Source organism: Sylvia atricapilla, chromosome 8, assembly GCF_009819655.1.
Source record: "Sylvia atricapilla isolate bSylAtr1 chromosome 8, bSylAtr1.pri, whole genome shotgun sequence".
NCBI classification, from domain to species: domain Eukaryota; kingdom Metazoa; phylum Chordata; class Aves; order Passeriformes; family Sylviidae; genus Sylvia; species Sylvia atricapilla.
The window spans coordinates 34,451,640-34,565,606 of record NC_089147.1 but is presented as its reverse complement, the minus strand read 5'-3'; the positions used below and the strand labels follow the sequence as shown (position 1 = coordinate 34,565,606).

At 50.7% G+C, this 113,967-nt stretch overlaps 6 protein-coding genes across 6 annotated transcripts; 4 read left to right on the top strand and 2 right to left on the bottom strand.

The window, feature by feature from the left end:
- Window positions 1–1,655: 1,655 nt before the first annotated feature.
- On the bottom strand, window positions 1,656–4,188 carry LOC136364437 (C-type lectin domain family 2 member H-like). Its single transcript, XM_066324389.1, has 5 exons — window positions 3,796–4,188; window positions 3,332–3,427; window positions 3,049–3,230; window positions 2,767–2,867; window positions 1,656–2,099 (listed from the first exon to the last, which is right to left on the bottom strand). Exons 1-5 carry the CDS (start codon window positions 4,103–4,105, stop codon window positions 1,985–1,987), a joined length of 804 nt encoding a protein of 267 aa, XP_066180486.1. The 5' UTR covers window positions 4,106–4,188; the 3' UTR covers window positions 1,656–1,984.
- Window positions 4,189–14,647: 10,459 nt separating this feature from the next.
- Window positions 14,648–19,141, top strand: LOC136364591 (maestro heat-like repeat-containing protein family member 7). Its single transcript, XM_066324545.1, has 12 exons — window positions 14,648–14,756; window positions 14,995–15,059; window positions 15,163–15,495; window positions 15,658–15,806; window positions 16,061–16,208; window positions 16,416–16,822; window positions 17,086–17,200; window positions 17,385–17,522; window positions 17,744–17,920; window positions 18,051–18,206; window positions 18,365–18,466; window positions 18,869–19,141. Exons 1-12 carry the CDS (start codon window positions 14,648–14,650, stop codon window positions 19,139–19,141), a joined length of 2,172 nt encoding a protein of 723 aa, XP_066180642.1.
- An 8,170-nt stretch (window positions 19,142–27,311) lies between these two features.
- Window positions 27,312–31,814, top strand: LOC136364590 (maestro heat-like repeat-containing protein family member 7). Its single transcript, XM_066324544.1, has 12 exons — window positions 27,312–27,420; window positions 27,661–27,725; window positions 27,829–28,161; window positions 28,324–28,472; window positions 28,727–28,874; window positions 29,085–29,491; window positions 29,757–29,871; window positions 30,056–30,193; window positions 30,415–30,591; window positions 30,725–30,880; window positions 31,039–31,140; window positions 31,542–31,814. Exons 1-12 carry the CDS (start codon window positions 27,312–27,314, stop codon window positions 31,812–31,814), a joined length of 2,172 nt encoding a protein of 723 aa, XP_066180641.1.
- Window positions 31,815–35,307: 3,493 nt separating this feature from the next.
- On the top strand, window positions 35,308–37,124 carry LOC136364589 (C-type lectin domain family 2 member B-like). The gene is made up of 5 exons (XM_066324543.1): window positions 35,308–35,328; window positions 35,588–35,792; window positions 35,894–36,060; window positions 36,242–36,342; window positions 37,010–37,124. Exons 1-5 carry the CDS (start codon window positions 35,308–35,310, stop codon window positions 37,122–37,124), a joined length of 609 nt encoding a protein of 202 aa, XP_066180640.1.
- Window positions 37,125–48,092: 10,968 nt separating this feature from the next.
- Window positions 48,093–78,007, top strand: SGPL1 (sphingosine-1-phosphate lyase 1). The gene is made up of 14 exons (XM_066324384.1): window positions 48,093–48,180; window positions 56,764–56,929; window positions 58,774–58,841; window positions 60,449–60,596; window positions 61,915–61,994; window positions 63,286–63,414; window positions 69,718–69,806; window positions 70,499–70,604; window positions 71,041–71,139; window positions 71,894–72,043; window positions 73,454–73,692; window positions 74,235–74,381; window positions 75,266–75,386; window positions 75,468–78,007. Exons 1-14 carry the CDS (start codon window positions 48,178–48,180, stop codon window positions 75,606–75,608), a joined length of 1,686 nt encoding a protein of 561 aa, XP_066180481.1. The 5' UTR covers window positions 48,093–48,177; the 3' UTR covers window positions 75,609–78,007.
- A 1,174-nt stretch (window positions 78,008–79,181) lies between these two features.
- Window positions 79,182–84,503, bottom strand: PCBD1 (pterin-4 alpha-carbinolamine dehydratase 1). The gene is made up of 4 exons (XM_066324388.1): window positions 84,404–84,503; window positions 81,235–81,366; window positions 80,807–80,887; window positions 79,182–80,302 (listed from the first exon to the last, which is right to left on the bottom strand). The coding sequence occupies exons 1-4, from the start codon at window positions 84,404–84,406 to the stop codon at window positions 80,204–80,206; spliced, it is 315 nt and encodes a 104-aa protein (XP_066180485.1). The 5' UTR covers window positions 84,407–84,503; the 3' UTR covers window positions 79,182–80,203.
- Between the last annotated feature and the right edge of the window lie 29,464 nt (window positions 84,504–113,967).

The window sequence follows — 113,967 nt, the reverse complement described above, 5'->3', positions numbered from 1 at the left end:
GAGTGCTGCTCTGAGCCCTGGGGCTGGGGGAGCACTGGAATCTGCAGGTGTGGCAGTCCCCGCCCAAGCAGACCTGTCACCCTCCTTGAGCCCGGGCAGCGCTGGCGTCATCTGCTGCCCCAGAGACCTGTGCCCTGGGGGGCTTCTCTGCCACAGGGCAGCCAAAGACAACGTGCATTGGGGGCAGTGCACCTTCCGACATGGGATGTTGGCAGGAGCACCTGGAGCAACTGCTGGCAACACTTGGTCACTGTCCAAAGTTCTTACTCCATGCTGGAATTACTTTCTCATTGAAGTCATTCCCTGCAGCATAAAAACATGAAGCACAGAAGAATGTGGCATTTAAGAATCCTCAATTTAGGAAAGCTTTACTTCCCATTGCTCAACTCAATGTGCCTCTGCTGTTCAGGCCTGGCACCCCGAGGTTCCTGCTATAGTCCATTTCACCACCTTTACCTCACGCCACGTTTGAGTGCCAAAATGACTGTAGCTGCTCCAGCCTGGCTGGGTGCCAGGTGCCCACTCCATCACTTTATGACTCTCTTTCCCACTGGGACAGGAGAGAGAATAGGATGGGGAATGACCAGCACGGTGAGGTTCTAAATAATGGATAGGCTCTCCCAATTCAGAGTGAGCCTTTCTTCTTCCACTTAGTGGCCAAAGGATTCTCAGTGACTAGAATGGTATCTCAGTTGGAAGCTGTACAATGTTTGACTCTGCTGCAGCCCTGTGGGTGATTCTGTGATGCAGAATCAGAGTTTGAAGGTGCTCTGCTGAGCAGGGGCCTGGAGGAAACCCACAGCAGTGAATATGTACTTGCTTTAAATCAGCTTGGTACCACTCTGGCACTGGTGCAGGTTCAAGTGCTGCAAGCTGAGCTGCTCTCTGTCCCTCAGTCTGATTGTGTGGTCTTCAAAATTTTTGTCTTTGATGCCAAGAATTCTTCCACTCACTGTTTCAAGGTCTAATCCATACAGGCTTTGAACTTCTGAGGACCGGTAAGTTCAAATGTCCCAACTTCAATCCTGGCTTGAGAGAAATCAGTATGGCTTGCGCCTGTGTCAGGCTTATGCAAGCATAAAAAGCTTTATTTATTTAAAACTGTTTTTGTATTTCAGGTCACCTGATGAATCCCACGTTACCTTTGATGTGGATTCTTTTATGAAAGCACTGGACAGAATTTTAGGTGGGATTCGTTCTCTATTTGAAACAAATCCCTGCACCGATTTCTTTGCTGTGGTACTGACACAAAATAATACCCAGGGGCAGACTCGGAGGAGCTGGCTTCTGATGACCTGGATGAAGAGGAGGAGTTTGATCTCTCAGATGGGGATGATGAAGACCTGGATGCTGGGAATCAAAGGCAGGAGCAGGAGGAGGCTCCTGGGGAGCTCGTGGGCAGTCTCAAGGTCACGTATGGAATTTCCGCAGGTGGTACTTTATTGAGAGGGTACCAGCGAAAGGGGTCCAGGGACGAGAAACCTCTGCTGACCAGAGGAAACTCAAAGGTTTTTATGGGACACCAGGGTGGGAGGAAAAGGGTACAGAACCAATCAATTGTAACAGATCTACATAAAACCCCGAAGAAGCTTGTGAGTCTCCAGCCAAATCGCCTAGCTAAGAAGTTTGTCTTTGTCTTAAGTACTCTGACTGAAGTTGCGAAATTCTTCCTTAACTCCTCAGCTTAGCTCCCTCCAAGGCAGAGCAGCCGGGGCTCCGCCCACCTCCACAATTCCCCATTGGAGTTTATTGTGTAATGAGGGCAATCCACTGACTGCAGGGAGCATCGGTGGGAGGATGGATTGCAGAGACTTTTCCTCTGAACACCCAGCCCGGCGTTGGCAGTGGGGAGGCACAGGCACTGAGGGGACCTTGAGAGTAAGTGCCAGGCACAGGGGGCAGCTGAGGAAGGACAGCCCTGCGCCATGGGAAGAGGTGAAGCTGGGACTGCCCAGCGTGGAGAAGGTCCTTTCTCCAGCCCCTGTCACAGGGGAGCTCGGGCCTTGCTGCACAGATACGGCCGCTCATCTGAGCAGCTCTGACTCCAGAATTTATGGTCACTCAGGTACACACACTCTGCATCGCCAAGGACAGGAACCCTGCAAGGAGGAGCAGAGGCAGCGCTGGGTGCCAGGGGAACACCTTGTGCCCCTGTCCCCCCATGCCCTGCCCTGTGGTGGTGTGTTTTTGGTTAGGTATGTTTTTATTACTTGAAGTTATTTGTAATGGTTTCTTCCATGTACCCCTTCGGTTATTCCCCGCTTGCTTTACCCCTGTTCCTGTTTCCTGTCAATCATTCGTTATGTAACCCATGGGCCCTGCCTGTCACTTCGAGGCCTCTCCCTACGTCTGGAAGGTTCTAGGGAGAGCCTCGAGTGATAGGACAGGATTCTAGATTTCCCCTCCTATCCCACCCTGGTTTGTTCCCCTGTTTGTCTATTATGTTATGAGCCACGCCTGAGTTACCTCTGATTGGACCCACACAGAACCCATCCCTCTGTACCACCCCCGTATAAAAGTTACTGCACAAGGGTCTCTGTTGAGGCAGACACCCTGGGCTAATAAACCCAGTTTGATTGACCCTCGACAGTGTCCCCTCTTTCTATCTCGCGCCATCACTGCCTCCAGCCAAGGGCCAGTCAGGACCCACAGGATCTCAAAGGTGACCCGGTCACTAGAGAGTACCTTCCCTGCCGTTGGTGTCAGGGTTACCCAGGGCAGGAATAGCCACGACACCGCGGCACTGCCCGGCTCCCCGGCACTCACCAGGAGCTGAAGTTGCTGCCGTCCCCCCAGTGCAGGTGCTGGCCCCGCCTGCGCAGCCCGAGCCAGAAATCGCCGTTCCCGCGGAGGGGGAAGAGCAAATCCTGCCCAGGAGAGAGGAGTGGGAGCTGCCCCGGGCCCTCGGGGGGACACGTGCCCGGGGCTCCTTCCCCGCAAGGCCCCGGGACAGGGCTGCACCCCCAGCCCTGCCAGCCCCCAGCCCGGCCCAGGAGCACCCCCAGGCTCCCCTCAGCCACCCCACAGCGCCCGCAGCCCCTCACTCACCGTGGCCTCCTCATCCTTGACAATGGCCAGGGAGGCCCCGAGCTCGGAGCACCGTTCCTCACCCTCATCCCAGGTGCCAAAATCCCTGGACAGGTAGTAGCAGATCCCGTTGTAGCCAACCCAGCCAGAGGGACAGCCCAGAACACACTGGGGAGTGGCAGGTGTCACTGGAAGCTGTGGTGCTGGAGGGGGAAGAGGAGAAGCTCTGAGGATTCCCCTGTGCAGGGAGCAGGGAGCCCGCTCTGCCCCGAGGGGCTGGGCCCAGGTGCTGCCCCTCCCTTACCTGACTGCACAGCCAAGGCCACCCCCAAAGCCAGCACCAGGGACACGAGCACAGTCAGCACCAAGGTGACCACGGCATGGGCCCTGAACCACCTGCCTGCAGCAGGAAAGAGCTGCTGGCTGCCAGAACCAGAGGCGGCCCTCCAATCTGCTCCCCCAGTGCCCAGGGAGCACAGGAGGGAGCCCTCAGCCAGTGTGGCCCTCACTCAGCTGGCAGCCAGGGAGCCAAGAGCCTGGGACACAGGGCTGGGGACAGCCAGGGACACAGGGCTGGGGACAGGCTGCAGCAGGAGAACTGCACAGCCCTGGGGACAGCTGGGGCTGTTGCTTCCAGCCACTGATGGGGCCGAGCAGAGCACGAGGCCTCTTCCAGACGTCGGGAAACAGCCACACACCTGCCAGCCCTGTCCTTGGGAGGAGACACTTTCCCCTCTCCAGTGGCCACAGGGCTGGCTGTGCACTCACTCGGGAATTCTCTGTGTCCATTGCCGATGGCTGATGTGCCCTGAGGATGCGGGGGCTTCCTCACACTCCCATCACTGGGGCACAGTCCACGCTCCACATCCTCACTCGCTGCACGCTCACGAGTTCCATCGCCCTGCTCATGACAAGTGGCTTTTTGCACCCCAGGCAAGTGTGTAACCCCGGCTGCTGGTTGCTCCAGGAGACGCAGAAGCCCCTTCACAACTCCATGGATGCAGCAGAATTCCCTCTCCTCCAGGTCACAGCCAGAATCCGTTTTCTGGGAAGAAACAGTACTTTGATCTCGAGACATCAGGAGCGCTGAAAAAGCCTTTCGGAGATCGGCCTCGGCAACAACTTCACACCCGCGCTGATGGCACTCTGAAAGGGACACGGGGAGAGGTCACTGCTGGTCCCGGCCCTGCGGGACACCGAGGCTCGGCAAGGCGCTGCCAGCTCAGTCCCGCCCTGTCCCCGCTCCGCCGACGCTGCGGCAGCACCTGCGGAGACAAGCGCAGCCCCCGGGAGCTCTCCGGTGCCCGCAGCCCCGGCCCCTGGGGCTCTGCAGCCGCTGCAGCCCGGCTCCGTGCCGGGACAGCGCTGACAACGCCTGCGAGCTGCCGGCTGCGGCGGGGACAGGACAGCTGCGGCTCGGAGTCCGCCTGCCGAGGGGGAAGAAGAAGCAGCTGCTCTGGATTTTCCCCGTGCTATAAATGCGTATGATAATGTTTATTTTTCACAAATATTAAACACTGTATGTGTCGTAAGGGCAGGTTTTCCTCTATTTTTTACTTCTACTGTTAATGAAACTTATTATAAATTTGTGTGATGAATATATATATATATATATTTCTTAGGCTACAAGATGATATCAAAGTAAGGGACTGTTTTCATGGTGTCAAACCCGCTAAACCAAAAGGATGGAGAAAATCCTCTTGCATATCTGAATGATTCTATGCAGATGAAGAGTACTGACCAAAGCTTCAGGGGACCTGCCTTTTTCAGTATTTTATCCTGATGAAAACGTCCACAAACTCCAGGAGAGGAGTTTATTGAACAGCTTCTGTCAGACCGAATGGAGCCACTAGCAGATGGGTCTACAATATAAAATGGCTGCAAGGAAGTTGAAACTGAACAAAGAAATTCACAGTCAAAAGGAATGTTTGAATCATATATGTGATTTTATGAATATGCAATAGGCTGATATTTTTAAGGAGCGAGCCTTTTCCAAAGAAAGTGTACTATTGGCTAAATGCAAGGTCACCCAGCTGTAGAATCTTTTGCTTTATTTCTGTATCCTAATAGTCTAATTTTTTATTCAAGTTACAAATTTTTCTAATGAAGTGAACCTCTTTCACATCCAGATTCCCCGCCCCGGCGCCTCGGAGCCCGGGGACACCGAGCGCGGGCACAGCCGCTTTGGCTCCCTGCCTGCCAGCTCCGAGCGGCTCCTGGCACAGAAGGCAGCGCCGAGAAGCCTCGGCCCCGCAGCGGGCGGGATGCGGCGCTTTGTGCCTGCACTCGGTGCCCGCAGCGCTTTGGGCTCGGAGGCACGTTCAGCTTCCTCCCGTGCCAGCCCCGAGCCGGGCACGGACACCTCCCGCCCGAGCAGCGGCGCCGAGCCCGGGGCCGCACGGCCGGCAAGTGTCCCGGGCACGGAGCAGCCACCTCTGTCCCAGCGACAGCCACCGGGACGAGCCACCGCTGCTGCGGCCGCGCCTCGTCCCCAGGGCTCCGGCCGAGGAGGAGCCCGCGGGCAGCCGCTCCCCCCGCCATCTCAGCGCAGGGGGGACACGGGGGAACCCGGCACAAGGAACTCGCCAGAACCGCCCCCTGCCCCTCCCCGCGGCCCCGGCCTGGGGCACAACGGGCCGCGGGTCCCACCTGTGCTGGAGCCGCCTCCGAGCCCGGCGCCCCTACACGGCCGTGCCGCCGCTCCAGTGTCACACAGGCCACGCGGCGCGGACATTGCGATTTCATCAGTCACGCCCAGAACGGCCGTTCCCGCCGCAGTTTCAAACCGATTGTGGGCGGAGCCGCTTTTTGACCAATCAGGTGCGGGTAAGCAGCGAGGGGCGGGGTCACCCCACGGCCCGGTGGCTCATGGGCGTGGGCCCGCCCCGGAGCGGCTCCCGCCCGAGCGGGCTCCTCAGGCCGGTTCCCGGGCTGTCGGTGCCTTTTTATTACCGTGGGGTTTTCGGGACGGGAGCCACCGCGGTCCCGCTTCCCCGAGCGGCCTTTGCAGTTCAGGCAGGTGAAATGAATTCCAGCAATCGGCGATTTCCAGAACCTGCAGTTTGTTCCCTCTTTTCCTGGACCGATTTGACAGTTCTTCCTTTCCCCCCACAGAGCTGGAAAGCAAAATGCCCGCCTGCCCCGTGGCCATCCCCGCTGCCTTCCAGCGCTCCAGCCTCGTCCCTGTCTCTCTCCCCTTGACTCTGCACCACTTTCTCCCTCCTCCTCTCCCCGCCAGCCCGCAGCAAAGACATTTCACCCACTGGCCCCACCGCCTCCTCTCACTCGGCCCCGTTTTGCCCACTCGGAACTCCTGCAGCCGCTCAGAGCCCACGGCACTCGGGGCGTGTTTTGGGGCTGCTGAGTCACAGGTGGTGAGTGGAGCCTGGCAGGGGAGGGACAGTGTCCCACCTGTGGTTTGTAAATACAGATGGGCTGGTTGGAGGCCTCCTGGGGCACAGTGATCATGAAATTATAGTGTTGTCGAGATTTGGTGATATCAGCAGGAACATCAATAAGACTTTGACATTAGACTTCCCCAGGGCAGACTTTGGCCTGTTTGGGAGACTGATTCAGAGAGTTCCTTGGGCAGCAGCCCTTGAGAACAAAGGAGTCCAGGAAAGGTGGGCATGCTCCAAAACAGAGATCCTGAGGGCACAGGAACAGACTGTCCCTGTGTGCTGAAAGATCAGTCAACGAGGCAAATGTCCAGCCTGGATGGGCAACGAGGTTTTAAAGGAACTTAGGAACAAAAGGAGGATGCATCATCTTTGCAAGGAGGGTCAGGTTTCTCAGGAAGTATTGAAGGGGGTTGCTCAGGTACATAGGAAAACAATTCAGGAGGCCAAAGCTCAGTTTGAACTTAATTTGGCAACTTTTGTAAAGGATAATAAAAACATTTTTTACAAATATATTAATGATGAAAGGAAGGGTTACACCAGCTTTTGTTCTCTTTTGGTTGTTTGGAGGGAACTTAGTGACTGCAGATGAGGAGAAGGCAGAGGTGCTGAACGCCTTCTTTGCCTCAGTCCTTAGTGGGAACACGGCTTGTCCTCAGGACACCTGCCCTCCTGGGTTGGTAGATGGTGTCAGGGAGCAGAATGGTGCCCCTGTGATCCAGGAGGAGGCAGTCAGGGAACTGCTGAGCTGCTTGGACATCCATAAATCTCTGGGCCCAGATGGGATCCATCCCAGGGTGAGGAGGGAGCTGGCAGAGGAGCTTGTGAAGCCGCTCTCCATCATTTTCTAACAGTCCTGGTTCACTGGTGAGGTTCCAGATGACTGGAGGCTGGCCAGAGTGACACCCATTCACAAAAAGGGTGGGAAGGAGGATCCTGGTAATTATAGACCAGTTAACATGAGCTCAGTACCCAGTAAGGTGATGGAGCAGTTTATACTGAGTGCCCTCACACAGCACTTACAGCATGGCCAGGGTATCTCACCCAGCCAGCATGGGTTTAGGAGGGGTAGGTGATGTTGGACCACCCTGGTCTCCTTTGATGACCAGGTGACCTCCCTGGTGGATGCAGGACAGGCTGTGGGTGTTGTCTGGACTTGAGCAAGGCCTTGGACAGTGTCTCCCACAGCACACTCCTGGAAAAGCTGCAGCCCACGGCTGGGACAGGAGCACTCTGTGCTGGGTTCAGAACTGGCTGCATGGCCAGGCCCAGAGAGTGGTGGGGAATGGTGCTGCATCCAGCTGGGGTCAGGCACCAGTGGGGATCCTCAGGGCTCTGTGCTGGGGCCAGCTCTCTTCAGTATTTTCATTGATGACATGGATGAGGGGATTGAGTCTTTCATTAGTAAATTTGCAGATGACACTAAGCTGGGAGCATGTGTCAATCTGTTGGCAGGGAGGAGGGCTCTGCAGAGAGACCTGGAATGGTTGGATGGATAGGCAGAGTCCAAAGGGATGAGGTTTGATAAGTCCAAGTGCCAAGTCCTGCATTTTGGCCACAATAACCCCTGCAATGCTCTGGGCTGGGGACAGTGAGGCTGGACAGTGCCCAGGCAGAAAGGGACCGGGGGTCCTGGTGACAGCCATGAGGTTCTAGTGGCCAAGGGCACCTGGCCTGGATCAGGAATGGTGTGGCCAGCAGGAGCAGGGAGGTCATTCTTCCCCTGTTCTCGACCCTGGTGAGGCCACACCTTGAATGCTGTGTCCAGTTCTGGCCCCTGAGTTTAGGAAGGACATTGAGTGCTGTGTCCAGCTCTGGGTGTCTCAGTTTAGGATGGACACTGAGTGCTGTGTCCAGCTCTGGGTGTCTCAGTTTAGGAAGGACACTGAGTGCTGTGTCCAGCTCTGGGATCTCAGTTTAGGAAGGACACTGAGTGCTGTGTCCAGCTCTGGGTGTCTCAGTTCAGGGAGGATCTTGGGACACTTGAACCCGTCCAGAGGAGGCACCGAGGCTGGCGAGGGGCTGGGAACACAAACCCTGTGAGGAATGACTGAGGGAGCTGGGGTTGTTTAGCCTGGAGAAAAGGAGACTCAGGGGTGACCTTATCACTCTCTACAACTCCATCAAAGGTGGTTGTAGTCAGGTGGGGGTTTAGTCTCTTTCTCCAGGCAGCAACAGATGGAACGAGAAGACACAGTCTCTGTCTGCACCAAGGGAAATATAGGTTAGATATTATGAAAAAGTTTTTACAGAAAGGGTGATGATGTACTGGAATGGTCTGCCTGGGGATGTGGTGGAGTCATCATCCCTGCATGTGTTTAAAAAAAGACTGGATGAGACTCTCAGTGCCAGGGCTTCGTTGAGGTTTTAGGGCTGGGTTGGACTCGATGATCTTGGAGGTCTCTTTGCAATCCAGTGATTCTGTGACCGTGGGCAGCTGCTCCCTCTGGAATCTCAGGGCAGGGGGGACACGGGGAAACCCGCACAGGGAACTCACCAGCCCCTCCTGACCCACTGGGGCCCCTCTGCCCACAGCGAGCCCCGAGCTGGGAGACAACTGACCGCGGGAGAGGAGAGGAGAGGAGTCCCTCCTGTCCTAAAATAACCGTGCTAAGGAAAAAGGCCCCTGCTGGTGAAGCTGCTGAAGAGCCGCAGCCTCTGGGAAGTGGCTCCTGGGACTCTCAGGGGGCCCAAGTGGCTGCTGCTGCCCGGGCAGGGACAGGGCACGACAGAACAGTGTGGGAAAGATAAGTTTATAGGATCTGGAGTACTTCCCATTCTGTTGCTCGGATTTGTTTGATAAGGAATTCAGTTAATTTCCCCAATGCAGACCTGTTATGCCCACGATGGGTGAGGGATCTCTCGCTGCCTTTATTGAGACCCCCGAGCTTTTCCTGATGTGTTCTGTTCCCTGCCCAGGAAGAGGAGCAGAGGGACAGAGTGGTTTTGCCGGCACCGGGCACCTGGGCAGGCCCAGCCCAGCCCAAGAATCCCGGCCAGAATTCCCTCCAGCATTTCCCGGCCCCACGGTGGGTCCGGCTCCGCGGGCAGGCGGCTCCAGGAGTTCCGAGTGGGCAAAACGGGGCCGAGTGAGAGGAGGCGGGTGGTGCTGATAGTATATAGGGTTAAAATTAAAATTATTTCTGCAGCTGCAAAGCTGGGGAATACAACCTCAGCTCCACTGCATCCAGGATGTTGCTTTCATTGTTCTAACCAAATCAAGTCTAACTTTGCCTGGGTAATCAGAGGGAGGAAGGATTAGGACGATTTGTACTTAGGCCTCTGTATCTTAGGAATAAAACTATTCTCTACTAGGTTAGGTGAAACTGTACCTAATCATCATATGATAGGTGATATAATTGTAACGATTGTTGGTAGCTGAATGTGATTATTACCTTAAACCAGAATCGTGAGAATCATAAGGGAAGATATTTACCAAAATTCATGCTTGGATGTATACAACAGAACAATGGGAGGGCTTAATGATTAACATAGAGTTGTCGACTATAATACTGTATGTCTTCTGAGCCCTCGTTGGAGTTGGATTTGGGTCTGTACCCCGACTCCCAGAGCTCTCAATAAAGCACCTCATAATCATCCGTGATTAGGTGTTTTCCTCGCTAACAGGAGCAGCTGCATCAGCTCTCGAAGCCCAGCCAAGCCCAGCCAAGCCCAAGCAACTGAATTCCCAGCTCAGCTTCAGCCACTGCCACCTTCTCACCACTGAGGGATCCTCAATGAGCTCGAGAAGGGCCCTGAGTACAAGGTGACACCTTTCCCTCCACTCACTTTGCAGGTGCCTAGAGAAGATTTGCAGGTCTCACTCTGTTACGACCACATTCACTTAAGTCCAGGCAGTTGAGGGCCTGAAAGGCACAGGGCAGTGACAGAGGACCCACCAGCAGGAGCTCAGAATCGCACAGGGCCAGGCCCAGGCAGCAGCACAGGGCACAGGCAGTCCCGGGTAGCTGCAGCTAAGAGAGGGCAGAGAGCTGGGAGGCAGCTCAGTGGGGCAGTGCTGGCCTTTAGGCTCACCTCCACAAGGAGCAATAGGGCAGGCAGATCCCAGTGTGCTGGGCAGCCGGAGCAGGTAGCGAACGATCTGAGAACACAAGGGTTTGGAGACAGAGGATATCTGCCTGGCAGGAGAAGTAACCAACACTGTGAGCCAGGGGGACTAACCTTTCCCTGGACTGACTCACAGAGGTCAGGTCTTTCACCACCATCCTGCACGGGGACCTCAGCCATTTGGGAGGGGCCTTGTTGTGGGCACCCGCCTGTCCCAGCCTTTTCCAGTCTGCTCGGTGTTCCCGGGGTGACAAGGCCCTCTGACCCAGAACCACAGAGACTCTGTGGAGCACCCCCAGCGCAGACCACAGATGCCAGGAGCAGCAGGGTGAAGGGGGTCTCACCTGGCCAGCAGACCCACAGCATAGCTGTGGGTGTCAGCACAGAGCAGCTTGTTCCAGCCACGCTTGCATTCCATTGCCACCACCACATTCTCATAGCGCATTCAGCAGAGCAGGGACTTCAGGGTGTGCACTGCAAACCTGTGTGCAGAGCAAAGCCCAGGTCATGCTGGGAGCACTGGTTCCTGTCCTGGGGATGTGGCAGGGACAGGAGGACTGTGATGGAGCACCTGTTGGGGCTGGTGGCAAGGCTGTCTTGCTCCTGGCATGCCTTCCAGAAGGTATCGACCTCCTCTGGCGTATCCAAAGTGCTGAAGAACACTTGGAAGAGCAGATGCACAAATAGGCAGGGGAAATACAGTCTCCCTGTGTGTGGGACACAGGGCTCCTGGAGGATCTTCCGCATCATCACAGTTGTCTGCAAAGGACAAATCACCCCGAGACAGCTCTCAGTGCCGAGGTGTCTCTGTGGCAGGGCCCCAGTGTGGCCGGGAGATGCCAGGGGAGACACAGGGGGAGCACTGGGCCTGGTGCTTCTGAAGCTGCCCCTAGGCCAGGCTTCATCCCAGCTCCTGAGGCAGGGAGATGCAGTGGGGGCAGGAGGGTGGAGAGCTGCTGGAAATGCAGCCGTGAGGTGAGCAGAGGCCAGTTCCAGAAACTCAGCCGAGGCAAAGACATCAGTTTTGTCCCCATCCGAGGTGCATGTGCTGTGCTCTGGCCAGTCCTCCAGCACATCGATGAGCATCAGCTGTGCCAGCTTCGCAGTCCTGGGCGAGCACACGATTGTCATCCACATGGGCAAAGCCGCTCTGCAGGGTCAGAACTCTGTCTCAGGGGAGGTCTTGGACACGGAACCATGTCCCTGGCAGCAGTGGGCAGCTGAGCTGGCTGCTAGCTCTGCCTCTGCCCACTGCCCCTCGCCAGCAGCAGGCAGGCAGCCCAGCCCCGTGGGGACAGACCCCTGAGGGGCAGGGAGGGAGCATGGCAGCAGGCTCGGGGCCTGACAGGCCAGCGCTGGGAAAGGGAGTAGCCAGAGGGCCGTGGAATTCTCCTTTGGTCAGACACCTGGGACAGGCTGACCAGGGTTGGTGGGCTGGGGAGCCCTGAGCCCTCTGGGCAGGTGAGCCCCATACCTGTCACACAGTGGGGCCACACGCAGGAGAGTAATGAACACATCAGCAGGCTCTGCCTCGGTGAGATCCAGCAGGGTCCTGTCCAGCCTGTGCTCATCACACTTACTGGCCAGGAGCCACTGGCGGATGTACCTCACTGCAGCGGTGTCTGTATTCCCAACCTCGGCCGGGCCTGGCACCACGGCAATACAGTGGGTCTTGGCTGGTCAGGAGAGAAGCGTGGTGATGGCAAGAGGAAGAATGGAGGGACTCTCGAGGGGTGAAACCACAGCGAGTTTATTTCCTGTTCTCAGTGTGCAATCTACTTTCTTCCATGCTTCCCTGGAATCTTCTGCACTGTCAGGCTTGCTTCTTTCTCACACTTGACCCATGTACCATTTGGTTTCCTTCTGTTATTTCCATTCCTGTTTCCAGAGTAGCGGCTCTGTACCTTTACCTTTACACATACTTCATGTGTATGGCTGAGGCATCAGCGAATGAGACATCATGAGATGTAGGAGCATTCCCCATGGTAGGGATTGTTCTTCTTGGCGTTTGCGGGCTGTGCAAAGTATCACTGCGTCCTACATCTCTCCTGACTTTGTGCCATCTCCCCACTAAACTATCTCTTAGTACAGCAGGGGTCAGACCTCTCAGAAAAGGTCTCAGTGCATTAACAATCATTTCTACAGAGGTTGGGATCTTTTCATCTGCACGCTTGTGTTTTGTTGGTAAGCAGTCAGTTTTTGTAGCAGCAGCAGCAGCAGCAGAGACATTCTTAGCTGACAGTGTAGGGGTTCAGGTAGGTTCCCCTTTTTCTAGAATTTCTTCCTCCTGCCCAGTATGCAATTCTGCTGGATGTTGAATGGGTTTTGTCAGGAGGGTCTGGCCTATGGTGCAAAAGGACACTCACAGCCCAGAATCCAAACCTTGCCATACCATCTGTACAGGTTCTGACCAAGGTAAAGTTCACAGCCCTTACAGTGCTGGGCTTTGCATTGGTAGCTGGACAGGAGTTGATACCAGAGCCGTGTTTTGGCTACTGCTGAGCAGCGCTGTCCCTCTGACATTCTTTCCACCATCAAAGGCGATGGGAGTGGGCAAGATCCTGGGAGGGGACACAACCAAGCCAACTGACCCAAATTAGCCAAAGAGCTTCCATACCATGTGCTGACAGCTCAGATATCTAAGCTAAGGGAGAGAGGAAGAAGTGGGGGCATTTGTGAGTTTTCAGTGTTTGCCTTCTGGAGGAACCGTAACACATGCTGAAGCCCTTCTTTGCAGAAAATATCCAAACATCATTGCTCATGGGAAGTATGGGAAGTACAGAATGACCTTTTTTCTCCTTTGCCCATGCACACGCAGGTCTCTGCTTACTTCTTTCTTTTACTGTAATGAGACTGCTTTACCTCACCGTTCTGGTCATTCCCCATCCTATTCTCTCTCCTGTCCCAGTGGGAAAGAGAGTCAGAAAGTGATGGAGTGGGCACCTGGCACCCAGCCAGGGTGGAGCAGCTACAGTCATTTTGGCACTCAACGTGGGGTGAGGTAAGGTGGTGAAATGGACTATAGCAGGAACCTCGGGATGCCAGGCCTGAACAGCAGAGGCACATTGAGTTGAGCAATGGGAAGTAAAGCTTTCCTAAATTGAGGATTCTTAAATGCCACATTCTTCTGTGCTTCATGTTTTTATGCTGCAGGGAATGACTTCAATGAGAAAATAATTCCAGCATGGAGAAAGAACTTTGGACAGTGACCAAGTGTTGCCAGCAGTTGCTCCAGGTGCTCCTGCCAACATCCCATGTAGGAAGGTGCACTGCCCCCAATGCACGTTGTCTTTGGCTGCCCTGTGGCAGAGAAGCCCCCCAGGGCACAGGTCTCTGGGGCAGCAGATGACGCCAGCGCTGCCCGGGCTCAAGGAGGGTGGCAGGTCTGCTTGGGCGGGGACTCTGCCACACCTGCAGATTCCAGTGCTCCCCCGGCCCCAGGGGTCAGAGCAGCACTCGTGCCCTGGCTCACACGTTCCTTGTCTGTGTCACACCCACAGGTTTAGGGTGGCCACCAGGTGGGACGTGTCCCGAGGAGGCCGTGCCAGCTTCTGTGCAAGGCCCCGTGCCCTTCCTGCTGCGGCTGTGTCGGCAGCCCTGGGGGCTCCTTCTGCTGCCCTGAGCCCGCAGAGCAGGGCAGCGTTTGCCCATGGTGTGAGCCGTTCCAAAAGATCCTGTCCCAGGGCTGTCTCAGACACTTGGGGCGAGGGATTCCTTCCGACCTGGGCCACTTTGGCTGGGCTGGGAGCGGCCCCAGGGCAGGTGGCGGTGTGTGTAAGGGCCCTTTGTGACATAGTGCAGCAGCATGGTCACCGTGGGATGCAATGGGCCAGGGTGTCAAAGGGCCCTTTGTGACACGTGGTGACATAGCAGCTGGCGATGACGCAGCCACACCACAGTGCCTGGAGCAGGCGACGGGACAGGACAGGATAGAGCGGTGTCGTGAGGAGCCCCCCCACAGCACACTCGTTCCTGTCTGATCCGGAGCTTTTCCGAGGCATTATTCCTACAGGTGACGTCGAGGGCAGACCACAGGACTTGGTGACCTGTGGCCTACCTGAGGCTTCTCTTTTGCAGGTGCCTTCGAGAACTTGTTGACTCGGAGCTCTTCTGAGCCATCTCTCTAGAAGGCACCCTCAACGCCACCCTGTGACATGGCGGGCAGATTCCTTGGCCTCTTCAAAGTCTTCAGGGGGAAAAAAAAGAAAGACCCTGGAGCACAAAAGCCTGAAGAGCCAGAGCAGTTCCAGCCGCTGCAGGACGGTGAGTGGCAGAACTGGGACACAGGGCGCTGGCTGTAGCCGGCTTGGCCCCGTCCTTTCCCACCTGCTGTGGACATGCCCAGGGACAGGACAGAAGAGGGGCTGGGGCTGAACCTCGCAGCGCCCTTGCTGCATCCCCTGGGGCATCCTGGGCTGTCCAGCCTGGGGAGGACAGGGCTGGGCCGTGTTCTCTGGCCTCTCCTGCAGCCCCTCAGCTCTGGCTGCTCTCGCTCTGCTAGATGCAGCCACAGACAGCACACAACAGCAGAAGCCTGCCCGCGGCCGCTTCCGCAGGACACTGAAGGTACCTGCAGCCATCCCTGCCTGGACTGGGCCTGCTGTCACTGCTCAGCCAGCACCACGCTTGGAGGACTCCATGGAAACATCCTGCCTTTGTTCTCCTGCAGATGTTCACGAAATTCATCCGCATTCGACGTAGAAATATCAGCACCGCTGCGCCTGAGGGCACAGCCAAGCCTGACTCCAGTCTGACCAAGTCCCCAGCAGAGCCTGATGTCTGCACAGATTTGACCGTGCCCTCAGAAAATTTTGACACTGCAGTGAATGATCTCCGGGAGAAGGCTGTTCTCGTGGAAATGGATGAGGGCATTTCCATCACAAACAGTGACAGCGGAATGACTCAAGGCCTTGAAAATACTGACAGCACGCCCACTCCGACCATCATTTATGCTCCCAGTATGGATTTTTCCGAGGAGAGTGGTGTTTCTCCTCAGCAGCAGGTAAGCAGCCTTGGGCCAGGGCTGGAGACCTTTCAGGATTGTGTGTCCCCTCAAGCCACTGCACCCTCTCAGCCTTTGAATCCATTACAGTACTGTGGGAAGGGAACCTGGGGAAGTTGCTCCCTTGGACGGTGCTCCAAGTCTTCCCCATGCCTCTTCCAGGTGCCAGCCATTTTAAGGAATATTCACCAGAGACTGGCATCCCATGTCACTGTGGATGCCAGGACGCAAATTGACATTGTGAGGCTGGCTGAAGAACACCCGGCTGATGTGGTGCTGACCCTCCTGCACTGTGCCCCAACGTGTGACAGGTACGGGGCCTGCCTGCCTTGAGAGCTCAGGGCTCACCAGCCATTAGGGCCATCGCCCTGCACGGCCTGTGCAATGGGCTCTGCCAGACAGGCAGAGAGGTCCAGGACCCTCGGGCCCCTCTGTTTCCCGAGCCTGCTGCCATGCTCCCTCCCTGCCCTTCAGGGCACTGGGGCTCTCTCACCTGGCCTCCAGAGCTGCACAGGGCATGGTAGTGTGACTGAGATGGCCCTGACACAGAGCTCTGATCCCACAGAGCTGCTGCAATGATGTGGAGAGCCATAGGCTCATCGGTTCCCACACTGGAGAAGGTGCTGCCAACACTGCTCTGCGTTATGGAGGACTGGCCTCTGTATTGCATGTTCACCTCTGATGGGGACAACAAACACGTTTTTGCCCTGGCTGTGAGTGTCTGAAACTGGCCTTTGCTCGCCCCCAGGTGTCCTCTCCAGCAGCTCTCCATCCTCCCCCTGCCTCAGGCACTGGGCTGAAACCTGGGCGAAGGGCAGGCTCAAGGGGCACCAGGCCGCTGCTCCCCTGCGTCTCTCCCCTGGGGCCCTGCCACGTGGACACCTCAGCACTGAGCGCTCTCTTGGGCTGTTTCTTTGCAGGCAACTCTGGTGCTCTGGGTGATTGTCCAGGTGCCTGAGTGCCACGAGGCAATAATCCTTTATTCTTCCCGCCTGTTTGTGGCTCTGCTCTTCCATGTTGTCATCACCACACAGCAGATGCCACAGGAAGTTCATGACTTCTGGAGGGCATGCCAGGAGGAACACCATCTTCCCAGCAACCCCAACAGGTCTCCGTCCTCCTGTCCTTCCCATGCCCCTGTGGCCAGTGCCAGCGCTCCCAGTGTGACCTGGCTTTGCTCCGCACACAGGTTTGCAGTGCAGGCCATCAAATCCCTGCTCTGCCGGCTGCGGTGTGACAATGAGGTGATCGCGATGGAGCGCAAGCACGGATGGGACACCATGCTCTGTGCTGACACCCAGCACTATGCCATGGGTCTACTGGCCAGGTGAGACCCCCCTTCTCCCCAGTGTCCCCAGCATTTCTGCCCTGTGCTCAGGGTGCCCCCCACAGTCCCTGTGCTCATGGGCCTCGTCACTGAGGGACGGCTGAGCAGACTGGAAAAGGCTGGAAAGGCTGGGTGCCCAGAAGAGGCCACCTCTCAAAGCGCCCACATCCCCTCTAGAGATGCTGCGGAAAGACTGGACATCTGTGAGTCAGTCCTGGGAGAGGTTTGCTCCCCCGACCTCAGGATCTTTTTCCCCCTGACAGGGAGATGCGCCGTATCTTGATCCCTTTATGTTCCCGCATTGCAATGCACCTGATCCGGGTGCTCAGCATGGAGAAGCCAGGTTGGGATCTGCCCTTACTGGCATTCCTCGTGGAGGTGAGCCTGAAGGCCAGCGCTGCCTGGCTGAGCGGCCTCACAGCTCTCTGCCCTCTCGTAGCCACATCCTGTGCCTGGCACGGCGCCCGCGCCCAGTGCTGCTGCTGCTGCTGCCTGGGGCCGGCCCTGTGCGGTTCTGGGCTCCTGCCGGCCGGGCCCTGTGTCACTGCCCTGTGCCTTTCAGGTCCTCGAATGCCTGGACTGGACTAAATGTGGTGGCAGCGTGCTGAGGATCGTGTCAAAGTACCTTCACAGCAAGTGCAGGCAGAGGCGTCGCCTGGCGCTCAGAGGCCTCGTGGTGCTCAGCCAGGATCCCCTGATGGTGAGCAGGGGGCAGCAGCTGAAGCTGCACTGGGGAGAGCAGCCCCACTGGGCTTCAGGAGCTGAGGCAGTTGCTCCAGGCTCTCCAGCCTCAGCTGCCCGAGTGCTTTGGAACAGGCCTTTGGCCTCTGGGCCCTGCGGCAGCAGGCAGCACTTGCAGTGCCCACTCATTAGTGCTGCAGCTGTTCATGGCTTCACAGCACAGCCTTGTGTTCCACACAGGCAAGAAGAATGTGCAGTCTGTCTCAAAGCTTTGTGGAGCTGCTGGATGATGCAGATGGAGAGATGGTTGCCATAACCCTCCGTGTGTTCACTAATATGCTCAAGGACAAAGACATCCTGGTATCGAGCACCACTGCCCCAAAGCTGGCTGAGGCACTCCTGGAGCTCTTTGACAATGTAAGGTTCTGTGACCTGAGCCACAGGCACAGGGTTTCTCCCAGAAACTTTGTGCTGTCTGCCTTTTCAGGCCTTTGCCTTGGTGGGCCAGGAGTAATTGGTGCTTAGGCTTTTTTTTTTTTTCCTCTAGGACAATAGCCACGTGCAACTGCTCTCCATTGACCTCTTCCGTAAAGTGATGGAGTTAGTAGTGGATGAGGGAAAAAAGCACCTGAAGACAATTGTGAACGAGAGCCTGTACCCACTTTTTAAATACTGCCACGATGAGAACCAGCGCGTGGCGCAGGTGAGGTTTTGCGCCGTGCTGGTGCATCCCTGGGAGGGGCTCGGCTGCCTCCTGCCCTGGTGCCTCCCGGGCTGCAGCCTCCTCCTGGCCTCGGCACAGGGATGCGGGTCCTGGGCCTCGGGCTGTGGTGCCATCTCGGCATCTCTGCTGCTCTCCAGGCTTCTCGGGAAACGCTGCATTGTTTGGCCAAGTTCCTGAAGAGGAAGGATCTCGAGCAGCTACTGAAGAAGGAACATCCATTGGATATGGACGAGTGCTCGGTAAGGACGGCCCGGAGAAGCCGGAGCCTCAGCCTGGAGAGTATCCCTGCCCCTGGCGCTCAGTGTGTGGGCCGGCAGCTGCGGCCCCTTAGCCAGCACTGCAGCCAGGGGCTTCCGGCCCGCGCCCCACACGCCGCTCCCTTCCCCGGGCCCCGGGCTCTTCTCCAGGCTCCGGCGGCCCCGAGCCGGGTGCCCGTGGAGCCCCGGCCCAGCGGGGCTGCGGGGCGGCCCCGCGGCTCCCCGGGCAGCCCCCGGCCCTGTGCCCGCTGCAGAGCCCGGCGCCGGCGGCTGCTGCCCGGGCCTCGGGGCTGTGCGGGCAGGGGAGGCCGGGGCCGGGCGCGGCGAGAGCCCAGCCGAGGGGCCGAGCCCGCGCCGACCCTTCCCTGCCGCCGCTCTCTGCAGCTGGCAGACGACAGGAGCCGAGCGGCCGAGACCCTGCGCCGGGCCCTGCCGTACCTGGAGAGCCCGCGGGAGCCCCTGCGAGAGGCGGCCCTCAGGTTCATCGGTGAGCCACGGGCCCGGGCTCCCTCCCCGGGCCGCCGCCGCCCTCTGGCAGCCGTGCCCTGGGGCGGCAGCGTGCGGCGAGGGCCCGGGCTGAGCCCTGCCGGGGCAGGAGGCCGTGTGGCCACAGGGCCGCAGCGCCGCCGGCAGGGAGCCGTGCCGCTGCGGCCCTGACGGGCTCTGTGTTCTCAGAGGCGGCCGGAGTGCCCATGATGGGGCAGAAGGAAGAGCTCCAGCTCACCTCCATGGGTGAGTGAGGGCAGCGGGCTGTCAGCAGGGACTGGCGGGGGAAGCTGCACGGCCTGCACAGGGAGCTGTGTGCCCTGGACCGGCTGTGGAGGGCTTTGCTCCTTGCGTGGACGAGGGCTGGAGAGGACACAACACGGAGAGATTTCAAGGGCACCTGGGGGATTCATGGCGAGCACCTTCTGGCTGATCCCAATGTCCTCTGTTTCCTTCTGGGTGGGATGGACATGGCAGGAAGATCTCCTAGGATTCCCACTCTGACCATTGCTCTGTTCCTCTCTCTTCCAGCCCTTCAAGCCCAGAGGCAAGACACCAGCCCATCATCCTCTAACCTGCAAAATCAAGCCCCGTTTTCCCAGAAAGCTGAAGAACTGGAGACATCTTCTGGATCCAGTGAACCAGAGTCTCAAGAACACACCAGAGACACTGAAGAGGACGCGACCTCTCAGGGCCCTGGAGCTCTATGCATAGCTGAGGCTTAGCACAGTTCCCACGGCTTCAGACCCCTGCCTGTTTGTAGTTAGCGCCCTCCCTCTAGACCTCAGACCCTGCCCATCCCCTGTTTTTCCTTCCACTCTCCTCCACCTCTTTTGACAGCTCCTTCCCTCCCAGCCCTCAGACCCTGCCCATCCCCTGTTTTTCCTTCCACTCTCCACCTCTTTTGACAGCTCCTTCCCTCCCAGCCCTCAGACCCCGCCCATCCCCCCTTATTCCCTCCTAGCTCATCCCTTGCTTCACCTTTATCAATAAACTGTTTGGCTTCTTCACTTTACCTCCATCTCTGTGGAGTTGAAGCAGCACAAATCCGGAGTGCAGAGACACAAAGGCCCCTGCTGCTGTTCTCTTCTGCGCTGTGTTTTGTGCCGAGATGCAGAGGGGTGAGGCCGCATCAGGCTGGAAATGTGCCTGTGCTCAAGGTCCCATCCTACAACACTGTGCAGCTGAAGGTCTTACTGAGGACCCTGAAACCCCTGGATTTTGGAAGAACCAAACATGAGTATGCTCTGAACCCAGCTGTGAGGGATTCCATGGAAAGCATCCACAGAAGGCAAAAGGAGCTTGGAATGCTGGAAGCTTTCAAGAACAGCTTCCTGAAAGCCCAGCAATGCTCCATCCCTGCACAGGGTCAGGAAGAGGGCAGAACCAGAGACCATCAGGGCCGAACAGGGAGCTTTGGGTGTGCCTAAGGGCAAGCGAAGCAGCAGCACGGTGGCCGAGACTGGGACGCGCCACCGTGCCGATTGCCCCGAGCGCTGTCAGGCAGCGCCGGGATCCCGGCTGCGGTTCTGGGCCCCACAACTGAGGAATCGCAGCCCCTGCCTCAGAGCCGGTCAGAAAGCCGCCCAAGTGAGACCAGAGGGAGGGCACCCTTCCAGTCTCTCTTGGGCATGGCCACAAACCAGCCCCTGCTTCTCCTTCCCCTGCCTGTGTTTGGGCTGTGCTGATGGCAGCGCCAGCCAGGTCTTCCAAAGGCTGTGGGGAGCGGGCGTGAAAAGTGCTGCGTGCACAGCGGAGAGTCCTGGAGTGCGCTGGCAAGAGCGTCCTGTGGGAACAGGGCTCTGGTCTGTGGCCGGGAATGTTAGCGCAGGAAACACGTAATCACAGAATGATTATATGCGGTGCTTTATTGAAGAGAACTCTGGGAGTCGGGGTACGGACCCAAATCCAACAGCAGAAGGACTCACAAAGGATAAACTCTAACACCACTTTGTTGTACAACTCTATGTTAATTATTAAACCCCCCATTGTTCTGTTGTACACAACCAAGCATGAATTTTTGGTAAATATCATTCCTTGCTTAAGATAATATATTGAATTACCAAATAAGTGTGACAATGAACAATCATATCGTTTATCATATAATAATCATATAGGTGCAGATTCACCTGATTTAGTGAAAGCACACCCTAGCCTTTATTTTTGTAGCTTAGGTGTTAACTACCAACCACAAGATCCCACTCCACCCCCCTTTCCCTTGATTTATTACCCAGGCAAAGTCATACTTGATTTGGTTAGGACAACAGCATGAAAATACCATCTTGGTTACATTAAGGTAACATTCTGTTCTCAAGCAGGTGCTGTCCCAAAATCATTTTAACCCTATACTATCAGGAAGAGCCTGGTTTTGCTGCTGTGACGGCAGGCAGGAGTTGGGGCAGGTGAAGAGGCAGCCAGGAAAGCTCCCAATCTGGGGAAACGCCTCTGGGGGGAAGAGGCTCGCTTCTCAAGGAAAGCGCTTTCCGAGGAGCTCCCAGTGAGAAAGGTACAAGTGTCCCCCTTGAGCTCTCTGAGGTCCTTCCAGGCCTGGAGGCCCACTGCACTTGGCAGATGGGCAAGGGAAGGGAGAAAGCTGTGAAGAGCAGGTTTCTAATCCACCTGGACCTTCAGAGACCAAGGCAAGCACCTGCAACAGGGTGTGTTACCCCCCTTTGGACAGAGGTGTGAGCAGGAGCATCTGTCCAGCTGCAAGCCCCAAAGGTGCCTTTGAGAGCTGTGAATTAAAAGGCCTTCACGCACACACATCTCCCATCTTACCTGTTGCCATGTTTCAACTCTTGGCAATATGCATTTGCCTCTGGCTTGCTGGAAGCTGCTCCGGCCCAGAGAGCCAGCCCCGAGCTGGGCTGTGTGGGCCAGGCAGCACGGAGAGTCTTGGCCCATCTTGGTGTGTCCCTGGCCTCAGAAAAGGCTTGGAAGGTTTGCCTCCCAAGGTGCCCTGCTCATTGGCTCTTCCTGCGCACCTTGGAGAGAACAGGGCAGGCCTTTCTGGCAGCTGGGCATTGGCAGGCCTTCAAATGGGGCCGTGTTGTGGAGCAGGCCCAGCCTGAGAGGAGCCCAGCGCTCCTTGCTGCTCTCTGCTGACACGTCAGCGCTGTCTCCTTTCGGGATGACCCTGGCTGTGTCAGGGGGTGCACGTGGACACGAGACCGCCGCTCCCGTCGAGTTCCGAGTGGGCAAAACGGGGCCGAGTGAGAGGAGGCGGGTGGTGCTGATAGTATATAGGGTTAAAATTAAAATTATTTCTGCAGCTGCAAAGCTGGGGAATACAACCTCAGCTCCACTGCATCCAGGATGTTGCTTTCATTGTTCTAACCAAGTCTAACTTTGCCTGGGTAATCAGAGGGAGGAAGGATTAGGACGATTTGTACTTAGGCCTCTGTATCTTAGGAATAAAACTATTCTCTACTAGGTTAGGTGAAACTGTACCTAATCATCATATGATAGGTGATATAATTGTAACGATTGTTGGTAGCTGAATGTGATTATTACCTTAAACCAGAATCGTGAGAATCATAAGGGAAGATATTTACCAAAATTCATGCTTGGATGTATACAACAGAACAATGGGAGGGCTTAATGATTAACATAGAGTTGTCGACTATAATACTGTATGTCTTCTGAGCCCTCGTTGGAGTTGGATTTGGGTCTGTACCCCGACTCCCAGAGCTCTCAATAAAGCACCTCATAATCATCCGTGATTAGGTGTTTTCCTCGCTAACAGGAGCAGCTGCATCAGCTCTCGAAGCCCAGCCAAGCCCAGCCAAGCCCAAGCGACTGAATTCCCAGCTCAGCTTCAGCCACTGCCACCTTCTCACCACTGAGGGATCCTCAATGAGCTCGAGAAGGGCCCTGAGTACAAGGTGACACCTTTCCCTCCACTCACTTTGCAGGTGCCTAGAGAAGATTTGCAGGACTCACTCTGTTACGACCACATTCACTTAAGTCCAGGCAGTTGAGGGCCTGAAAGGCACAGGGCAGTGACAGAGGACCCACCAGCAGGAGCTCAGAATCGCACAGGGCCAGGCCCAGGCAGCAGCACAGGGCACAGGCAGTCCCGGGTAGCTGCAGCTAAGAGAGGGCAGAGAGCTGGGAGGCAGCTCAGTGGGGCAGTGCTGGCCTTTAGGCTCACCTCCACAAGGAGCAATAGGGCAGGCAGATCCCAGTGTGCTGGGCAGCCGGAGCAGGTAGCGAACGATCTGAGAACACAAGGGTTTGGAGACAGAGGATATCTGCCTGGCAGGAGAAGTAACCAACACTGTGAGCCAGGGGGACTAACCTTTCCCTGGACTGACTCACAGAGGTCGGGTCTTTCACCACCATCCTGCACGGGGACCTCAGCCATTTGGGAGGGGCCTTGTTGTGGGCACCCGCCTGTCCCAGCCTTTTCCAGTCTGCTCGGTGTTCCCGGGGTGACAAGGCCCTCTGACCCAGAACCACAGAGACTCTGTGGAGCACCCCCAGCGCAGACCACAGATGCCAGGAGCAGCAGGGTGAAGGGGGTCTCACCTGGCCAGCAGACCCACAGCATAGCTGTGGGTGTCAGCACAGAGCAGCTTGTTCCAGCCACGCTTGCATTCCATTGCCACCACCACATTCTGATAGCGCATTCAGCAGAGCAGGGACTTCAGGGTGTGCACTGCAAACCTGTGTGCAGAGCAAAGCCCAGGTCATGCTGGGAGCACTGGTTCCTGTCCTGGGGATGTGGCAGGGACAGGAGGACTGTGATGGAGCACCTGTTGGGGCTGGTGGCAAGGCTGTCTTGCTCCTGGCATGCCTTCCAGAAGGTATCGACCTCCTCTGGCGTATCCAAAGTGCTGAAGAACACTTGGAAGAGCAGATGCACAAATAGGCAGGGGAAATACAGTCTCCCTGTGTGTGGGACACAGGGCTCCTGGAGGATCTTCCGCATCATCACAGTTGTCTGCAAAGGACAAATCACCCCGAGACAGCTCTCAGTGCCGAGGTGTCTCTGTGGCAGGGCCCCAGTGTGGCCGGGAGATGCCAGGGGAGACACAGGGGGAGCACTGGGCCTGGTGCTTCTGAAGCTGCCCCTAGGCCAGGCTTCATCCCAGCTCCTGAGGCAGGGAGATGCAGTGGGGGCAGGAGGGTGGAGAGCTGCTGGAAATGCAGCCGTGAGGTGAGCAGAGGCCAGTTCCAGAAACTCAGCCGAGGCAAAGACATCAGTTTTGTCCCCATCCGAGGTGCATGTGCTGTGCTCTGGCCAGTCCTCCAGCACATCGATGAGCATCAGCTGTGCCAGCCTTCGCAGTCCTGGGCGAGCACACGATTGTCATCCACATGGGCAAAGCCGCTCTGCAGGGTCAGAACTCTGTCTCAGGGGAGGTCTTGGACACAGAACCATGTCCCTGGCAGCAGTGGGCAGCTGAGCTGGCTGCTAGCTCTGCCTCTGCCCACTGCCCCTCGCCAGCAGCAGGCAGGCAGCCCAGCCCCGTGGGGACAGACCCCTGAGGGGCAGGGAGGGAGCATGGCAGCAGGCTCGGGGCCTGACAGGCCAGCGCTGGGAAAGGGAGTAGCCAGAGGGCCGTGGAATTCTCCTTTGGTCAGACACCTGGGACAGGCTGACCAGGGTTGGTGGGCTGGGGAGCCCTGAGCCCTCTGGGCAGGTGAGCCCCATACCTGTCACACAGTGGGGCCACACGCAGGAGAGTAATGAACACATCAGCAGGCTCTGCCTCGGTGAGATCCAGCAGGGTCCTGTCCAGCCTGTGCTCATCAGACTTACTGGCCAGGAGCCACTGGCGGATGTACCTCACTGCAGCGGTGTCTGTATTCCCAACCTCGGCCAGCCCTGGCACCACGGCAATACAGTGGGTCTTGGCTGGTCAGGAGAGAAGCGTGGTGATGGCAAGAGGAAGAATGGAGGGACTCTCGAGGGGTGAAACCACAGCAAGTTTATTTCCTGTTCTCAGTGTGCAATCTACTTTCTTCCATGCTTCCCTGGAATCTTCTGCACTGTCAGGCTTGCTTCTTTCTCACACTTGACCCATGTACCATTTGGTTTCCTTCTGTTATTTCCATTCCTGTTTCCAGAGTAGCGGCTCTGTACCTTTACCTTTACACATACTTCATATGTATGGCTGAGGCATCAGCGAATGAGACAACATGAGATGTAGGAGCATTCCCCATGGTAGGGATTGTTCTTCTTGGCGTTTGCGGGCTGTGCAAAGTATCACTGCGTCCTACATCTCTCCTGACTGTGTGCCATCTCCCCACTAAACTATCTCTTAGTACAGCAGGGGTCAGACCTCTCAGAAAAGGTCTCAGTGCATTAACAATCATTTCTACAGAGGTTGGGATCTTTTCATCTGCACGCTTGTGTTTTGTTGGTAAGCAGTTTTTGTAGCAGCAGCAGCAGCAGCAGAGACATTCTTAGCTGACAGTGTAGGGGTTCAGGTAGGTTCCCCTTTTTCTAGAATTTCTTCCTCCTGCCCAGTATGCAATTCTGCTGGATGTTGAATGGGTTTTGTCAGGAGGGTCTGGCCTATGGTGCAAAAGGACACTCACAGCCCGGAATCCAAACCTTGCCATACCATCTGTACAGGTTCTGACCAAGGTAAAGTTCACAGCCCTTACAGTGCTGGGCTTTGCATTGGTAGCTGGACAGGAGTTGATACCAGAGCCGTGTTTTGGCTACTGCTGAGCAGCGCTGTCCCTCTGACATTCTTTCCACCATCAAAGGCGATGCGAGTGGGCAAGATCCTGGGAGGGGACACAACCAAGCCAACTGACCCAAATTAGCCAAAGAGCTTCCATACCATGTGCTGACAGCTCAGATATCTAAGCTAAGGGAGAGAGGAAGAAGTGGGGGCATTTGTGAGTTTTCAGTGTTTGCCTTCTGGAGGAACCGTAACACATGCTGAAGCCCTTCTTTCCAGAAAATATCCAAACATCATTTGCTCATGAGAAGTATGGGAAGTACAGAATGACCTTTTTTTCTCCTTAGCCCATGCACACGCAGGTCTCTGCTTACTTCTTTCTTTTACTGTAATGAGACTGCTTTACCTCACCGTGCTGGTCATTCCCCATCCTATTCTCTCTCCTGTCCCAGTGGGAAAGAGAGTCATAAAGTGATGGAGTGGGCACCTGGCACCCAGCCAAGGTGGAGCAGCTACAGTCATTTTGGCACTCAAACGTGGGGTGAGGTAAAGGTGGTGAAATGGACTATAGCAGGAACCTCGGGGTGCCAGGCCTGAACAGCAGAGGCACGTTGAGTTGAGCAATGGGAAGTAAAGCTTTCCTAAATTGAGGATTCTTAAATGCCACATTCTTCTGTGCTTCATGTTTTTATGCTGCAGGGAATGACTTCAATGAGAAAATAATTCCAGCATGGAGTAAGAACTTTGGACAGTGACCAAGTGTTGCCAGCAGTTGCTCCAGGTGCTCCTGCCAACATCCCATGTCGGAAGGTGCACTGCCCCCAATGCACGTTGTCTTTGGCTGCCCTGTGGCAGAGAAGCCCCCCAGGGCAGAGGTCTCTGGGGCAGCAGATGACGCCAGCGCTGCCCGGGCTCAAGGAGGGTGACAGGTCTGCTTGGGCGGGGACTCTGCCACACCTGCAGATTCCAGTGCTCCCCTGGCCCCAGGGGTCAGAGCAGCACTCGTGCCCTGGCTCACACGTTCCTTGTCTGTGTCACACCCACAGGTTTAGGGCGGCCACCAGGTGGGACGTGTCCCGAGGAGGCCGTGCCAGCTTCTGTGCAAGGCCCCGTGCCCTTCCTGCTGCGGCTGTGTCGGCAGCCCTGGGGGCTCCTTCTGCTGCCCTGAGCCCGCAGAGCAGGGCAGCGTTTGCCCATGGTGTGAGCCCTTCCAAAAGATCCTGTCCCAGGGCTGTCTCAGACACTTGGGGCGAGGGATTCCTTCCGACCTGGGCCACTTTGGCTGGGCTGGGAGCGGCCCCAGGGCAGGTGGCGGTGTGTGTAAGGGCCCTTTGTGACATAGTGCAGCAGCATGGTCACCGTGGGATGCAATGGGCCAGGGTGTCAAAGGGCCCTTTGTGACACGTGGTGACATAGCAGCTGGCAATGACGCAGCCACACCACAGTGCCTGGAGCACGCGACGGGACAGGACAGGATAGAGCGGTGTCGTGAGGAGCCCCCCCACAGCACACTCGTTCCTGTCTGATCCGGAGCTTTTCCGAGGCATTATTCCTACAGGTGACGTCGAGGGCAGACCACAGGACTTGGTGACCTGTGGCCTACCTGAGGCTTCTCTTTTGCAGGTGCCTTCGAGAACTTGTTGACTCGGAGCTCTTCTGAGCCATCTCTCTAGAAGGCACCCTCAACGCCACCCTGTGGCATGGCGGGCAGATTCCTTGGCCTCTTCAAAGTCTTCAGGGGGAAAAAAAAGAAAGACCCTGGAGCACAAAAGCCTGAAGAGCCGGAGCAGTTCCAGCCGCTACAGGACGGTGAGTGGCAGAACTGGGACACAGGGCGCTGGCTGTAGCCGGCTTGGCCCCGTCCTTTCCCACCTGCTGTGGACGTGCCCAGGGACAGGACAGAAGAGGGGCTGGGGCTGAACCTCGCAGCGCCCTTGCTGCATCCCCTGGGGCATCCTGGGGCTGTCCCAGCCTGGGGAGGACAGGGCTGGGCCGTGTTCTCCGGCCTCTCCTGCAGCCCCTCAGCTCTGGCTGCTCTCGCTCTGCTAGATGCAGCCACAGACAGCACACAACAGCAGAAGCCTGCCCGCGGCCGCTTCCGCAGGACACTGAAGGTACCTGCAGCCATCCCTGCCTGGACTGGGCCTGCTGTCACTGCTCAGCCAGCACCACGCTTGGAGGACTCCATGGAACATCCCTGCCTTTGTTCTCCTGCAGATGTTCACGAAATTCATCCGCATTCGACGTAGAAATATCAGCACCGCTGCGCCTGAGGGCACAGCCAAGCCTGACTCCAGTCTGACCAAGTCCCCAGCAGAGCCTGATGTCTGCACAGATTTGACTGTGCCCTCAGAAAATTTTGACACTGCAGTGAATGATCTCCGGGAGAAGGCTGTTCTCGTGGAAATGGATGAGGGCATTTCCATCACAAACAGTGACAGCGGAATGACTCAAGGCCTTGAAAATACTGACAGCACGCCCACTCCGACCATCATTTATGCTCCCAGTATGGATTTTTCCGAGGAGAGTGGTGTTTCTCCTCAGCAGCAGGTAAGCAGCCTTGGGCCAGGGCTGGAGACCTTCCAGGATTGTGTGTCCCCTCAAGCCACTGCACCCTCTCAGCCTTTGAATCCATGACAGTACTGTGGGAAGGGAACCTGGGGAAGTTGCTCCCTTGGACGGTGCTCCAAGTCTTCCCCATGCCTCTTCCAGGTGCCAGCCATTTTAAGGAATATTCACCAGAGACTGGCATCCCATGTCACTGTGGATGCCAGGACGCAAATTGACATTGTGAGGCTGGCTGAAGAACACCCGGCTGATGTGGTGCTGACCCTCCTGCACTGTGCCCCAACGTGTGACAGGTACGGGGCCTGCCTGCCTTGAGAGCTCAGGGCTCACCAGCCATTAGGGCCATCGCCCTGCACGGCCTGTGCAATGGGCTCTGCCAGACAGGCAGAGAGGTCCAGGACCCTCGGGCCCCTCTGTTTCCCGAGCCTGCTGCCATGCTCCCTCCCTGCCCTTCAGGGCACTGGGGCTCTCTCACCTGGCCTCCAGAGCTGCACAGGGCATGGTAGTGTGACTGAGATGGCCCTGACACAGAGCTCTGATCCCACAGAGCTGCTGCAATGATGTGGAGAGCCATAGGCTCATCGGTTCCCACACTGGAGAAGGTGCTGCCAACACTGCTCTGCGTTATGGAGGACTGGCCTCTGTATTGCATGTTCACCTCTGATGGGGACAACAAACACGTTTTTGCCCTGGCTGTGAGTGTCTGAAACTGGCCTTTGCTCGCCCCCAGGTGTCCTCTCCAGCAGCTCTCCATCCTCCCCCTGCCTCAGGCACTGGGCTGAAATCTGGGCTAAGGGCAGGCTCAGGGGGCACCAGGCCCGCTGCTCTCTCTGCGTCTCTCCCCTGGGGCCCTGCCACGTGGACACCTCGGCACTGAGCGCTCTCTTGGGCTGTTTCTTTTGCAGGCAACTCTGGTGCTCTGGGTGATTGTCCAGGTGCCTGAGTGCCACGAGGCAATAATCCTTTATTCTTCCCGCCTGTTTGTGGCTCTGCTCTTCCATGTTGTCATCACCACACAGCAGATGCCACAGGAAGTTCATGACTTCTGGAGGGCATGCCAGGAGGAACACCATCTTCCCAGCAACCCCAACAGGTCTCCGTCCTCCTGTCCTTCCCATGCCCCTGTGGCCAGTGCCAGCGCTCCCAGTGTGACCTGGCTTTGCTCCGCACACAGGTTTGCAGTGCAGGCCATCAAATCCCTGCTCTGCCGGCTGCGGTGTGACAATGAGGTGATCGCGATGGAGCGCAAGCACGGATGGGACACCATGCTCTGTGCTGACACCCAGCACTATGCCATGGGTCTACTGGCCAGGTGAGACCCCCCCTTCTCCCCAGTGTCCCCAGCATTTCTGCCCTGTGCTCAGGGTGCCCCCCACAGTCCCTGTGCTCATGGGCCTCGTCACTGAGGGACGGCTGAGCAGACTGGAAAAGGCTGGGAAAGGCTGGGTGCCCAGAAGAGGCCACCTCTCAAAGCGCCCACATCCGCTCTAGAGATGCTGCGGAAAGACTGGACATCTGTGAGTCAGTCCTGGGAGAGGTTTGCTCCCCCGACCTCAGGATCTTTTTCCCCCTGACAGGGAGATGCGCCGTATCTTGATCCCTTTATGTTCCCGCATTGCAATGCACCTGATCCGGGTGCTCAGCATGGAGAAGCCAGGTTGGGATCTGCCCTTACTGGCATTCCTCGTGGAGGTGAGCCTGAAGGCCAGCGCTGCCTGGCTGAGCGGCCTCACAGCTCTCTGCCCTCTCGTAGCCACATCCCGTGCCTGGCACGGCGCCCGCGCCCGGTGCTGCTGCTGCTGCTGCCTGGGGCCGGCCCTGTGCGGTTCCGGGCTCCTGCCGGCCGGGCCCCGTGTCACTGCCCTGTGCCTTTCAGGTCCTCGAATGCCTGGACTGGACTAAATGTGGTGGCAGCGTCCTGAGGGTCATGTCAAAGTACCTTCACAGCAAGTGCAGGCAGAGGCGTCGCCTGGCGCTCAGAGGCCTCGTGGTGCTCAGCCAGGATCCCCTGATGGTGAGCAGGGGGCAGCAGCTGAAGCTGCACTGGGGAGAGCAGCCCCACTGGGCTTCAGGAGCTGAGGCAGTTGCTCCAGGCTCTCCAGCCTCAGCAGCCCGAGTGCTGTGGAACAGGCCTTTGGCCTCTGGGCCCTGCGGCAGCAGGCCGCGCTTGCAGTGCCCACTCATTAGTGGTGCAGCTGTTCATGGCTTCACAGCACAGCCTTGTGTTCCACACAGGCAAGAAGAATGTGCAGTCTGTCTCAAAGCTTTGTGGAGCTGCTGGATGATGCAGATGGAGAGATGGTTGCCATAACCCTCCGTGTGTTCACTAATATGCTCAAGGACAAAGACATCCTGGTATCGAGCACCACTGCCCCAAAGCTGGCTGAGGCACTCCTGGAGCTCTTTGACAATGTAAGGTTCTGTGACCTGAGCCACAGGCACAGGGTTCTTCCCAGAAACTTTGTGCTGTCTGCCTTTTCAGGCCTTTGCCTTGGTGGGCCAGGAGTAATTGGTGCTTAGGCTTTTTTTTTTTTTTTCCCTCTAGGACAATAGCCACGTGCAACTGCTCTCCATTGACCTCTTCCGTAAAGTGATGGAGTTAGTAGTGGACGAGGGAAAAAAGCACCTGAAGACAATTGTGAACGAGAGCCTGTACCCACTTTTTAAATACTGCCACGATGAGAACCAGCGCGTGGCGCAGGTGAGGTTTTGTGCCGTGCTGGTGCATCCCTGGGAGGGGCTCGGCTGCCTCCTGCCCTGGTGCCTCCCGGGCTGCAGCCTCCTCCTGGCCTCGGCACAGGGATGCGGGTCCTGGGCCTCGGGCTGTGGTGCCATCTCGGCATCTCTGCCGCTCTCCAGGCTTCTCGGGAAACGCTGCATTGTTTGGCCAAGTTCCTGAAGAGGAAGGATCTCGAGCAGCTACTGAAGAAGGAACATCCATTGGATATGGACGAGTGCTCGGTAAGGACGGCCCGGAGAAGCCGGAGCCTCAGCCTGGAGAGTATCCCTGCCGCTGGCGCTCAGTGTGTGGGCCGGCAGCTGCGGCCCCTTGCCCAGCACTGCAGCCAGGGGCTCCGGCCCGCGCCCCACACGCCGCTCCCTTCCCCGGGCCCCGGGCTCTTCTCCAGGCTCCGGCGGCCCCGAGCCGGGTGCCCGTGGAGCCCCGGCCCAGCGGGGCTGCGGGGCGGCCCCGCGGCTCCCCGGGCAGCCCCCGGCCCTGTGCCCGCTGCAGAGCCCGGCGCCGGCGGCTGCTGCCCGGGCCTCGGGGCTGTGCGGGCAGGGGAGGCCGGGGCCGGGCGCGGCGAGAGCCCGGCCGAGGGGCCGAGCCCGCGCCGACCCTTCCCTGCCGCCGCTCTCTGCAGCTGGCAGACGACAGGAGCCGAGCGGCCGAGACCCTGCGCCGGGCCCTGCCGTACCTGGAGAGCCCGCGGGAGCCCCTGCGAGAGGCGGCCCTCAGGTTCATCGGTGAGCCACGGGCCCGGGCTCCCTCCCCGGGCCGCCGCCGCCCTCTGGCAGCCGTGCCCTGGGGCGGCAGCGTGCGGCGAGGGCCCGGGCTGAGCCCTGCCGGGGCAGGAGGCCGTGTGGCCACAGGGCCGCAGCGCCGCTGGCAGGGAGCCGTGCCGCTGCGGCCCTGACGGGCTCTGTGTTCTCAGAGGCGGCCGGAGTGCCCATGATGGGGCAGAAGGAAGAGCTCCAGCTCACCTCCATGGGTGAGTGAGGGCAGCGGGCTGTCAGCAGGGACTGGCGGGGGAAGCTGCACGGCCTGCACAGGGAGCTGTGTGCCCTGGACCGGCTGTGGAGGGCTTTGCTCCTTGCGTGGACGAGGGCTGGAGAGGACACAACACGGAGAGATTTCAAGGGCACCTGGGGGATTCATGGCGAGCACCTTCTGGCTGATCCCAATGTCCTCTGTTTCCTTCTGGGTGGGATGGACATGGCAGGAAGATCTCCTAGGATTCCCACTCTGACCATTGCTCTGTTCCTCTCTCTTCCAGCCCTTCAAGCCCAGAGGCAAGACACCAGCCTCTTGTGCTCTAACCTGCAAAATCAAGCCCCGTTTTCCCAGAAAGCTGAAGAACTGGAGACAACTTCTGGATCCAGTGAACCAGAGTCTCAAGAACACACCAGAGACACTGAAGAGGACGCGACCTCTCAGGGCCCTGGAGCTCTATGCATAGCTGAGGCTTAGCACAGTTCCCACGGCTTCAGACCCCTGCCTGTTTGTAGTTAGCGCCCTCCCTCTAGACCTCAGACCCTGCCCATCCCCTGTTTTTCCTTCCACTCTCCACCTCTTTTGACAGCTCCTTCCCTCCCAGCCCTCAGATCCTGCCCATCCCCTGTTTTTCCTTCCACTCTCCACCTCTTTTGACAGCTCCTTCCCTCCCAGCCCTCAGACCCCGCCCATCCCCCCTTATTCCCTCCTAGCTCATCCCTTTGCTTCGCCTTTTATCAATAAACAGTTTGGCTTCTTCACTTTACCTCCATCTCTGTGGAGTTGAAGCAGCACAAATCCAGAGTCCAGAGACACAAAGGCCCCTGCTGCTGTTCTCTTCTGCGCTGTGTTTTGTGCCGAGATGCAGAGGGGTGAGGCCACATCAGGCTGGAAATGTGCCTGTGCTCAAGGTCCCATCCTACAACACTGTGCAGTTGAAGGTCTTACTGAGGACCCTGAAACCCCTGGATTTTGGAAGAACCAAACATGAGTATGCTCTGAACCCAGCTGTGAGGGATTCCATGGAAAGCATCCACAGAAGGCAAAAGGAGCTTGGAATGCTGAAGCTTCCAAGAACAGCTTCCTGAAAGCCCAGCAATGCTCCATCCCTGCACAGGGTCAGGAAGAGGGCAGAACCAGAGACCATCAGGGCTGAACAGGGAGCTTTGGGTGTGCCTAAGGGCAAGCGAAGCAGCAGCACGGTGGCCGAGACTGGGACGCGCCACCGTGCCGATTGCCCCGAGCGCTGTCAGGCAGCGCCGGGATCCCGGCTGCGGTTCTGGGCCCCACAACTGAGGAATCGCAGCCCCTGCCTCAGAGGCGGTCAGAAAGCCGCCCAAGTGAGACCAGAGGGAGGGCACCCTTCCAGTCTCTCTTGGGCATGGCCACAAACCAGCCCCTGCTTCTCCTTCCCCTGCCTGTGTTTGGGCTGTGCTGATGGCAGCGCCAGCCAGGTCTTCCAAAGGCTGTGGGGAGCGGGCGTGAAAAGTGCTGCGTGCACAGCGGAGAGTCCTGGAATGCGCTGGCAAGAGCAAGAGCAATATGCATTTGCCTCTGGCTTGCTGGAAGCCGCTCCGGCCCAGAGAGCCAGCCCCGAGCTGGGCTGTGTGGGCCAGGCAGCACGGAGAGTCTTGGCCCATCTTGGTGTGTCCCTGGCCTCAGAAAAGGCTTGGAAGGTTTGCCTCCCAAGGTGCCCTGCTCATTGGCTCTTCCTGCGCACCTTGGAGAGAACAGGGCAGGCCTTTCTGGCAGCTGGGCATTGGCAGGCCTTCAAATGGGGCCGTGTTGTGGAGCAGGCCCAGCCTGAGAGGAGCCCAGCGCTCCTTGCTGCTCTCTGCTGACACGTCAGCGCTGTCTCCTTTCGGGATGACCCTGGCTGTGTCAGGGGGTGCACGTGGACACGAGACCGCCGCTCCCGTCCCGCTGGGTCCCAGCAGTGCCTCGCCTCCCTGCGTCCACGTCAGGATGCTGGCCAGGAGAGGTCCTGGAAGCTGAGGCGGCTGATTTGAAGCTTGCGCAGCCGCCTCCAGGTCAAGGCCAAGGGTGTTCCCTCAGGAGACAGCAGTCCTGAGGAGTCTTTATAATTCAAAGGAATCCGCAGACAGATGCATTGTCCACCAAAAGCTCTCCTATTGGCAGGAGGGGAAGGGTCTGCACCCCAGTAAAATGCTTCTCTGCCACGTCTAAATTTCAGTGGCGTTATGCAGGAATTCGATCAAAAATACCATCCATCTTTACACAACTGAGGTTATTCGATAGGCAGGAGGTTAGAAAGAAATACATGCTGTCAGATTCCTAGGCTTGAAGCTTACATGAAGCTGCCTAGTGCTGTCTCCCGGGCTAGGTCCCAGGGGAGATGGTGGTGCCTTTTCTCCTGTCCCCGCGCCACTGGAGCGGAGGGGATTTAGCCCTCACCCCGGTGCCGGCGGCAACACCGATTCCCGGCCCACACAGGCATAGCAGTGAGGAAAGCCTGTCCTCCCTCAGGGCAGCAGCTGAGGAGGGCGCGGGGTCCATGGAGCGGATCTCGGCCGTACCCTCACCCCGCTGGCGCTGGAGTGCGGGGGATCTCAGGGCTTGCGGGAGCCCAGCGGGACCGGCGCCACCAGCGCCGCAGACCCCCGTGCCGCGGAGGCGGCAGCGGAAGGTCCCTTCCCCTCCCCGTGCATTCCCGGCGCGGGAAGCGCCAAGAGCGCCTTTGGACCGGGCCGGGGGGGCGGCCACAGCGGACTGCCCTCACTGTGGGATTGCCACGAGATATTCCGTGGAGGAGGACGCCGTGGGTCCGAGCCGCAGCTGTCCTGTCCCCGCCGCAGCCGGCAGCTCGCAGGCGTTGTCAGCGCTGTCCCGGCACGGAGCCGGGCTGCAGCGGCTGCAGAGCCCCAGGGGCCGGGGCTGCGGGCACCGGAGAGCTCCCGGGGGCTGCGCTTGTCTCCGCAGGTGCTGCCGCAGCGTCGGCGGAGCGGGGACAGGGCGGGACTGAGCTGGCAGCGCCTTGCCGAGCCTCGGTGTCCCGCAGGGCCGGGACCAGCAGTGACCTCTCCCCGTGTCCCTTTCAGAGTGCCATCAGCGCGGGGCTGAAGCTGTTGCCGAGGCCGATCTCCGAAAGGCTTTTTCAGCGCTCCTGATGTCTCGAGATCAAAGTACTGTTTCTTCCCAGAAAACGGATTCTGGCTGTGACCTGGAGGAGAGGGAATTCTGCTGCATCCATGGAGTTGTGAAGGGGCTTCTGCGTCTCCTGGAGCAACCAGCAGCCGGGGTTACACACTTGCCTGGGGTGCAAGAAGCCACTTGTCATGAGCAGGGCGATGGAACTCGTGAGCGTGCAGCGAGTGAGGATGTGGAGCGTGGACTGTGCCCCAGTGATGGGAGTGTGAGGAAGCCCCTGCATCCTCAGGGCACATCAGCCATCGGCAATGGACACAGAGAATTCCCGAGTGAGTGCACAGCCAGCCCTGTGGCCACTGGAGAGGGGCAAGTGTCTCCTCCCAAGGACAGGGCTGGCAGGTGTGTGGCTGTTTCCCGATGTCTGGAAGAGGCCTCGTGCTCTGCTCGGCCCCATCAGTGGCTGGAAGCAACAGCCCCAGCTGTCCCCAGGGCTGTGCAGTTCTCCTGCTGCAGCCTGTCCCCAGCCCTGTGTCCCTGGCTGTCCCCAGCCCTGTGTCCCAGGCTCTTGGCTCCCTGGCTGCCAGCTGAGTGAGGGCCACACTGGCTGAGGGCTCCCTCCTGTGCTCCCTGGGCACTGGGGGAGCAGATTGGAGGGCCGCCTCTGGTTCTGGCAGCCAGCAGCTCTTTCCTGCTGCAGGCAAGTGCTTCAGGGCCCATGCCGTGGTCACCTTGGTGCTGACTGTGCTCGTGTCCCTGGTGCTGGCTTTGGGGGTGGCCTTGGCTGTGCAGTCAGGTAAGGGAGGGGCAGCACCTGGGCCCAGCCCCTCAGGGCAGAGCAGGCTCCCTGCTCCCTGCACAGGGGAATCCTCAGAGCTTCTCCTCTTCCCCCTCCAGCACCACAGCTTCCAGTGACACCTGCACAGTGCTGTCCCTCTGGCTGGGTTGGCTACAATGGGCTCTGCTACTACCTGTCCAGGGATTTTGGCACCTGGGATGAGGGTGAGGAACGATGCTCCGAGCTCGGGGCCTCCCTGGCCATTGTCAAGGATGAGGAGGCCACGGTGAGTGAGGGGCTGCGGGCGCTGTGGGGTGGCTGAGGGGAGCCTGGGGGTGCTCCTGGGCCGGGCTGGGGGCTGGCAGGGCTGGGGGTGCAGCCCTGTCCCGGGGCCTTGCAGGGAAGGAGCCCCGGGCACGTGTCCCCCCGAGGGGCCGGGGCAGCTCCCACTCCTCTCTCCTGGGCAGGATTTGCTCTTCCGCCTCCGTGGGAACGGCGATTTCTGGCTCGGGCTGCGCAGGCGGGGCCAGCGCCTGCACTGGGGGGACGGCACCAACTTCGGCTCCTGGTGAGTGCCGGGGAGCCGGGCAGTGCCGCGGTGTCGTGGCTATTCCTGCCCTGGGTAACCCTGACACCAACGGCAGGGAAGGTACTCTCTAGTGACCGGGTCACCTTTGAGATCCTGTGGGTCCTGGCTGGCCCTTGGCTGGAAGCAGTGATGGCGCGAGATAGAAAGAGGGGACACTGTCGAGGGTCAATCAAACTGGGTTTATTAGCCCAGGGTGTCTGCCTCAACAGAGACCCTTGTGCAGTAACTTTTATGCGGGGGTGGTACAGAGGGATGGGTTCTGTGTGGGTCCAATCAGAGGTAACTCAGGCGTGGCTCATAACATAATAGACAAACAGGGGAACAAACCAGGGTGGGATAGGAGGGGAAATCTGGAATCCTGTCCTATCACTCGAGGCTCCCCCTAGAACCTTCCAGACGTAGGGAGAGGCCTCGAAGTGACAGGCAGGGCCCATGGGTTACATAACAAATGATTGACAGGAAACAGGAACAGGGGTAAAGCAAGCGGGGAATAACCAAAGGGGTACATGGAACAAACCATTACAAATAACTTCAAGTAATAAAAACATACCTAACCAAAAACACACCACCACAGGGCAGGGCATGGGGGGACAGGGGCACAAGGTGTTCCCCTGGCACCCAGCGCTGCCTCTGCTCCTCCTTGCAGGGTTCCTGTCCTTGGCGATGCAGAGTGTGTGTACCTGAGTGACCATAAATTCTGGAGTCAGAGCTGCTCAGATGAGCGGCCGTATCTGTGCAGCAAGGCCCGAGCTCCCCTGTGACAGGGGCTGGAGAAAGGACCTTCTCCACGCTGGGCAGTCCCAGCTTCACCTCTTCCCATGGCGCAGGGCTGTCCTTCCTCAGCTGCCCCCTGTGCCTGGCACTTACTCTCAAGGTCCCCTCAGTGCCTGTGCCTCCCCACTGCCAACGCCGGGCTGGGTGTTCAGAGGAAAAGTCTCTGCAATCCATCCTCCCACCGATGCTCCCTGCAGTCAGTGGATTGCCCTCATTACACAATAAACTCCAATGGGGAATTGTGGAGGTGGGCGGAGCCGCGGCTGCTCTGCCTTGGAGGGAGCTAAGCTGAGGAGTTAAGGAAGAATTTCGCAACTTCAGTCAGAGTACTTAAGACAAAGACAAACTTCTTAGCTACGGCGATTTGGCTGGAGACTCACAAGCTTCTTCGGGGTTTTATGTAGATCTGTTACAATTGATTGGTTCTGTACCCTTTTCCTCCCACCCTGGTGTCCCATAAAAACCTTTGAGTTTCCTCTGGTCAGCAGAGGTTTCTCGTCCCTGGACCCCTTTCGCTGGTACCCTCTCAATAAAGTACCACCTGCGGAAATTCCATACGAGACCGACCTCTCTCTCACTACGGCCGGCTAAAAGAGGGGCTAACTCACAAGGGCATGAGCTAAGAGCACACCAGCTGGCATATCGAATCCAAGTAGCCGTGAGCTCTTGGAGATCTTCACTACCTGGCCTTAAGCTGAGACTTTTGGGCTGTCCTTTGAAGAGGAAGAAGAACAGCTGACACATACCGAGGAGGAATGCCAGTTTTGGCATCAGACACCTGACTGTTCAGAATGGTCTCTCTGCTCTCTCTCTGTGTCTCTGGGCTGTGGAGGACGGTCGGAGCTGCTGCCTGGGGAAGGGAATTCGCTGCCACTGCCATAACCCAGCCCAGAGCTGCAGCTTCTGCCGTGGGGAGAGCCTGTGCTTGTGAGAGCAGCCACTGACCTGGGACCTTATTACCACCTACCTCACTAAAATAGGGGCCTCTCTCCACATGCTCAGGTGCCCGGGATCCTGATCTCCCCTCTCCCTGTCCTGCTGGAACAGTGTTAGCAATACTCTGAGTATTTACTCCGAGCATTGTACCTCCACACCTCCTGCCAGCCCAGACGTCTTGTAAATGACACAGAATGAAGTGAATGCTCAAAATTAAAACCTTTGGCCTCTTCCACATCCTGCTTTTCTATCTGTGCTTCATTTCCCCACCAGCCATGTCCTGCCCAAAGTCTCTCCCTGTGTTGCTCGGCTGCTGGAGCCAGTGAGATCTGTGTTCTCAGGTAAATTCACCCCCATGCTCTGTAAAATGGTCGAGGTGGGTCCTGCCAGGCCAGCCTGGGCACTGTAGGACTGCAGCAGGTTTGCCACCAGGTTCAGGTCCACATCCACGGGTGCCAGCTCAGCATCCTCAGCTCCAGAATCAGGGCCAGCACTCTCAGGTGTGGCTGCTTCAACAGAGCTTGCCTGCAGTGATATGAAGAGGAAAGTTTATCAAAAGGCATGAGGAGATTTAAGGGAAAAAAATGGCAAGCCACAAGAGAAAACAACAATTCTGCAGCCAGCAAAGTCCAGTACATTGCAGAGTCTTGACAGACAGGAATTCAGCCCCCAAGAGCTCATGCCAGCTAAAAATCACCACTGTCCATGATCCCAGATTAACTTCCAGGAGAATGACAGACAGTGTTGCCGAGTCCTGGTTCAGCTTCTTTGGGAGCAAACTACTCCAGAGCTCCCAAGTCAGGCTGCAGCTGCTTGCCCTACCACTAAAAACAGGGAAATGAAGCTAAGTCTTGGGAAAAGATGTGCCAATTCAAAGCTGAGGTAAGCTTTAATTTGAAAAAAGCATATTATGGTGCAGATACAGCACACTTTGCTGGCATGTGGGAAGGTTCTGACACATTACTCAGAATGGTCACTTTCAGCACATTTCCTGGATAGAAATTACTGCTACAAATGTGAGCTCCAGCCATACTCACGCCTCTCTTTTGGGTGGTGAAACTTTTCCCAACTTTGGTCTGTGCCAGCTCACGATCCATCTCATTCATGTACGCCTTGAGACTGCCCACGAGCTCCCCAGGAGCCTCCTCCTGCTCCTGCCTTTGATTCCCAGCATCCAGGTCTTCATCATCCCCATCTGAGAGATCAAACTCCTCCTCTTCATCCAGGTCATCAGAACCCAGCTCCTCCGAGTCTGCCCCTGGGTATTATTTTGTGTCAGTACCACAGCAAAGAAATCGGTGCAGGGATTTGTTTCAAATAGAGAACGAATCCCACCTAAAATTCTGTCCAGTGCTTTCATAAAAGAATCCACATCAAAGGTAACGTGGGATTCATCAGGTGACCTGAAATACAAAAACAGTTTTAAATAAATAAAGCTTTTTATGCTTGCATAAGCCTGACACAGGCGCAAGCCATACTGATTTCTCTCAAGCCAGGATTGAAGTTGGGACATTTGAACTTACTGGTCCTCAGAAGTTCAAAGCCTGTATGGATTAGACCTTGAAACAGTGAGTGGAAGAATTCTTGGCATCAAAGACAAAAATTTTGAAGACCACACAATCAGACTGAGGAACAGAGAGCAGCTCAGCTTGCAGCACTTGAACCTGCACCAGTGCCAGAGTGGTACCAAGCTGATTTAAAGCAAGTACATGTTCACTGCTGTGGGTTTCCTCCAGGCCCCTGCTCAGCAGAGCACCTTCAAACTCTGATTCTGCATCACAGAATCACCCACAGGGCTGCAGCAGAGTCAAACATTGTACAGCTTCCAACTGAGATACCATTCTAGTCACTGAGAATCCTTTGGCCACTAAGTGGAAGAAGAAAGGCTCACTCTGAATTGGGAGAGCCTATCCATTATTTAGTCTTAATGAAGGTTGGACTGGCTCTCCCTTCACAGCTGTCAACATTCCCTCTCTCCCCCCACAAATAATTATTTGTAATAGAAATAATTCCTCTCATCCAGCTCACCATCCTCTGGAGGAAGACAAGCTGCTTCTCTCTCAAGTTCCTTCAAATCAATGGATGTTGTCTGTACTAGCGTCAGGATTTCATCACCTGGGCTCACTTCAACAGAGCTAGAAGGAAAAAAAGTTCAATTCACTGAAATAGATTCAATGGGATCACATGCTCTGCATTCAGGTTTTCACTCAAATTCTTCGTTTTTCCTTGTGTGCAAATACATCAAAAGGGGAAATAAGTCTGGGAGAAGTACCACACAGAGTATTGGCCAAAACAGGACACGGTCAGTCCCTGCTATTCCCAGCTGATGGCTCCAAAGCCCATTTGATGGCTCTTTTTCTTTACATTTTTATTGCCTTGGTAAGTAACAAGATTGCCAGATGCCAAACAGCACAGACTGGAAACTCAAAAAATTAACTGTTGAGATATTATGAGCTGGCAAAGCCTCAGTTACTTTTGTAGTCATTTTTTTTTATTTTTATTTGATCTTTCAGAGAAATCTATAGCCTTGAGTAAAAAGATGGATTACTCTGTACTTATTATTCACTGGGACTGCTTTTAAATGAAACTTTTATACACTTTCTACAGTCATAAAAGCAAATAAATCTTTTCAGTCACCTCTTAACCCACTTGGAAGAGCTCAGCATTTCACAAAACTGAGATAAAGAGCTACTCAAGCAAGAACTTCTCCTAGTGGAGTATTCTAGAGGAATTAGGTCTTGTGTGTCGTGGGCACAGCACCCATGTTAAATGTATGATGGAGAAAAAGGTTCAGATTATTGTACAAAGGATTTGTAGGCACAGTGTAAGAGACTCTTGAATTTCAAGTAGCTCTGACCTTTCTGGCAGGGTGACAGATTGCTGGGAGTGATCTTCTGCCATATGCAACAGTTCCAGGTACTTCGCAGATCCTTCCATTTCTCCCTATTGAATGCAAGTGACAGGCTCGAATCCAAATAATTCTCCCTTCCTTTTCACATTTAGGGAGACCACACACAATAAATGCTGTGATTAGGTTTATCTCCACACCACCAAGCACTGACAGAGAAATCCAAGGCAGGAAGTGAGTGAGGTGTCACCTCAGCAGACCCTCAGCGATTCAGATACAACTTGTAAGGGTAGGAAGGGAGGGAGGGGGAAACTCTGAGTAGGCTGGACATGAGGAGAACATGGAAAAAGAAGGATTTTACTCTGTCAAGGTAAGAAAATTTCCAGGGCTTCGCACTGCCTTTTGCTAAGGTTACAAGAAGGATGGCAGAGTGAAACCACAGTTTAGGGAAAACCAGAGCCGGCCCTTGCAGCCCCCACCCAATGCCCAGGGAGCACAGGAGGGAGCCCTCAGCCAGGGTGGCCCTCACTCAGCTGGCAGCCAGGGAGCCAAGAGCCTGGGACACAGGGCTGGGGACAGCCAGGGACACAGGGCTGGGGACAGCCAGGGACACAGGGCTGGGGACAGGCTGCAGCAGGAGAACTGCACAGCCCTGGGGACAGCTGGGGCTGTTGCTTCCAGCCACTGATGGGGCCGAGCAGAGCACGAGGCCTCTTCCAGACATCGGGAAACAGCCACACACCTGCCAGCCCTGTCCTTGGAGATGACACTGTCCCCTCCCCAGAGGCCACAGGCGTGGCCCTGCACTCACCCAGGAATCTTCGGAGGATCCCTGTGTGTATGTTACCGGTTGCTGGTCCGTTCTCCGAGAGGTCCTTCACAAACAGCAGAATCCACCCTCCTCCAGCTCACTGCCGGCATCTCTGCCTGGAACAAACAGCACCTTGCTCCCGATCCATCAGGAGCGCTGAAAAAGCCTTTCGGAGATCGGCCTCGGCAACAGCTTCACACCCGCGCTGATGGCACTCTGAAAGGGACACGGGGAGAGGTCACTGCTGGTCCCGGCCCTGCGGGACACCGAGGCTCGGCAAGGCGCTGCCAGCTCAGTCCCGCCCTGTCCCCGCTCCGCCGACGCTGCGGCAGCACCTGCGGAGACAAGCGCAGCCCCCGGGAGCTCTCCGGTGCCCGCAGCCCCTGGGGCTGCCCCGCTCCGCCCTCCGTGTCTGCCCGCCCTCGGTACGCAGAACGAGTCCAAACCGGCGGCGCCAGCTCATGTTCTCCGTCCTTTCCCCGCTTTTTAGTGGAATAAACCAAGTGTGAACTCCCTTTTGTCACCATTTCAAAGCCTCGAATCAAGGGAGAAAATAGGAGAGGTGCCCTCTTGATTCAGACCCCTAAAACATGAATAAAAATGGTCTCCCCTCAATTTAATACCGATTGAAAAGTGATTCAAGGAGGATTTTCCTCTCAATTTAGCCTCCTAAAACAAGGGGAAATGCAGTTTCCTCCTCAATTTCCCTCAAGAAAGACCATTCTGGGGGCATTTGGGCATATTTTTCCTCTCTGAAGGCCCCTTCAGATGGAGGGTCCCCTCGATGAAACTCTTATAATGGCACATTAAGACGTTCCTCTCGAGGGAAGCCCTTTAAAACCAGGGACAGCGGTGTTTGCCCTCAATTTGAACCTTATGATGATGAAAATGGGGCAGTTTCCATCAAATCCAACTCATGGAACAGCACCGTAAAGGTATTCGCCTTCCATTTAAACCTGAAAATCACGGATTTCAGGTGATTCCCAGCCAACTGGAATAAACTGGTATAAAATGTTACAAAGGTACTGCCACAACAGTGGCCCCGTGTCACTAAAAGCACCTGTTGGATCGTCGGGAGGCGACGCAGGCAGTGCTGATCGTCCGTCGGCACTCGCTGTCTGTCTGTCTGTTTTTGCAATCGCGACGGATAAACTTAGTCCGAGCCGTCAACGACTTCGCAGTGGAAGCTTCAGTCCGATCTCTTAGAGATCAGGACCAACATCTTGGTCTTTTATTCTCACAGTTTTCCGGGGCTGAGGAGGGGTTTTTCTTTGGCAGCAGCTCGTGCCGCGCTCCTTGTCGTTGTCCTTTCCCCCGCGGGGAGCAGCCCCGTATGCCGGTTTCCCTCCGTCTGGGGACAAAGCCCCGGTGCCCCCAGCCCGTCCCCGGGGTGTCAGGGCGAGTCTCCCCAGGAGCTGTGGGGCTGTGGCGGGGGCAGGAAGCTCCGGTCCCGCCGCCGGCTCGCACCGCACCGGACCAGCGGCAGCGGGCAGAGATGCTTTGGCTTCCTGTCCCCTCCTCTGTGTCCCCCGCCCAGTGTCACCACCTCCGTGCCTGTGCACGCACCCCGGGCTCTGCCGTCCCATGGAGGACGAGGACGGCTACGTGGTCTTAAACCGACGGGGCGAGCGGGGGTCTGCGGGGAGCTGCCCATGCCGGCAGGGTGCAGGTACTGGGGGTCGTGTCCGCTGGGACCCCCGATCGTGTGGGTGAGACCCTGAGACTGGGTGGGGGTCACAAAGGGTCCTGGAAGAGTCCAGGGGTGTCACTGTGGGGGTTGAGGGTCGCGGAAGGATTTGGAGGGGAGGTCCCAGAGGTCACTGCGCAGATGGGGACATGGCTGGGGACCCCGCGGTCAGGAAACGGGGAATACAGTCTGCGGGAACCGAGGGCTTGTATCGGCGCCTCCACAGGAGTTACAGCAGGTCGGGAAGGTCACCGCTGCACATGGCAGTCGCTGCTCCCCGGATGGAGTGCGGGCTCTTGGCGGGTCCGGAAACCCATCCCGAGGTGATTCCCATCCACGCACCCGCCGAGGGGGAAGGAACACAGGGTGGGGCAGCGAACGCGGGAATCCAAGTCACTGGAGGCTTTGCCGCTGAAAAACCAGGGGAGAAAAGGGGAGATGTCCTGCAGCCGACCCAGCGACGGGGGCGGAATGCCTCTCCTTGGATGGACTCGCTTCATTAAACAGCCCCACCTCCACCACCACCCCCACCCCCTCTCCATCTGAAAGGCACCTCCCTTCATCCCAAAGTCACCCCCTCCAGGGCAAGGCCCCCCTCCCTGGGCGCTCCCAGGCAGTCCCACGGAGTCCCGGGGCGCTCTCTGGGCCGGTTCCATGGGGAGTCCTGGGAGTGGGTCCTGGACAGCCCCCATGGGACCTATTCTAGGACCCCTCAGGAAATTCCAGGACCACCCAGGACCCCCTTTGGACCTCTCAGGACCTCTGACACCCCTGGGACCCCCATGGTACTCCCCCCAGACCCCTCCAGGACATCCCAGAACTTTCCAGGACCCTCCCAGGAAACCCAGGAACATTTGAGGATTGCTCCTAGACAAAAAGAGTGACAGCTCTGGCTGGCCTTGGCCTCCCAGGGGTCACTTCAGGCTGCCCCCAAGGCATTTTGAGTGACACCCTTCCCACCCTCTAGGAAAGAGCCGTCCTTCACAGACAGGCACCTGGCTGAAAGCGGGAAGCAAGGCCGAGGAAGAATCAGGAGTTTGTTCCATTCAGAAAGTAGTTGTAATTCCCCCTTCCATTTCTATGTGGAGAGAGGAAAAAGCCCTCCTTTTTTTTTTTTCAAACTTGACTGCTTTCAGACTTGAGTTTTGCATCAGAACATGAACCCATTGGTCCTGCTGGACTGGTCTCAGTGGCAATTTTTCTCCCATAAATATGTAACCTCTAGTACCAATGCACAGGGTAATGCCAACCCCCTACAGGATCTTTGTTATAAATGAGTGTGCTGCCTGATTTTTAATAAAAAAAAATTCAAAACAAAATTAAATGTAGCAACAAGGTTAATTTGAGCATCTTAAAAGTTATTGGTTCTACATAATAATACAAAAGCAAATTTATACCGTGGGATATGTTCCCATGGGGTACAGAGCAGGACTTGGTCTCCTGTCTCCCATAAAAATAAGGTGTTCTAAAATTAACCTTTTTATACTGTGTGTCACCTCCCATTCCCTCCTATTTTCAATTAGTAAAATTTACATCACTGGTGTCATCACCGCCTATTTCTGACTCCACCATCCCTTTTTTAGGGGTCTCCTCATTTTCAGGGGTCGCAGGGATGAAGGCTCTCATCTTCTTCTTGTGTCCTACTAATGAACCCATTGGTTACACATGTGTGCTAAGCCTATATTATGTTAGTAAATACTGTATATGCACATCCAAATAATTTCATGGTACACAGAGGCAATAAATGTAATATAATTACCACTTTTCTGGATTTTTTCCCAGGTTTTTGCCTCTTCTTATCTCGGTTCTTTCCTGTTCTCCTACTTTTCACTAAACATCTGGAGACATCTGCAGGAGAAGGGGGGGAGACTTCCCCTCTCCTTCTTCTCCTAAAAAGTTACATTTGAACTACTGTTTTAAAATATTGATTACTGTTTCAATTTTGTCAGCATGAATCATACCTATTTATCACATCTTGGAGCATTGCAAAACCATGAATAATTTTGGTTTTTCTCTCTCCAGGTCCCCTCCAAGCCGTCCTTTAAAGGAGGTGTGAGAACTGTTTTAGCATGGGCAGTGTTGGCTGGATGATGTGTGGCCTCTCCTAGGAAAGGCAACTCCCTTCTCTGGGAGAGCAGTCACTTTGGCAGTCTCCACATTAATCCTGCCACCTGTGAGGAGAAGCCAAGCTACTCTGATATCTTTTAAATTCTTCTGAATAGTGGGAAAACCAGTTTCTACCTGGGCTGTGTAATAGACCAAAGAAAGATGAAAATGGGTTCAGGGCCAACCTGCACCCATTTTCTCTTGTGCCACCACTGTCCCCTCACTCAAATGGTTCCTCTCCCTCCCCGGTGTGGCTTTGCCCCTCCACCCAGATATTCATAGCAAGATATTCCCTTCTACCTGTGCTTTTAGCAATATTAAACAAACTGAGCTCTCGGTTTCCTGGCGTGTTATGTGGAGGTGTGCTTGAAGATTAGTGAAGCTCACAGTGATGCATCTGAAGAGGCTCTTTTCAGGGCTGAAGGAACAAACAAGATTTCCTCTCACCCCCTGGAAAGCAAGATGTTCCTTAGGACACATAAATGTGGGTTTTAAGGCTGTTTTCCAAAGAGCAACATTTTTCTTGAAGGCTGGGGTGACTGGTGTTTGCAGAGGTTTTTACAGTAGGGAAAACACAGCTCCTTTGGGGTTCTCTTGAGTAGATGCTTTCTGTCTTGGCAAGCATGTGGGAAGAAGGCCTACTTTGTGAGACTGGTACTGGGTTACTAACAGACCTGTTGTTGTTCCTTTTTCTGCTGAAAAGAGCATTTGATGTCTAGGCATGGTTCTAAAAACCATCCCACGAGGGCAGTTTGCTTGAGATAAAAGCACTGTCCTGCTGGATCACACCAGGTGTCATCTTCTGTGAGGAGACAGCTCGGATGACACAGTGACAGCAGACACACAGTCACCCACCGCCTGTCATGCAGCAAACTACAAATGCCTGGAGCTGATGCTGGTATATTTGCTTCAAAAGAGTGTAGAGACAAAAGTGAGGAAGGTTAGGAGCAAAAGTTTGAAATGCTGCCCTGGAATCTGTCTAAAAGACTGCACAGATTTATAAATTCTAAAGCTAGTGTTCTGTAGAGGTTGACCAGAAATGGCTTATCATGGGCATTTGCTCCTGCTGCCATTTCCCAGGAGAGGGACAGTTTGTCCAGGATGTGCATCCTGCAGGTGGCAGAGACAGCACTCCATTGCACAGTGCGCTGCAGTTGCTCCAGGTGTTAATTTTTGGGAAATGACCAAATGCTGCTGTGGTATCTCTTGAGTTCACACTTATTGAAAACACCCCTGTGTGTTTGCCCTCAAAAATCAGCCCCAGCTGAAGCTCTGCTGTCACTGCACCGGGAACTATCGATGTGAAAAGTTTTCCCTTCCTGTCACTGCTGTCCTTTCCGCCTTTCCCTCCCTGCGACTATTTACAACATAATTGCTTCAAAATGTTCCTTTACATAACCCAGATGCCTTGCGGTGTTTGTCAGGTTTGCCCCGGATGTCTAAAACCCACTGGACTTGTACAAGGCTGGTCCCAAACAATATTCTGCTTACTGTGTTTGTTTCATGAGGTCAAAATTAACGCCAGGGGACACAGAGACCTTTAATGTCTTAAAACTCTCCTGAACACCTGGGCAGTTTGGCTGTTGGCACTGTTCCCACTGTTAAGTTTTATGGAATAGCCTCAGGAGTCAGCAGTCCTCAAATTCTTTTCCTGCCAATAAACTGGTTTTGGGATCCTTGTGGTGTAAATGGTTGTCAGTTCCAGGTGCGGCCAGCGAAGGTGATGAGGGGTCCCACCTGATCCACCCAAAGTAGAGTAGATTTTAATCCACGGATTAGCAAAACAAGCAGACTGGATAATGCTGTAATGGCCTGTAGTTCCTGCCTTACATTTTGCACAGAACAAAGCCTCTCCCCAAAAGATATCACAGAATGATTTGGGTTAGAATGGACTTTAAGGATTGCCTTGTCCCCACTGCCTGCCATGAGCAGGGACACCTTCCACTTATCTCAGCTTGCTCCAAGCCACATCCAACCTGGCCTTGGACACTTCCAGGGATCCATGGGCAGCCACAGCTTCCATGTTCACCCTGTGCCAGGGGCTTTCCCATTCTCACAGGGAACAACTTCTTCCGACTATCCAATCTAGCCCTGTGCTCTTGTCAGTGTGAAGCCATTCCTCCTTGTCCCAAGACTGTCTCCAGCTCTCCTGGAGCCCGTTTAGGCCCTGGCAGAGGCTCTGAGGTCCCCAGGGCCTTCTCTTCTCCAGGTACACACCCTGAGCTCTCCCAGGCTGCATCCAAAGCAGAGGGGCTCCAGCCCCAGGTAATTGGTAACCAGGGCAGGATTACAAACTTATTGTTATTTTTTTGTGGGGGCTTTTTGGGTAGGTTATTTTTTTGTATTTTAACAAAAACCACTTCTGTCTTTACGGTTTTACCGCCTCGCTCCACGCGAGGGCGCTGCTCTCCCGCCACCGCCCGGCCCCGGGGGCGTGGCCTCTCCGCCCGGGGGCGTGGTATCACCGCCATAGGGGCGTGGCCTCCCCGCCCGGGGGCGTGGCCTCTCCGCCCGGGGGCGTGGCCAGCGGGGACGGGCAGGCTCGGGGCGGGGCGCGGCCGCGCCGGGACCCCGCGGGGAGCGGGAGGAGGAGGAGGAGGAGGGAATAAAGGAAGGGAAAAAGGAGCGAAAGGGCCGGCGGCGGCAGGAGCGATGGTGAGCCGGGAGTGCGAGGCCGGTGTGGGGCGGAGAGAGGGGTGTGCAGGCGCGGCCTGTGAGGCAGCGAGGCCCGGGCCTCGTCCGGCGGGAGCCGGGTGCGGCCTGAGGGGTCCCGGGCGGGCCTCAGGGGATGCCGGGCCGAGCTCGGCCGCGGGCGGGGTGTGAGGGTGGGTGGGCAGGCCCTATCTTCGGCCCCCACCCGAGGCCCATACCCTTCCCCTGAACATAAATACATCCTCTTGTTTGTACGCTGCTTTCCTTATTCCCCACGATTACCTAGTTTCGGGGCAGAGAGGATTAGAAACGGTGTTTTCGCCCGTCTCTGGTTCATTTCTTGGGTGGGGCAGAATGATGTTTTCCTCAGTGTTTTGAGGAAGGTGCTGAGATTTTGGGGTCTGGCTAAAAGAAATCGTGTTTGCTGATTGATTGTAATTTTTTAGGGACACTTTGCTAATTGGCTATTATTTTTTAGCTAGAAGCAAACTTCAGGATTACTTGGAATGTAGCTGGCCCTAGCCCATGTTGGCACGGCATGAATATTGCAATTCCTCAAACCTGGAAGGGCTACTAGGTTTTTGGTTGTTTGGTTGGGTTTTTTTCCCCCCCCCCATCAGCGAGGGAAATTGAAATCACAGCTGCCGAGAGATAAACGAAACAGCATTATCTTTGTCCCACTCCTTTGTCCCGCTTGGTTACTCCATTCCCAAGTGCTGCTGCTTCTTCCTGCTTTGGCGTGGAGCTGTGTGCAGCCTTGGGTAGTCTGGGACAGCACCAAGAGCCTGCACAGCTTGTGTTGGGGTTGCTTTCAGCTGCCAAAATTTGGCCCTGGCTAAATGCTTTGCTTGTTGTGCAGGGAGCGGTCTAGACTGGCCTGGGGTTGCTGGGGCCGTGCTGCGTGGTCAGGCTGTTCTCACCTCAGTCCCTTCTGTGCCACAGCTTGGCAGAGAAAATTGCTGCTTATTGCACCTGAAAGACCTGCTCGGGTCTGCTCTTGTAGTCACTAGATTAGATAGTCGCTATCGCACGGGATTCCTGGCTTCTGGAAAGCTTAGAAAGATGGATTTGTACTCGGAGAATGGGGCTTCCTCTGGGGAAACACTGATACACGATGTTTTTCCTAAACTGTGGTTTCACTCTGCCATCCTTCTTGTACCCTTAGCAAAAGGCAGTGCGAAGCCCTGGAAATTTTCTTACCTTGACAGAGTAAAATCCTTCTTTTTCCATGTTCTGCTCATGTCCAGCCTACTCAGAGTTTCCCCCTCCCTCCCTTCCTACCCTTACAAGTTGTATCTGAATCGCTGAGGGTCTGCTGAGGTGACACCTCACTCACTTCCTGCCTTGGATTTCTCTGTCAGTGCTTGGTGGTGTGGAGATAAACCTAATCACAGCATTTATTGTGGTGTGGCAGCAATCGCAGTCTTGCTGTGACTCTAAGGGATTCCGTAAAGGCCCTTTCTGAGTAAGGATTTTGGGGTTCTGCTTGTCTCTTTTCCCAAATACACGACTTTGCCGATAAAATGATGTCTCCATCCGATCTCCTCCTGCCCCAGCTGCTTCCACCGCAGAAGTGCTGAGAAGGACTTGGAAGGTGCTGGTGGGTGACAGCCGGCCCTGCGCTGGGTGAGCCCCCAGCATGGGCAGGAGGGGGGATTCTGCCCCTGCTCAGCTGAGACCCCACTGCAGAGCCGCCTCCAGTCCGGGCTGGAGCTGTTGGAGCGAGTCTGGAGGAGGCAACAGGATTATTAAAGAGACGGAGCAGCTCTCCTCTGAGGAAAGGCTGGGAGAGGTGGGGTTGTTCGTTCTGGAGAAGAGAGGGTTTGGGGAAACCTGATTGTGGCCTCCAGTATCTGAAGGAGCTGACAAGACAGGTGGAGAGAGACTATTTACAAGAGACAAGGGGGAATGGCTCCACATTGACAGAATGTGAGGTTCAGATTAGGTATTAGCAGGAAATAATTTCTCCCTGTGAGGGTGGTGAGACCCCTGGCACAGCGTGCCCAGAGAAGCTGTGGCTGCCCCTGGATCCTTGGAAGTGTCCCAGGCCAGGTTGGTGGGGCTTGGAGCCACCTGGTCTCGTGGAAGGTATCCCTGCCCATGGCAGGGGTATGGAATGAGATGATCTTCCAAACCAAAAGAGTCTGTGATTCTGTTGCTCCTATTCTTTGTATCAGGCAGTGAAAGACATTGCCTTTCAAGTACTAGCAGGCCTAGTATATGCTTTAGACCTACCCTTAGAGCATAAACTGAGATTTAGGATTCTACCAACTGATGTAGCAGCAGGTGTTCTGCTCTGTTTGCTGTGGTGATTGTGGTACGGTTTTCTGTGTTAGGAAATGTTCGTATTTCCTAGAAATTAGCATGTAAAAGTCACTCAGAATCCTTTGTGTTCTGAGGGCAGGATCTGTTTGCCTGTCTTTCCTCATCAAGATTTACCCATGCCATATCAGGAAGGGCATGTGACTAGATATTGCAGAGGTCGAAGGGTTCTGCATGTTGGTGTTGATAAGATAATTTTTGAGGATTCTACCCTATGGTTGGACTTGTCAAGAGCAGGGCGCTTCATGTATAATAGCAGCATTCAGTTTGTGCTGATACTGGGGGCTTTGTCTGAGGCTTGCATAACCCTGCTGGGAAACTGTGCCAGGGCTCGGTGCTGCCTTTGTTCATGGATGCCTGCTCCCAGGACAATTGCCATGCCGGGGTCTGCTTCCAGACAGCTCCTGCCAAGCGTTCGTGTCTTAGTGCTGCGGGTGCCTCTTGGTGGCACCCAGGTGCTCACAAAATATTTCAAAGAAATATCCGGTTTATTCCTGGAAGGCATGCAGGGATCTGAGGCTGAGAGGAGGCCAAGTGGAGGAATTGATGAGCCAGATGAGCCCCAGCATGCAGGGAGCTGGGCACTTCTTTTACTCTAATTCTCATGGGTGTCAGCAGAGGACATTTCATTGCACATTCTTGGAGCTGGTGACCCACAGACATCCGTGATGAGCTCACGTGCAGCATCCATTGCGTGGATCCTGTCTCCTGTGAGGTCTGTGCTGCCTGGAGTGTGCCTAGGTGTTTGCAGAAACTTTTATAAATTGGTTTGCCTAAGTGAGCAAAGTGAACATGACACCTTGTGCGTGTTTTGGGTTAAATGAAATTTGAACTTGGTTTCTGGAGTAATTTGTAACAATATATATAGTGTTTGGGCCTCCAATCAGTCCTTTCCCATTTTGTTTTGGTAGTTTTGCATTCCATCTCCACAGTAGAAGCTGGAATGCTGCTATTCTTACTCTGACTTGCTACCTTGTTTGTTTTTATGCTGAAGCTATAATTAGCCATTGTTTAGCCACTCCTCTTGAGTTCTCAGGGCTGGTGGTACAGTATGTATAAATTCATTTTGCGGACACTATAAATGGCAAACACCCCCCCCGCTCCCAACTCTTGTCACTCTGGAAAAAGTTTCAGTGAGGCAGTGGTGGAAATTAATGCAACGCAGGCGAAACTGGTGGTATTGGGGAGCTGTGGTAAGATGAGTGTGGCCCGAATGTGGTTTTAATTTCACTTACTTCAGCCCGTACATCCAAAAGTTCACGATTTTTGATTTCTGAGGGATCACGCGTCTAGTGTCGCTCTGTCTGCCCACATCCTTACATCCTTAGGTCAGGCTGGGCAGCACGTGGTCCAAACCTCCAGCTGTAATTAGGAGCTGACTAACAAATATTCCCTGCCTGGTGCTTATGTAAAGATATTTATCAGGCTGGCCTTGGCAGGGAGGGACGGAGGAGCAGTCATAACTGGGGTGCGAATCAAAACACCGCAGGCACGGGCAGCAACGAGCACTCTCTGAGGAGGCTGGGGTGGTGTTGCTCAATCCCATTCCTGGCCCTCCGGTAGGAAGTGGCCTGGCTGGTGGCTGTGAGTCCAGTGCTTCCCTGAGGCCAGGCTGGTTACTCCGGTCAGATGTGCCTTTTGTGGCCAGACACACGTACAGGCAACGAGGTGTCAGTGAAGGCATGGCTAATTGTAGCCTTCCTTCTACTTAGGAGCAGAGTAAATAAGCGAGGCTGCTGTGTCCTTGCTGCCTTTGTGCGGTTTGTTTTCAGTCAGGAAGCTTCTCCTCGGAAAGACTTGTCGTGTTGGAGCAGAGGCCGTAATTACAGTGGCAGTACCGGTATTCCACTTGCTCGCGTAATCGGAGCTGACCTAACTCGTGCTGTTGGAACCATCTCCCTTGGCCTTGATTTACTGTGTGCTGAGCTGCGTGACAGCCACCTCCTGCCTCAGCTCTGGGGACAGCGGGGAAGCTGATGGCAGACACAGGCCTTCAGGTTAGGGTGTGGGGAAGTGGTCAGAGGGTCCCTGTTTGGGAATATGTCTGGATGCAGGTGAAAGCTGAGGATGTGGTATAAACTGACAGAGAGAGTATGTTTAGACTGGATATCAGGAAGAAATTCTTCCCGGAGAGGGTGGAGAGGCCCTGGCACAGGGTGCCCAGAGAAGGTGGGGCTGCCCCTGGATCCCTGGAAAGTGTCCGAGGCCAGGTTGGGTGGGGCTTGGAGCAGCCTGGGATGGTGGAAGGTGTCCCTGCCCATGGCAGGGGATGGAACAAGATGTTCTTAAAGGTCTTTCCAGCCCAAGCCTTTCTGTGATTCTTTGATCTTAGCACTTCCTCCTCATACAGTCAGCCTCATGGTATTGTGTAACATAGACTTGCCTTTAAAAGCTATTTTTATTCTGTGGCCCCATTTTAAACTCACTTTAAAGGTTCTTTTGGAGGAAGGAAAGTTCAGCTGGTAACATCTTTCTTCCTATTTTACCCACAGGTAAACTCAGACAGTGTTTCCACTTCCACAGCAACAGAAGGCACTTGTAACAAAGTCTGAGGTTCTCCTGTTTTCCTGTTTATGGCCTTTCCACCTCTCTTTTTTTTTTTTTTTTTTTTTTTTTTTTTTTTTTTTTTTTTTATCCTAAAACTCGCAGCCCAGGAAATGCTGTTCTGGCAAAAATGGCAAAATCCAATGCTCTCATTATATTTGGCATTCCTGTCCCCTCCCTCTTCTATCATCTGGGACAGAAGAGCATTACTGCAGTTAATTTGTGCTCTTTTGTAGTGGCGTTAAGTGCTATCCCTGGAACCAGCTCAGCTAGCTAATGGCTTTTAGAAATAAAGTACTGAGGATGTATTCCTAATCTGTGCAGCTAAAAATTCAGTATGTAAACTGCTTAGGAGCTGAGTGCATTAATATCAGTACAAATGAGCACTGCAAGTCCTAATGATAGCAATTAGTATTTTATCTTATCTTATACCTGGGTCTGTCTTACTGCTCTGAGAATTAAAAACAAATCCTCCAGTGGAGATTTTTTTTCTCCCTTCTCTTTAGTGTGCTCATAAGGCAGGTTTTTAAACTGCTTCTGAAATAATCCTTTGGTTTGTGAAGCTTTTGTGTGGGGAAGGTTCTCTCACAGAAATAAAAACAGCTTATCTACTCTCTTCTAATGGGAAGGGAAACCTTTTTTTTTTTTTTTTTTGATGCCTTCAAATAAGCAGGTTATTGTCTTACATGAAATTTTGTCCTGTAGACAGGTTTAAAATCAGATCAGCCTACTGTCTTTAGACCAGCTGGGGAAACGGGGAGTTCTTTGCTCCGAGCAGCACATCCAGAGCTGCAGGACAAAGGATTCCCATGGCTGGGCTACACAGAGGCTGTTTATTCCCCCTGCCCCCTCCCTGTAAAATGAGGAAGTGGTATGGGCCTGCAGTTGTAGAGAATCCTAGAATGGTTTGGAAGGGAGGTTAAAGTCCAGTGCCACCCTCTGCCGTGGGCAGGGGCACCTTCTGCTCGACCAGGGTGCTCCCAGCCCTGTCCAACCTGGGCTTGGACACTTCCAGGGATCCAGGGGCAGCCACAGCTTCTCTGGGCCTCACCAGCCCACAGGGCAGGATTCCTTCCTGGCGTTCCATCCAACACTACCCTCTGTCACTGTGAAGCCACGTGCCCTTGTGCTGTCACTCTGCTCATGTAAAAAGTTCCTCTCTTTTATAAGTTCCCTTTTAACCCAGCATGTTCCTGGGTATAATAAAAACATTTGAGTGCAACCTTCTGAATGCCCTCTGGCTTCTCTGGGATTAAGTGAATAATTCAGGAAGTAAAGGTCTGTCATGTCTTGCTGGATACTTTTTCAGGGAAAGGAACATTTGGGAAAAACTGAGCGCGTGGTTAGCCAGGGAGGCGAGAAATTGTAATTCACTGCTAACGCATCTTCCGTGCCAATTTCCACTGGGTTTTTTAATCCTAGTTTTTAATATCCTCCTAAATGGATCAACCTCGTCCTTCAAACTCATCTAAGTATGAAATGAATGAAGAAGGAAAGTGAGAAATACAGAAAAAAATCTTTGCTTGGTCAAATTGTAACACTTGTGGAGTGATTTCAGATTGGGTTTTTTTTAAGGCAAGAAAGGGGAAGAAATTCTTCAATGTCTTAGAATGAACATAATGAAAATCTGCTCTTATTTTTTCAAAACTTGGTTATACCATTGAGTTCCCATATGTCAGTGCTCAGGGGTTTCAGTGACAACAAAATGTGCAGACAGCTGGGACCTTCTGTCCAGAGCTTTCTCCAAGAGTGAGGTCAATCTCTCGGCAGATTTGTTTATTTTGACTTGGCCATTGACTGGAGTGACTTCTGTCAAGAAGGTCATGTTCCATTTTGATTCAGGGCTTACAGTGTCCTCCATCTTCAGGAAAGAAAAAAATGCATCGCCTACTTGATATTCGATGCTGCAGCATTTTCTTGCCATGAGTTGAGAACAGCTATTGACACACCAGCCCATTAGTGGCTCCATTTCCAGCCTTGAAGTGCAGTTCCAAAACAGAATGATGTCCTGGCATTTCATCCTAGGCAAAGAACCAGAGTCATTGTTGCGGGATAAACTCATTTCCCAGGGATTTGCCAGCGAAGGTTGTGCAAACTCGCTGAAACTTAAGTACCACCTTTGGTTAGCTGGAAAAGGTGGCTCTTCCCTTAAATTCTGGGGTAAAATCGGCTTCGTGGTGAGTGGCTTGGAGGACGGGGCATTCATTAGCTGGGACATTGCCTAACTGCAGCTGTTTGTGTGGTCGCCTTGTTTTGGAGGCTGAAGTGGCTCTGATGTGTTTTTAAATTGCTCTTTGCCAAGTGAATGGGTGCTAATTTGCCCTCTCTGAGCTGAGTGCTGCTTGCTTTTGCCAATTCAGTCCTTGTCCCTTCAGCCTGTGCTAGGACATGGGTGAAAACCCTCCTCTGCTAAGGGTAAATGCTATTAATTCTGCTGGAATTTACCTTTGGGTTGCTTAATACTTTCAATTTCAATTGGTTGTCAAATACTTTCAAACTCTGCCACGTTATATGTATTTTACTGCTTTTCCGATGTAGTGAGTATTTATTAGTGTTGCTTTTTGGTAAGGAAAGCCTCCTTCCTCCTTTGATTTATTTAGGAAAACTTGGCTACTTTTTAGACTGTTAGTAGCCTCTCCAGTTGTATTGGAATGACACATTACCCCCTAAAAAGACAGTTAATTAAATGCTTCTTCTGTTGTTGGCTTGACCCAGAAGTGAGACCTGTGAAGGGTCCTGAGAAGCAGAGTTTTAGCAGTTTTTAATTTAGTGGTTTATTGAAAAACTGCTCTATTCCCACCCGAAGTCCAACAGCAGAGGAATCAAGGATTTATTCTTTCCAAGGCTTAGTTATAAGTGTTTTGAAAGGTTCCTCGTACTTTCTTTCCCTGTTGTTTGGAGAGTGAAGCTCTCGAGTGCTGGAGATCTCCCCAGTTAAACTGGGCAAAACTGGGCTGGTCTAAAGGGAAGAGGGATTTGGGAGAGGGCTCTTTTCTTGCTTATTCTTATCTCTAGAATTTTTTATCTCTAGGATTGGATGGAAGACCCTTGTTTAGGGGTAAATGTCCTTTTTCTCCTGTGCACATCCGGTTTTCCTTGCCCTGTTCTGATGCTCTTGAAGAGCATCTGGTTTGAAGGTATTGATTAGGAAATTGGGCTGTGTCCCGACAGTAATTCCTGCTTTGACATTGTAATTGTGCTTGCATCACCGTTTTCTGGGGGTTATTTTGGCTGCAGCAGTGTTTTCCTCCCATCCCCCCTTGGTGTGTAATATGCTAATTAGATCTTTAAATTAAGGGCTTGCTGAGTGCTTCCATCTTCATTGAAAATCCAGTCCGAGTTAATGGACCTGTTTTGGTGATACCTTCACTCACCACTGGAGAATTCCTTGGAAAAAACTATTTATGCTGTTCCTTCTCTTGGGCAGTGATACTATCTAGTGGTGGTTCTTGGGACTGTGCAGAGAAGCTTACATTGCTCATCTGCTCTTGGTGCTTCTCTCTCAGTATTTGAAGTCTCTCAAGGTGTGTATTTTTATCTGTGACTCTTAAGTGGAAGTGAATAAAAGCTATCTCCTGCCTGTTGTATTTGCAGGAATTAAGGAAAACATGGAGTCTGCGTACCAGAAAGCACCTTTTTAAAACAACAATTGGCTTTTTGGTGCCCTGCTTGTTTTCATTTGCACTTTCCTCAATTTCCTCCTGCTTTTGCTTTGCACAGGAGGCCCTTATTCCCTATAAGGAAATCCTCCAGATGTATTGGGAGAAAGTGACAAGCTTTGTGAACACCCAGTGTGATGGACTTGAACCCTGGCAGCTCATTGGGTTGACCTTTTCTTCCACGCTTGTCAGCGTGTGGCTGCATGGCTTCCTCTGCCAGCCTGAGAGTAAGTATTTGACGTGGGACATTTTCTTACCTCGGGAGGGAGGGGAGGTGGCCCTGAGTTGTTCCTGGGCAGTGGAAGGAAAGAGGGTGAATCAAGGACAAACCCTTGTTAAAACAGACCGTCTGCTGTCACCTGATATTTACCAAACTCTCTTCTGAATGAAAGTCGAGGCCTGTCTGGTAAATGAAGCTCCCCTATTCTGTCAGAGGGTGCATGGAATGTGCTTCTGTTTCCTTCCCGTTTCCCTCGTCTCCCTTTTTTCTTTGGCTAAACTATCTGCTTGCCACAACAGTCTCTTCTGCGCAAACCCTGGGGAGATTTATGGAGACCTGGGTTCCTGTGAACATAGCCACTGCTGCAAAGTGTCTGGATAACTCTTGGTTGTTTCCCTTTCTGCTGGGGGAGCAGATGTGGTCTTGATTCCATGCTGGGGGCACGTTTCATCTTCAAAATGTTCAAGATAATTACGTGTGATAGTGTGAGGATATTTTTTCTTGTAATTTTTTTTTTTTTCTGTTTCTGGAGTATCTTCCTGTTTTGAGTGGTTTCTCTTCTGTTTTCACTGAAGAGTGGCAGCTCTTCAGTGGAGCTGAACTCTGCAGAACCTGCAGTTTTCTCTGGTCATATGATGGCCTGAGGTTGCTACCATGCCCTCAGAGCTGCATTTCAGTACCCACAGGCCCCTTAGGGTTGCACTCGGGTGGTAGCTTGTTAAAAATTGCCAAGTTTTTGACTTGATGTCTCCTTCTGTGTCTCTGTTTCTCAAGCAGTCCTTTCTCTTTGTAGAGATGGGGACAGCTGAACAGTGGAAATGTCTGTAAGGAACAAATTGGCATGAAACTTTTATTCAGGACAGTTCTCTTCCTAGCTAGTATTTTTACTGTTGCACAATGCATTTTGTTTAAGTATGGAGTAGCTATTATAAGGCGTGATTAGATTGTCAGAGTTTTTCAGGAGTTTGCAGTCTTTTCTCACTGTGAAAATTATTAATGAAACAGTGGGCACAGTGAGGTGTGCAACAGAAATGTTACCATCTGGGCACTAAGAGGTATTTACTACAGAATGTGCCAATTAGCATCCTTGGTAGCTTTTCAAATTATATATATGAAGTGTAGATAAAATTGCAAAGTCATAAAATGATTGATTTTTAAACTTTATTTAGTTATTTTTGGGTTGTCCTGCTGGTGTGCAGGTAGGACTGGGAAGGTATTTTTGGTGGCTTATAAAGCGTCTCTGTCATCCTGATTTCATTTCCTGCTTTGAGAGCTGTCGAGGAGTTTTCCAGTGCTTGTCATCAGTGGCTTCTCTCGTTTGAGTCTTTGTGCTGTGGTGGAATTTCTGCTCTTCCCTCTCTCCATCGCTTTTCTCTGAATCACCTCTGAGTGCATCAAATGAGGCAAATCCTCATTGTGTTGTCACTGGCGTTGTCACAAATGTCCCTGTTCCCTCCTTTGCTCTGGGAGCCTGTTTTACACTGCACAGTGGCTTTGTTTCCAAGTAACTATTCTGGTTTGAAGATGCAGGAAATGATAATAGTTCCTTACCTTTAGCAAACCCTGGAATCTCTCTTTTTCCTGTCAAATTCCACATGTGAGTGTGAATTCCCAACGTAAGTAAGAAACAACTGATTCCTGTAGATGGCTGCTGTTCTGCCGTCCAGATGTTTCCAAAGCGTGGTCCATCCCTGAAAGCCTTGCTCTTGGATTCACTCATCTGTCTCACCATGTCCCAAGAGTCACTGTGTTATTTCAGCTTGGATCAGGAATGCTGAGCCTGGATCGTGAGCTGCATCAGGAATTTCTTTTTTCCATTTCTTAGGTTCCTTTCTGTTTTTTGTCTTTCAGGTTTGACGTCCCGAACTAAAAAACAGTTCTTTAAACTGCTGAGAAAAATGCCATTTATTGGGGCTATAGTAAGTATTTGAACAAGTACCTACAGGATTATTCCAGGTTCTAGTTTCCGCTCTCTTGCAGAATATACAGTTCTATGCATCTTTGTTGTCATGTTACTCTGGTCCTAATGATCCAGGATATAGATCTGGAATGTCTTCTGCTGCCTCCTGGTTTAATGATAGATGTAATTTCTACCCAATCTTTTTGTCATAGTATCACTTCCCTAAGAAGGGGGTTCCACCCCTTTTTAACTTTGAACTACATATATTAACCAAGAATGAGTGAATTCTCCAGTAACATTTCCTCATTGTTAGATTTTTAAGAAAATTATATTTATTCTGGAAGAAGGGACAGGATTGAACTGGAGTTGTTCTTTTGAAGCGGTGTGAAGTGTGAGACAGCCAGGGGTTTGTTGTGCAATGTGGAATGGTATTTATTTTAATCAAGCAGCTGGCTGTGATTAGTTCAGGGCTCAGATAACTATTAGCAAAAGTTAGCAGAAGGATATCAGCACTTTGTGTAATCATTAAAATGGCACACAAGGTGTAGTGTTTGGGAGCTGGTGTTTTGTTTTTTTTTTTTAATAAAATCTTGAAACCACAACTGTCAGCATGTTTTGGCATGTTAAGGACTCGGGATGAAGAAATGCACAGCTGAGTTTATTTGACCTCGTAAACGATGGTATCACACTTGATTGCACTTCCTGCTGCTTGCTGTGCTGGTGTATTTACACATTGATTCCAGGGGTCAGACCTGTTCCAGGCAATTTTATCCAAAGAGAGTAGCGCAGAGGAATTCTTTTCCTTTTGCTTTGGAAGGAGTTCTCCAGTTTTTCCCACATCCCTCTGGAAGGGATTAAATCCCCTCCCTGGCCTGTTAAGTGCCCCGGCTTTTAGCTCCTGACCTCAGTAGCCCTTGATCAGATAAATTCTCTTCTGTTTCTTGCCTGCCTGTTAGAAAAGGACACATACAATCCCTGTTGTGTCCAGGCTTCCCTTCTCAGGGCTGACACTGCTGCCCTTTGCCAGAGCACTCCTGCTCTGTGTCCTCTTGATGTTCTTTGGTAGGTTGATACCTGATAACTTATCAGGTGCTCACAAGATGCCTTGACTTTGAGGCATTCCAATGTCCAAAAGTCAATATCCCAACACCTGTGTTGCCTGGAAGAAGAATCTTTACTTTGGAATGTGTTGTGAGAAGAAATCTGGGGTTTCCCGAGTGCAGGGTGTGGGTGGGAGGAAAGAAATCTCTGAACTGTGCCTGTGGTGGAGATTGCTTTATTGTGTCTCTGTTTTCATGAGTTTATAAACTTTGTGTGTGGTGGTAGAGGAGGCAAGGTACAAACTAATGCATCTGAAGACCTCTACAAATTAAAAACTGACTTTGAAAGGTTTGCTGGTTAAAAATGCAGTTTTTTTCCTTGATTTTAATTTCTGAAGCACTAAGGAAAGGGGTCAAATCTCTCCCAGTGGAGCAGTTCCTGTCTGTTCCATCAACACCACAGATGTAGGCAGCAGGTCCTGTCCTGCACTTAACAGTTATTCAGAATTTGACCAGTGCCATTGTTTGATAGGCTTTTTTTTTTTTTTTTTTTTTTTTTTTTTTTTTTTTTTTTTTTTTTTTTAAGATTCAAAGGAAGATTGATGAAGCCTTGAATGATGTCACTTCCAGTTTATCTTTCCTGAAAGATGAAAAGGATTATATCAAAGTGCTACCAGAACAAGGCATGAGCCAGCCTGAAGTGCTGCAGAAGATGAAAGAGTACAGCTCAAAAGGTGAGTCTGTACTGCAGCAGACACCAAACATGACACTTCCTCTCTTAAATGAGGCCCAGTGACTCCTGCTCATGGGTTCAGCTTAAATATTTTGTCCCTTTGCAAGTTTTTGTCTGTTTTTCTTCTGGACGTGACTAAGATTCATGAGTTCTAATGCTGTGTTTGGGTATTTGCATTGAAATTCCGTTCCTTCCACAAGAATTCTAGGCTGATGGAGAGATGGGAGGTCTGAGGAAAGGAGAAATATGGAGGAAACTCTCGTTTTAGATTGCATTTCTGAACAGTTGCCTTGATGTTTGACTTTTACCAGAAATGTGAAGCCCCAGAAAGTACTCACAGTCAAAAAAAGCATCTTCCGAGTAGGATTGTTAGGGAATTTCCAAGACTGTGACTTCAATTAGGAGAGACAATGATTTGTGCCTTGAAAAAGCCTTTTAAGGAAGAGTGATGATGATAATGTTCTCCTGGCTTGAATCCACATAAGCAGTGTCTGGCACTTAATTTGAGTTGCTTCTCTCCTGTAAATGTGTTCCCCCTGATTTGTGCCTGTTACAAATTTGGGTGACTTGCCTTCCAGAGGAGAAGATATGACTGCCCTGCTCCTATCCCAAATTTGAGAAATGCCCTGAATTGTCTGCTAGAACGGTGCATCTGCTCCAAATTCAGAAATAAAAAATTTCACGATTCAGCATCCTGGAACTACTTCCTTCTTTTCTACTGCTGTGTATTGCTGATGTTGCTTCTGTCTGTGTTTTCTCTTAAATTACTGTTTCCTGCCTTCACTGGGGTTGTTTTTTCTTTTCTCAAGTCCCCCCTATTTGCCCTTTCCACCCCTCCACTCCCCTTTGGAAGTTGCCTGGAAATCCCTGTTTAGGTGAAATTTAATCGAGGTGCCAGCACTGTGGATTTTAGCAGTACAAACTTGGCTTTTCCATCTCTTCTCAGCTTACAGTGGTGGTGGGTGCTCTTTGAAAGTGGCTTTAATTTAATGTCCAGTTGGTTGAACAGCAGTTTGGGGAAACTGCTGGGGATTAAGTGGATTATTTATTAGTATAACTGCTTGCTCCAGCTACATGTTGGTTATATGCTGACTCTTTAAGTTGTCATTTACTTGCCGTTTGCTAAGTTCACATGGTGCCAGGGGCTCAGCTTCACATGCAGCTGGCCCTGGGCCACAAAACTCAAAAAATCTTAAAAACTCAAAAAATCTCAAAAGCTGAGGCTTCCTCTGTGGAACTGAGGGGATTTTCTGTGTGCTTTTCCACCCTGGCTGGGAATGGCTGTGTTTGTGAGCAGTGTGCTCTTCCCGTTCTTCCAGGAGACATACGCTGGCAGGATGGGAAAGTCTCTGGGACTGTGTACAGTGGTGAAGAGAAACTCACCCACCTGCTGGTGAAGGTAAAGTGCAAGCAGGCCAACTTTGCATCTTCAGGGTTATCAGTAACCCTTCAGAGCTGTTTCAGCATCCCAAAGTAAATGGGAAAGATGTAAATCTTAAGTCTGGGAAGGGAAATTAGTGGCAATTTGGGCAGTGTAACCCTGGCCACGTAACTGTCCCTGTGAAAACACCACGTAGAGGTAACTGGGATCTAAACAAATGAGGTGCTGTTTTGAGTGAATTAGTAATTAAAAGTGAACTGGAGACTGGTACTGGAACAACTTTCACTGAGAAAAACCAAACTCCTCCTGGTGTGAGCAAAAGAGAAGCCTTGAGAAATGTTTTTTGGTGTGGCTGTGTGATCCAAATCTTAGACAATGGAGCACTGGCATGCTTCAGTGGTGTCTTTGTGAGGTCTGTTTACCTGCTCTGGAACTTCCCCCTTTGAGAAGGCTGCAAAATAACCTAAACAGCCTAAAGGTTTGTTTTCAAGTACATCTCCTTACAGAATTGTTTTGCTGGAAAGGGAAGCCTGGCCCTCTTGCTCCTGGGAACAGCTTTTGTAGCAGCTGTAATGGGCTCTGTTTAATGGTTGTTATTGCTGTTCTCTTCCTCATGTTGACATTTTCTGTGCCACTTTTGGGGAAACAAAGCTCAGAACAGCCTTTCTGGAGGGGCCTTGGCTTGGATCACTTTCTGGAAAAATTCCCTTTGTTTGTGCTGATTATTTTGTTTAAAAAAAAAAAACCAACTAGTTTGTTTTGCTGTGTTTTATTTAACATCCCTGCCCTTGCTTTTTGATCTGGACTGCAGGGGGTTGGGACTGGCCTATTCCAGCCTTGTATCCTGTGAGCCCACAGTTGTGTAATGAGCAGAAATACAGCCACTGGTTTCCACAGCCACTCTTCTTGTGGTGTGGCTGGGCATTTGTGCTTTACTGCCTGCCTCAGAACCCCCTCTTAAGAGTAAACTTGAGAACAAGTTCTGCAAAGTCGCTTTTTTTTTTCCTGATTTATGTAAAGCAGTTGCAGGATGTATTTTGTGTTCTTCTTTAAAAACAGCAAAATTATTAGATCAGTCCTTACAAGAGATACTGCTGTGCTGTAGAATCACTCCAGAGGTGTGAATAGAGAAACTTTTATTTTTTTTCTTTTACTCTTCAGCTTCCCACCTTGTGGCATTTACTTGCAGGAACAGTTAAGTACTGTAATATTCTTTCAGTGAAATGCAGCTAATTTGCTTCTACAGTGCACATGGGGAGTTCTCAAAGCCTCATCTGCAAGTTTAACTTTGTCTCTTTGTTTTCTGAAGGTGTATGAAGAGTTTGCCTGGAGTAATCCTCTCCATCCAGATATATTCCCTGGTCTGAGGAAGATGGAGGCAGAAGTGGTGAGGATTGTCTGTACACTCTTCCATGGGGGCCCCAACTCTTGTGGAGCTGTAAGTAGCCTGTCTTCGACTGCCTCCTAACGTGTTGGGGTATTTTTGACTTTAATAAGTGCAAATGCACCTTGTCCTCTCCAGATGAGCATGAGGGTAAGCTCATTCTGGTGTGTTCCATGCCAGCTGTGTGGAGGTTGCTTTATTCCTCTTTATGAGAGACAACTTGACTCAGAGAAACAGTTCTCTAAACAAGATGGTTTACTTCAGCTTTTTCCCCCCACTCTTAAGTGACACAGGCTTGATGACAGTTGGAAGGGAGAACTGGTGTAATGCAGCCTGGCTGGATGTCAGTGGGGAATTGTGAACAGAGAAGTGTCATTCTAAGAAGCTCCCCTTGGTTTTAGTCTCTGAGCTGGAAATCTGTGAGCCTGCCAGATTGCTGAGCTTGAGGGCAGGGGCAGCTGGCTGGCTGGCTGCTCACCAACAGGCATGGCATGGATTGTCAGCTGTCCAGCTGGAAAGCTGTATTCCCAGGCTCATGTGGCCTTCCAGTCTAAACCAGTTTTACAGCCTTGATAGAATTCCCAGCAAGAGTCCCAATGTGTGTTCTTAAACTGATGCTTTCGGTGTTGGAAGGCAGTGTTGACACAAGAGCTTATGACTTGAGCTGGCCTTGAGTGGGCTGCTTCTGTCAGCTGGAGGCTTGCTTGTGTTAAGGAGCTGAGTACTGGAGTAGCTTTGCAGAAGGTGTAGCTGGGATCAGACTCCCAGTGAGATTGAAGATGAAGTCAACTGTGTGGGAGTGCAAGATGTGGTTGCCTTTGAGAGGAGGTGACACCCTCTGTCCTGACTTTCCTTCTCAGGACTGTGTTCCTTGCACCACCTTCAAGTTTAGAGGAGCTCTTTGCTTATGTAAACCATTTCATTTCACCTCAGCTCCTTCATGGCTTGCGGTGCTGAGAACACCGGGGAGGTTATCCCTGGAGTGGGGCAAGGGCTGGGCATGAAGCTGTTGGAACTCATTTCTGTCAGCAGTTGGGACATGAGCTGATCCAGCAGCCACAGAGCTGTGTGCCTCTGAGAGGTGCTTGGGGAACTTTGCTTGCTGACGCCTGCACTGGGGTTCTTCGCATTTTGTTATGGAAAACACGATGTAAAAGTGTCAGCCTTGGCCCTGGGTAATCTCCCACTGAGATGGACAAGTGGAATTGCCTTAGAGAAGGTCAGAACAGGTAAAAAAACTGCCGCAGCCAAAGTAAGACCTGCACAAATATGCTCTGGAGAATCCTGCTTTTCCTTCTGTCCTCCCCTCACTGCCAAAGACAATGCCACAAAGCAAAGGGGAAGTGCACAACCTGCTGTGGAATTCTGTCCTAGCTGCTGAAACCAAGCCCCATTTGTGGGGAAAAGGGGGGCCTGGAAAGTTGATCAGCCAGAAATGGAAGATTAATTGCACCCCTTGTAATTATCATGTCTGAATGAGTGTTTCCAGTGGACTTTTTGTCTTCCTCCCACTGCTCTTCCTGACTGTGAAGTGTCCAGAGCTGCTGATCGCTGATTGAGAGATGTGGGTGGGTATATTGAGGTCACATGTTCTTTAAGTAGTTGGGCTCAAAGACTTTACTTATTTTCTTTTCTTCTCCTCCGAACTGAATTAACATTTCAGAATAATTTCTGGAGGCTTGGACAGTTACAAACTCAATTCAAAAAAAGCATTCTTCCAAACTGACAAGCTGCTTTCTGTCTTGGGAAGGCCCTTCTGCAGCAGGTGGCTCAGTGCTACAGTTATACTTCTGTAACTGGTGAGACTGCAAAGGAGAGAGGTTTTAATACTGAACCAGGGAAGGTGCAACACTGAGTTGTCTTTAATTTGTTCAATAGGGTTGGCTGGCTCATTCTACAGAGAAGGTCTCTGGTTTACTCGATTCAGCTTTTGCAGTGTTGAGATTTAGAACAACTGTGTTTTTCCCCCTATGAACTTCCTCACTACCACCTCTGAGAGGCAGTGTGTTGTATTGCCAGGCCCCTCCACTGGATTTACTAACCTGATTTAAGCAGCAGGGGCTGCTTGGCCAATTTGTTGTTGGTGGTGGTCCCTGAAGGCAGATGGAACTCGTTGATATTTCTGGAGAGGGTGTCTGCATCTGTGCTGTATGGAAAGCACCAAAAAGTTTTTGTCTGGACTTCTCAGTGGGGCAGTTTCACTTCCTTTGTGCTCTGATGTCTATAGCACTTTGTGGCAGTGATATTCTGCTGCTCAGTCTGGGAAAAGCAGCCCTGTGACACATCCATGCTGTTCCCAAGGTTTTCAGCAACCTGGGATCTCTGCATGGTCTTGCCCAGTGTCATGTGGACATTTCCCTCAGCAAGATCTCTGGCGAACTTCCTCTTTGAAGGTTTTTGGGTGTGTTTCATAAATGCCAAAATGAAACGCGTCTTTTTTACATTTCTGAGTGTTAAATCAGATGAGCAGCTTGTGTTATTTACAGGAGTTGCCTTTAGCTGAGCCATGTGGGCTGTAATTCTCCTTTGTTGACATGGGCATAAAAGCTCTAACAATGTCCTGGTGGTTAGGGGGGGTTCAGACATGCCTTTGCCTTAAATTGCTCTGAAAGCTGTTTAAAGTTTTTAAGCAGTTCTAAAGTAATCATATTCAGGAGTGGATACTTCCTATTTCTCACTAATTACTGCTATCGTTCTTTCTTTAATTGCGTTACGCAAGAGCAAAGGGACAGGAATTGGTGAGTTTGGGCACCTGGAAGATTCTAATCTAATTCTTGCAATGATTTGGAAGGATGAATTAAGCTCAGCAAATAGAAGAGGAACAGGGGGGTATGTTCTTGTCTGATGTGTTCATGTTCACAATGTGCTTTGATTTGCAGTGTTGGCTGTGTGGATTTCCCCTGTAGTTTGGGGAGAAATCACCACTTTTATGCAAGCTGCAGTATTTTTTTTTTTCTTTAAGTAGCTTTTTGAACTTTAAAAAGGGCAGATTTAAAGTGTATGGAAAAATTCTGTGTGTGGGTGACATGTGAATATTTGATGTGGATCTCTGTGAATTCTTCTTCCACTTATTCTACAGCTGAGAATAGGAGAGAGAAGGCAAAATCACCAGATGCACCCTAGGCTTCCTGTAGAAACCCATTTTGTTTCATCTCCCCAAATTCTGTGGCTTCCAAGCTTTGGCTGTACATTTGAAGTAGGGAGATGTGAGTGATGTGTCTTGAGAGGGGCTTAAACTGTGTAGATCTGCCAGATTTTATCTGTAGTGATAAGCAGGTCACCTTGAGAGACATAGCTTATGGAATTTACAACCTGCAGGTTTCCAGGGGTTTTTTAGGAGGCTGCCACAACATTATGACCATACAGTGGATTGTGGTGTAGTTTTTCACCGTTACCCTAGAAATAAATTGTAGTTTGCTTGCTTTTTTTTTTTTAAATTCATGGAGTGGTTCAGCACAGTGAAACTTTTGGTCAGCTTTGTCTCCAGGGTCTGAATGAACGTGTTTCTTCAGGTGAAAATGGAAGCAAAACGTGAGAGACCATGAACCAAAGTGGTTCTTTAATGTCTGACAGTTTGATAGTGACACGGCCAAAGGAATCCTGGAATAGTTACCTTATCTCTTACTGCTGTTGTAATGTTGAGATTCCAGAGCACTGGGATTTGGAGGGAGGGAGTGACGGAAGTGATATACTGAGTTTGGAAAGGAGGAGGGATGTTTATTCCCCGTGCTTTCTCCTCTCCTCTCCCATTTGTAAAACAACAAATCAAGAACACAAAATGTCTGTTTACTTTCCTTTTTCCCCCCACACTTTGCCTGGCCTTTGAAGATAGTGCAGAGTTGCAGAGCTGCTTAAAACAATGCCTGTTTCCAGCCTGTTTTCCCCTTGGCGTTGCCCGAGCCTGTGGACTTTCATTGAGGGGAGAGAAGAATGTCTGTGAGCCCTCAGCGGGTGCTGAATCACGGAGTATTGGCCGGGTGCCAGCGCCCCAGGCACTGGGGAAGTTGGATCCTGTGACAGTGATTCAGGCTCTGGCTACAGCAGAACGAGTTTGCTGTCAGTGGCTAAGCTGACAAAGCCTCCTGTAAAGGAGCAGGCTCCATCCACAGGTATAATCTATGTAGACCGAGAGGATTTTGTTGTTGGAGCTGTGCTGGGATAAAGGTGCTGCCCCACACTTGGGCACTACTCCGTGGTGGAGACTCGTGATGCTGACTGTGGGCCAGTTTAGGAAACCGAGCTGGCTGAAATTCAGCTTTTTGGGTGGATTTTCAGCTGTCTGAACAAGCTTTCTGTGTAGTCGTCTGCATGGCAGTCTGGGTGCCCGGGAGAAGGATCCATCCTGGATGCTCTTTCTTACCCTGCATGTGACTGACTGCTGACAGGTGTTGGCTCCGACCTACCAAAAACTGTGGAAAACCATTTCCATGCAGGGGATAAAGGCAGACTTTGAGGAAAGGCTTGTTACGTTTGAAGGCAAGATGTTGGCGTTTTAATGTGAGGGTTGAAATGGGAATAAGACTGTAGAGAGGCTGCTTTTTCAAGGGCAGATTATCTAGGTGAGCGTGGGGAATGCTGCCCAACGAGGAGCAGGTCTGGTGTTCAGTAACACTAATCCCAAGAGCCTCACGACCTTCCTAGCAAAGTTTTCACAATCATTATCCTAAGCAGTGTTGCAAGGATAGGTAGGAGTATGCAATAATCCCATTCCTCTTCTCCCACCCAGTAGGAAGGCCGTCTATCACCAGCTGGGTTTGGTTTTTTTTTTTTTTTTCCCAAAGGTAATCACAACCTGACAGATCTTTTCATAAAGGGTGTTGAGAAGTAGCACAGCCCATAAAACCCTTTAAACATTGTGTTCCTACTGCCATCCATTTGCTTCACAATTAATGCAGCAATGTCTTTATCCAGTGTGAAGCTCTGTTAGGTTTTATCTCTGACAGCTGTTGCTTTTAAACTTCCCCCCAAAAGCAGGAATTGTCTGTGGTGTGACAGTCACTTCCACACTGCCTGTGGCAGCAGCTGCTCCTGGCTTGGATTGTGTTAGGAACAAATCCTGGCAGGCCATGAACTTTGTTCCTTATCTCTGTAGTTAATGTTTAGTCATTGTCATACAGTCACACTTGGCATTTTTGGGGTTTGCAGCCATGTCAGCGGGGAAAAACCAAAGGAAAACCCAAGCTTCCAGATATCATAAGGCATACAGATATGATTGGGTCCCTTTTATGTTTATTTTTGAAGAGGAAGAGGTTAAAAGGGGAGGTTGCAGTTGGTTCAGCAGGTCTGAGGAGAAAAATTAGTTCTCCATAAGCAATGTAAGTAGATTTTGATTCCTCATTTACCTGAACCTCAGTATAACTGTCCCAGCTACCCCATATCCTCAGGTTATGGCTCACCCAGTCAGTCAGTCCTGCAGGCTGCTTGAAAAACCAACCTCACATTTTCCCAGATTAAAATTTTACTGGGGAAGGTTGTGTCCAATGTCCCCTGCATGCCAGGACTCATAAAAGCTGACCCACAAGAGGCAGTCCTCCTGCTTGAGCAATTCCTTCCTCTAAAGAGTTTAATTTATGTATTTGCACCAGCTCTTGAGTTCAAGTCTGCAATAGTATATGCCTTCCTCTCTTTCACCTCCTGATGCAAACCCTGTGGTCAGGGTGAAGAGGGCTGGGCCAGCAGGGTTAGTGGGCGGTGTGGATAGGAGAGGAATGCACAAATTCCTCCTGGTGTAAAATTTCTTGTGTCCCTGAGGGCTTAGAATCACTGATATTGAGCAGACCTAGGTTGGCCTCTGCAGAGAGGACGTGGGGGAAAGCTCTGAGTCCTGCAGCATTCCAGGTTTGTGGGAAGGTTTTGTAGCTCAGGAGTGGTGCCAACCCTGAGATGACTCTGTGCCTTGCTGTGGCACTGCTCCAGACCTAATAAACCCTGCTGGACTTCAGCTGACTGAATGCAGAATCAGCTTTGTTGTTTCCGTATACGTGGCATAATTAATCTGTAATGCAGGTAAACAATCTCCTGCTGATCAAGAGTTTAAGTACAGGTAGTTTTATGAGGTGAGGTGACCGGGCAATGTGATCCTCTCCTGCTGGGCTCTGGAATCCTGTACTTTCTGTTTATTTTCTCTTTCCCCATCCCATTTAAATAGAGGATTCAACACTGAAATGTGTATTTTCGAGCTGAGTGTCAGAAAGCTGCCTCGTGCTATTCAGTGGCTTCTGCTGCCCTTTAAATCCTGAGTTATCCTGTGCACCTCCAAAGCAGAGGCAAGAGATGCTGTGCCTACATCCCCTTGCTGCCTTTTCATTCCTGCAACCCATTGTTGTTTTTCCTTGTTTGCTTCTTTTCTGGTGACAGATGACATCTGGGGGGACTGAGAGCATCCTCATGGCCTGCAAGGCGTACAGAGACCTCGCTTATGAGAGAGGCATCAAACAGCCAGAAATGTGAGTGGTGCCACCACAGCTTCTTCCTTTGGGGGCTTGTGGGATTTACTGTCCCCTTGAGCTGAGATGGTGCTGGACCTCAATAATCCTTCATTTCGTAGCCCACTACCACCTATTCCTTGTCCATCTCTGTCTGGAGGAGAGAAACCTGTGTGTAAAGAAAAGTTCAAAAGCACAGGAAGTTTTAAAGCAGCCTGGGGGGCACAGATGTTACTGGGGGCTGTGTTGAGCAGCTGTATTTTGGCAATACCTGTCTGCTGCTCTAGACAGGCTGCTCGCATCAGCTCTGCTCTCGAGCAGAGATTGTCAGGCCCTTTGAAGTATTCAAGGGGTTTGATTTATTCAGATCAAAGAGGGCTTAGCCTTAAAACTCTGAGGCTGGAGTTTGGCTGGTTAGAGCTCCAATGAGGAATTGTGCTAATCATTACACTGCTAATAGAGGATTTGCTGTCTTTAATGTGCTGTCTCTTTTCTACATGGTGCATAGAAAATATTTCTCTGGTTAATTGCTTTGATGGAAAAATGTAAAAAGAAATGAAACACTGGTGGTTCTTTTCTTCCTTCTCTAACATTTAAGTCTTTGATAATGATTTGAGGCCTCAGAAAACAGGGTTAATTAAGGCTGTTCAGCCACTGCCAGTTGAGATGGGAGACAGCACATGTTACATTCGTTTGATCTGTTCCTTTTCCAGGCTGGTCCCGGTGAGCGCTCATGCCGCCTTTGACAAGGCAGCACATTACTTTGGGATGAAGCTGATCCAAATACCATTGACCAAGGCTATGGAAGTGGATGTTCAGGTATCACTTTAGTCTCTCCCTGTGAGGAAATTAACACTGCATAACAACTAGGCAAGAAATCTGCCTGTCCAGGTAGTGAGTCAGTGGCTAAAGAGGGAGAATGCTTTCTGGAAACAATGAGAAACAGCACAAGTAAGTGCCGTTGCAGATGCAGTTGTATTTGAAATAATTGGATGTTATCCCTTTGTCCCGTGGGACTCATTTAGACTCAGGTAATTTAGGTATTTTGTAAATAGCCCCAGATTTCAGAGGAGGGTGAAAAAATATTATAGAATTTCCAAGTGGATGAGTGGTCGTAGCTCGTTGTTTTCCTCTCTGTACACTTTTATGCATTGGTTTTTAAGAGCAGACTCTGCGTGTTCTCACTTTTTATCTTTTTTGGCAGGATGGCACTTGGTAAATGGAATGTGAGCATCTTCTCTCTTTAAATCTTCAGGCAATGAGGAGAGCTATCTCAAGGAACACAGCCATGCTGGTCTGTTCTGCCCCCCAGTTCCCACATGGAATTATGGACCCCATTGAAGAGGTGGCAGAGGTAGGATATCCCTACCTCCTACAAGCAGGAACTTGTGTGTTATAACAGTGGAACCAGCACAAGAAGAGTAGAGGGGCTCCAGGATGTTGGCGGGGGGGATCCCGCTGGCTGGAAGAGTATTATTGTCCTCAAATGAGCTGTTGACCAACAACAGGGTATGTAGGATGCAGTTTGGGAGTGAGGGGGAATGTGACTGTGAGACCAGCCAGAAGTGCTTGTTCTTTGCTACCTGAGAGGAAAGAACACCTAAATGACTAACCTGGTGGAAAGCATTTGATTTAGGGCCTGCTGGTTGTAGCAACATTTAACGTGGAAGTCTGAGGAGCATGTGAAGGGAGTAGGAGTCAAAGGGATCTTATTTTCTGAACACACCTCTTGATTTCTTTCCTCTCTGTGCTCCAGTTATTTATTTTGAATGTTACCAGCCAGAGCCTCTAACCTTCTGTTCATTTGGCTCGTGCCCTTTTACATTATCATGGATACTCCTTTCAGACCATGTTGTCACATTCCTTTGGCAAACACAGCAAACTACCAAAACACCACATTGTTTTGCCTGTGTGTGGAAGGCAGGAAAAGGCAGCCCACAAACAGCCAACCCTTCCACATCACCTATCCTCCACAGCTTGAGAGGGGTGTGATGACCTCAAAGGGTTCAGTGAACATTTAACTGTGAAATGCCAAATAGGTTTTGGTGCCTGGAGTTTGGGTGCCCCAGCCACATCATTTTGTTCCCTGATGTCTTGTTCACACACAGCTTGCAGTGAAGTACAAAATCCCCTTCCACGTGGATGCCTGCCTGGGTGGATTCCTTATTGCTTTCATGGACAAGGCAGGGTTCCCCCTAAAGCATCCCTTTGACTTCCGTGTGAAAGGTGTGACCAGCATTTCTGCGGACACCCACAAGGTAAGGACAGGGGAGAAGGGTCTTCCTGTGCTTTAACTTTTGGGGTTTGATTCCTGTAGCCATCCTGGCCTTCAGGCATTTCTTCCCTACTGTGTGGAGGAGCACTGAGATGCAGGGATAGAGGCTACTCTTTCCATGTGCTTTGTGCCATGTGCCAAAGTACAGAACCCCTCAGATTGGAAAAAACCTCCAAATTTGAGTCCAACCTGTGACCAGTTCCCACCTTATCAACCGGACTAGAGCACTGAGTGCCACATCCAGTAATTCCATGAACACCTCCAGGCATGGAGTCTTCACCACCTTCCTGGGCAGCCCCTTTGTTGAAGAGACTCTGATTAATTGCAGGCTGGACAGAGCAAACTACACATCTCAACCAGTGTGGCTACCATCTCGATCCCCCCCATTATTGTTTCCAGACAGCGACTTACATAGATTCACAACATAATTTACTATTACAGGGCATACAAAGAATGCAAGCAAGCCTTATTTATCTTAGTCTTAAGATGGCTAAAGTGTCAGTACTACACTTCTACATTTAGAAACCCATTATTCCCTGGGACACCTTAATGTGAAATGTGAATTCTTACTGTGCCAGAACCAGAGGCCCGCAGGCCCTGCAGGCCAAAGGGCTCAGTCTGGAATTTCTCACCCTCAGTCAATCCAAATACAAATCATGTCTTCACTGTCTAAGAACTCCCAACACCTCTTCAACCCTGACAGTTCCTTTTTCCCCTTCCACAAAGAAATTTCTCCTAATTTCCAACCTTTACCTCTCCTGCCACAACTTGAATCTGTTTCCTCTTGTCCTGTCACTTGTTTCCTCTAAACAGAACCTCACTCCCACCTGGCTCCACACTCCTGCCAAGAAGCTGTACAGAGTGAGAAGGTCCTCTCTGAGCCTCCAGGCTGAGCCCCCCACCTTCCCTCCTCTCCAGGCTGAGCCCCCCCCAGCTCCCTCAGTTGCTCCTGGGGCTCCAGCGCCTTCCCCCTTCCCTGGACACGCTCCAGCCCCTCCCAGGCTCTCTGTCTGTGAGAGCCCAGAACTGGACACAGCACTCAAGGGCCCCCAGCACAGGGGAACAATCACTGCTCTGGTCCTGCTGGTTACAATATTCCTGATCCAGGCCGGGTGCCATTGCCACATGGGCACATGGTGGCTCATGGCCACTGGCACTAGCACCCCAAAACCCTTTCCAGCTTTCAAGCCCCTCTGCTCCAGCCTGGAGCTGCAGGGCATTGCTGTGATCCAAGGGGGTCTGGCACTTTGGCTTGCCCATGGATCCAGCCTGTCTCAAGCCCTCTGCAGAGCCTTTTGCTCTCCAGCACATCCGCAGATGGGATCTTGATGAGGACTTGGATCCATTCCTGTGCCCTCTTGCTGCTTTCTAACCCTTTCTGTGCCCCTTGCAGTATGGCTACGCTCCCAAGGGCTCCTCGGTGGTGCTCTACAGTGACAAGGACTACAGGAAGTACCAGTTCTTCACAGCCCCTGACTGGCAAGGGGGAATTTATGCTTCCCCCTCCGTGGCAGGCTCCAGGCCTGGTGGGATCATAGCTGCATGTTGGGCAACCCTGCTGCACATTGGAGAGTCAGGCTACGTTGAGGCTACGAAGAGGATCATTAAAACAGCCCGTTTCCTCGAATCTGAGTACGTGGGTGCCTCAGTGTGTGGGTCGTGCCCTGGGCTGGACCCCTCCTCCCCAAACTGCTTTTGTTTTGTTTTTTTCCTGCTGCCTGCTGGGTGGGACCAACTGGGCAGAGAACATTTGTTTGTGCCCAGATAGCTGAGGGCTACAGATGGGAGGGGTGCGGGCACTTTAATTCAGTTTTTGAAAATTCCGTCTGCCTCAGTTGTGCCTGAGGGGGAATCTGGAGGGAGGAGAAAAGGAGGGCTATACTCTTCCTTGTTGGAGTGCTTGTGTGGCTGTGTAAGAGAGGCTGATTTTCTTTGCTTTTCTTTCTTCCCTCTTCTCCATTTCTTCCTGAGTTTACTAGACTTGAAGGTATGCAATGACCCAGATCCTCTGGCAAGTCCCCAATGGCCTGGGCTGGGTGCATGATTTTCGGGTGGGAATGTGCTGCAATATGTTCCCTTCTGCAGCTTTCCCTTTGAGGCTCCAGCTGGGTGGACAGAATGTCTGAACCCTGTAACCCTGATCAGTCATTTCTTTTCTACTCTTTCTTTTCAAGGTTGAGAAAAATTGACAGCATCTTCATTTTCGGGAAGCCAGAGGTGTCTGTCCTCTCCATTGGCTCAGACACTTTTGACATCTATCGATTATCTAATTTTTTAGCTGCAAAAGGATGGAACTTGAATGTCCTACAGTTCCCACCAAGGTGAGTGTGTGGAGATCAGGGAGTGATGTATTTAGCCAGGGTATGCAAGATAGTCAACTTCAGGCCATGTAGCTCTCGTGATTTGCAGAGTACTGCTGTCCATAGCTGATAAATTGTATGTAGAATTTTCCTCTGCAGAGCAGGGATCACTTTTGTGATTGCCATTATACAGCAGCAAAGATAAAGTAATAGTAATTTTAATGAGCCTGGCAGAGGATATATCTGAGGCTCCTTTTCTATTTACCTCTATCTAATACAAGCAGAAAAATATAAATAACCAAGGCTCTATCTCATGTTTAGTTAACCGAGAGTTTGTAGATTGATTTATTTTTACTCTCTTCCTCCTGCCCACTGAAGATGAAGGAAATTAAAACAACAGTGAAGAGCTGATCATTTTCAATGTAAAATGAATCTTTGTCGGCGACTTTTCTTAAGTGGGAAATTGGGCTTTTGTGGGCAGAAGGGGCCAGTGCTCCCAGATGTAGCTGCATTCAAAAAATTTTGATTTGCCATGTGAAGCAAAGTCCAGAGAGCCTGAGGTGACAATTCAGAGGTGGGTGCTTCCTTTTGGTGATGGCTTAGAAGCTGCAGAGGAATGAGAAGGAAATGATGGCAGGGGTCACCATGCTTGCAGGCTGCATTTTTCTTACCAGATGTACCTGGAATGAGGTGAGAAACTTTAACCTAATTGTGAAGTCAGGAAGGAGGAAGGAGCTGGTTCTAGCAAGCATTTGCAAGGATTGCCCTTAGTGGGAATGCTGTTTTAAGGAGATACAGAGTTATCACTGGCCACAGAAGGGCTCAGCTGCTGTGGGGTGCTCAGAAAATGTGGAGCTGTGTGTACCGGAGGTGGTTAATCTCTGCCCTCTGCCCTGCCTGCCTAGCATCCATCTCTGCATCACGCAGCTCCACACAAAGCCTGGGGTTGCTGAGCAGTTCCTGAAGGATGTCAGGGACAGCATCCAGGACATCATGAAGGACCTCAACGCCAAGACCACCGGCATGGTGAGGAGGCCAGCAGACAGTGCGGGGGTGTTTGGGCTCAGGGTGTTTCTCCTGTGTAATGGCCTGCTCTTCTCTGCTTAGGGAGCCATCTATGGAATGGCACAGTCCGTCCCAGACAGGAGCCTGGTAGCAGAGATTTCCCAGGCATACCTGGATGGCCTCTACAGCACGGATGTTCCCGGCAGTGAAAAGCACATGAACGGCTCTCCCGGCCACCGCTGACTGTAGTGCAACTATCAGTGCCTTGCCAGCGAGCACTGGGGTGGTTCCAAAGGTTTCCTAGGGAAAGAGATTGCATTACCTTTGTTCCTACAATTGCAGGTCTGAGGGTGGCTTGATCTGGAAAAATTCCTTTCCTGTCTTAGTCTCTTCTGAAATCTGCATTGTTTTCATGCCCAATTTCTGTTTTAGGGCTTTTTCTCCCTCCCCTCTGCCTGTTTTCATCATGGCAATTGATGGTGAATTGAATTTCATTCCACAGCTCTGAATTCCTCAGGTATTCTGCATGTCACTTCATTCTGCGCTGTTTCTCCTCTTTAGACCTGGTATTCAGCCAGTGTCCAGCCAAGTGTTAAATTTGAGTTCTCACTTTGTTTTCCACAGCTCCAATCTTCCCCAACGTTAATGGTAGACAGTAAATTGGAAAATTTGTTTTCTCTTGACTATTCCTGTAGGCTGCTGCATTTAACAGACTGTGCTGGGAGCCTTTTATCTGTGTGATGCAGAGCTGATAAATTGGCAGAGGGAAGGTAGTCATGGCCTCCTTTTGAAATCCCCTCTGGAGATCTCAGTGAGACTGCAGTCAATATCTGCTAAGAGGGAGAAAAACACAACACAAAATCCTTTTCTGGAATCTCTTGAACAACAGCAGAAATAGAAACCAAGCGGGTGGCGTAGGGAGAGGAACTGGATGGTACTGAAAATGATGGTACATCGTGGCTGTTTTGCTCCCCTGCCTCTTGTAGAAGACTTGCATTGACCACCCAGGAGTGCTGTTTTCCCTTGCACAAATCTGGAGGGAGGTGCAAAGCTCATTTCACTGTTCAGAACTTGAAGGTTTTACACTGTCCTCTCATGATGCTGTAGCAGAGCCAGCCAGGCCCTGGCCTGTGTCACAGCCAGGGGCATTGTGCACAGATGGTTTTTTTTACCATGGTCTTTTAGTATCAAAAAGGTGACTTTTGTAATAGCAGTAATCTTAGCTCTTTGCACTGATTCTTTTAAGGCACATTCTCAAAAGGGCATTCACCATTGTGCCTTGATGCTTCTCTGGCTTTTTTTTTTGTGGCATGCCAGGGAGGATTGGAGGGTTCAGCTCTTTGACCACGACCTTGGTTGTCGTTGTTTCCTTATGGTACTAATTCTGAAAACAAACCTCAAAGGCAGGCTGGACTCAGAGGAAGCACCCTTGCCTGTTAGGTAGGATAGTAGTTGTAATGAGCCAAGTCCCTTCACAGTATTACAAAGATGCTGGGAGAAGCAGAGGAAAGGATGCAGCAAGTTAGAGGTGTTCCAGCCTTGGGCACGTGGCTCAGCCTTCTGATTTTTCCCCACTGTTTTTAGGGTGAGAGTTTTCTCAGTGCAGCCTTTTGAGGCAGTTGCAGCCTCAAGGATAAGCTGGAATCTCTCAAGTAGTGCTGGAGTTACTCCTGCAGGGCTTTGCCATGTTTCCTCTCAGCTCTTTGCATGGAGCAGAGAGTTTCCCGGGCAGAATCCCACCTGTGGGCCAAGACTTCATGCCGTGTCTGCAGAGTCCTGTGCAGGGCATCTGAAGGCATCTCTGCTGTAGCCTGTTAGCCTGAAGCTGACCCTGGCTGAAGCACAGGAATTTTAAGGAATGAGCTCTTGCACAAACCAGCGAGTCTTCAGCCCAGCCATTGTGGGAAGGATCCTGGCTTTCCAACAGTTTTATTCCCTGTGCTAGGAGACAGAAGCATTTTGGCCATCTGCCCTGTGCTTGATGACTTCATGCAAGTCTCTGAGCTCTTTTGAAGTCATTGAATTGCCCGAGAGTCTCTTGATGGTAATATCAGCTTTGGCAGTTTGTATTGGACCTATTTGTTCTCTCAAGGTCTTGCCAGCGTGACCATTGCTGTATCTCTGAGTTTGCAGTACTTTGGAGACAGTCTTCAGTGTCTGGCTACTGTGATGGTTCTCTTTGGAACCGAGATTTAAGAGAACAAAATAAAAAAGTGAGGTACTCCTTTTGTTTCTGCTTTAAAAGAAAGAAGGGGTGGATTGGGGTGGGTTGATGGAGAGCGAAACTCACTTCTCTTCCTTCCCTGGTTGCATTTTCCTCCCAGGAAGTAGGTGGATTTAACAGATGAGTGCTCCATTTCTCATTTTTGGATGTATTTGAAGATGTTATTTGCAACTCAATGTATTCTATTCTGGACTTTGCTTATTAATAATATTTGTGGGTTTAATTGTTCCACGTGTATTTGTCATATACTGTAAATGTAATCCTGTGGTTGGGAATAGGCCACTGTAATTCCCTGGTGTGTAGGTTTTTTTCATCCTTGTCACCAACATGTAACCTGCATCTACTTTATCATGCCAAATGATCTTGGAAAAATGGATTTACAGGCTGTGTGATTGTTTCAAAGACCAAAAAAAAAGAAGGACTTGATGAACTGGATTATGATCTGAAACTGGACGGTACTTTTAGACCTGGAGGGATCCTTGCCACAGTTAATTCCTGCGGGATTTTCAGGTTTTCCAAGTGGGACACTCAATTTGTTGCTTGTACAAAGCACTCCCAAGGGATTCACCTGTTCTTTAGGTACTAGAATGAAGAATATCCAGTGGGATGGACCAAGAAGAGATGTGTGTCTTCATGCCATGGATTTCATCTGCACTTTTCTGATGACTTGGGGGAGAGGGGAGTGGAAGGGTTGCGTACAACACAATAATACCTTGCCCAATAAATCCATGAGGACTTTTTAATGGACAAATGGGATGAGTTGATCTGATGGCATTTTTCTGCTTTGCTCTGATACGTCACTGTTGAACTGGAGGCTGAAATAGCTGGAGAGCTGGTGAAAATGGGCCTGGTTTGTATTAAAATGGTGAGTTTAGGCTCACTGAGCTCTTTTTCTGCCTCAGTGCTTGTTTGAATGAATGGGGACCTGTTCCTGGAATTTGCTCATGCACAGCCTGGTCTGTGGCAGGGAGGATGGTTTATCAATCTTACTTACTCTGCCTGAGGGCTGCTTTGTCCTTCTGTCAAAATGAAGGTGGTGTCTGTGTCTGCATCTTGTGTGTGATGTTCAAGGATGCTGGAAGTTAAGAGCTATGGATTTTCTATTAATACTTTGTAGAACTTTAAAGAGTTAAAAAAGAGAAGAAAAAAAATACCTGAACCGGGTGTTTGTAGTGTTTTTTCCCCAGACTGTTGTGCTGAAAGCATATGCTGTTGGTTTCACATGAGGTTGATCATTGTATCAGTGAAGATCTTGTACCACCAAATCCATTCACAACCTCTTTTTGGGGAAGTATTCCACCCTAAGCAGCCCGTGCCCTGGTGCTGTGCTGTTTTTGTGCCTTTTGGTTGTACTTTGACTGTGTTTGTGCCTTGGCTGTGGCACAGCTGTGATTTTACACAAGCAGTTTTTACCTGCCCTGGCTTTGATCATCTCTCTGTCTTTCTGTCACTCTGAGGTGAAGGGAACTGCCATTTCTGTGTGAAGTTTTTCTGTGGCAGAAGCACCTTCTTGAAAGCAGTCAGGGCAGTACCTGCCCTTGGGAAAACCTGTTGGTGTCATTTGATCAATGAAGCCTCTTTCCAAAGAGCCATCAGGTTAAACGAGATGTTTATTGTAAACATTTGCAGTTGGTATCCTACTAGAGGCTACTTCCAGTCGGGGTGAGACCACGTGCCATGTAATACTGCTAGAGAGGGGTTACAGCAATGACAAATTGAACAGCGCCTTGCTGCTTGGTTACAGAGAAGCCAAAAGGTTCACAAAACATGTTTCAGGCAGAAAGCACATTCTAGGAGGTAAGGAGCAACAGCAGGGGCTGGGCTGGGGGCAGGCTCTGGACAGATTTACTGGTGCCATGGTGTACTTGACTCTGGAAGGACATCGTCCTGTTGGAGCGAGTCCAGGGAAGGCAGCAAGATGATCAGAGCAGGGGGGAGTACCTCTGCTATGAGGAAAGGCTGAGAGAATTGGAATTGTTCAGCCCAGAGAAGAGAAGCTCTGGGGTGACCTAATTGCAGCCTTCCAGTACCTGAAGGAACTGACAAGAAACATGGAGAAGGACTTTTTACAAGAGTATGTAGTAACAGGACGAGTGGGAATGGATTCACACAAAATAGGTTTAGATGGGATATTGGGAAAAAAAATCTTCCCTGTGACAGTGGTGAGGCCCTGGCACAGGTTGCTTAGAGAAGCTGTGGCTGTCTCATCCCTGGCAGTGTTCAAGGCCAGGTTGGATGGGACTGAGAGCGACCTGGGGTAGTGGAAGGTGTCCCTGCCCATGGCAGGGGTGGAACTGGGTGATCTTTAAGGTCCCTTCCAACCCAAACCATCCTGTGACTCTGTGATATGACTGACTCCTGGTAAGAGGCTCAGCAGTAGGGGGTGTGGGATCACATGGCTAAGGAAGGATTTAAGGATGGGGTTTGCAAGCTCGGAGATGGATATGTGCACCCCGAGAAGTGCCTTCATCCATCTGAGCCACGCTGGGGAGGCTGGTGAGGTGCCTGGCTGGGTGGATCCAGGATCTAGCTTGGAAGTGGGAAAAGGCTCTGGATGTAGCCATCTAGGCAGGACACAGTGGCACAGTGGGTTTTTGGCTGCCTGTATCCCTGGTCAGGAGAGGGAAGCTGCCACCTGCTCGATGAAGCTGGCCAGGTTGATGTCTCGCTCCGATAAACCCCCGCAGTCATGGGTGCTCAAGGTGATGTGAACCTAAGGCAGACAGACAGGCTGAGTGTTGGTGATAGAAACAGCAGGGCTGGTTTCCCCAGTGCTGCATCTGATGAGGCAGTAGCTCCAAACTTGTTAACAAAATTTCCTGGGGGGCAGAGGCGCTCTGGCACTTTGCCTGGTTTTTGTCCTTCCTACAGCTCATCCTGGCCACAAGCTCTCACTGCCACCCCTGCCTTGGTCACAGCAGCCACCTGTATCCATTTTCAACTCACTCTTTTCCCAGAAGCTTTTCCTGTGGCTGCTACTTGATACAGATTTTAAAAAGCAACCCTGGTGCCAGCCTTTGGCAGCTACTGCTCAGCTGGATGAGGGAAAAAGGAGGAGGAAAGGATCTGTGATAGCTGTAGGCTGGCTGTGATATGGGAATAGCATCTGAGGGAAGAGGTCCTGCTGATAAGAACAGGACTTGCTGCTCCTGTTTTATCCCTCAAAAAAGGGAGCTGTTCCCTGAAGTGCTTTGTCCCCACTATCCGTGTTTCTTACCTTGTTGTACACATTGAACCATTCGGGATGGTGATCCAGTTTTTCTGCCTGTAGAGCCACTCTGGTCATGAAGCCAAAGGCCTGCAGAGTAAGAAGGAAAGTTAACTCTGAACCATTTACCCTGCGATACATTGATTTTTCACCTGTTACAATTAATTTTACACTGCCCGTGTCTACATTACCCAACCAGATGCAAGGCCTGGGATATTCTGGGAGTTACGTGTTTTCCTCTTCCCGAGGAGTGTTTTCCCAGACAAACTCTATGCTGGGTTGAGCACTTTGATATCTTGGATAGGTTATTTTGCTCAGCCATTCAATTTCAGGAGGGACCCAGAGGGCTTTTTTTGGCTGAGCTTTGCAGCAGGGACTCCCTGCTCCTCAAACCGGGTGTCCCGGTCTGTAAAACTCTGTGCCCCTGGTGCTTGTACCCGGTTGAAGTCCTTGAAGTGGAACTCTTTGAAGATGGCGTCTCTGCCTTCCACCTCGTTCCACCCCACGGCTCGCAGGTTTGGCAGCAGCTGCTCCCTCTCCTCCGTGCTCAGCCTGTGTGCTTTTCCTGCCTGGCAAGGAGAGGAAAGTGAAGAGGAGCAGGTCAGTGCGGCAGAAGTGGGATGAAGCAGATGTTCAGAGCAATGAGGCATCCCATGGGTCCCGGAGTTATGGGAACATGGAGGCAGCTGCAGAATGGGTGGGAGGCTTGGAATATCAATGTCCTCTGCTCCCTGCCTGGAATACATCCTGCATGTACCAAGAAAGTCCAGCTGGTCCCTTTTGTCCTCTCACCTGCAACACCTCCCACAGTGCCTGAGGTACTAAGACATGATACCTGTGTAAACTCCAAAATACATTTTCTTTTACATATAATCTTCCGGGGGTGTGTGTGTGTGTGTGTGGGAGTGTGGAAGCTTTAAAAGCTGAAGCTCTTGTGATAATTTCTAGATCTGAGAGTTGCTTTAGGGTTTCTGAAGCAGGAGGACTATTTATTTATTTATTGGCAGCCTGCTTTTGAGGAGAAAGAAGTGGTGAGGATCAGAGATTAGTCACACTAATCAGTTGAGCTCTTTTTTTCTATCTCCTTTATATTAGAATGAATTTTAAGAGGCTGTTTCTACCTGTGAGGAACAAAGGGCAGAGGGAGGGATTGTGGTTGTACTTGTGTGCCCAAGGCAGAGCTGCTGGTACTTAGTTTTTAAGGGGTGGTAGTGGAGAAACAGCAGTTCTTGGCTTTGTGGAGTACTTATAGGCAGAAATAAAACTAAAATGAAGCTCTTGGGGATGGGGGCTGCCCAAGCCAGCTCTGCTCTGGGTCAGCGGGGAAGGCAGGAGTGAGTGCAGGGGGGCACTGCTCTCTGAAATGTTATGTTCTGGCACTTAAAATTTTTTCACAGAATCACAGATTGTTCTGAGTTGGAAGGCACCCACTAGGATCATCAAATTCCAACTCCTGGCCCTGCACAGGACAGCCCCAAGAATCTCACAGTGTGCCTGAGAGCATTGTCCTTCTTGAGCTCTGGCAGGTTTGGGTGAGTTGATCATTCCAGTTGGTGATGATAAAGACCTCTTTGCAATTTTTTTTTTTCCTTTTGTGTGCTGTAGAGCCAAGTGTGGTAAGTTGGATATGAGTCTTGACAAATCCGGTCCATTTTTTTGTGGATATTTGGTCAGCAGCCCCTTGAGACGCTTTGCTTGGACATCGCTGCTCAGAAACGGCACCTTAAACAACCTGAGCAACTGAGGCAAATCATCCTCTCCTGTGGTTTTCCTGCCCCAGGCTGTACAAAATCAGAGAACCAGCTGTGAAGCTGATGTTTTTGTGGGTGGCTCTTGCACGTTTTGCAGAAGATTGGAAAGGTGATACCCCATTTCCATGGCTGTGTGGGTGCCTAGCTGTCCGTGCATCCGTGACCCTTAGACTGCATGGAATGGAAAGGGCCAGGGTGTCACTGAACCCTAGCATGGGGTGGCTGGGGGTGGCGTGTGTTCCTGTCCCCCTGGGCATTGCAGCTTCAGGATTTTTTGGAGAAGGCCTTCCTTGCCTCTGCATATTTTGGCCTCACGGCATTTTGGATGACCCCCCTGGCAGCCCCAGATCTGTCACCCCCTCCCCACCCCCCAAATGTCACGGGAGCGCTGGGCTAGGGAGGGACGGCAGTGAGTAAACATGACTTAGCTCAATGAACCCTCAGCCGTTGCCGTGCCCTGCTGATGGTGTGATAAGCCGGGCACAGGTAGCTTAGCAACTGGATAGCGTGGGGACAGAGGATGGCTCTGCATGGGGCCCTGGCAGGGGGGCATCCGCGGAGGCTCTCATGGGAATAGGGCAGGATTTGGGAGCACGGGCTGAAACCTGCTCCTTATCGGTGCTGAAGAGAGGAAAGGTAAAAGCTGGTGGTGTTGCTTGGAGCAGAGGGGTATGGATGCAGGGGGCGGGGTTCCACACCAGCCTTCCCTGGGCAGAGCAACAAAGGGACGTGGTGTAATTGTTCTTTTTCTCTGTCGTGACTCTGTGGGAGTATGGCCCCGGGGCTTTTTCCAGCCCAGCTCCTCCCAGCCCCAGCGGGAGGCATGGGCAGGCTGAGCACACACAGCCAACTCCTCTGGCAAACCCCCTGCCTGGAGCACCCCTCCGCCCTCCATCCTGCTCCAATCCATCCTTCGGCACCCCAAGACATTGGCCAGCCTGCTAGTTTTGTCAGGGTGGCATGTTAATGCTTTCATGTGCTCTCACTCCTTTAAAACACACTCTTCTCGTTAGGGAAATGAAATTATGTTGTTTTTTTTCTGCTGGTTCTCAACTGCCAAAAAGTTGGGGATTTTGGTGTTTTGTTTTGTGGGGTTTTTTTGGATTTTTTTTTTGCCAGCAGGAAACCAAGTAGACACATTGTGCAGCTGAGGGAAATGAACCAGCAAGGGAGATTGGGAGAATCTGAACCCTCTTCGCTGTAACTAAAATCTTCCCTTTTGTAGGATTCCCTTTTATGGAATGACTTGGGTGCAAAGGGACCTTAAAGCCCATCCAATTCCACCCTCTGCCATGGGCAGGGACACCTTCCACTGTCCCAGGCTGGTCAACATCCTATCCAACCTGGCTTTAGACACTTCCAGGGATCCAGGGGCAGCCGCAGCTTCTCTGGGCACCCTGTGCCAGGGCCTCCCCACCCTACAGGAAAGGATTTTTTCCTAATGAAAGGTCGAATTTCCACCTAGAAGAAGGTACAGTGGACAGCCCTGGGTAAGCGGGCAGGGCTGGAAGGGTGTGTTCCACAAGGCCCACGGTCTTCTGCTGCTGTGGAAAAGCCCATTTCCAGCCGGCCCGGGTGCGTTGCGGCGCTGTGCAGATGGAGCACAGGTGGGGGTCGTCCTCGCCCTACCGAATGTGAGGAGGGGTCGTTGCTGCCGGACCCTTTCCCTCCCCCTCGCAGAGGAATGGAGAGCGGCTGCCTTTGGAAACTCAGCGGCAGCCTCCGCGTTACTGATTAACCACAGCGCTCTGCTCCTTTCTCCCTTCCCTCCTGCCTCTCCTCGGAGCCTCGAGCTGAAACATTCCCGCCTTCGAAAAGGCACAACAAACAGCCGGCTTTCCCAGCGGCGACTTACCATGGCCCGCGGCTCTCCGTGGCCTCCGTCCCCGGGGCGGCTCGGGTGATGCTCGGCCGTGCCGGATCCCGCTGGAGCCGGAGCTTGTCCGGGACGGCCGGAGGCGTGGCGAGGCTGCCGAGCCCACCCCCGGCCAGCCGAGCCTTCCCACGCCGGCCAATTCCCGGGGCCCGCGGAATGCCCGCGCCGGTTCTCTTGGAAGCCCCGCACGGCGAAGGCGCCGCGGGTTTCCCCCTCTCTCCTGCGGGTCACTTCCTTAACGTGGGGCACAAGGAGAAGGTGGAGCGAGCTGGAGGCGGCCCCGCTGGATGCTGCTGGCAGCAGGTGTGAGGAGGGTGATCCATGACCTCCGTGCGCCGATAATCCCCGGCGGCATCGTCTGCATCCCGGGTTATATCGCAGCACGGGCACTGAGAGCCGTGGAAATGGGGCGGAAGAAAGCTAAGTGCCCCACACAACACTTCTGAGCGTTTTTAAGGCGTTTTCTACCGTTGCCGAGGAAAATGTGTGCTCGTGGATGCCGAGTGCTGCTCCCTGTCATTTTCCCTCTCCAGGCCACATGGATTTGTGCCCATGTCCTGCAGCTCGTCGTCTGCTAAACCCACTCGCATGATGGGCAGTTTTCCAGTGCTGACAACAATTTTTTACTGTGCTGGTGTATGTGGCAGACAGAAATTCAGCCCCCTGCTATTCCCTCATGGCTTTCTTCACCATTGAAGCAATTAAAGATTTTTCCAGATTTTTTTTTTTAATACAGTGTGACTTACATCCCTTGTATATACTCCTGTGCACATTTTGTTTTCTACTGTAAGGGATTGTGAGTACTGCAGAGATGATTTGTTTTTCCAGCAGGCAAGCCAGAGGGAAGCAAATATTATTTATTTGAAATTTTTTTCCCCTCTCTAGGTTTGCTTGCCAGGGTAATGAAAAGGAAAAATGAGCATCTTTTGTGTCCTGAGAGATCCTGAGTGTCTGTCCGGGGTGAAAAGACTTGGAAAGCAATGAAACACCTCAGAAGAAAACAATTGTGTGCAGATGTGGGGCTGGAAGCTTTGCTGTGGATGGCAGGAGGAGGTGTGCTCTGAGGTTTCCAGGAATGACATCAGGAGGTAGGGTTGCTCACAGGATTGGGAAAGGCCAGCAGAACATTTTCTTGGCCTAAGCTGGAAGTGCAGGATTGGCAGTTTCATCACAACCCCGCAAAAGAGTCCCTGTAAATAATAGTTGGAGTAGATAAACTGAGGGCAGCTGGGCTTGGTGACAGTGCCTCTCTTGGCCTCCCTGTTGATCTGGAGATGGAAGGAAGCAAATCCCTCCTATTACCTGGTTTTCCCTTCTTGGATTTTGCTCCAGCCTGCCTGGGATCTGATCCTATTTCCCTTGGCAACACGTGTACTGCCACTGCAAAGCAACTGATGGCCACCTCAGCTCCCTGAAGCTGAAGAACACGAGGAGAAAAAGGATTCCTTGCACTGCTGTCTGATTGCTCAGCTCCTTTGTAATGGCATTTTCTCTCCTGGGCGATAAGTCTAGCCCTAACTGCCAACCTTTCATGGGAGGGGTGTCTTGCAGAGGGACAGACTGGTCCAGAAAAACAATAGGGCAGTTGAGATTTTCCTTACTCTACAGAGTGGAATTGTGTCCAGGGGAGTCCTTTGGCTGACTCCAACTCCTGAACCTCTTAGTTTCCCTTCTGCACAGTTTTAATTACCCTTTGTGAAATGGGACCCTCTAGGTTTGTTTTTAATGATTAATTGAGGGGTGTTGGGCAAGGTGTTTCCTCAGAGCAGTTTGCACCCTGTGCAAGAGGTGAACCTGTTTACTGGGAACAGAGTTTTGCTCTTTTTCTCTCTCCTTTTTATCTGTTTTACAGCTGTGCTGCTTTTGGTGGCAGCTAAACCCATCTGTGTACGGGATTCTGCATATTTCAAGGGAGGTCTCATATTGCTCACTACTGATATTCTTATTTTGTCAATAACTCTTTAAAAAATATATATCTGACCATGAAAGCTGCTTTGCTTGGGAGCAGTGTTCTGTCTCCCATCTCAAAATTTGCAGGGATAGATGGGATATTGGGAAGAAATTCTTCCCTGTGAGCGTGGGTAGGCCCTGGCACAGGTTGCCCAGAGAAGCTGTGACCCAAAGGGTGTTTTAAACTAGGGTGGGCCCAACTCTTTCATCATCTGCAATCTGAAACATTGCTCTCATAGCACAGTATATTTAATTAAGGAGTTGGTTTAGCACTGGAGGGGAGTTATGGCAGGTGTGACAAGTTAATGTGACAAAGGGCCAAATAAACAGAAATGAATCATTAATTGTGTGTGAGATTTCTTCCTGTAGCAGTGTTTTATCAAAATCAGTGAGGCCCTCAGAGCGATGAAGAAAATAAATTTGAGGCTGGCAGAAACCGGGGTTTTGTTCTGCTCACATTGTGTGTCAGGTTAAGGTTTTTTTGTCTCAGACAGAGTACCCTGCATGGAAAATAAGATGGAAAAAAGGGCAATAAAATGGCATAATGACTTCTAATATGTTGAATACATGAATCCCAAAGTGGGAGGTGACTGCTTTCAGAAATATTGGAGCATATAGGACTGAGCAGTGTTTCATTGAAGAGAGGTTTCCTAGAGGAGGTTGATGATGCAAACCTGAGTCCAAGGTATCCAAGAGCACATTGCTGTAGATCCCTTCTCCTGTGTCAGACTGGTGTGGGAAGACACCTCCCATTCCAAGCCAATTTGTGGAGAAACCTGGTATGGTTTAGAATAAGAAACTCAGAGTTGGGACAGAATAATCCTATTTGGATTCTCTGTTTGCCCTTGAAACCAGACACAAGGGCTCTGGGTCCTGGCAGCTGATGACACAGGCCTTATCTGCTTCCCAGGAGTTTGCTCCGTGGTCCGTGGCAGACAGCGGTGAGATCATGGAGTTTGTGGCCTTGCCAAGGTCACCAGGTCCCTGCAACAGGACACATTTGTCCCGGGGGGGGGAAGGCAATCCATCAAAACTGTCTCCTCCCCACCCCTTGTTTTTTTCTGGTTTGCTGATGGATTAGTCCTGTAACTGAGCTTCCCTGGGCACAGCTGGAGCGCGGCGCGAGGGAAGCTTCTTGTATTCATTCAGCTTGTTTCCTGACTTTCAGTCCAAATTTGAGTCTCTTTGTTAAACAGGCTGGATTTTCTGGCAAATTTGCAGGGGTTGTGGAGGATGAGCATCTTGACAGATCTAGAAACCATTTTCCCATGTTAAAGAATTTTGCTCCTTGTTTATTCAGGGAGAGTTCAGCACCGCATGTTAAGTGCTGCTGTACAGCCACGTCTTGTCACTAGGGGTCAGGAAAATGCTGGAAAACCGAGGATGTTCCTGAAACGGCAGTCCCTTGCAGGAGGGCACAGGATGAAGGCTCTCAGAAACCTGCCTGGTCCCGAAAACCAGTAGTCCCTGGCCCCGCCAGCCCTGCGTGGCTGTGCTTGGCAGAGCAGCTCTTCAGCTGGACCTTCGGATCAAGCTGTTTCCTATGAGAAGCATTTCCAGATCCTCTGGTTGTGTTCCAAAGCCATTGGAACACCACTGCCGTTGCTGGGACGTTCTTGCACTGAGGGTGTCTTTCCAGCCAGATTGCTTGAGGTCATGGAACGGTTTGGGTTGGAAGGGACCTTAAAGCCCATCCAGTGCCACCCCCTTCCATGGGCAGGGAGACTATTCCAGGGTGCTCCAAGCCCTGTCCAACCTTGCATTGGACACTTCCAGGGATGGATCAGCCACAGCTTCCCTGGGCAACCTGTTCTAGTTTCTCCTCACCCTCACACAGAAAAATTTCTTTCCAATATCCCCTCTAAATCTCTCCTCTCTCAGTTTAAAACCATTCCTCTTTGTCCTATCACTCCAATTCCTGACGAAGAGACTCTGTTCAGCTTGTAGGTCCCTATTGCAACAGGCTCTGCTAAAAGCTTTGTTCCCAGATCCTTTGGCTGCCATTTCTGTTTTCAAGTCCTGGAAGTCCTGGGGTTTTATTCCCGACTTAGCAATTGCAGGAAAAAAGCAGTAAGGGGTTAGGAGAAGGGCCCTAAGTGTGGATGTAAGGGTGAGGTCTGTCTATACGGATGTTTTATGGGGTAGGATTAGAGAAGGTAGGGGAGCTTTTGGGCAAACAAACCCTCTGATCAGAACCAGAAACATCAGGCTACAAACCCTGGTGAGAAGAGTTGCTCAGAGATCAGTGAAGGATTTAACACCTGGGGCTTTAGAAGGAAGGAGTGACTAACACACGGGAGATGGTGAGAAGAGAAAAGATATGCTAAGGCAGAGATTTCCTTGGAGACAGAGAATCAATTTATGGGCCATGGCATATGATGAGGGTGCTAGAGGGGACAGGGGCCAACTCCAGGAGCTTTGCTATACGGCAGAGTTGTGGGTTTTATTTCCTAAATCTGCCTTAGGGTGGTTTTCATAGTAGTATTTTTTTTTTTCTCTGATCAGAGCTGAGAGGGAAGACAGAGTGGTGTTTGGTTTTGGGTGGGCTTTTTGGTGATAAATGGTCTCCCGGTGGCTGGGGTGTGTGCCTGTCTCTCACAGATTGTCTGTGGGAGTGTGCTAGGGTGCTCAGCTTCATCTGTAGCCCTCCCAGGAGGGCGGTAGGTGAACCGGGGGGGGGGTGTGGAAGCACAGGGCTGGAAGCACTGGGTAATATCCAGGAATGGAGCTACTGCTGCTGGAGACACATTGTCAAAATTCACATTTTTCTTATTGCAGAACCTACCACTGGAAACTCATGATATTCATGTCAGGTGCAGCACTGATTTTTTTTTTCCCCCTTGTTAGCATTAAACATACTCTTTTGATGAGGTTACTCTCTTATTTACATTATCACCACTCTTCCTCCCTAGCCTAATGAGCTTTGTGCTGCCTCTCACAAACTGAATTCATGTGCTCTGCTTGTTCTTGCTATTAGTGGGAAGGACCACTGGACCATGCTGTCTGCAGTGTTTGTTCAAACAGGATCAAAATTAATGGGAAAATTGTGTACGCGGCAATCTTAAGAACCCAAAATGCCACTGTGCTTCACCCACTGGGGGAAGAAAATTAGATAACAGAGCAGCTCACTTCAAAGTCCGGGGATAAAGAATTCTTGAGGCAGGCATGGCAAGGAGGGGAGAGATGAAATACTACAAAGTGCCATTCATTCATTCGCAGCCTGGGCTGGGCACTTAGTGGGTGTGCTACAGCAAAACGGAGCTGTGTGTGAGTCCAGCCAGGTCTGCTGTCCACTGTGACAGCTGTGTCTCCCTTGGAAGGGTTTTGGGCTCAAAAGGAGGGACCTGTCACTCGTGGTGGTTTGTTTCACCTCTTGGGCTTCTGCTGACATCCCTCTGAAGTGCTGCTAAAGGTTGTCTGAGTAGTGTCTTGGAAATGACTCCTCAATGTTTACGACCTTCAAAGCCAGAGTGTTGGAGCTGGAGGGAAGGAAGGAGAAAAGGAGGTGTTTATTTCTGATCCAGAGTAGAAAATCGCTGATGCTGTGAGCTCCTGGGGGACATGTGGCACCACCTGTCCTCTGTTATCATCTCAGAGCTAATGTCCTGTGGCAACAGAGCTTTCACTGGGAACTGCTGCTGCTGCCCGCTCGAGGCACCATGGGGAGTGAAGATGTTGGTGACAGTGTTGTAGTGCTGGGAAGGAGACCTGGCTGTTTTCTGGAAGGGTGTAGATTTAGATTAGATGTTAGGAAGATTTAGATGGGGTATTAGGAAAAAATTGTTCTCTGTGAGGGTGGTGAAGCTCTGGCACAGGGTGCCCAGAGAAGCTGTGGCTGTCCCATCCCTGGCAGTGTCCAAGGCCAGGTTGGATGGGACTGGGAGCAACCTGGGACAGTGGGAGGTGTCCCTGCCCATAGCAGGGGGTGGAACTGGGTGATCTTTAAAGTCCTTTCCAGCCCAGACCATTCTGGGGCTCTGTGTCTTGTAGGATTTCTCTCAGCCTTGAACCCCTCAGAGGGTCCTTGTCCTTGGAGAGGTTGGTCCTTGTGCTGGTCACACAAAGGGAAGCAGAGGAGCTGGAGTGTGTCCCACAGGGGCAGACAGCGTTTGTTTATGGGATGGCAGGGTTTCCACTGTGAGGGCATATCAGGGAATCCATCCCTAATATATCATCAGGCTCAGGAGGGCTCATCAATGCCTTTGGACAAACTGCCCACAAAGAAAAGAAGGAACAGACCCAGTGGCCAAGGGCAGAAGAAGAGAGAGAACAAACCAGGAACTTTTCTCCTCAGACTCCTATTTCTGTTGTGATAACAAAAAGGATGAACAGCTCCAGGGCAAATGGGAGATGTGACGTTGCCCACCGTGGCAGCTAAAGCCAGCAGGATCAAAAAGCAACCTCTGGGCAGTAGCAGCAGCATCACTCAGTGAAGAGAGGGGGTTTTCCTCCAGGTATTGATCAGCAGTTAACAACAAATGCCCAGCATGGAAATAAATACAGGTTCTGGGTGGTGCTGCAGACCTGAGCCTGAGGCCACAGGGAACTCTGCAATAACTCAGCTGTCTCTTCTGATGCACAGTGGAGCAGGTGAGGCTGATTCACTCATGCCTGGTGACTGCAGCTGCTCTGCCTTCTTAAGCAGGTAACCGAGGGTTTATGTGACTGACAGGTGCCTTAAATCAGCTGAAGGGTTTGAGAGTGTCTCACCCCAATAGCTCCTTGGAAATTCAGCCTTGCTCTTGTGGGCAAATTCAGCTTAGGGCAGGAGGCAGAACTGTGGTATTTAAAAGCACTTGCAGTTTTGGGCACTCTCCTGGTGCCACTGCAGTTCTCCTGCGCACAGATATGGCTGTTGTGAGGGGGAAAGAGTGATGATGCCTTAAGTCTTAGCTTTCATATTTTCGAGATTCTGTACTGCATTAGTATATAACTATGAACTTCATATAAAGTGTTAGCAAATTCTCTTCACAGTTTAAAACAATCCCATTCCAGCCCGAGAACCAAGGACACTGTTGCAGCTTCAGGCCCAAAAAGTGCAAACAACAGCAAATTGAGGAGAGCAACCTGGGAGGATGGGACTTCACAACCTGAAGCTGTAATTGGACAATTAACCCCAATATGTAAATAGACCAGAATTTATAAAAGTGTGAATATGTGTGACAGGTCATCCATCTTGGGTGTAGCCCTGTCCAGGCTCTTGTACTGCCCGAGGTGTATCCTTTGAAGGCCTTTTAATAAATACCTACTTGATTCCTTTAACACTGTCTAGCCTCGGTTCTAGGTAGCATCTCCAGGCATCAGTTTTTGGTAACTGCCGGGACAGCGGTGATCCAGGGGGTATCAGAGCCCAAGAATCCTCAGATCTGGCTGGAAAAGGACTGTTTTGTCCAACTAAACTGTGGAGACAACTTGCTAACACTTTATATGAAGTTCAGAGTTATATACTAATGCAGTACAGAATCTAGAAAATATGAAAGCTAAAACCATTAAAAGGCATCAGTGAGAGCCCACCTGGCATCTCTTACCCTTCTCAATCAGCACAGCAAAATTTGGGATCTAAATTGTCGTGTCCAGAGCTTGGGTGTGGACTGCAGCATCAGGCTCCCATTTTGATTAGTGGCACATAGCTTTCATTAATTAATGCTGTAAAATACCAGCTACAAACCAGATAAATCTGACTGTAGGTGCTGTGGTTCTGAGGCACGTTTTGGGTGTTCATTGCCAGAAGTCACCAACCAGGAGGGAGGAGTTGAGGAGAAGGTTTTTTGCTGTTTTTGTGGTACCATCTCCTGATAAAATTTGAGGGAAAACCTGAGCTACACTCCAGGTATCCTAGTATAAGGGATACTGGATTGGCATTTATTTCACTTGCTTCCATTTGCACTGCTGGGAGATTTAGCTGTGCTTTAGTGCATGGAATTGTGGTTTTTCCTTACAGAGCTTCAGAAAGGGTATTTTAGAGCTTATGGGAAACCAGCAAAGTGGGGAACAGGCCATGATTTTTCCCCTCTTTGCCCTGTGCCTCTATCTTTGCCCTGTGCCACTGGCAGTAAGCATGGTGCAAAACCCACCTGTCTTACTTTCCAAACCTCTGTAGCAAGCTATCAAGTCTGCCATGTCAACAAAAAACATGAAAATCTCTGCTTTCTTCGAGGCGGAAAGATAATTTGTGGCTCAGGCATGACTGAGATGTTAGGCATCAAAATTATGACCACTCTGTCAGATTGGCTGGATAATTTTTACTCCTAAGCCTTCCATCAAGATGATTTTCAGTGCTTAGAAATTAGTCTTACTCCTCAGAGCAGTCAGTGTCTCCCAGCTGTGTCAGTGTGTGCTCTAACAAATGTGTGTGTCTATGTGATAGAACTATTTCCTCATCATTCCCTGCACTCCTCCAGACACCTGGGAAGCTTATCTTAAGTGCAGCTCTCCTCTCCCAGGGGTCACTTTTGTTGATTCGTTTTTTGGTTTGTTTTCCAGTAGTGCAGAAAACTTCTGTAACAAGCTGCTTGTTGTGGAGTTGTTGTTGTCTGTTTTTTCCTAAGCTGTGCAGCCATACAGGGAGAAAGATTTCATATTTTGAGTAGATTATGCGTGAAATGGATGGGGGAGGGAGGCATTATTTTGTAGAGGTAGGAAACAGAAGCAAGGAGAAATTGAGACCCCAAAGTGTTTAAGACTCAATTCTGAGTTGAAGTTTGTATCCTCAAAAGGTAGAAAGTTTTAAAGGGAGGCTGTGCTGAGGTCTCTTGTCAGGTCTGAAAGTGGTGTAGGTCCCCTTGCAGAAAAGGAACTGCATATCCTTTGGGAAAGGAGCGTCCATCTGCTGACCTCTCCCAGCAGTGACCCACAGTCATGATCATGGAGCGGTCACCTAGACCCCCAGTGGTCCTCCCTGAGGAGATTTGGCCCTGTGACAACACATCTTTTCCTAGCAGGAGGTGGGAGGTGCAAAAAATCCATCTGGAAGGGGTTTTGCCTTTGTTTCTTGTGGTGAAGGTGAGCTGTGAGCCTACAGTTGCCTCATGCTTTTGGCTCTGCTTCCCAGCTGATTTGGGTTCTATTATTAGTAGCTGGTGAGCTGGTGGAGTCACTCTCCTCCTAACTCTGCTAATTAATCAATGCAGCCCGTGACAGCTCTTGACCATTAAATAATATTCATTAGTACCCAGACCCCAGCTGTATGGATGAACCCATCTATCTTCATTAGGTCTTGGATTTCAACATCAGGAGCAGGATCCAAAAGGGACAGTGAAAGGGCACTTTTCCTCCTCATCCCAGTGCAAACTGACCTTGAAGATATTTTTTTTTCTTCCCCTCCCTGGCCCCTGTGTGCTGGTTAAAGGAGAAGATGGGCAGGAACTTCAGCTCCTCTGCTTATCTCAAGTGATCATCCTTGGGGAAAAAGGAGACAGGATGCTCTTTAAAGGTGGTAAATAACACATGATTATCCTTGTTTTCTAAGGAATCTGAGAATGTCTCTTGGGCCATGAAGGAGAGGAAGTGAAGATGAATATTTATGGATGTCCTAATTACCTTCCTCCTCCTAACTATTAACTTGGCCAGTGGTGGAGCCACATCTGCACACAGGTAATCCAAATTGTCCAAAGCTGTATGCACAACCTCAAAACCTGGAAGGAGGAGTGACACTTTTTGGAAGTGTTTCCTGACCCAGGCAAACATCTGGTGTTTTCCTGGGAAGCCACAGCTGTGTGCTCACCCTTGCTCCCCAAAATAAGAGGGTATTGCTCTCCCTGCTCATCCATGAGGTTATTTCCTGAGTGTTCCTGCAACACAGCGAACACTTGGTCATGTTGGGAAGTCATGTGATTTCCTTCCTGACAGGTAAATCTGCCCTGAAGCAATTCCTCCTTTTGCCAGATTAAAATTATTTAAATTGAAGAACTAAAAGGACTCAGTGAGGCTTCCTGAGATATTGAAGTTTGTCCTCTGCTCTTGGATTATAGAGTGGGATCCTCCAATCCCCCATGAATGTCCTGGGGGTGGTGGATTTGTCTCCTGTTGACAATCCCATGGATGATCCAGGGAAGGATTGTGCAGTGGATAATTTCCGTGTGTCTCTCAGACCTTCTGAGCTTTGCTCCCTGTGGTGCCATGGGGGCTGGAGATGAACAACAGAGGATATTTTTGCTCCTTGCAGGTTGCTGTACTCAGGTTTGCTCTCTGGTTTTTCAATAGTGTTCCTGGAATTAGGTTTGTTTTTTTTTCCTATCCTCCCGTAGATCTTGATTTGAATCCACCTCTGTTGATGCAGGTCTGCTGAGAAGATGAAAATCAGTTGTTTGCTTGGAGCCACCACTGTAAGTTATTTATACAGTGATTAGCTAAAGCTTCAGATATTTAATGCAATCTTTAAATCACAGATCCACCAACAGCAATTGGTCACATAAAACTTCATTGAGTGGTATCTATCACTTACTGTTTTTCTCAATATGTGCATATATTTAATTTTCCACTGACCTCTTGCTTATATTTTCTGCTGAGGAGCCAGTAAATTGAGGGGCTTCATAAAGTGTTTTGTTGGATGGCTCTGGGTGAATTACTTGTAAAGGGAGCATGGAATATAAAAATTCATCTTGCAAGGAAGTTGCCCTGTTGGATGAATCCCATCCCTATGTTAAAACAGGCTCGGACCTTAAAATGAAATATATTTTTGCAAGATGAGTAGTTAGTAAAGGCTCTTCCACCCAGCAAGCTTTGAGTATTCAACCTGGTTGGTTTTGCTTCTGTTTTTTTCGTCTTCTGCCTCAGCTTGTGGGACAACAGCTGCTTTGTGCCAGGGGTTCAAAACTGTACCTGTAAACACTTGAGTTCAAAGGTATGGTCAAAAATTAATGGTTTAAAGTCAGCTCAGAAAGCCAAGTTCTTAAGCTTAGCAGAGGAAATGGAACTTGAAAGTAGCACAGGTAGAAAATGTAAAGCTGAAGTCTAATGAACTTCATTTTTGTAAGAAATGGGAATTAAAATAAATGAGACAAGGTTATGCCTGCATCAAGCAGCAAGAGAACGTTCCAGCTAGGGGAGCTGGGCTGGGCCCAAACCAGCACAGACCCTTGACGTGTGAAGCATTTGGGCGCTTTGTCTCACACCCTGGGTGTGTTGAACTGCTTCGCCAGGATCTGTCCATGACCTCAGCTGGACCTGATGGTGCCTGGGACCAGGAGCAAGGAGCCTGGGATTGGGTAGGTTCAGTGGCAGCCTACAGACTCAAGTGCTTCTGTGCATGTCTCATCTTTGACTCAGATTTGGGATTTCTCTCATCCTGGAGGCAAATTTGCCTCTCATTTCTGTGGCAAACACTCATCATGTAGGGTTAGCTGCTGTTGTTGCTACAGCAAAGGCCTCTCTCTTAGCCTGTGCTGTAATTAAATACTCTCTAAATATTTCCTCCTACCCTTTTTTGAAACAAGGATGGAGCCACAGTCCCTTTGTCTGCTTGGTGGGCTGAGTAATACCGACAGAGTGGCAGGTGAAAGTGATGGGGTGTCCTTCCTGTGCCTTCCCACACAGCTGTGAGTATTTCAGTGCAAGTCTCATCATAAACAGAGGCTTGACCTCTTTTTAACTGCAGTTAAAAGCAGTGTAGCCCCTTCCTAGCATTGCTGTGGCACAAGGCAAGGGGACAGAACTGTCCATAGACTTCAGAGGACCTTTTCCAGGTGTGAGCGAGCTCCTGCTGTATCTGAAGTTCAGAGCCAAAGACTATCTCAATACATTGTATTTAACTTTGTCCAATTCCCTTCCCATTTTCTGCAGTGATAAAATCCCTCTTGCTCTTTCATCTCTCCCTGTTTTTTCCCAAGTAGATTCTGTGAAAGTGGTGTTTGGGGGTAGTAAATCACAAAGTGGAAGCCTGCGTTCATAAAATGCTTTATGCCTCCCTCCATCAATATTTCAATGTGCAACACAGACACCGACATTTCATTTTAATTACGCCACAAATTTCCTGGCCGAGTGAGAAAGCGGAACTCTGCAAAGCAGCCCAACCCCATCCCCATCCCCTCCTTGTGTGGGATCCCTGCAACATCCAATTATCCATGGGTTTTGTTCATCTGAGCCATGGGGCTGTGTGCACGCCCGGTGCACAGGAGGAAGACTTCCAGCTGGGCTGAGTCTGGCCTGGCTCCTTCTTTCCTTGCCCTGGGCTGAGAGGAGGTCTTGGATGTATCTGTGGGATCTGGCACATCGCCTGGAGCCCTCCAGCGGGCAGGAAGGGCCAGCCAGCACAAACAGGTTTGTGAAGATAGGCTCTGACAGTGATGAGAGACAAAGGAAGGCCTCCCTGCTACAGCAAGTGTCACACTTTTTAAATTGTCCTTCTTGTGTTTGCTTTCACTGCCAAGACTGTCCCCATTTGCAGAAGAGACAGAACAATAACTGAGATGTTCAAGTCACTGAATGGTACTGGCGAGTGTAGGTAGCCCTTTTGGGAGCTTTAAGAGATGGTCAGCTGCGACTGAGGGGCAATACAGAAATCAATAGTTGTTCACTCAGTTAATGTGCCAAGCTGCAAAACTCCTTGCCAGCATCACAGAACAGTTTGGGTTGAAAGGGACATTAAAGACCAGCCTCCTGCCATGGGCAGGGGCATCTTCCACTATCCCAGGTTGCTCCAGGCCCTGTCCAACCTGGCCTTGGACACTTCCAGGGATTCAAAGGCAGCCACAGCTTCTCTGGGCAACGTGTGCCAGGGCCACCCCACCCTCACAGGGAACAACTTCTTTCCAATACCCCATCTAAACCTCCCTCTGTCAGTTTAAAACCACTGCCCCTCATCCTGTCACTATCAGCCCATGTAAAAAGTCACTCTCCCTCCTTTTGACACAACCCCATTTAGGGACAGGAAGGGGCTCTTGGGTCTCCCTGGAGTCTTCTCCAGGCTGAACAACCCCAGGTCACCCAGCCTGTCTTTGTGGCAGAGGTGCTTCAGCCCTCAGGACATCTTCATGGCTGACATTGCCATGTCTCTCCCAAGAAACCACAGCAGGTGTTTCAATGTACAGTGTTCCCAGGTATGTGAGGCAGAATGAAAATCCCCATGACAAAGCACGGAAGGAAAGGAGGGGCGCCTCTAATGCAAAGGAAATATGTCCCTCGCGGTGGTGCTGTTCCATCATTGTCAATTAGCAGGAGAGTTAAATCTGTAGCAGCTGGTGTGGGGTATGACTGGAGAGAGGGCACCAAATTGGATGGCTTATCAGTGTAATTCAATGTGACAATTTCTGTGGTCATATCCTGAAGACAGTGAGAAAGGTGGGGAGAGGGAGTGGTGCCTGTGACACACACGAATGCTAGCTGGAAGGGAAAGAGGCATTCATTCCTTGTTAGCACATACAGACGTGAATGTACTGATTTATGTAACTTCCCAAAGCCTCACTACTGCTGCCTGCAGAACCCTTCTTAAAGCACGCATCCAAATTAAGATGCCATGCAGCAGACAAATTGCTCCGTCTGGAAACTTTGTTTGCAAAGTCAGCGTTTTTGCAACAGCTTATTTAAAGCCCTAAAAGAACCCCCAAAACAAGCTGTGTGGAGAACCAAATATCTGTGTTGCTGGTACCAAGGCCCAGGAGATGATTTTGAGGCAAGAGAAATGCCTGTTTTCTCAGGGAAAACAATGTCACAGCAGTTCAGACTTTCAGGGACAAGGGTTGGCATCTTTGGATATGGATTCACTGAAATTAATTCAAGTCCAGGCAACACCAAAGAAGTGATTTAATAAATGAATCACCTGCCTGAGCACAGCAATTTGGGATTCTGGAATAGAAGGCTACACATTTTGAGCTGAGAGTGGAAGTGTGGGATGTGTTATCCTTCACCCAACATCTTAATGCAGTATTTCCTCTGCAAAGTAAAGTGTGAAAAGTGAAGTTAAAGCTGTGATCCCTGTTTTTTTTCTTCTCCCTAGGGCTGGTGGCTCCCTTTTCCTCAGAGCTACAGCAGACTTGCAGAGGAGCTCTCAGGAGGTGTTATCCATAGGGTAATGGGAATTTTTATTCTTCGTGTGTGCACAATGCTCAAACCATGTTAGGGCAAGAATAGAGTTGTTTTGGAGAACCTTTCCTAGGATTTCCTTGAAGTTCCTCTGAAAGAATTTTCTAGCAGTCCCACTTAGAGAAAAATTAATCCGGTTGTAATGATGGAAGGTGGGGAGGTAAGGGCGAGCCAGAGGGCCTTGAAAGAGCCTTGATTTACAGAAAAACTGTAATAGCTCAAAAGACAAGTCTTTGTCTGCAAGCCTGGAGAGTCACGAGGGCTGAGAGCTGTGGGAAGGATGTGCCATGGGATCAGAGGTAGGGACAGCACCAAAAAGCATTTCTGAAGAGATGGGAATGGCAGTCCTGGTTGATAGCAAGGAATATTTCCTTGCTAGTCTTGAGATGACACAGACCATCCTTACAACCAGTGGTCTTGAACAGGAGAGTTTAAAAGGAGCTGAAATTTATCTGTCCTCACAGGATATGAGTGCTGGCAGGTTTGGGTTGATGTGGAGTGCCTGGATGGGCAGAGTTGTTTGCCAGATGGATTTGCCTCCCTGTGTGGTGCAGCAGTTGCTGTTAGTCAGTCTTAAAGAACCCGTGTCTGACAAAGTTGTTTATACAGTGATTAGTTAAAGCTTCAGATATTTAATGCAATTTTTAAATCACATATCAACCAACAGCAATTGGTTGCATCGTGGCCTGTACCTGTGTAGTCAGCAAGGATTTTTGGGGTGAGACCTTTTTATCTGGACCCTGAACAGCAGGACTGAGAGGAGAAAAGAGAATATTTACTGAGTGCCCGCTCCCCAAACACTCTTAGGCACATCCTGGTGCAGCACAGAAATAAACAGAAGGGATCTACTTAAGAGGTTACGAGTTTGTTATCCTTGGATCCTGGTTGAATACACTCTGTCCTGGAGTCGTTTTGCATTCCACCAGGGAGTCTTTTGTCTAAAGGGCATCCCTGCTACAGAAGAGTGGAGCTGTCCCTGCCCCTGCTTTCTCCAGTGGATATCACATTTCATTACCCTGATGAGCCTGAGCGAATTCTCCCAGTTGTGTTAATTTGCCCGCAAGCCAGCCTGTGTCCCGTCCACAAGAAGTTTGTGACATTTTCCAGCCTCCCCCATCCCTCCCGGTTCCAAAACCTCGAATAATAGTCGCAGCCTTGTCCATTTTTCTATTTCTTGCTTCAGAAACGGAGGGGCCGAGCCACCCCCTTCCCTCAGCATGGGGGCAGTGCCAGCCTCGGGCTGGTGAGTATTATAAATACATATTATAAAGTTGGCTTTTTGCAAATATTAAGATGAATACTATATGTATAATGTTAAAATAACTCTTCTGTAAAGATACAGAGGATTTTTTTGCTTCAATATAGTAGTAAGATAGCTAATATATAGTTGTGCTTGTAATTGAACTGTCTGTTTGGTTAGGATAACAGTCAATGAACATATAATAAGGACCCTACTACTAATATACCAACTATCAGGGCCTGCTGGCTAAAAAAAGAATAGACCAAGGCCCAAAGTGGAGATGATAAAAAAGCAAGACTAAAGCCACAGCCAAGAAACACGCATGCTCTAAAAAACTGGGCCCAAGGAAGAGCCATGCTAAGCAGCTCTTTTAAAAGTATAAATATTCATAATAGTCTATGAATATGCAACAAGCTAATGTAATAAAAAAAAATTTAAAGAATGTCTCCTAGATAGTAAGTGTACTCTTGGCTAAATGCCAAACACCAGGCCTTTAACCCTTTACTTGATCTTTATTGTCTTTAAATAAACTTTAAATTTTACCAAAAAAATAAACCTTGTTTTTCACAGTGAGTGTGGGAGACATCCCCCTCCCAGGGCTCTGTGCTCATGTCCTGAGGGGCTGCAAGGGCTCACAGCAGGGTGATTTGCACAGCCTCAAGTTTTGTGTATTGGAGCTCACCAGTGGAATGGAGTGTGGTGGCTGGTTTGGCATCGTCCTAAGCTTTAGGCTGGTGTGTGTGGAGGAGTAGGGCGCTCCTATGCACTCAACACCTTCATACCTTTTTTCCCCTCCCCAAGGCATGGGTGCATCCCTAAGGAAAGGGCCACATCTCATTGGACAGCGAATGTTTTAAACTCAGGATCTGAATGTTTCTTCCACACTTGGCTGTGGGGCACTCGTAAGGATTTAAATTTAGATGCACTTGGGCAGGTGAGAAGTAAACTACATGTGTTTCTGTGGTGCTGCTTCTTCAGCTCCAGCTTGATCCATATTTTAGATTACGTTGATAGTACAGAAGAGTCCAGGCTGTTTTCCAATATGTTTGTATCCAGAAGTGTGAATTGAGGTGGTCAGAGACTGAACAGGGCTGCCCAGGGAAATGGTCATGGCCCCAAACCTGCCAGACTTCAAGGAGCATTTGGACAATGCTCTCAGGCAGAGGGTGGGATTGTTGGAATGTCCTGTTCAGGGTCAGGAGTTGGACTTGATAATCCTTGTGGCCTCCTTCCAGCTCTGGATATTTTATGATTCTATCAGATGTGCTTCTGCATTTATCATAGAGAATATTAATGCATGTTCTTTCTGCTTTAAATAATGAAACTTCTGCTTTAGCTAATGATACATGATGATAATTTTGCTGTTCTACAAGCCTGAAGCTGAGCCATTGAAAAATCATTGCTGCTTATATCATCCTAACCTTAAGGACAGGTATTAATTTCTCGAGAAATCAAACAAGCTCTAACAGGACAGAAAATTAGCTCCTGATTATTGGTAGTTTTGAGAGAGATGAAGGAGCACTCTTTCAAAATACATCAGTGCTGATTTCCCTCATCTAAACATCCTAAGAAGGCAGTTCAACACTCCGCAAGGGCTGCAGCTGTTCTACTGGTTATTAGGCCTTTGGGATAACCTTGGTTCTCCATATTCAGGTTTTTTAGAGGAAAGGTTAATGCACATTGGTCCATAAAGCCCACTCTGGAGGTGCTGAGAGACTTTGTATGGAGCGCACGAGAGCCTGGAGCATGTGTGGACAAGAGCACTTCCACGAGGAGAGCTGATTGAAAGACAGCTTCAGCATTAAGTGTGTAAAGGGGCCTTTGAATGGGTCTGGCTGTAACACAAAGCTGCTTCTGGAGAGCTCTTTGGCAGAAGGAAGGACACTCTTGTGAAGAATTAGTTGGGCGTTTCGTCAAAAGATGCGGGGTCAAGGATTGGAGTAAGTGGATCTGATTGTAAATGGATCAAAGAGCTCTGGATACAGAAACTAGAGCAGAAGATAATGACAGGGAAGAGTTTCCACTAATGAAACGTGAAGCTCTGAGCTCTTAAAATGTGATGAAGAAGGCCCAGGAGCTTCCCTCAGCCCTAAACAACCAGGATGGTGAGGTGGCAGCAGCAGCAGTGGTGCCTGAGGTACATCCACCCAGATGGAACTGTTGGAACCCTTGGCACTGAGAATTTTCTGTGCTGACGGGCACTGACCCCCAAGAAAACACTGGATTTGATGTGAGACCATGGAAATGGCTTCCAAAATTGAATGATAGCAGATGATGGGATTATGGGTGTGTAATTTGAATAGAAATGTGTAATATCACATGGTGGAAAACTCAAGAGTTTAAGGTTTCAGAATATAGTAATATACATAGAGCAAGATGGAGGTTTTAGGACAGAGGCTGAGTCCTTCTTCACCCTCTTCTTCATGGGTCTGGGTGGTATTCTGAGTAGAAAAATCCGCATTGTGGACCATGGGTGATTGGTTCTTGGGTCAAAAGTAAAAATAATTTAGGTATCATTTCTTAATTGGACAGTTTATCCTTAAAAGGCCTTGGAGAGAGAGAGAGAGAGACAGGGATCCATTTTTAGTTTGTCAGCTCGAAGTGCTGTAGAACTCACAGTTTGTGAGACTGCACTACAGATAAGAATTAATAAACATCTGAGTCTGAACAAGAAATACCATCTGGAGCATTTAATCCCGACCCAGGCAGGAACTGGTAAGGAAGGAGAGGTCAGTACAGGTGGGAGCTTGCAGAGGATGCACAGATACTCCCGGAGAAAAAGCTGGAATCTGTACAATGTGTGCACAGATTGACCTGTAGTGGGAGGTGGCCGAACTACAAGGGTCAGGTAATAGGCTGTGAAATGTTACAGGGACTGAAACAGAGATGGAGATGGGGCTTTTGAATCATCCGCCATCAGTGGGTCCCACTGACATCTTGGATGCTGCTGACTCACCGAAACAGAGGTCCAGTTTGTGCAGAAGAGCCACGCTATGAAAAGCCAGTGTCCACAAAGAAGACAGAGGAGTCCTGCAACTTTATTTGATTAAGGGGAGAGAGTCCACTGGGGCACATCCCTGTGAGGTCTCTGGGTTTCACAGAACTCAGCCTCTTATCCTAAATTCCCAGCCGCCTATTGCCCTCTTCCTTTCCCCACTGGCTGAGGTAGGAGGAAGGTGCAGCCTTCCTGAACTGCCCATCACACGTTCTCTCCCTTGAACATGTTATTTTCTTCCAGAATTAAAAGTCCAGGCTGTCTGGGTTCTGTGGATCCACCAGATGTTCAGACCATCTGGACTCTGCAATTGGCTTGTGTGGACACATTTCTGCTATCACCCGAAAGTTCAGGAGGCAGACTGGGTTCTGTAACAAACATAAAACCCATTTCAATCTTCACCCTCCAACCTCCAGGCCAAAACTACGTGCAATGCTTTAAAGGCTTTAGACACCCTCGAGCAAAGCCAGCAAGAAGGAAGTGGTAACTGAGGAGGGTTTTTAGGGTGTCCTGAGCTCAGCCACCTTCTGAGGTGTTTTTTTTTTTCCCTCCAGGAGCCTGCAATCCCAACCTCCACCCCTCACCAGCTGCTTAACCTCTGGGGACATCAGCATTCCTTCCTGGGACAAACTAGGACCTACCTCAGCCTAAGCAGAGACAGATGATCTCCAAGCGCTCTGCGCCTGGCCAGAAGCTGCTGTGGTGAGTGATTTCCAGTCCAAAGAGAATTTTTTCCTCCCAGCATCCCTCAGAGACATTTTCCTTTGCCCCAAAAGGCTTTCTCCCTGTGTCGAGTCATGCTTGAAGCGGTGCTTGTTAAATAAGTGCCTCTGAGCTCTGCTTTAAACAAATGAAGTTGATTTAACAGCGCTGTAGGATGGCCAGGTATCTGTTATTTAAGAGTATTGGCAGTTTGAAGGCTGAGTGCTAAAAGCACTTAATTTTTATTTCAGCTCTTAATTGAAAATCAGCTGGTTTGTTTTGTTCTCCCTAGTGCTGCTGCTTCCCTGCTCCTGGCTCCCATCCCCTCACGATGGGATAAGGGCTGTTAATGCCACACAATGTGTTTGTCAAAAAGTGGCACCAGCTCAGGCTTTCACTTGTGGTTTATTAGTTTAATTAACCAGGGTCTTGCAAATACTTCTTGGTGAGGCAGAAATGAGAGAATCTAATGTTTCTTGGGCTGGATCCTTACATCATGTTAAGCACCTGGTGAAGACACCAAGGTAAAAATGTGGCTCCTGTGATTAACCTTGACTGAATTCAATAATACCTCAGAGTCACATTATTGTTGACCTTGTGCTTTGCTACCTTCTCATCTTTCTAATTTGTCTTTTCTTCCTGCTTTTGCAATAACAGTCAGATGTGTTAAAAAATAAAAACTCCCTGCTGCCTCGTGGGGGATAGCTTCTCTACTTGCAATGATTTTGAAATTTTTTCTCTTTGTGTTTTTCTGGCCTTTGCACACACAAACACTTCCATGAAAATAGCTACCTAAGAGCTGTTTGGAGGTGACCTTGCCATTTTTAAAAATGAGTTTGTGTGATGATGGGCTGAATGCTGCCAGTCCTCAAGACAATTCAGCATTTGTTCACACTAAAAGAAGTTCTTCCCATTTTAGGAGATGGTCCTGACATTTTCGGTAAGAAAGGCAGGGTTGAAACTGGGATGTCCACAAAGAAAAGTCCAGGTGCTGCCTGGGCTTCTTTCCAGTGACTTGCTGTTCTTTGTGGGTGTTTGGGTTTTTTCGGGGGGGGGAGGGCGCTTTTTTTGGTTTTGTTTTTTTTGTTTGTTTTGTTTTGTTTTGTTGTGTTCTTTGGTTTTCTTTGGTCAACCAGATCAGAGCACCAAGTGCCACAAACCCTTTGTTGAACACTTCTACCACCTCGCTGGGCAGCCCCTTCCATTGTTTAACAACCCTTTCTGTGAAGAAATTCTTCCTGATGTCCAGCCTCAACCTCCCCTGGCACAGTTTGAGGCCAGATATCTCTTCTTTTCTTGGAATTCTGAAGCAGAAGTGTGAACTCCAGGACCTAAGCAAGCAAAATGCTTGGAAAATACCTTGCTCATCCCAACATCCAGCATTAGGAGCAACCTCTCTTTCACCAGAAACACCAGCAAGTGTAAAATTTGATAAACACATCCCTCTGGCTTTTTGTTTTGTTTTGTTTAATCTGGAGCACGTTGAAGTGCCAGCTGTCCTGTTTATTCCACAGTGTATTTCAAGATGCTGATTGGAGGTGCAGCACTGATAGGTGAGAGTTGCTGGCTACCCAAAACATTTTATCTTGGTGGAATTTGTAGTCTGGTGGATTTATTGAGGATTATGTCCTCTAGAAGGAGATTTAATCTCTCAGCTAATGCTCAGCTGACCTGCGTGGTGCATCACAGATCCCAGCCATTTCTCTGGGACTTTGGGCAAAAAGTGCTTACCAGATGGAATGTTTATCTTTCACTAGGAGTGGCTTTACCCAAGAATGTATCAATACAGAATTTTCTCTCTGCAGGTCAAGAGGAAATCTACATGTATTTTTAGAAACATGGACAGTGAAACCATTAAATTAATTTATCTTTGCTTTAATAAAAGCTCTTCTTGCCTTTAGAGAATGATAATGGCACTAGATTAGTGTATTCAGGAGTACCATTGTGAGTGGCAGCTGGAGAATGAGAGCTTGATGGGAGGTAAAATGAAAGAAAAATGTTTGCAATCAGTTTTGTGCTTCATTCTCCTCTTACCCCGGCTACCTGAGATGTTCAACACATTATTCTACAATTATGTAGTGTATTTTTTTTTTTTAGACAAGGTATTGTAAGTCTTCTGTAAGAAACTCTCAAGATGCTATTTTCATGCAAATAGATTTGTGTGCTAAATTGAGGAACTTAAGAACACAGAAAATACAGGAAATGTGGGCAGAATGTACTCGAAATGTAAAAGTTTCCTGGGAGTTGTCAACAGCTCTTTAAGAAGCCTATTGCTCGCACCTTTCAGCAGCTTTTCTTTGTGATTGCTGAGGGGAAAAAAGCCCCAACAATTACTGAACTGAAAAGATTGTAAGTAGCTTGTTACACTGAGGAACAGCTCTGGAGAGTGATAAAGGAACCACATTCCCGACTTCACCTTTCTAGCTTGGGGGAAAATCGAGACAAAGCCCCACTTCTTTTTCTAGTTCCCACATTTAAAGTAAGAGGATGCCCAGGTTTCCTGATGGCTTTTCCTTGAGGTTTCTCTGGCACCTTCTAGGACGTGTCCTTGTGTCTGCCCCTCTCCTTCAGCAGCGACCATAGCACAAGAAACCCGAATTTCCCAGTAGAAATCTTTATCACTCGTACAGAAGATGAGTTTATAAGCTGAGATTCTAGAGGGCCAAGCCAGCCTGGAAAGCATCCTCTTGAGATTGAGTGGGATATGAATAAAGCCAGCTACTTTTCCCCACCACAAACATGAGCACTTTCTACTTCACCGCCGCGGATGATTAGGGAAAACAATTGCACTCTGACAACACGCACTGACATTTCCAAATGGAAAAGGAATGGAGAACAGATCCTGGGAGTCTCGCCGTTGATGAGAGTGGATTTCCCTGGATGGCAGCCTTTTTGAAAGTCTGATTCTATATATATGTAATAAGTGGTCAGTCAAATTTCATCTATATGCCGTTTTATTGAGAAATATTGTGAAAGCGAAATTCGAAAAAGCCACAAGCAACGGACAGCACCGAGCCCGGGATCGATGCTGGGTGAACCTCAGAACCGGCAGCGTGCCGTATCCTCCCTCGTTCACCAAGTCTGCTTTTGCAGGGCTGACTTATATACAGTTTTTAGGCCAGAAAGAAGGTTGCCTCATCCTTTTCTCCACTCAGTCGCTATTCCATATTCACATTTCTTTTGCCCCCATCTGCCAGTCCGATGAATAGCTTTCCGGGCAGGGCTGGACCCGGTATTGGGATGCACACCCAGGCCGATGGAGATAAGATTTTCATCAGGTGTTTATCATTGGGTCGTTGGTTAATCCCATCTTCAGAGAGGACCCATCTCCTGGTGGAGACACTCTTCTTTCTATTGCAAATGCGCTGCTTCCCCTGTTCCCGGCAGGGGCTTGCAGTTACACAGTTTCCTTTTATTTGGTGGCTTTAAAATGATTTGATACCATATATTTCTATAAAACACGAATTAATTCTCCAACAGTTATAACATACATATATCTATAAATATATATATTTAAATGCTGCCTAGAACAGGCAATCCTGTCACGAGGACAAAAGGCAGATCAGAGGAGTTCAGGGGGTGATCTGGGATACAAAAATGACTCCACACTCATGAACCCACTGAAAGGCAAACAAGAAAAAGGCCTGAGTGAGTGAGGACAAAGAGAGGAGGGGCAGCTATGTTAATGCTGATAAACTAATATTTGACGTTTAAGTTCAGCTTCCATTTGCTTGCAAATGAAAACAATTGTGTCAACCCTGCAGGAGATGGGCCGTGCAGGTTTTTTTAATTTCTTTTCCTCCCCCCAAAGGTTAATTCTTCTTTGATTTAGAAGGTAAAAAGAAAGTGAGCGACGTTGACTTTAAATGATAGGCAAACACAGGCAGGGGATCTCTGCATATCCACAGCACAGCCCTGCTCCAGCAGCTGGCAGGGGACTGGAGGTGTCCGGGAGACCATGGCAGGGAAAGAAGAGCTTGCCAGACAGGTTTCCTGCAGGAATTTTTTGCTCTTTGAGATGCTCGCTTCCAGCCCCCAGGATGTTTACAGCGGCATCTTTTTATGGGCAGCATGTGATAGGTAATTTTATGTGAAAAATCTATTTAGTCCCCTGATGGAAGAAGTAAGCTTAGGTGAGACTCGTTCTCCTGTGAATTCTTGGCACGCCGTAAAAAACATCCCGTTGCTGTTCTCCAAAATATTAGCTGTAAAACTTGTTCCTTGTTAAAGTTACAATCAGAAGGTGTAATAAAGGGATTATTCAGGCATGCATTGCCATGGAATGTTCATCTCTGGGCACTCGGATTTTGACTCTGTAGTAGTACCGTGCTTTGCCTGGTAAATCTTGTGGTGGCTGCTGGGGTAGAAAACACAAACCCTCTTTTAAATAATGCATCTCTTCCCTGCCGTGCGTCTCCTCTGGTTCAAAGACAGTCCCCCTTTAAAATTTAATCAGTAGTTTTATCGTTGCTCACAGGAAAAAGGTACCGATCCCGCCCCTCCACCACCACCCAAAAAACCCCCAACCAACCAAAAAAACAGGAAAACTGGGAGGAAAAAGTTGAACGCTGGGCAGAATTGCACCTTCTCTGCTCCTGCTGGTGTTAATTGATCCTTCATGATAGTGTGTGGTTATTTGGGAGGGATAACCAAATAACCCCAAAGGGCCCCGGGAGGGTGACAGGAGTCTGTTCTGGCCGACATCCCCGCCTCTGCCCAAAACATCCACAGGGGAGCCAAGCTTTTGGTGAAGCTGTGTTGGAGCAGAGCTGGAACAGGTAGTTCTTTGGATGTTTGCTTGGATTTCTTTACCCAGGTGGCTCTCTCAGAACTGTTTCTGTCCTTGCAAAAGGCCTTTTGGCTTCTTTTCATGTTATCTGTGACCTGTCGATGCTCCTGGAACACCAAAGGGTGTGGGACATGGCTCATTTCAGCAATTAAAAGGTGGATCTGTTATAAAAGGTACTGAGAGACCTCCCTGAGTTGATGCTTTCTCAAAACATCATTAATGTTGTTGTTTTCCAGGGCAGAGTCCCAGTGATCCCAGCACTACAGTGCTGCAATGGAAGAGGTCCCTCTTGGAGGAAAGCACTGGGAAATCATGGACTTACGGAATGGTTTGGGTTGGGAGGGATTTTAAAGCTCATCTCGTTCCACCTCCTGCCATGGGCAGGGACAGCTTCCTGTAGGCCAGGTTGCTCAGAGCTCCAGGCTGGGAAGGTATGAAACACAAGCTGCTGGAATCTGTTCTTGTATCCATCCTGGTGCTCCCTGCTGGCTTTTCAATGGCGTTTGGAAGTGTCTGTCTAACAGGAATGGTTTGGCACAGGTTCATGGGGGAAATTTAAGCCATCTTATTTTCCATGGGTACTTTTCTGTTTCGAGCCTGCTTGGCTTTTTGCACTGAGACTGCATTAATCCTGGCTTGGTAGAGGGCATTTCATTATTTCAGTGGGATAATATCAGTCTGTTGGTGTTCAGTCTGTCCCTGTGTGTTAATGTTATATATGCTGTATTTTTTATTGCTGCCATCTCTTTCTCTCCAAAACCCCTGCAAAGCCAGTCTGGGGAAAAAGGCTCATTTCAAGCTCTGAATCACCAATATTCTCTAGAGTCTCCTACAAGCCTCAATTTGGATTTTAAAGCTGGTAAAAATGATTCCGTTTAGGATGCTGTTGGTTTTGCTTAACATGTACTACTCCACCAAACATTCTTTCTCAGTCCATCTTTAGATCTCTAGTTCATATTGTGCTGCTTTTCTGCTTGAGGAAAGATGCAAGAAAATCATCCCATAACAGCCAGGGCTGTGAGGCATTTCCAGTCTTTGAGTAAGTTGAACAGGATTTTTTTTTTTTTTTCTCTCTCCTATGATCACTGTCTGCGTAGGTAAAGCCCAGCACAGCAAATGCTGATAATTCAGCTAAAATGCCCAGCATTTAGGTCTTGTATTCTTAAGTGTAGGGAGGAAAAAAAGCATGTAGTACAGCTTTGCCATGGATTGATATGGAGATGGGAGAAGAGAGGTAGGATGAGGGTTTTTCTTGGAAGCCTGGTGCAGGATTTTTATGCATGGCTTCCTGGCTATCAGCACAGGTATTTTATATAAGCAGGAGATGGACATCTTTATAGAACTATTACAGATATGTTCTCATCTCAAGGTCACAGCTTTCCTTGTTTCCTGTGTGAGGCTCTCTCCATGCCTTGCACTTGCTCTGGGGCTGGTGATCCATGCTGGGAATTCTCCTGTCTCTCATTTTTCTTTTACCTACAGGAATTTCTCCTGTGAGCCATAATGTGCTCTTGCATTTCCTGGCTGTGATTGGTGCTACACAGATAACATTGAAATACCTGCTTTTTAAAATTGTGCAGATTTGAAGGTTTGGGATGTATTTTTCCCTGGGATCTAATAAGTTTGAGGGTTTTTTCTGTAGGTGTGAAAGTGCTGAAGGCTTTTTTTGTACCTCTTAATGGTGTTCCCCTTTTGTAGGGGTTGCACTTGGTCTAGGAGTTCTTTCCAACTCTAATGATTCTATGGAATGGGTTAGTTGAGAAACCAGCTGGATTTCTACCTCTTTTAGCCTGAGCTTGATGCCCAAATCATGTCAGGTTTCTTAATTGGCCTCCTACCCCCTCCAAAACCTCTATAATTTTGGAAGGACACACAGACTGGGATTCCCCAGTCTAGAGGAGTACCTTTTTTTTTTTTTTTTTAATGCAATTTGTATCATATATGTTCCTTTCTATCGACTGGTATTTTATTTTGCCATTGTTCTCTAATATTCCTGTACAATCCAACCTCAGCAAACGTTCCTCCTGGAAACTTCAGCTGTGTGGAGAGATGGAACATAGGGACAGCATGGGCTGGAGCAGAGAATTCCTGGAGGTTGCTAGAAGGCGCTCTTGGGAAGCTGCATTTGCATTTGCCTGTGGGATTATGCCAAGAAACCCAACCCTCTTGACTTTCCAAGCTATTTAATGGTATTTTTATACATCCTCCAGGCTCACCACCTTCCCTGCGTTTCTCAACTGCAGCCTGTTCTTTCCCAGCAACCTCAGCTTCCCTCACTTCCCAGAGCAACACCTTTCCCATTTAACTTTCAAGGCTTTCTCACCCACAGAAATTCCTGCAGGTGGAGCTGGAATGACATCCTGCTGCTGGAGTAAGTTATGAGGCACGGCTTGGCTCTGCTTCCCTGTGGTTCTTGGTTCTCACCTTGCTTTCCACGTGCCTGTATTTGGCCACCTCTGGATCAGGAGACTGCAATGTCCAAGGACGTTGTGCAGCAGTTTGGGTTAATTTTCTTCTGACAGTCGTCCTGATTTAATCTTGACAGGAAGGAATCTCATTCCATTGCTTGTCCTCTAAGGGCTTGTGATGAAAGGCACAGACTTAGAGTGGAAAACAATTTGTTCCCGGGTTCAGCTATTTGATACTATCTGTGATAAGGTTGTCCTCTGCACTGATTTATCTAGAAAGGCCTCTGGGCATTCCCAGATGGTGGGCAACCAGAGGGGATGTGAGAACAAGAAATTCTATGCTGTTGGTGCCTGATTTTCCTGCTGACTATTTTCTGCAGGTGGCTGTTTCCTTTAAGCCTCAAGCTGGGGATGTGAACCCCTGGTATGGCTCCCACTGCACCTCTACTGTGCTGTTCAATCCCACCAGCAGAGTGTCTCCCAGGATGAGAAATAGCTGCTAAAGCACAACCTAAAAAGGTTGGGAACATGCTCAAAACATCAACAAATTGATCTGTACAGGGTTCCTGCTGTGAGCACCAGTATAAAAAAAAACAGGATGGGAGAAACCAGACAGGCTGGTTTTGTATGAGATGACAGAAATGAATTGCAGGGCAGCTTGGGGAACTTTCAGTGCAAGCTATTGGAAAACTGTGGTGTGTCCACTCTGGAAGGGCTCCTAGACATCATGGAATCCCAGAATGACTTGGGTTGGAAGGAACCTTAAAGCTCGTCTTGTTTCACACTTGTTTCAACACAGACCAGGTTGCTCCAAGCCACATCCAACTCGTCCTTGAACGCTTCCAGGGATGTGGCATCTGCAGCTTCTCTGGGCGAGACGTGGGTGGGTACAGCTCTCCATAGGTCCCCTGTAATGGGCCTCTCTTCTTGGAGTGGTGCCAGCAACCTTGCCCTGGTGAAATGTGGCCCTCAGCCCCTTCATCTGCAGTGTCCACTGGCTGTGCTGAGCTCCCCAGTGAGGCTCCAGTGAGGGGCAGGATCCCGAGAAAGAATCTGCACCAGTGTCTTGCTCCCTCCCAGTCTGGGGCATTTTGCAGCTTCTGGGCTTCCTGAGCTCATGGTTAATCTGTGACTTTATGTTTAGTAGTCCTTTATGGACTTCTGCTAGATTGCTTAAACCTTTTGTGTTCTGGGCCCTTTATGTGCCCTGTTGTAAAGGATTCATGCCTGGTGTTTCAAAGTCTTTGTTTTTCCTGGTATGCTGAATTTTTGCTGTTATTTCTCGAGCCTCTGGCATTCCCTGACCTTTCTCTGGCAGGAGGAGAATCTTGCAGCCCTACTTCTGATATCTTTTTTTTTCCTCTCTCTGACGATCTTTTGAGAATGGGTTCTGCTGTCATGCAGGCTATCAGGCCAGAGCTGGGGGAGCTGCTCTGCAACCTGTTGAGTTTGTGCTGGGGTTTGGTGCAAGTCTCACAGACTCTGCCTAAAAAGAGATGTGTGTCATCAGCTCTGCCTGAAAAGCAGAGCTCAGCTCAAACATTGAGCCAGCCAGTGTGCTTCAGCCTTCCTTCCTGCTCTGCTTTCCATGTTAATATCTGCTGGAAGAGCTCATGTCTGTCCTGTCTCAACAGTGACCTGGGCATGTCCAAGTCCTTTGTGCAGAACTGATGTTCTCACATTTCCTTCTCCTCTGGGTGTTTTCTCTTTTTTCTTCTTCTTCTTCTTCTTCTTTTTTTTCCCCTTACTGCGGGCTATTTTAGCACAGTAAACACTTTTTTGACAGTTAGTGACATGAATAAATCCTTTTCCTGTCCTGCCCCCAGTTTATTATTTAAGGGGAGAAGATGATTAAATCCAGCAGGGCTGATTTGAATTCTCTGTTCGCAGGAAGAGGCGGCTGATGGGGGTCTGTCAAACCGCAGAGTTTGCGTTCATCAGCATCTTGGGAGAAACAGCCATGCCAGCTGCTTAAAACATCTGGTTTAAAAACATCTCCACTCCTCATCTCTGCTTTTCTTCCCTTATCTTTTCTTCTGGAGAGTTCTGTGTTGCTGACTCCAAGTGTTGGATCTAGTGGGGTGACAGCTTGGTTTCTGCTGTTCCATTCCACCAGAGCCTGGTGAGGTTGCTGGGTTGGAGTCCAAGCGAGGGTCAGCCAGAGCAGTAAAAAACCCACCATCTGCTCCCAGCTTTCTGCAGGAGAAGCTCTCACAGTTTGGGGCCAGGCTTTGTGTTCCCCACGGCCTGGTCTGTGGTTTGTGTGATGCCAGCACGGAGCGGGGAGGGCCCCTCTGTGCAAAGGGAGAAGGTGTTTTCCTAACCTCGGTGGCATGGAAACACAAGCAGAGAGAGTGAAGGAAGCCCCAGTAGAGTTAATTAAGTGTTGCATTTAAGAGGTGGAATCGAATGGAATCGCTTTGCATTTATTGGAGTTAGGTTTTCCCACTCTCAGGGCTTGGAGGAGGGCTGAGTACCTGTGCAGTCGGGAGCAGTGTATTAGAGTGGATTTGGTTGAGGGTTTGAGAAAGGAGTTTTGAGCCCTCTGAGCAGTGGAATTGCTCACCAGCAAGCCCCGAGCCTGCCTGATGAAGGCAGAGTGCTGTAAATACTGTCAGGAAGATGCAGGGATGAGGATCTCCTCCTTTCTACCCTCTTTCCCATCCTCTTGGCTAAAAGATGTGTCTATAAAACCAGTACCTTCTGGAGACTGAACTCACTGAGCTGCTGCATCTGTGCAATGATTCCTCTGCTCAGGTCCTGCTGTGTCTCTCCCAGTGGAGCCCAGCCTGGCTAATTAAGCAGTGGCTAAATCCCAGAATTATTTAGGTTATAAAAGCCCTCCAATGTAGATCACTGAGTCCAAGCTGTGCCTGATGCCCACCTCATCAATCAGACCAGAGCACTGAGTGCCATGGCCAGTCATTCCCTGGGCACTTTCAGGGGTGGGGGCTCCAAACCTCCCTGGGCGGTCCATTCCAAAGTTTGACATGCCTTTCCATGAGGAAATTCTTCCTGGTGTCCAATGTGAACCTTCTCTGGTGCAGCTTGAGGCCATTCCCTCTCCTCCTGTCCCTGTTCCCTGGGAGCAGAGCCCGATCCCCCTGCCTGTCCCCTCCTCAGTTATGCAGAGCCAGAGGGTCCCCTCTGAGCCTCCTTTTCTCCAGGCTGAGCCCCTTTCCCAGCTCCCTCAGCCTGTCCTGGGGCTCCAGACCCTTTCCCAGCTCTGTTCCCTTCTCTAGACACACTCTGGCCCCTTAGTATCTTTCTTGTGAGGGTCCCAGAACTGTACACAGCATTTAAAGTGAGTATGACAGCCATAAACAACCGAAATGTAACGCAGGCAGTGCCCTGTGCTGATGGGGTATCCAGCTCAGTGCTGGGTTCTCCACACACTGAGGAATCGGTGGCTGTGAGTAAAGACACCCCCTCAAGGCTGAG

What these genes read in the sequence shown, in the direction of transcription:
- LOC136364437 (XM_066324389.1), bottom strand. Translation starts at nt 4,105, where the DNA reads ATGTCTCGAGATCAAAGTACTGTTTCTTCCCAGAAAACGGATTCTGGC. An exon ending in GGCCTTGGCTGTGCAGTCAG is followed by an intron (nt 3,231 to 3,331) that starts GTAAGGGAGGGG and finishes TTCCCCCTCCAG; the next exon opens with CACCACAGCTTCCAGTGACA. An exon ending in GGCAGCAACTTCAGCTCCTG is followed by an intron (nt 2,100 to 2,766) that starts GTGAGTGCCGGG and finishes TCCTCCTTGCAG; the next exon opens with GGTTCCTGTCCTTGGCGATG.
- LOC136364591 (XM_066324545.1), top strand. Translation starts at nt 14,648, where the DNA reads ATGGCGGGCAGATTCCTTGGCCTCTTCAAAGTCTTCAGGGGGAAAAAA. An exon ending in TGTGCCCCAACGTGTGACAG is followed by an intron (nt 15,807 to 16,060) that starts GTACGGGGCCTG and finishes CTGATCCCACAG; the next exon opens with AGCTGCTGCAATGATGTGGA. An exon ending in TACTGGCATTCCTCGTGGAG is followed by an intron (nt 17,201 to 17,384) that starts GTGAGCCTGAAG and finishes TGTGCCTTTCAG; the next exon opens with GTCCTCGAATGCCTGGACTG.
- LOC136364590 (XM_066324544.1), top strand. Translation starts at nt 27,312, where the DNA reads ATGGCGGGCAGATTCCTTGGCCTCTTCAAAGTCTTCAGGGGGAAAAAA. An exon ending in GTGTTTCTCCTCAGCAGCAG is followed by an intron (nt 28,162 to 28,323) that starts GTAAGCAGCCTT and finishes TGCCTCTTCCAG; the next exon opens with GTGCCAGCCATTTTAAGGAA. An exon ending in AACACGTTTTTGCCCTGGCT is followed by an intron (nt 28,875 to 29,084) that starts GTGAGTGTCTGA and finishes TTTCTTTTGCAG; the next exon opens with GCAACTCTGGTGCTCTGGGT.
- LOC136364589 (XM_066324543.1), top strand. Translation starts at nt 35,308, where the DNA reads ATGGACACAGAGAATTCCCGA. An exon ending in GGCCTTGGCTGTGCAGTCAG is followed by an intron (nt 35,793 to 35,893) that starts GTAAGGGAGGGG and finishes TTCCCCCTCCAG; the next exon opens with CACCACAGCTTCCAGTGACA. An exon ending in TCAAGGATGAGGAGGCCACG is followed by an intron (nt 36,061 to 36,241) that starts GTGAGTGAGGGG and finishes TCTCCTGGGCAG; the next exon opens with GATTTGCTCTTCCGCCTCCG.
- SGPL1 (XM_066324384.1), top strand. An exon ending in GAAAGAGTACAGCTCAAAAG is followed by an intron (nt 60,597 to 61,914) that starts GTGAGTCTGTAC and finishes CCGTTCTTCCAG; the next exon opens with GAGACATACGCTGGCAGGAT. An exon ending in GCCCGTTTCCTCGAATCTGA is followed by an intron (nt 73,693 to 74,234) that starts GTACGTGGGTGC and finishes TTTCTTTTCAAG; the next exon opens with GTTGAGAAAAATTGACAGCA.
- PCBD1 (XM_066324388.1), bottom strand. An exon ending in ACTTCAAGGACTTCAACCGG is followed by an intron (nt 80,888 to 81,234) that starts GTACAAGCACCA and finishes CTTACTCTGCAG; the next exon opens with GCCTTTGGCTTCATGACCAG. An exon ending in GGTTCAATGTGTACAACAAG is followed by an intron (nt 80,303 to 80,806) that starts GTAAGAAACACG and finishes TGTCTGCCTTAG; the next exon opens with GTTCACATCACCTTGAGCAC.